Source organism: Drosophila willistoni (assembly GCF_018902025.1).
Source record: "Drosophila willistoni isolate 14030-0811.24 chromosome 2R unlocalized genomic scaffold, UCI_dwil_1.1 Seg200, whole genome shotgun sequence".
Classification (NCBI taxonomy): domain Eukaryota; kingdom Metazoa; phylum Arthropoda; class Insecta; order Diptera; family Drosophilidae; genus Drosophila; species Drosophila willistoni.
The window spans coordinates 3,759,795-3,881,690 of NW_025814051.1; the positions used below are offsets into that span (position 1 = coordinate 3,759,795).

The 121,896-nt window shown below is 33.4% G+C and overlaps 14 protein-coding genes across 19 annotated transcripts; 8 read left to right on the forward strand and 6 right to left on the reverse strand.

Annotated features, from left to right (window-relative positions):
- Positions 1 to 13,897: 13,897 nt before the first annotated feature.
- Positions 13,898 to 15,066, forward strand: LOC6641725 (nuclear migration protein nudC-like). Its single transcript, XM_047010966.1, has one exon. The coding sequence runs from the start codon at positions 14,011 to 14,013 to the stop codon at positions 14,983 to 14,985; it is 975 nt and encodes a 324-aa protein (XP_046866922.1). The 5' UTR covers positions 13,898 to 14,010; the 3' UTR covers positions 14,986 to 15,066.
- Positions 15,067 to 19,078: 4,012 nt separating this feature from the next.
- Positions 19,079 to 41,494, reverse strand: LOC6641723 (leucine-rich repeat and calponin homology domain-containing protein). Of its 2 annotated transcripts, XM_023175419.2 has the most exons (10): positions 40,742 to 41,494; positions 26,590 to 27,107; positions 25,922 to 26,526; positions 25,218 to 25,863; positions 25,020 to 25,157; positions 23,658 to 23,735; positions 22,897 to 23,328; positions 22,786 to 22,830; positions 22,144 to 22,737; positions 19,079 to 19,339 (listed from the first exon to the last, which is right to left on the reverse strand). In XM_023175419.2, exons 1-10 carry the CDS (start codon positions 40,980 to 40,982, stop codon positions 19,115 to 19,117), a joined length of 3,522 nt encoding a protein of 1,173 aa, XP_023031187.1. In that variant the 5' UTR covers positions 40,983 to 41,494; the 3' UTR covers positions 19,079 to 19,114. The 2 variants fall into 2 exon arrangements, with proteins under 2 accessions (XP_023031187.1, XP_002064477.2); XM_002064441.4 differs by lacking the exons at positions 22,144 to 22,737; positions 22,786 to 22,830; positions 22,897 to 23,328 and having other exon boundaries at positions 40,742 to 41,474.
- LOC6641724 (26S proteasome regulatory subunit 10B-like) lies at positions 28,925 to 30,181 on the forward strand. The gene has a single exon (XM_047011074.1). The coding sequence runs from the start codon at positions 28,942 to 28,944 to the stop codon at positions 30,133 to 30,135; it is 1,194 nt and encodes a 397-aa protein (XP_046867030.1). The 5' UTR covers positions 28,925 to 28,941; the 3' UTR covers positions 30,136 to 30,181.
- Positions 41,495 to 42,491: 997 nt separating the features above from the next.
- LOC6641722 (protein nessun dorma) lies at positions 42,492 to 44,801 on the forward strand. The gene is made up of 3 exons (XM_002064440.3): positions 42,492 to 42,689; positions 42,750 to 44,256; positions 44,320 to 44,801. The coding sequence occupies exons 1-3, from the start codon at positions 42,545 to 42,547 to the stop codon at positions 44,474 to 44,476; spliced, it is 1,809 nt and encodes a 602-aa protein (XP_002064476.1). The 5' UTR covers positions 42,492 to 42,544; the 3' UTR covers positions 44,477 to 44,801.
- Positions 44,706 to 46,086, forward strand: LOC6641698 (PI-PLC X domain-containing protein 2). The gene is made up of 3 exons (XM_002064439.4): positions 44,706 to 44,768; positions 44,843 to 44,940; positions 45,000 to 46,086. Exons 2-3 carry the CDS (start codon positions 44,865 to 44,867, stop codon positions 45,875 to 45,877), a joined length of 954 nt encoding a protein of 317 aa, XP_002064475.1. The 5' UTR covers positions 44,706 to 44,768; positions 44,843 to 44,864; the 3' UTR covers positions 45,878 to 46,086.
- A 155-nt stretch (positions 46,087 to 46,241) lies between these two features.
- LOC6641696 (kinesin-like protein KIF14) lies at positions 46,242 to 67,342 on the reverse strand. The gene is made up of 2 exons (XM_002064437.4): positions 65,701 to 67,342; positions 46,242 to 48,207 (listed from the first exon to the last, which is right to left on the reverse strand). Exons 1-2 carry the CDS (start codon positions 67,210 to 67,212, stop codon positions 46,312 to 46,314), a joined length of 3,408 nt encoding a protein of 1,135 aa, XP_002064473.2. The 5' UTR covers positions 67,213 to 67,342; the 3' UTR covers positions 46,242 to 46,311.
- Positions 51,935 to 61,820, forward strand: LOC6641697. Of its 4 annotated transcripts, none has more exons than XM_015178536.3 (2): positions 51,935 to 52,492; positions 61,597 to 61,802. In XM_015178536.3, the coding sequence occupies exons 1-2, from the start codon at positions 52,336 to 52,338 to the stop codon at positions 61,776 to 61,778; spliced, it is 339 nt and encodes a 112-aa protein (XP_015034022.1). In that variant the 5' UTR covers positions 51,935 to 52,335; the 3' UTR covers positions 61,779 to 61,802. The 4 variants fall into 4 exon arrangements, with proteins under 4 accessions (XP_015034022.1, XP_002064474.1, XP_046866987.1 ...); XM_002064438.4 differs by lacking the exon at positions 61,597 to 61,802 and adding an exon at positions 53,902 to 54,181 and having other exon boundaries at positions 51,943 to 52,492; XM_047011031.1 differs by lacking the exon at positions 51,935 to 52,492 and adding an exon at positions 59,150 to 59,216 and having other exon boundaries at positions 61,597 to 61,820.
- Positions 67,343 to 67,846: 504 nt separating the features above from the next.
- On the reverse strand, positions 67,847 to 68,517 carry LOC26528772 (C-type lectin 37Da). Its single transcript, XM_015178553.3, has 2 exons — positions 68,443 to 68,517; positions 67,847 to 68,385 (listed from the first exon to the last, which is right to left on the reverse strand). The coding sequence occupies exons 1-2, from the start codon at positions 68,474 to 68,476 to the stop codon at positions 67,925 to 67,927; spliced, it is 495 nt and encodes a 164-aa protein (XP_015034039.2). The 5' UTR covers positions 68,477 to 68,517; the 3' UTR covers positions 67,847 to 67,924.
- A 2,536-nt stretch (positions 68,518 to 71,053) lies between these two features.
- On the forward strand, positions 71,054 to 71,656 carry LOC111518525. The gene is made up of 2 exons (XM_023175527.2): positions 71,054 to 71,174; positions 71,228 to 71,656. The coding sequence occupies exons 1-2, from the start codon at positions 71,163 to 71,165 to the stop codon at positions 71,615 to 71,617; spliced, it is 402 nt and encodes a 133-aa protein (XP_023031295.1). The 5' UTR covers positions 71,054 to 71,162; the 3' UTR covers positions 71,618 to 71,656.
- A 1,788-nt stretch (positions 71,657 to 73,444) lies between these two features.
- LOC6641695 (galactosylgalactosylxylosylprotein 3-beta-glucuronosyltransferase S) lies at positions 73,445 to 85,098 on the reverse strand. The gene is made up of 5 exons (XM_002064436.4): positions 84,205 to 85,098; positions 74,675 to 74,947; positions 74,349 to 74,611; positions 73,935 to 74,286; positions 73,445 to 73,872 (listed from the first exon to the last, which is right to left on the reverse strand). The coding sequence occupies exons 1-5, from the start codon at positions 84,539 to 84,541 to the stop codon at positions 73,811 to 73,813; spliced, it is 1,287 nt and encodes a 428-aa protein (XP_002064472.1). The 5' UTR covers positions 84,542 to 85,098; the 3' UTR covers positions 73,445 to 73,810.
- A 2,963-nt stretch (positions 85,099 to 88,061) lies between these two features.
- On the reverse strand, positions 88,062 to 92,955 carry LOC6641694 (thioredoxin-2). Of its 2 annotated transcripts, none has more exons than XM_047010982.1 (3): positions 92,869 to 92,955; positions 88,632 to 88,778; positions 88,062 to 88,560 (listed from the first exon to the last, which is right to left on the reverse strand). In XM_047010982.1, the coding sequence occupies exons 1-3, from the start codon at positions 92,938 to 92,940 to the stop codon at positions 88,411 to 88,413; spliced, it is 369 nt and encodes a 122-aa protein (XP_046866938.1). In that variant the 5' UTR covers positions 92,941 to 92,955; the 3' UTR covers positions 88,062 to 88,410. The 2 variants fall into 2 exon arrangements, with proteins under 2 accessions (XP_046866938.1, XP_002064471.1); XM_002064435.4 differs by lacking the exon at positions 92,869 to 92,955 and adding an exon at positions 90,646 to 90,824.
- A 476-nt stretch (positions 92,956 to 93,431) lies between these two features.
- Positions 93,432 to 110,805, reverse strand: LOC6641693 (transcription factor glial cells missing 2). The gene is made up of 4 exons (XM_047011033.1): positions 110,672 to 110,805; positions 94,697 to 95,429; positions 94,543 to 94,633; positions 93,432 to 94,482 (listed from the first exon to the last, which is right to left on the reverse strand). The coding sequence occupies exons 1-4, from the start codon at positions 110,803 to 110,805 to the stop codon at positions 93,509 to 93,511; spliced, it is 1,932 nt and encodes a 643-aa protein (XP_046866989.1). The 3' UTR covers positions 93,432 to 93,508.
- A 2,159-nt stretch (positions 110,806 to 112,964) lies between these two features.
- LOC6641567 (juvenile hormone esterase) lies at positions 112,965 to 114,966 on the forward strand. The gene is made up of 4 exons (XM_002064432.2): positions 112,965 to 113,855; positions 113,923 to 114,136; positions 114,199 to 114,652; positions 114,712 to 114,966. The coding sequence occupies exons 1-4, from the start codon at positions 112,965 to 112,967 to the stop codon at positions 114,914 to 114,916; spliced, it is 1,764 nt and encodes a 587-aa protein (XP_002064468.1). The 3' UTR covers positions 114,917 to 114,966.
- Positions 114,967 to 118,902: 3,936 nt separating this feature from the next.
- LOC124460375 (gametocyte-specific factor 1 homolog) lies at positions 118,903 to 119,583 on the forward strand. The gene is made up of 2 exons (XM_047011007.1): positions 118,903 to 118,958; positions 119,023 to 119,583. The coding sequence occupies exon 2, from the start codon at positions 119,039 to 119,041 to the stop codon at positions 119,498 to 119,500; it is 462 nt and encodes a 153-aa protein (XP_046866963.1). The 5' UTR covers positions 118,903 to 118,958; positions 119,023 to 119,038; the 3' UTR covers positions 119,501 to 119,583.
- The last annotated feature ends 2,313 nt before the right edge of the window (positions 119,584 to 121,896 follow it).

A 121,896-nucleotide genomic window follows, 5' to 3' on the forward strand; every position in this document is an offset into this window, starting at 1 on the left:
AGACCAATTGAGAGAATGGGTATGGCCAATGGGTTTTTCTTGTTTCTTGTTCATTCATAATAATTTTTATTATGGGTCATCGGCCATTTGTTTGACGCAACGCACACACACACACACACACACTTACCCAAACAGCATACACGCCCGAAGGACGGGAGGCTTGGCCTATTTCCATTCAGCACTTCTATTAGGCTAAATGTATCCTGTTTCTGATCCTTTTTTATTCTTTTCTTTTCGGCAGTTATACTTCTTTGCTTTTTATATTCTTTATTTTGCATATTTCTGTATTATTTGTTTTATTTATGGGTCTATGGTGCTGATAAATGGCCGCAACTTTGTGTGTCCCTTCGCCCGATTACCTATCAACGTGTTGATGTGATTTTTTCTGCCTTATTTTTTTTTACCCAATGGGTAGCATAACTCAAATTAAGGTATATAGGCCCATACAAATATTTTATCAAAAATTCATCAATATAAAATTGTAATATTAGAATAACTAGAACAATTCTATGAGAATTCCTAAAACCAAGTGTCTTCAAGAATGCTAACTACTTTTAAGCCAATAAAAATTATTATTCAAACATTTTTTCAATTTGCAGTTGTTAGGACAGGTAAAATATTATATCTGTTATTATTGGAACATCTTATTCTGGAAAAACACAATATATTTAAGCAAATCAAAAATTGATATTAAAAAAAGGCCAAAAGGACAAACTTTGAAAATGTCGGAAGCAATCTTATCCAAACCCGTGAAAAAGTCGAACAGATCTCGTTCTTTGATTGATTTTATGTATATTATTCAAGTTGAACTGATAAGTATTTCATTTTAAACTTTTATAACTATTGTTTATAAATCGAAAACTTAAGAAGCTAACTTTTCCAAACTAACTGAATGATATGGCTTTTTCCACATACTGAGCTATGTTCTAATGGGTTTAATGGGTATCGACTAGTTCATTTTAAAAAGTATAAGAAACATATTTTTTTGGGAAATTATTTTCATTTCTTATGCAGGGCCTTGTCTCTTGGACCCACCCAGATCGATGTGGGTAGCAAATTGATAGATGATATCCTGGCCCGTTCTTGCTGCCACTTTTCCTTTCTTATCGAAAAGTATGAGAGAATGGGACAGATGCTACTTGTCTGCCTTCAGCAATTATTAAAACCAAATGGCTGAACTGACATGTTTTTTTGGGCGTCATATCAAAAATGAAATTAAAATTATTAAATATGTTCAATATAAAAGCCGATAGGCTGATATTTTGTGAAATAATTGAACATTGTTGTATTGTGCAATCTATGTAGATATTAAACATTTATCATTTTACGCCCGTTGATGTTTATTTATAATACCAAAATGTACCATTTTGCTTACATTTTGTGTGGCATTTTGTGTAAATTACTTTTTGTGAAATGCAATTAAATTGAACTTGATGAAATATCAGCCTCTGGCTTTTTCTGTATTGTTTCTACATACTCTAGAATCGTATAGTATATATATTTAGATATATATGGATGTGTGCAGATGTCAGGACTTGTTCCATCGCCCACACTAACTCATCTCTACTCTCCCTCTCACTCTGTTTTAGCTATCTCTGTCTGATTCACGCTCGGCTACATTTTCATTTTGGTTCAGTGTGCAGTGAAAACTTTGTTCCTATGACAAAGTTTTCGTTTGTGGCCCGTACTCCGTTGTCCTTGTATTCGCGCGGAGTGTTTTATTTAATTTCCAACACGCGGCCATTTGCAATTGCATTTCAAATTCAAACTGCACAACTCCATGTTGATGGGCATCTCCGCTCAAACAAAGTCAGAAAACGGCAAAAATGAAAACAACAACACAAGAACAACATCAACATCGGGAATGTTTGCCAACTTTTTTGACATTTGACCAAAATTGACAAATCTTAAACCTGTTAAGTCTGTTTGCTTAAAGTAACTGAGTACTTAAACAATGTTTTACCTGGTTATGCAAGAATCCACAAAGGGTCATCTAATATTTATTCAAAAAGACTTTACTATAGAAAACCTATTTATCAAAATACAATTATTAAAGATTAATAATTCTTAAAGATTCCACAATACATTCTATACAAATTATAATTTGTTAATTCGAAACAATATGCGAAACCTATTGGAAAGCGAAACAAATGATTTACAAATTTGGCCTCACTTTGCCTAATTTAGTTGTAATTCACAAGCAGTTTTAACATTTAAACATAGAAGTCATCAGAATGACATTAAAGAATATTTAATTAATACTTTGAAATACATTCACAAAACTATTGGAAACAAAACATTAAATATACAAATTAATCACTTCCATTTAATTTTTGTTGCAAAATAAAATAAAAGTATAGTTAAATACAAATTACAAAGTCCGATCTGATTAAAGATTTAAAACCATAAATTAGTCTAAAATTCGATTTTATTTTTATTGCTTATTGAAATCAAAGTTGCGGTTGCCTTTTAGTGCACATTTTTACATCTAATGCAATAAAAGTTTTAATTTGTTGGTTTAACATTTTTGACCTATTTATTGTGCTTACAGACACATAGCCCCTTGACCAGATTGAACAACTGGTTGGCCATCTGTTCCAGTGAATAAACTCAAAGTGGTTTTGGACCGCTGCTTCCTTCCTGCCACTGCATGTTGCATTAGCAACTCTCAACACTCGCAACTTTAAACGCCGCACTAAGCACATCATTATGTTGGCTCAACTTTCCGATAATTTTTAATTACCTCCATTGCAAGTGGCCACTTTCTTTCATCCATCCTAGCATCCTTCCCATTTTTTGTCCACTCCAATCCACTTGCCATTTTAGTCCGCCCCTATTGTCATTAATTTCCTTTAATGGAATGCTGCATTAATAAAAAATATGTTATGAGCACATAATAGAAATAAAAGCTAATGTAATTACATACCGTACTTGTTTCGCGAGCATTCTCTACACGCCCCCAACTCCCCCCGCACTCATCGCTTCATGTCCATCGTCAAGTTTCCGTTTTAGCCAATGCGCAAAATACTAAAAATTTAATTCAACAGCTTTGCCAATTGTGTTTTTTTTTTTCTTACTTCTTATAGTGTGGGATATATCCACAAACACCTACATACATATAAGTAAAAAATTAAGGGGTATAAAGCGGTATGCATTTTCTTCCAATTTTTAATAGAATAATAGACTAGAATACTAACGTTAGTAGAGAAATTAATAGTGAAAAAAATTACCTTAAAGGTTACCCCCTTGAAACACTTTAATCATTGATGATACGCAAGTAAAGTTCAATAAAAAACTTCTGATATTTACTTATAACATGTTCTATGTGTAAGATTATTATATGGGCACTTTCTACAGGTTTGATTCCACTTTAATGTCTAGAATCCTGTGTGGTTTCTAAAACATTAATCTAGTTATATCTAGTCCATGTAAAGCTACTATTCAACAATAGGGCAGATTTTTAACTTTCTCTGCTTGAAACTTTCATTTACAGAGACAGATTAGGCCATAGTCTAACATTTGGACTCTAAATTTAAGACTATTCTAAGCAAATTTTCTATTGCCTACATTACAGCGCATCAAAAAGGATGGCTAAATAGAAACTTTAAACAATATGTATATATATGTACACGAAAGGCTTACAGTCAAAAATTTAAGTACGCTGTAATTTAGAGGACACATTCTAACTATATTATTTGACAAAACAATTTTTTTAAATTTAAACTATGAAAGTAATGTTGACAACAAACATGAAAAATAAGAAGAACACAAAGAACCTTCCCCTTAATAAATCTAAGGGAAAAAATATTATTCATTATTTAAACGGACTTTAATCTTAAAAAAGAGAGAATAACATAATTTCGATTTCAGAGCATCCTTACAAGTGTACTTCAAAAACTAAGACCAGTGGATAAAAAAAAGTCAAAGCTCATTTCATTATGATTGTTAAGCAATAGAGAACCATGTTCCATTAAGTGCTTGATAATAAGTCGAAGAATCCTCTTTGCAGATTTCTAATTACAAAACTCCTATTTTCTAAAATTTTCAAAAATAGCAAATCATAGAAATATTAATAATGTGAAGTTTATGGTGAATTTTTTAGTTTATAAAGTACACATTCAATATCATTATTAATTTATAAATAAGAAATGTATTCAGTAGATTCAATGGTAAAGTTTTAACAAAAATGCACAAATGTTAAATTTTCTCACTTTTTGCTATATTTTTGTGAAAAATAGAATTATCAAGTCAAGCCAAGTTGAAAAAGAGGTATTAAAATATTGTTAACTTTTTCTTTGCAGCATTCTTTGCTGCATGGAGTATTTGTTTTTTGTATATTTTTTTGCATTGCGCATACGATGTGTTGCCTGCTGGCGGCTGCTTAAAAGCTTTGCATTAACTATTAAACGTAACTTAAATTGCATAATGGCACTTGCCAGACGGGTGCTATGGTACAGGGAGTCAGCATAGTTGGATCCAGGCGACTTCTCGTCGAGGCGCAACAAATGTAAAACAAATAAAACGGTGTCAGCATTCAGCCAAAGGGCAAAATGCATGCGAAAAAAAATGGAAACTAGACTTAAAAAGGAAAAACAATACAAAGTCAACATATACACATACATAACTTTGGGGCAACGGCAGGTGACTTTGGCTATTCTATGCTTTTCAGTCAATACATTGGAATGGATATATATGGATGGAAATATTTATACACACACATATTCGCCCACACACACACACACATATTTTGCAAACGAGTGCAGTTAATTTTGCAATCATTCAAAAGGAAAAGTCTTTGCTTTTCCACTGCAGCATTCTAAAATATTCATTCGTGGAAAGGAGAAACTAACAAAACAAACAGTCAAACAAATAGACTGAGTTTGCTAACTGGGTAGTTGCTATAAAAGGCAATCAGCTGCAAAGAAAATAGGTTTTTGCTTCACCTGGCAAGCACTAAGAATCAACGTGGCATAAATTAAACTATATTGGTAACATAAAAGCAGTTTATTCTCAGATGGTGCACATCTTACTCGTAAAGAGGGTGAACAAGAGACATTATAATAAACCAAAATCGAGAAAGTGAATTCCAACTTAACGATTCAGTTATTATATATTAAACTCTTGAAATCTTTTTCATCTTTGACATGTCAGCTTCCATTGGGTCATTTATTTTTCATCAAAAATCTCAAAATAAAATAAAAAACAAAAATGCACAAAAGAATATGTTACCACAGAAACTTTTAATAACCCAACCAAAACTATTAATATATATCGGTACAACAAAAAAATGCAATTGCTTTTTGATATATTTTTTCCATTCCCTTTTTTCCTGGTCTCAATTGATAACAAAAAAAAAAAGTTGAGAAAAAAAATCTATGCGATTTGATGAAGTTTGGCAAGTTTATTAAAAACTCGCTGGGTGTCGTGTGGTTAGCCTTCAACTAATATTTTATTCATTTCATATTGAAGAAAAAAAGTTCTCAAAAACCAAACAAAAAAAAAATAAAGATAAAATGAAAAGGTTATATAAAAAAAAAGCAAGTGGCAAAACCATTTGCAATTTTAGTTATTGTATGCGATCAGTGAGGTGTGAAAATGGCTGGCAGTTATGCTTTTGGCATTGGCTTTGATTTTATGCGAATGAATAATGAAAATTTTCTACATCATGGCCATTTCGATTAAGATTTAAAGAAACAAAGGAATTTGAATCGAAGTCAAACAGAATTCGGATGAGATTTTTATTCAGTTTAATTTATTTATTACTAACGATTTAATTAAAACAAGTAGATAAATTTAGACAACTGAAATAGCTTATTTATATAGAACTAGGGTTCGATGAGAGATGGAAGGGGATGTAATGTTCATATTCCTTTGTTAAAAATCATTGGTCTTTTTAACTTTAAAGTCCCCTTGATGGTCCTTGGTCAGATGTCTGTAAGAAGGCCACGTTTATCACTTAATAAAGTCTGATCAACATGAGAAGCACAGACGATATAGCCGTGTTTTCTATGCGATTCAACTGCAAGTATTTAAATAGAAAGCTACTAAAATAAAACGTGGTATTTTAACTCTTTATTTCTTCATTAAGCAAGCTATTCGGATCGAACTACTATAATATATCCCATTACAATCTATCGAAAATTTTGTGCTTTGGTTTAGTGAGCCATTTCTTATAATATAGAAAAATCATATTAAATAAAAAAATTTTTGAAAAACGAAACTTATTTAAAGAAATTTAATTCTGAATTTAAAAACTTGAAAATGTCTTGCACTACAAAGGCGCAGACAAAAATCTTTGTCAAGATTCTAAATTGTTTACAAATTATCTTTAAATTTGTTTATTTAATTAAGAACGATTTACCACTTAGACAAATAATTCAAGCTGCCTTTATAATGCTCAATCCCATTACATAATTTTCATCTCAAGCATACGCAACCATTGAATTAAAATTTAATTATAGGTATATTCTCTAAGGAATACCAATTAAATGCATGTATTAGGAGCTCAAATCAAATCCCTGGCATAAACTCTCAGCTCCTTAAGACGGCAGCGCAATTTAGATATACAAAATTGGATTTAAGCAAATTAATATATCTTATGCACATTTCGTTTTTGATTTTTAATATCATGTTAAACTACTTTCAATTCAGTTTTGTAAAAGATCTGTGTTTTTTTTTTATGTTCTACATCTTTCAGTTAAATTCTTGTAACATAAATATGAAAAACCAAAGTAAAATATTGGATTTGTTTAACTGTGGATTTTCATTTCTGTACTGTAAATGAATTTGATTTATTTTACCAATTGTCGACTTTTGTTTCAATTACACACAATCAACAGTCCTGGCCTTCGTTTTCTTCTCTTCAGTTTTGCCTCACTTTACATAAATTGCCACCCAGGGCTGGGCAAATATTGCATTTTCATTAAGTTAAAGTTTTGATTTTTAGTTTTTTATGCCCTCGAACCGTGCCGAAGTGAACTCGGCCCCAAAAAAACCCGTTCCTCATTCTCTGCGTTTACTTAAAAAGTTTTTTGGTACGCGGGGTTCGAAAAGAAGTTTTCGGTTTCAAAGTTTTCTATGTGTCTGTCTATCTGTCAGTCAATCTGTGTGTTTGTGTCTGTGTGTGTGGGTGTGTGCGTGGATGTCTGTAGGTAGCTGTATGTGTAATAATCATATGCACAGTCAAAAGAAATGACTATAGCATTGACGATGCCTTAAAAGTTTTGACAGGCAAGTCTGCCTATGGCAAAAAGCAAAAATCAAGAGTTGTCAGTTACAGCCAAAAATCCAAAAAGGAAATTTGTTTGGAGTCATATTAAGGATATGCTGAAACTAAATAAATATACCTCAAAGTCATGTGTAGGTACAAGTATTTCTTAGGAATTTATACCTGTTTTAACATTTGTAACTCGTAATTTATTAAGCAATTTTTAATTAATTGAAACAATAAACAACAACACATAAAGTAGTTGAATGAATTAGTTTTAAATTTTTACCAAAATTACAAAATTCTACTCTAAATACAATTTAAGATCTGTGTGCTTATTACGGACTGATAGAGTAATCACATCGATTCAGATTTTAGAATATATGTTAATAATTTATTTATTTTTCATCCTTTTCTAATTTGTTTGCTTAATCCTAATCTTTTAATGAATAGAACTGATTAGAAATAGGTACATATACATATGAGGAGTTAAGAAAATCAGTAAAGGAACATATTGATTTGTAAAATTGAGTCAACTCTATGCTTAGATTATTGATATCATCGACTATTCTATAGAATCAGAAATCGAGACCTTTATATATACAAGCCAAGACCAACAATAAACAGAATTATAATAACCTCGAGATGCAAATTAGATTTTTATTCACTAAATCAAGAGATCATAGAGGAATCAAAGTCACATTAATCGCACACAATTTTAGCAAAATGTTGCTGCAGTTTATAAGGTTATAAAGTTAAAGTGTATAAACTTATCGCCAACTTCGTCACTTCTGTTATAATCGATGTTGGAATCTTATCTTTTAAGCCACATTTTCAAGAGAGCCAGTGCACATAGGGGTGCCGAGCAGGAAACAACGAATCAGGAATGAAGTATATGGAGTTAATGTTCTTACATTGTAGGCGCATATAATGAACAGTGCTCCAGGTGTGTTGGATGCGAAATTATAAGGGAATAGTGTGCGTTTTTTTTTTTTAAATGCACCATAACACTTGGGACCAATTTGAATGTTTTTAAGTTCACTTTTTTAGATGGCAGATGCATGCGACCTTTTGAATAATAGGGAATAGCTCCAATAACAACACAAAAATTGATTGCGCGACTTTAATGTCTCATTTATGCATACACAAAGATGAGAACGAATCAGCTAATAAGGTTAGCTACCGGTAAGCGGTAAGGAGTACTACACAGTTCCTGGTTGCTAAACAAATAAGCCAAACCGTCACGCCAATAAGAATAATAAAATCGCAGATTTTCGCATAAAAATGGATCTTCAGATCCCTTGATTTCCTCTTTAAGCCCAGAAAAATGCTTCCAAAAGCAATTCTCGTATTCCACGGCTGACAGAAGCAGTTGGTTGATTCAAGTGTATTATGTATTCTGATAATGAAATTGATCAACTTAAAGAACATAAGAACAACAGATTTGAAGAAAATATTATGTTTAATGAGATACTTAGCATACTTTTTTGGGCAAAATACGGGTTTTTGACCGTGGAGGCGAGATGACACGCCCATATTCTCTAAGAATAATTGCAAAATATATTTATTACCTCACGCAATGCAATGAGACTCAAAATTATTATTAAAGATACATTTTTGAAATAAGTGCTCGAATAAAACTATACAATAAAACTTTTCAATTATTCGATTTGTTTAATTCTTATACATAATATAACTTCACAAAGAATATGGACAATAGATTCTCCATTTGTTATATATTTCTATTCGATTCGCTCATTCCCATGGCCATGGAACCAAAACAAAAGTAATTCTCATTAAAGACCTTTTTGTCTGTCTGATATGGAGTACACATGAGCGTACCTCATTTAGCATAATGCTCATAATTTAAAAGAGAAGCTCCTGCACAAAACTTTCATACTTGTAGAATGTAAATCCTGTTTTCCCTCTTCTTTTTTTTTGGGTGCATCGCATTTTGTTTTTTGGTGCCTGGGTATGGGTATGTGTGTGTGTGTGTGTTTGAGCAGATAATCCAAATCTCATTACGCGAAAGTCGTACTTAAGATTAAAAATAATTATTGCAATTTCTGTGCCATGGCATCGTCATCACGTAGTCGGCGCCAACCTGGCTAAAAAGTGGGAGAGTCGGGATGAGTGGGGGAAAAAAAAGTGAAAATTCAATTAGAATGCGCCAACTTCATGTGAACATGGAGCCCAGCCAGGCGGCTCTAACTGTCTGGCTTTGGGTTTTCCCACACAGAATTTTACAACCGTCCGTTATCTGTCTGTCGGTTTGTCTGTCTGTATGGTTGACTGTCTCACTGTGCTCCTAAAATGCAATGGCGGCATGTTACCCCAGGTAGTAGAAGGCGTCGCGTAATCCTTTTGCCAGCCTGCAAGGCAACCACAATAATTTGATTTTACTTTGCTTTAACTTCATGAAAAAGTTTCAAGTTTTTTCACACACACACACATTGCATGACACCTTTCCCCTCTTTCTCTTGCTCTGATAAAGTTTTTAATTTTGCTGCTGAAACTCATTTAGAGCAACGCGTAAAGTGGAATGTCTGCTGCATATTAAATCTTACCAAACACATATACATATATATATATACTTACACTTAGTATATACATCTATGTACTTACAAAATACTAAAGCTCTTCTTCTTTCTATTGACTATATTCTATGCCTAACAACCAAAAAGTTAACATGCCGCCAAACTTTGGACAAACGAATGGAAAAAAAAGGATATTTTCAAAAAAATTTGCTTCACGAACTGGAAAAATACACAATCTTCATATTTATCTTCATTTACAATGTCGGAGATGGTGGATGGTGGAATGAACAGTTTCACAATTGTCAAGAATAAATTTATATCTACGCATTTTTTTTTTCAGCCAAGAATAATATTTGAAATGAATTTTTCAATGTATACTCTACTAAGTTTATAATGAAATGTATAAATATAAAATGAAATTTTAAAAATAACTTTGTTCATTTCTAGCAAAAAGTAAACATTAAATATCCATATCAGACAGGTTGCTGAGCTTGCGCATCTCGACAAACAGACAACTTTAGAAAGGGTGCATAGAACTAACAATCAATAGACTCCGCATGCTCTTCTTGCAAGTAAAATTAAGCACTCATTTAAATACAAAGGCAGACAATGATATATACTGTTAAGCCTAATGTAAGTAGTATTATACCAATGAAACAATTTGATTGGGGAAACTATAAATACATATGTTAGTACATATAAAAATCTTTCATCGCATCTCATAGTAAATCAGATAACAGCAAATAAATCTATGAAGGAAAAGGAATAAGACAAGTCCTTTAAAACATATTTCATGATATTTGTCAGTATTAGTTATTTAAGGTATATATGTAGGTCTAAAATAAATTATGTGTTTCATTTTAAATTTTATGTTTAAATCTATGATTTTTTTTTGCTATTTATCACAATTTAAATTGGTACATCTTTTTACTCCAAAATTTACAAAACTTTATATCAAAATTTTCTAAGGACAATGTGGCATTCTATTGAGTAATTTTTGGAGCATTGACGAATTGATTTTTTTTACAGTCAAGGATGATTGACTTTCATTCCTTTAATGTATCGTAGCGTCATGTCTTGGGCGAGGGATTGTGCACAGGATTGTCCTTCGGATTGATATCAGGAAAAAGAAATATTCATGAGTAGTATAATTTTTTCTCTTCTATTTTTTATAAAACATTTCTAAATATTTATAATCTGAACCCGCAGAGTTACCATCTGACAGTCCATTGAGTCTAGTGACAAACAAATCTGGTCTTAGAGACAATCTCTTTAACGTTAATTTTGTTTCTTTAATTTTATAATTTTAATTTTGGCGATGTTGAAGAATTATAATGATTTTTCCTTACTTCCTTACTTGAATTTAAATTTTAAAAATATATTTTACAGTTTTCATAATTTGTCATTTGTAAACTTTTGAAATTGTAAAATTTTATACTATGAACTATTCTTGTGAAATTATACCTTTTTTAACAATTTTGAAGTTGTTGAATTGTGGGTTATAAAGCTTATAAAATTATAGTTTCTAATTTCTTTATTTGAATTATTTAATGCCATATGATAGATTAAAATCGAACATCTTTCAAAATTTATCTCTCAATTTTTCTTAATTTTTTAAGTTGCTGTATAAGTTTTGAATTATAAGACTTATGAAATTATATTGTCTTTATATTTCATTTATTAGAACTCATTTTTCTATGCCAATTTTATACTGTCAAACCAACAATTAAGTAAAATTTTTTAAACTTATATGTAGATATAATAATGAAAAATTCTTTTAATATAGAGAAACACCTTTTTCAAAAATAAAAGAGCACCCATTTATGTATATATTTATGTCAAATACAAAGATTATCTCACTTAAATCTATAACTATTTAAGCTCGTAACTTTGGGTCCACATATGTAGGAAACAGTAAAAGGTTGTCGAATCGGTACATTAGCATAAGTCACCAGGAAACAAGACCACATTAACCACTGTGGGACCATCTGACACTTGGTCCTAGTCCATCTCATCAATTAAGCAGAGAGCCATTTTGTGGCCATCACTTATTACTAATTCACACCACAGCAAAAGCCAAAGGACCAAAAAAAAACAAAAAAAAAACAACCAAGTAACATAACATGGAAAAGAAAAAGGATGCGGGGACAACCAAACTCATTTGTCACAGTGAAATTTATTAAAATGATTATCTCGTACCTACATTTCGTACAGAATGCGTAATTTTTCCCCGTCCTATGTAGAATGGGTTGGCACTTGCTTTCTTATTAAGGGACTTCAGTTACTGCTCTAGTTACTCCTTCCCTTCAATTCTCTTCTTTCTTTTTTTTTTTTTTTGCCTGTACAGTTTTTGCCTTTGTCTCTGATAAGCCTGTGCGTACTGCTGTCTTGTGTTGTGTGTGTGTCCCTTTTTCCGTTTTTTGGGGGGGCTGTGATGCTTGGGCCATAGTTTAATTGTTGCGCGTGTTGGCCCCGCCCCGCCCCTCCTGCTCAAATGGAACGAGCATGGGTTTTTCTGGGGGGCAATTAGTTCAACTGCCCCTTGGGGAATTTGTGATAATTAAAATGCTGCTGTATGCCGCAATATTTTTTAAGCTTGGCATATCAACTAATCAGATTGCTCCTATTTCAAATTTTCCATCCATTCCTGCTCACCAGTATGCTTACCATGTCCTTTACACAAAATCAACATTTGCATTTAATTTGATGGTAAAAGGCACTTTAATTTATTTTCCAAACCCATTGAAAGTCATTTTACCTCAATCCCGCTTCCCGTTTTCATCCCCCACCTACCTAATCCTATTAATTCAAATTCAAACTTTTGCGTTGAGTGCAAAAATTGGAACGTGAGCAGAAGCAGCAGCACCAGAGAAGAAGAGAATGGACGTTCAGTATTGTCCTTTTTGTTAACCAAAAATTGAATGTATTGTTTTCTTAAAAAAATATTTTTTCGTAAACTATTGTCGAGGAATCGATTTCCTTTTGGACGACCAGACGCCGTCGTCGACTGCCCAGGCAGTTGGCACCTGACGCAATCAAAATCCAAATCAAAGTGAAACTAAACCCCAAACCCAGGCACAGTTGCTCAGTTCATTTTTTTACCATTTCTTTCCTTTTTTTCTTATTTGTTACTCTGTGAGTGACTTCAAAGTAAGAGAGTGTTTGATTTCGATTATTACAAAGTCCTACTTTCTGCAAATGGAAAAAAGTAAGTAAAAATGCAAAAGAAACTTGGCGAATTCTATATACATACATACAAACATACATACAATTTCTGCAGATGCCCACATGGCAACTTGGGTAAACCAAAATTGCAACTTTAAGAAACTTGAGAATATCAATTTGGTGTTTTCTTTTAAAAAAATTTAAATTGACATTTCTAATCTATTTTATAGACATTAAAACAACATAACAACAACAACAAATAACACTGTGTAACAAGATTTTTGTCCATAGGCTGTAATTGTTCCTAGTCAGTTAGGTTCCAAAAGTATAGAAAACAACTATTGTCCCAAGATAATTTTGCTTTTGACCATGGCAGCACTTTTTTTTCGCATATACATATACAACCGATGTTGTTTGACTCTCATTTTTTTTTTAAATAAAAAAACTTTGATTAAACCAAGCCAGATTCTCTTCTACATCCTAAAGCCAGGTCCTATATTTTTATCTATGCCTTACTATTACAGCTATATTTTTAGTTCTCCACCAGATTTCAGTGTTCGCAAATTTTATGTTTTATTTGGCGCGTTGTTTGACCGCCCTGGCAGCCAAATATTTTACTCTGAATTATAGAATTAGAGAGTATAAGAAATACTGTAAACTCAACAATATTTTTGTTTGTTGAGAATAATGCGAACAAAAGTTTCGCGTATCCGAAATTTGGCATCTGGCAACACTATCTCAAAATTTGACAGCTTCCTTTACCCGGAAATAGCAACTTTCAGCTATAATCCCGCTAAAAACGAGGTCGTGCTCGTGCTTTTTCTCTTTCGTTTGATACCAAATTTATGTAGTTTAAGCGCGTTTGGGCTCGAGTAACTTTAGTAAATATTTACCTAAAAAAGTAAAATGTGAACCAATAAAATTTTTTAGAAATATAAATTTATCAAAACTATCCTGGATATCGAAATGTTTCTTTTACAAATCTATAGCTCATTAAGTAAACTCTGATCTTATTGTCACATCAAAACCGAACACTGAAATATTCATAGGGAAACATTATACAAAACTTTCTCAGAGAAACTAGTAGAGAACTTCAATAGAATGTCCGCTGATGAAGAACAGTTTGATAATGTACTCCTTGCGCTGGCCAAAAGACATCATGGAGGGGTTCCTGCCTTTCTTCAGACAATAGCGAGCTTCTTGCGGCGGAAAACCGACTTCTACACTGGCAACAAGAAGACTGAATGGGAAGAATTTGTACTCGATGTTTTTCGAACGGAATGCAATATGGCTCTGGCCGCCAAAGAGGCTGCCCAGCGACTAAAGGAGGAAAGACAGCTAGCCGAATTTCAAGCCCGTCAAAAAGAGAGGAATTTGTGCCAAATTTCTGATTATTCCGACGTGGAAGCTGCTGATATTATCAGGGAAGAGGAAGCCAAGAAACGTGTACATTTGTTGGAGGCCGCTTATGCTAGCGGTGATTGTTCAGCTCGTGATACAATATCGAAACCCATTGAGATGGTAGACGATGACTCCGAGAGGTCTGAATTGGGTAAATTACAACCAAATTTGGGGAACGGTTGTACTTTGGAGAAATACATGTGGACTCAGACTTTACAGGATGTGGAACTCAAGGTTCAACTAAGAGTTACATTTCCTTTGCGATCCCGCCACATTGTGGTCAATATTGGTCGCAAATCCTTGACAGTGGGCCTCAGTGGTGAAGAGCCCATTATCGATGGCGAATTGTGTGCTGAAATCAAACAAGAGGAATCCGTTTGGGTATTGCAAGATAGTAAAACGATTTTGATAACATTGGAGAAGATCAATAAGATGACATGGTGGAACCGCCTGGTCACCACAGATCCCGAAATATCCACACGCAGAATTAATCCAGATGTATCGAAGTTTTCCGATCTGAATGAAGAGACGCGTAACTTGGTCGAGAAAATGATGTATGATCAGCGTCAAAGGGAAATGGGCTTGCCAACCACTGAGGATATCAAAAATCGAAAACTACTTGAACAATTCAAGCGAGATCATCCCAATATGGACTTTTCCAACTACAAAATTTAATTAGTTTACAACAATTGCTCTATCTTCGCAAGTGTATATACATATATGTTTATCCAACCTTACAATTTTTGAATAGGTTCTAGAATCTAATATATGTAAATATATATGTACATCTCTATGGCAGATACTTGATGGGTTTTTATTTATTTTCTATGACAATAACTTCATGATTTCAACTTCTCGATTCGTAAAAGCGTAAATGTATTCAATTCGTAAAAGCGTAAATGTATTAAAATGTCCCAAGGAAAAATATTAACATTTAAATAAAAATTTAAATAATTCATACTTATGGATGTAACTTTATTGAATCTTTTACATCATCATTATGTATTGAAATATAAAATAAAAAATTATATGTTCGTATTAAATTCCAAGTTATAACAATCATCAATCATAATTAAGCTAAATTGTTACTATTTTAAGAATTGAAGAGAATCCATAATTTATTTCTCAACACTTCACACTTTTATAAAACGCAGAATCAGAACATAGGTAAAAATGTAATTTAAATTTATAGAACTGTAAAAATATCCAAGATTAGAACAAATGACACTTCTTGGGCTAATTAATTTACTTACAATTTTAGATAAAGTATCAATACTAGACCTGAAAAAATGTAAGTGTAGTAAATGGAAGATTGGATGTGATATTGGGATATATGAGGATATAGAATCCCTAATTTATTCAAGAGGTTGGCAAGAGTCCAGAAGGTAATCGACCACATTTTCTTGGCCGCAAAAGAAACAGAGTAATCTAGAATCCCCGGTGAGGAGGCGCTGTTGGGTAATTAATATAATAATTTATAATAAATATTTATTGTTGGATCTGAATGTAGATCTTATAGTCTACTTACTTTGACTGATATAATAGAGTGCGACTGCATTATTGATTTGGAATCCTGTTAAAAGATCCTTCAATGCAATTTGTGGAAATAAAAACATTACTGCAATTTGAAATAGAGGAATAGATGATCAGTTCTATTCCTAAGCTGAGTTGAACTTATCGAAAATAAGCAACGAGTACTGTAAAATGACCCAGCAAAATTGGTTCCCTTGCTGAATATTTCTGCTCTTATCTGTAGGATAAATATAATTTTATTGGGCTTCTAGCTGGAAACTAATACTCAACCAAAAACAAATATTTGGTCCTTCAGCCGTTTTTAACCCTTTTTACTGAGGCGAACTTAAAAGCCATTTAACAACCCGGAATTACATTAATAAAAGTAATTAATTGACTTAGCCAATTAACAATAACAATTTTGTAACTAACTTTCCTTATTTCTCAGTAGACATTCAGCCTTATTTAGTGTTATCCTTGAGTAATAGAGAATTTACATTCCTTATCTAAAATTCTGATTTATCTATCTATTAGGGAATGGCGCAGAAGTTGTTCAAGTATTTGGAAGCTTCTTAATTTTCAATTTTTGCACATTTTCACCCCACTCTTTTGACTGTGTTCATTCTCCCTTCAATTGCTTACTTTGCGCATTATGCAAATTTTTGATGAAACTACAAACAAAAAGTTTTTTTTTTGTTTTGTCCGCAGCTGCTGCTGTCGTTTTGCAATTTTTGCCAACACAAACAAAAGTTGGTATATATATAAGTACATATATACTATATATTTTTTTTCATATAGTAGTTAGTAGGCACATGCGGTAATATGCAAAAAGTGAGAAAAAAAACGTAAAATCCTTTGAAAACTCGTCAAGAGAGAATGTGTTTTTCTTTCCAACACCAATCAGGCTGAGTGTTATTCTTTGGTATTGAAAGCGTGGCCAACTTAAATCTTTTTAACAAGCAAATACAATAAACCAGAGTGCCATAAGTACATAAGGCTATAGAGTGGTTTTCCCGTTTGGAAACTCGCGGTTTTTTATAGAACACTTTTAGCATTCTGTAAGAGGTAAGTAAAACACTATTGGCATTCTCATATACCTTTTACGGCGAAACAGGACCTACTGAATCAAAGATGGGGTGAATAGGTGTACCAAAATAAATATATGCCTATATAAAGTAAATTCTTGGTCTACACTGCCAATTGCCATTCGTTTTTGTAAGAAAATAAGTCAATTTAAAAAGTTTTTACATTAGGCTAAGTTTTTTTTTTAGATTTTGAGCGTAGTAGTCAAACTGTCGGAAAATTGTACAACTCTAGTCACCTATGTGACATTTACAATCACAGTTGGTAACGAGTCACGTGGATTATGGACGGCCAGTTAGGTAATACTATACTTTTGGCTGATCAATTTCTGGTAGTCCATGATTTGATCCTTTTTCAACTTTGCCTAGGAGCAGCAACCTTTAGAATAGTAACTATCACAAAACTGTGAGCAGGAACATTGGGTCAAGAGGCCAATTTTTGTCATAAAGTCCTAGAACTAATCGAAATAAATCGAAGCAAATTGTCTATATATAAAAAATTAATCAATAATATAGATATTATTTAAGTCCTACAAGTTTTATCAAATTTTAAAGTCTACCGTTTGGTTTTGATGAAATTTTTAAACATGTGAACTAAAAGAAAATATAAAATATTCATATTGATAGCCAATGTGTGTGAAATTGAAAAAACTGTGTTTTCTTTGTTCATTTAATTTAATATTTTTGCATCGATTTTATGTTCAATGAGATAAAAATACTTAACCAAAGTGTTCGTCCTTTGGAGATCATGACTAATTTTGGTGAAGGATCGCATTGCATGTAATGAAAAAAAAACTAAAGTAGAATCCGTGCATAATTGATTGATTTTAAGTTTCTATTCTTTGCTTTGGGTTTAACTTAAAGATGGAAAGTGTATACTCCAGAGCAACTTTATGATTGCGTATATGCAATGTGCTTCTAAATAAGTTTATGCTGAAAGTAAACGTGTCCGAAATAGTTTCAATTTTGTTTAACTTTTAAACTATTTGTATTAGTCTTAAACGCCAAGTTTGACTGTAAAAAGGATCACAAACCAGTTACAAAAAGACACCCCACGAAATTCACATTGACATACAACTATTTTTAAGGGCTGAACGCTCCCATTTGCCAGGAAAGTAATGAGCAATCTCTCATTGTATCTGTTGACGGGTTTATAAATTTTTAAAAATTCACAAACTTAACTTTAGTTGTTATGTCAAACGAGCAAGTTTGAAAGAATTACTTTATACACTTTTGAGGCTGCCAGATTTTAACCAAAATTAACAAAACTTCATAATTACGTATGATATTTTTTCCATTTTTATTCTCAATTTTTTTCACTATATTTTTGAAGATATCTTCACAATATCTAATGCAATTCGATATTCGGTATAAATGTATAAATCGTATGACTAAGCTACATAATAAATATGTCATAAGAATAATTTAAAAGGGAGATGTTCCGAGATGTTCATTTTAGCTTGTCAACACAATATTGAGGGCTAAGCATATCTCTCTAGTATAATAAATGGTTTATTTTTCGTTTCCTATAACTAATTTTTCTTTTTAATATTTATATGTAGATAAGTCGATTTGGATACTTAAAACAGTATTTTCGGTATTCAAAATTTGTTTGGCCAAAAAGGATTTTCTTTCCGTTTTTGTATGACACATTATGTATGTATATAAATATATATGTTTATGATAATAATGAATACGTAAAGTGTATATATATATATATATAACAAAAACAAATGTGATTATAACATTTGAAAATGATAAATTATGCAAATATATATGCCATGGCTGACTAAAATACTTATTAATTCATAAACGGTAACTATTTTTCAATTATAGTTCCCAAATTATATAATTATTATAATAAATACTTATTGACTTTTTGTTTTTCTTTATCTCTTGTTTTATAGACAACTAAAATTCGTTGGTTCTTTGTGTATGTGTACGTATGTATGTATGTCTGCATGTGTGAATGTGTGTTTTGTGATCTTTTTGTTTTTGGTTTATGTGTATTTACATAAATAAATAAGCTACATGCCGAAAAAAAATGTAACAAAACGATACTTAATTAAAAAGTAACTACAAATACAACAAAAATTGATGATGATGGCTTTTCAGTGTCGCTAGTTTTTTTCCCCTCTTTGTCCGCTTTCTATGATTCTGTATCAAAAATTTACTTCACGTGAAAAAAAGACTTCTATGTTACTCTCAGATTAGGTCAATGTTGGTGTCGGTGACAATGTTGCACGTGTTGTTCGAGTTGGTGACTTTGTCGGTGTGGCCGCTCCACTGTTGTTGCCACTCCCTCCTCCTCCTCCTCCACCTCCAGTGGCTGCTATTAAACCACTGCCGTGTAGACGAAATAGTTCACCCACTGTGATGGCCACCTGAACAGCTCCTTTGCCTTCCAGAACATCGGCAGCACAGCAAATTAGATTCTATAAGAATGAAAGGTTTCAATTATTTGCAACAAATTACATTACAATAATAGAATACAGCTTAAGTAAACAAAAAAAAATAATTAGTTACAAACCTGACAACAACAACAACTACAAACATATAATGAGAATTTTCTGTGTGTCTACAATGTTTGAAAGCCATTGCACGCGGTTTGTGTCTTTGCTAAACCTCACAGTGGCCCTCAAACTTGCTAGTAGTCAAAAACAATTTTTGTTTATTGTGTTTTTTTTTATTTTTCTTCTATATATGGTATATATATTTTTCGGATTTTTCTTTGATTTTCAAATAGCGCTTAATGTGGAATTGTTACTTGTGCTTACAATAAATGCAACAGTTTTGATTGGAAGTTTTTTAATCCCTTTAAGTGTTTATCTATTTTTTTTTTTTTGTAATTTCAAATGGTTTATACAATTTGGCTTTGTTCCATTTTGAAAAGTTGGCAATATATATTTTTGTCTGTATATATAGATTCTTGATGTTATGTGTATATATATATATATATATGTATTTGTTAAATATGGTTTATAAAAAGTTATTTTTGAAATTTCTAAGCATTTTCAATTTTGTATTTCATAATTTTGTTAGACAAAATATATACCCTTCATATTCTTCTTTTCAATCTTGTTGATAAATATATATATATTTATGATTTCTGAATGTTACAGATTGTGCTTCTTGTAGAAATTTGATTAGATTTTTTTTTTGTTTAAGTACAATACGCATAAATGAATTAGGAATGTAAGTTAGCACAAATTATATATAGAGATTATATAGTTATATATATTAGTTATTTTTAGTTAACATATTCATAACTAATCGAGGGTTTTTATGAATTTTCAATAGATTTTCTTTTTTGATGAATTTTGTTAGATATTAATTTTACTCTTTTACAATTTTCATTTAAGAGCTATAAACTGAAGTGAGAACTACTGCGAAATACAATTTAAGAACGCAGATTGAAATTTGAAAGAAAAAAAAACTGCTTCTAATACATATATAATGCGTAATGTAAACAGTCAAAGGCACTATTTTTTAACTGATTTCTTTTAGTTTTCTTTTGGTTTCGATTTTGTTCTTCCTATTTTATGTTTTAGAATGTGCTTTGAAATTGTATAAAATGTTGTTGGTGTTGTTCCAAAATTAAAGTGACTTAATATGTTGTGAATAGAATTTTGTAAATATTTTTATATTTCTTGTGATTGATATTTTTCAAGTGTTGCTTCAACTTTATAAATAAAAAAGTTTTTCTGTGTTTGATCTTAAGTTTTGATTCTAGTTTTTTTTTTTTTTGTTTTTTGCTTTAAATTGGAATTTTGTTTTTATGTTTTTGGAACAACTCCACAATGATTGGTTTCTTTTAATTGGTTTTGGTACATTGGTATATATAACTATTTCACGATCTATTCTTTCATAAAACTATTATTTTGTTTTTTGTGTCCCTGCTTTGATTCATACAATAAACCATTTTTATTTTCACTTTTCCTGTCTCTATAACAATTCTCATTACTTTTATATCTTACGGATCTACAGCACTGGATAACTCTAACTAACTATCTATATATATAGCTACAAAAGTTGTGTGTCTGTTGTCTTTTTAGGAATATTAAACATAAATAAATTAGTTGGTTTGTTTAGTTCGTTGTAACTTATGTTAAGAATTTGTGAAATGAAATCAAGCGTATTTTGTGTCCGTTTCTTTTCTTTCCTTCTTATGTTTCAAATTCAATGTCAGTACAGCACGCAAAACGTTATAATAAATATAAATTATGCATTACAAGGGATTATATAAGTTTGAATTTGATTTTTTTTTCGTATTTCGTTTTTGGTTTTTTAGAGTTCAACATTATGTGATGAACTAGGAATATGTGTGTGTGGTTAAGTCGTGTATACATGTATAAAATCTCACTTGCTCAAAATGTATCTCATTTTTAGGAGAAAGTTTTGGGGATTCACAATGTAATTTAAAGGGAAAAAAGCTGCCAAAATGTTGCTTGGACTTTATAATCTCTTAGTTTTGATTTTAGACTAATCTAACAGAGTTGAATTCACTTTCGAATGCTTATAATTTACCTCGTTTTGAGATATCTAGGCATTTCTATATAATATATTGGCTTTATATTGGGTCATAGCTGCACAATTTGATTTTTTTTAAGCTACATTGGAATTATTGCGTACAAAAGGTTTTTAAATATTTTTGAAACACTTTTCTACAACCTTTTACTTATATATTACAAATGTAAAGAAAATACAAGAACGTTATTAACATTGTCATCTGCCTTGTAGAACTTAAAGTTTTTATTTTTGAGAATTCATTTCTCACTGCTTAAGAATCTAAATTTTTAAATGGAATATTCATATATCTATTCTGATCATTTTCATTTGTGAATCCCCCTTTTCTCTCCTACCATTTTTTCGATCAAATTCTAGATTAAATTTTGTTTAAATACAAAAAATTGATGTACATTTTCAAAAGTCTTTGGGTCGTCATAAATAAATGCCTCGAAATGAAATTGTCCTCTCAGGTTTTGTGTCACTTAAATATATATAAATCTGTATATGTCTATATGTATATAGGCTATAAGTACTATGCGCTTAGTTATCTAAGAAAAAAGCAGCCTCAAGAACTCACTACCAAGTTAAAAAATGTGTGTTTTGTTTTCGTTTCTCACTTAAGCTTCTAATAAATGGGGGGAAGGGCAATATTAAAGGCAAGCCAGTTTAAATACTTAAATACAATTGAAATCTAATTCAATCATTGCTAGCCGGGCAATGGAAAGAATACCAGCCAAAGGAAGGTAAACATAAAAACGCACGACAATATTATGGTAAGTGTATGAGAGTCATGTTTTAAGAACGAATTGCCAGAATCTTGAGTTTTTAATAACTGTTCCAATTTATGTTTTTGCTCCAGTTTAAGTGTGACCTTCTGCTGATGTTGATGGTTGTGCTGCTGCTGCTGTTGCTGCTGCTGATGATGTTGTTCGCCCACACGATAGATGCTAAAAACCTCCAGTTTGGGTTTCGTTAAACCATTTTGCTCAAAGAATTCAATACGCTTGAAAAGGGTTGGTGTTGCAGTTGGATTGGTTGTTGTTGTTCCCAATGTTGTCAGCTTCTTTTCCTTTTCCTGATCTTTCTCGTCGATAAGCTGATAATGACCAGCCGGTCCAGCCGAGGCCACATCGTGCTCATTCTCCACAATCGTTTGCAATCCACTACCACTACCAACGACGCTACTGTTACGATTGTTATTATTGTTGCTGGCTTGAAAACTATGCTGGCCATGAGCACTTAAAAGATTATTCTTAATTCTCTCATATGTCTTTTGCTTGGCCTGCCTAAGCAAGTGACTCATGGTGCCAGCGAATTGGCTTTGCTGATGATGCCTGCTGCCTGGTGGCAATTCATATAATTTACATTTAACATGGCCACCATTATCATGACCATTATCATCATCATCATCATTATCCTTATTATCAATAAGATTATCATCATCATTGTCATCAGGTGATTGTATTATTTTTTGCATATGCGCTTGTGCTTTTTCACAATTCTCATATAAAACATTTTGTAATTGTTGCTGTTGTTGTTGCAACATCTGTTCTTGTTGTTGGATGCAGGAGGAGATTGATTGCTGCAGTTTCAATTGTAACTCTTGCTGCTGTTGCAGATAGCGCATATGCTGATGATGTGGATTCGCATCCAGGGCAATTAGAGCGGCCACAGTGCGAAGCAGGGCCAAAGGATTTGGCACCTGTCCTCCACTTGTCTTTAACTGATCTGATTTATTATAATCGTTGACATAGATATCAGCATCATAGTCATCGTCAGCACGTGGTGGTGGTTGCTGATGCTGCTGGTGGTGCTGCTGTTGCTGTTTCTGTTGTTGTTGTAGCTGCTGCTCATCTTGCGGTTCGGAATGAGGTTCGCATTGTGGTACAACATCTGCACAGGAGCAAATCAACTCCTGCAACCAACACCAATAACAGATTTTATGCATCATTGTTTTGTAACTTTTTTTTTTGTTTTTTGTTTATATCTATGGGAGGTAGGTGTTTGTGTGTAGGTGTATGTCTGTCTATGTGTGTGTGTATTGTGTGTATCCATGTTTCTGTGGGTGTTGTGTTTGATGGGTGGGCAACAACTTACAACTTAACTCTACTCGGTTAAAGCAGTAAAAGCAAAGCCAAAGCAAAGACTACAGAAATTTCAAAACCTTAAACTCTATACCATTCTATATAACCTAGTATATGTCTTAATTCTTAGATTAATAAACACCAAAAGGTTTACACATACCTCATCTACACCAATGCGACGACAAGCCTCCAAAAAGTTATCCACATTGCGACGACAACGGGCCATGGTGAGTTTATTCTATTAAAACAAATATAATATTTATTAGTTGATGTTTATATAGAATTATAATGACAAAAGGACAGAAAAGTTGGCATATCGAGAGGAATAAACTGAAACTTTAATCTAATTTCTTAATATTATATAGATTCGATTTGATGTTACAACAATAAGAGAAATTATTCGTCTAAATTTCATAAGTAACTCAAAAAACATATATAAATACAGACATCTAATTGATTGTCTGGCAATCTTTTCGATCAATTCACTTGACTTGATGAATAAACGGAAGAAGTTTTTTATTAGACTTTTAAGCCACAGAAAGTTTTATTTTACTTATTTTACTTACTTCAATCAGTTTAAACTGTCTCAAGAAAAGTAAATACATGATGAATACATTATTGTCACATATCTGCGATAATTTCAAAAAGGACCCTGACAAGAGCTGTTTAGTTTAATTCATAACTTTAACTAACTTTACGTAACTTTATTTTAAGAGTTAAGAGTACTCTTTGGTGCAAATTTCACACATTTTAGAACTCTATCTAACTATATCTAACAATTAACCAATCGATAAATTATCTTAAAGCAACAATTTAAAGGCAATTTATTTATTATTATGTATAATATTTCTACAATTGTTAGGTATAATACATTATTAGGTATAATAGTAGAAAATCTCTTGGTATTTTGTAAATTGCCTATAAATTTTTGCTTTAACATAACACATCAAGTGGTTAAAATAATAAAGGTTTAGATTATATAATGCTTAAGTTATTTAAAATTTCTTTTTTCGTAAATCTGAAATGATGGACAAATTCTAACTACAGTGTTGTGATCAGCACCACCTTACTACTAAAAAGTAACTATTGAACTTAAAACACTTTATAAACACTGAAGACGTTGGTCTGTGTAATTAAAAGCTTCTCACATAATATAGACTTCAAACTGAACTAAGAATACTATACTAGAATATCATAGACATTTTGAGACCATTCTGAAGTAAGTTTATGGAGAAATTTAGTTAAATAATTAGCTAAACAGATGTTGAAAGTCTATATTTCATGCATTTTTCATTAATGACCCAATCGAAACAAAGAAAGAAAGATTTTTATCAAAATATTTCAAAACCCTTATAATTCAGTATTTTCTCATATCTTGGCAAAATATTCGTAGATAGATTGTCGCAAGAACTTATTCATAATATCTACAAACCCTTTTAGTCGAACATTTTCTCCTCTTTTGGGAAACTACACTTTTTGTTTGTCAAGTAAAGCCAACTATTTGATTCTTATTTTTACTTACCACTCCCGGCGATGGAACATGAATGCTGGCCACCGAACGTGGACGCACATAATTAGCCAAATGACAAAGTATAACGCCATCGGTCAGAGATGAAGCAATATCCTCTGGCAATGTCATCTTTAAACGCGTTTCAATAATCTAAAGTAAATAACGAAAATTAATATCAATCAAGTTAAATTGAATTACAATTTTTCTTACACTCCGTAATTGGGACATTAATTCGGTTTCCTCACGCTGACGATCGAATTCCCTACGCATTGTGAAGCTCAGCTTCTCGGCGGGTATGTCATGATTCCATGTGACTGTGCGATGAGTTTTCACAGTGGTCAGTTTGACAGTTGTGGTGCTGCTACTGCTGATGGGTGACTTGATGACACTGCTGGGCGAAGTACCATTGGACGCAAATTTACCATTGTTATTGCTATTGTTAAGGACGCCATTTTTCATGGGGCTATGCGGTTTCACATAGCCCAGACAATCGGCGTTGTTGGCATGAGGTGGAGACGACGATGATGATGATGATGAGGATGAGGAGGAAGATGTGGAGGAGGATGAAGAGCTGATAAGTTGCTCTGACTTATTGGCCATTAGTTCGGTGTTACGAGATGGTATCACCTTCTGTATGGGTTTCTTTGGTATGACTACTTCATCAATTCGATTGCCATTGCCATTGTGACCACTTGGTTGCTTCATTATGGACTTGGGCAGTGTGTGTGAACCATTGGTCAGGCGTGATGGTGATGGAATATCTTCATCATTGGGACTATGATTGGCATTGGGATGCTTTTGCTTGTAAATGCTAATTTCCTGATTTCGCTGCTGCTTCAGTGCCTCTTTATACTCTCTGGAAAAAAAGCAATAAGAATTACCTACTTGGAATAAAGATTTTTTGGTTTGTTTACTTGTAGGTCTGTATGTTGTTTAGACTCTTGTTCAGTTTGCCATTACTGCCGTGGACACTCCTTTCCTGATGATCCAACATTAGATCATCATGCTCATGATCGGGTGATGAACCATTGCTAGAGCTATAATCAAGTGTTCTTTGCTTACAGGGCGATGATGTGGGCGACACACCAATGCCTCCACCATTGACACCAGCACTCAATGTAATACTCTCGTCCACAATGGTGCTCGTACTGGAGGTCAATGAAGCATCCATGAGATCGGCACTCAATGCTGGATGAAGTGCACTGGGAGCCACAGCACGTGGCAAAGTGGAACTATGCAATGGCGAATCGGTTTTCGATTTGCCGCCTGGAGCATCGTGCGACCAGCGCTTGTCCAGGCCATCACTGGTGCTATAACCCGAGTCGATCTGATGCCGTGCCGCATGACGCTGCTGATTGCTGCTGCTGGCCTCCAGCACATTGCCGCTCGAGTTGTGCCTTGGTGCTCGCCTCAATGTTGTATAACCATCATAGTTTCCACCCGAACGTGAACCCTTCTCGTCCTTGGTGGCTTGCGTCTCCAAAAACTTGAAGACATGCACCAGTCCCCTTTTGCAGAGCTAATAATGAAAAAACAAGAGATTAATTTGTTTCCACTTTTTAGGCAGATATTTTTAGCTTACGCTTGCCGGCGGCGAGGTCAATGGATTATTTTCCAATTGCAGTTCCACCATTGTGCCCATGTGACGTATCTCGAGGGGAAGACTAGCAATGCGATTGTTACTCACATCCAGGCTAACCAAACTCAGGCAGGTCAACTCTCTGGGCAAGTACATCAGTTGATTGCTTCTCAGCGATAGCGAACGCAACGATCTCAGCTCACCCAGGCGAGCGGGCAAGGCCGCCAGTTGATTATACGAGGCATCCAGCTCGGCCAGCGTCTGATCCAATCTTCCCAATTCATCGGGCAATGTGGCCAGACGATTATTCGACACCAGAAGCACTTGCAGTGGCAGAAAACAAATCTCTCGCGGTAATGAGGATAATTGATTGCTACGCAAATCTAAATAAGTCAATGACGACAACTGTTTCACCGACTCGGGAATACTACGTATGGCATTGTGATAGAGCAACAATGTCTCCAGGAAAGCAAATGTTGTGATTTCCTCGGGTAGTTCACAGAATCTATTTCGGGAGAGATCTGGAAACAAGAGGGAAGGAAAACGTGACATTAATGAGGAAACAGACAAAATAAAACTATGCCCAGATGGAGGGGAGAGGCCAAAATTGGGAGTCAAACAACAACAATGTCTTCCCTTATCAAGCTCCACAACAGACAAGACCAGACCAGACCAAATCAGGCAGGCAGGCAGGCAAACAGGCAGGCGGGCACATTCCCATTTGCCGCCACGCCACACTGGAGCGCATGACCTCAATTTGGCTTGCCACACATAGAAACAACAACAAAAAATTCAACAAAAACTCAAAAACTGGGCAAGTGCGTTGCGGGTAACGAGTTGTTGTGGGCAATCGTGGAGGAGTGAGCAATTAATTTAACTAAATGAATTTGCATGCGAAATGAACGCAAACAACAAGCTATGACTTAACAGCGGTTGGTTGGTCGGTGGTGCCCAATTGCCCAAGGGAGGTGCTGGAGGTAGTAATCCAGCCCCATGAGCCAACAGAAGGGCAAAATACTGTGTATACATAATTATGTACACGAAATTGTGCGTAAAACTTAAAATATCTGATGATGTGCTGCAGCAGCTAGTACAGATAATTAAATTTTCGGTAGAATCAATAATAAATTTATATATGTACATATATAGCTGGGGTGTAAACAATATACATATACATTATATTTATTATATTAGATTGCATAGCCTAATTAGATAGGGGAAATAGCTGCTACTGACTGCGTTTGCATAGATAGAAAAACAAGTGGAAATCAGTTTCAATTTTTGGGATATTCTAGGAAAATAAGTTTGTTTTATAAGCAACTGATCTATAATTTTAACTCTATGAACTCCTTAACATTTTGGAAAAATACTTAAGAAACTAAATGGATTTAAATTAAGATTCACATGTTTCCTGCTTAGTCTTTTAATTTTATTTTAAATTTATTAAGAGGTTTTATAGGTATAAAGTGATAGATAAACGTATCTTTTAACAAGTTATTCTAAAACTCAGGCCTATGCCGTGGAATTTTGTCACATTATTAAACTTACTTTAGTTAAAAAGTTTATCTAAAATTGTCATTTCTTTTTACCTATTAAAAGACAACTAAATCTATTATAGGAATCTCGAAAACCTCATTCTATTTCTGAAAATTTCAATATAAAAACAAAGAACCAAGAAATACTTTCATTGCCTCTTGAGCTGTTATTTATCTAAAGGTCATTATTATTCGAAGAAATGTATGCAAAAAAGAGACAAAATGGGTTGAAATCAGATTACAACTCATGATTAAGGATAGCACAAAATCAAAGAGTCTCAATTAAAGATATAAATTTCGAAATACATTCTTAAATTAAGACTCTGCTAGAATTAAAATTTGCTGCCAGCTAACTGCCTGTCACTCAAACAGGGCAAAAACGACCACAAACACAGGAAATACTAAATGCCAAAGCGTATTTAACATTGTTTCGTACCAAAAAGAATTCAGTCATGGGAAAAAGTTTTCAACGACCCTACATGTAAAGGTCTCCACAGTTTGGGAGAATATTTCCTTGACCTCTGAGAAATACTTTAACAAAACAAAGCAATCCAATCTGTTCTAGTCTTTGATCCCGAAAATGTTTATCAAATTGTGATTAAGAAAGCTCTCGCTGTTGTTTCCGATCAAAATTACTCGGTTTCAAACCGTCTTCCTTTTCGTGAGTGAAAAAAAAAGTGATTGCTTATTACTTTACTCATTAATACGTTAAGTTTAACCTTTCAAATATTCTTCTTGTATTCTTTAACTTTCAAGTGATTCTTTGTTTTAGAAGGTTTATTTTTATCAAGCAACCAGAAAAAAATTTATCCACTGCAAAATGACTGTTACCGCTACACCATTGCCCGAAAATATGAGGGTTAAGGCTTTTGGCGATTACAGAAAAAAACTTCTCGAGCACAAGGAAATAGAAGGCCGATTAAAAGAGAAGCGCGAGGAAGTTAAGGATCTGACAAAGCTATACGATAAATCCGAAAATGATTTGAAGGCCCTGCAGAGTGTGGGACAAATTGTGGGCGAAGTTCTTAAGAAATTGACCGAGGATAAATTTATTGTGAAGGCAACGAATGGACCTCGTTATGTTGTCGGATGTCGGAGACAGTTGGATAAGGCAAAGCTGAAGTCCGGCACTCGAGTGGCCCTGGACATGACCACATTAACGATTATGCGGTATTTGCCACGAGAAGTTGATCCCCTTGTGTACAACATGTCGCACGAGGATCCAGGAGATGTTAAGTATTCGGCTATTGGTGGTCTCACCGAACAGATTCGCGAGTTGCGTGAAGTCATCGAATTGCCGCTGCTTAATCCGGAACTATTCCTGAGGGTTGGCATTACACCGCCCAAGGGTTGCCTGCTTTATGGTCCACCTGGTACCGGAAAAACGCTGCTGGCTCGTGCAGTAGCATCTCAATTGGATGCGAATTTCCTTAAGGTCGTCTCCTCGGCCATTGTGGACAAGTATATTGGCGAGAGTGCGCGATTGATCCGAGAGATGTTTAATTATGCACGCGATCATCAACCGTGCATTATTTTCATGGATGAAATCGATGCCATTGGCGGTCGACGTTTCAGCGAAGGCACATCTGCAGATCGTGAGATACAGCGTACCCTTATGGAGCTGCTCAATCAAATGGATGGCTTCGATTCGCTTGGACAGGTTAAAATGATTATGGCCACCAACCGACCAGACACATTAGATCCCGCTTTGTTGCGACCAGGACGTTTGGATCGTAAAATTGAGATTCCCTTGCCCAATGAAGAGGCTAGATTGGAAATTCTTAAGATTCATGCACTAATAATAGCCAAACATGGTGAGATTGACTATGAAGCTATTGTAAAGTTATCCGACAATTTTAATGGAGCCGATTTGCGTAATGTCTGCACTGAGGCTGGCCTCTTTGCTATAAGAGCGGAACGTGAGTATGTCATCCAGGAGGATTTCATGAAAGCTGTACGCAAGGTGTCTGACAATAAGAAATTGGAAAGCAAATTGGATTATAAGCCAGTCTAAGAGAATAAGAAATAAACACACTAACTAGATTATCTCCATCTACATATTAAGCACAAACGTTTTTTACTGTAAATTCCGTTTTTGTTTTTTTCTAAACCTTTATCCGCACTATGTAATACACCATTGAATAAAGAAAACAATATATTGCAAAAATTTACTAAAAATTAAGACCAAATCTGTTGTAGCACTTCTAATTAATGAAAATTGCCTCCCTCTGAAATTTTCAGTTCCAAGTAATAAATAAAAACCCCAAAATTGAGTGGAAAAAACATTATAAAATGAATTGACCTGTACTCGTTTCCGAATCATTTCCATAGAAATACTTTTACATTTTTAGGCAACTGAACAATTAGGATCTTGGCTTGAGTCCCAGGCTTAGCAAATAGATGTCGTTTTAGTCTTATCCGAATGACATATTTGCTAGTAAAAAATAGGTAGGTTAATAGTTTACAATTTATCAGTATATATGTAGTAACTAATAATAAGAAACATTTACATTAGGCTACACGAAAATTAAATAGTAAAAAGAATAAAATTTTGGCTATCGATAAACTTTTAAAAATGGAAGCTAGAAACTATCATTTCATTGAAATATGGCCTCTAATTGGTTCTTCTACTAAGATTTTTTCAACTCCAAATTCATACAAATACTTAACTATTTCGGAACTCATTTAATGAGGGCATCAAAAACCCATTTAAATCTTGAAATTGGTATCATAAATATATACACTTTAGCTATGACTGAACGACTTGAACAAAAAAAAAACTGATAAGTGTAGGTTTTGTGACATTTTCAATAGTTTTATTAACCTCAATAAACCAAAATCCACATATGAGATAAAGAAATGAACACCGGTGAAAAGCTTTTTGTAAAAAGAAGAAACCGAAATAGGTTTATTGACTTGTTTTAGTCATTAACTTAATGCACTTAACTAACTATATATGTGTGTATGTATGTAAGGCCATTAAGATCTTGGTGTCACATTATGAGATTTCACTTTTCAAGTGAGGGTAAGTAGAACTAGCAACTGGTGACTAACTACTTGTCCAACAGTGCGTATGAAATGAGATTTTCGTGTAATAACCAGCAACAATTTACGAGCTTTAAACCATATTTTTATTTTTTCATTTTTTACGCAATTCCAGACATGCAAAATTAAAAAACGAAAATGAAAAAAAAAGTATTAATATGTATACATATACAAAAAGCATCCATCAGAGGCAACCACTTGACGAAACTATTGCGAGGTACTTGGCCATAAAAACTGGCTGACGACAGCTTGTTGGCATTATTCGCTGTGATTTACGCACAATAACAGCGAGGTGCGGCATGTCGAGGGAGGATAGCGGAGAGAGGAGTTTTTAGATGGATCTGAACAAAAGCGACTGGCGACCGGCTGCTCTAGGCTTCTCTCTCTCTCTCTCTCTTTCTCTATGCAGTCGAGTCGACGTCTATGGCTTCCTCCTTATGCATTTAACCCTCCTCCTAGCATAGACTCAAACATACAAATGGGAACGATGGAGGAGCTTAAGATGGCAATGGCTTCCCTCTAAATGGGTTGAATGAGAGTTGAATAAACTTTTGCCATGGCCACATATAGACAGGATGTTTGGTTGACAGGATGATGACATCCAGAGATCCTTCTTTGATTATTCAATGCGGAAATTGGATTTCCCTTCGTTATTTTGTCACAGAAAAAATTTGCAAAGGAATTGGCACAATCAGCTGGGACTGACTTTGTACTTTGAACCTGCCACATGCTGCATGTTGCTCTGGTCTGCCTACAGCTTGCCGCATCTGCATTCTAGGTGAGCTGGCGTCCATCCAATTATACCGGTTCTTTTCTGTCTCTCTCTTTTTTGGCTAAATGGCATTTTGCCAAAGAGATTCTAAAAACAAAACAACGTGTCTATATGTACACTTGTTGTTTTTCATGTATCATGCGAAATAAATCAAATTTTTTTTAAGTTTATGTCGCGCCATCGAAATTGGTTCAGTCTTTTGGGAATTTCTTTTTTTTCTTGGTTTTTACTCACACACAGACACACCTGAGCCCTGAGTGCGTCAAAAAAAAGTGACTCTCATAAATATTGTCAAAACAAAATGTCCTGCCATGGCGCACACACTGACAACCGACAATTATCCAAATGCATCTAGGGTGCGGCAGCTCAGTCAGAGATTTTCCTACTTTTTTTCTTTCTTTTTTAGTGTTTTTTTTTTTTTTTTTGAGGGAGTGCCCAAAATTTCAACAGAATGAACCAGTTTTCAATGACAGGTAGTCGACCAATGCAATATCCACTGGGACAGAAAAAATTAGACTAAAATTATATGTCCATAATCAAAAGTTTCTCATTTTCTAGTTGAGTAAAGCATTTCAATTCTTCAGATTCCAATATATTAAATAAGCCTACAAGGTTTGAGTTAAAAGTTGGCCTGAACTTCCAACTTACCAAAATAAACAAAAAAGTTCCAAAATTTAAAATATTACAAAAAAAAAAAAATGGTTGAGGTTTTTTACGAATTATTTCAAATAATTCAACAATACGATTCTATCACTTTTAAATGCACAAAAACGAGTATATAATTTTTGAAGAATTTCATAAAATATTTTATGAAATTTATAATTAATGTTTTGCTTTTAAATTGTTAACATTCATTAAAAAATAAAATCAAAAAGCGATTATTACATGAAGAAAAAGTTCTAAAGTATCCACGCGAAACATTAAAATGTTTTTTTCTAAACGTATTGATTTATTTTTATGGAAATAAGAATTTCATAATCTCGACAAACTAAAGTTTAATTTCTCAAGCTCAACCTATTTTCATCTAGACTTCCTTATTTTAATGTTTCATACTTCACAAATTTGTATATAATTTAAGTAAAGTAAATAAGTGAGTATTTGGCCTAAGTAGTTAGTAATAGTTAGATAGTAGTCAGATATAAAATAAAAATTTTTAATCTTCACTCAAAAGTAAATCTAATCTAAAAACACCTGAAACGACTTCCTTCTCAATCTTTAATAAAAATTGTTAAATTGAATCATAATCGCTTCGTCATTCTTGACTATTTATAAAAATAAACCAATAAACTAGATTGTACTTATTTTTGGAATTCTTTTAAATTTAATGCTAACAAAATAAAATTAAATGCAATATTAACCATCATTAAATCGGAAATTCTCCCCTTTGGAGATATTTTCAAGTGTTCTTTCCCCTTTCTTTCACTTGAGCACTCTATGCAATACCATCTTGGATTATATTTCATTTTTTATCGTGATATATAGAAATAAATAGCAACATTCTTAAGCTAATGTTGGTTTCTTGCATATGATGAGTAAACAAAAAAAAAACATTTCTCAACCGGTTTGCATTCCCGTTTAGTTGAAAGGAAAACCTGCAGAAGAAGCAGCCCAAGAACAACTTTCAATGGGTAAAGTTTTCAATCAAGATATTACTCATGCAAATATTTTTTTCTTCCTCTTCAGACGACGCGTCGTGACCCTTCTCTGGGTTCGCCATTTTTTTCAATTTTATCCACACATTTTTGAAGGGTATGCAGTTTTTTTTCCATTTATTGTGGGTCTCCCCGGAAGCAACGAAAAATTAAATTGATGGCGCTACAAACGACATTTTGGCAAATGGAGCTGAGGCTAGCCATGTGGGCGTCAAAGAGTCTAACCACGTGCTTTAACCGTCGTACATTTATGGTACAACAGCATTTTATATACAAATATGTATATAACTATATACATATATACATATTCCTATATGAGCACATTATGGGTGAGTGGCATGGAGGATGGGGTCGACCACTCCATGTCCGTTATTATGTTTGTTTAGTGCTTCTCTCTCTGTGGCCATTAAGGGCCAAACACAGTCAGCTCTATTGATGGATTTATTGAAAACAAATTTCAGTTTATTACACAAACGGAAGGCCTCAAAGTGGAACGCTAAAATTGATATATGAATCATCATCAATGAAAAGAAATAAAACAAAACATATTGAATATTTTATCAGAGTTCCCAAAAAGCTGGCTGAAATTGGAGTAAATGGAAATATCTAAAAAGAACGCTGAACAATTGGTTATGCAATAATTTCTATGAAATATGACAACAAAAACAAAATCGATTCAAATGAAACGAAATTTTCACAATTCGATTGTTAATACTTAAATATTTAGGTCAAGTGGTTCATTAAAATTCTGCAAAGCAAATTGTAAAAAGTTGAAGTTGAAGCAAATTTTTCAAAAGAAAATCTAACGAGTTTTATTATTAAATTATATTAATTAATTATTATTAAATCTCATTAGATTTAGATTTCCAATTGCTTTCAAACTGGAGGTAATAAATGACAATATCTTTAGACACATAAAAAAAGCCTAATTCAAATAACAAAAACCGAAATAGTTTCAAAATGAATTAGTGTTACTTTACGTTTATAGGAATCACTAAAAATAATCATTAAAATTTGAACAATAGAATTTCAATTAGACTCTTTGCACTACCCAAAATCAGATGTATTATCTGTCTTGTCAATTTTCTTACGATATGAAAGCACTAAAGCTTAAAAATACACAACATTTTTTCAATTCTCATTGATTTTTTAACATTTTTAATTAATTTTTTATTGAAATAGAATTTATTGACAATTATTAAATAGTTTTATATAGCAATATCAGATTTCTCGGCTTAAAAAATTCATGGATTTTTTGCTAAACTCATTTAGTGAGATTTAAGTGTGGACATAAGACAATTCTAATATTTTTGCATTGTTTTAATTTGGTTAATCAATACCCAACAGTCTCTTAACTATAAAATAATATGTCAATTCCTTGATTTCATTTTTTATAGCCAGTTTAAGGCTATATATTTTTTATAGCAAATTTAAGGTCTGCAAATCAGAAATAAAAATCAGTAACCATTTAAAGAAGCATTCCCAAGGGTCTTTATTTTTGAGTGACGTAAGACTTTCGGCTAATTTCAATGCGTAGTTAACTTTCGTTTCAATTTTAGAGGATTTCTCTTTCGCATTATTTAGCTATGCGCCAATCGAGGGGTGCGAACAAATGTTTGTTTATTTATAAGTTTTATTATTTTGTATTATTCAAATAAAGTTTCTTGATATGCTGAGGCATTATCGCAAGAATTTAAATATATACATATATATACGAATAACTCAAATGGCAAGTATTCATTTCCATATATGTACATGAAACGACTTTCAGCCTATGCCAGCCATAGGGAGCGACAACGACGTCTTTGAACAATCAACTTGAAGCAAAACTAATCAAAACAAGAGGGTAGACATATTAACCCACCCCCCTCTTTCTCACATCAATTGATTACAAATTCGTATTGGAAATACTTTGTGATTCGTTCGGATGTTTATTTTATACACTGCAATTTCGCGTACTTCTTCTTTGCTTAATGTTCCTTAATCATAAAGCAAACAATGTGAGTTTACCAAGTGTAAACATTTGTTGTTGTTTGTTGTTGTTGTTGTTGCAGAGGGAGTGGCAAGTCGGCGGCGTACTTTTACCAGAGGTATCGATGATATTGTAGATCAAGAATGTTTTCCTTTTAACAATTTTAACAGCTGTTTGTTCTCTTAGCGTAGCTTTCACCCTAAATGCAAACAAATTCTTTCTTTCTATTTATTTGCCACTGCAACATCGTAATTCAATATCAAATTTTCACCAGCTGCCACCGTTTTTCTAGGTCTATATTTTGAGTAATATAACGCGTGCTATGCTGCTCTCTCTCTCTCTCTCTTTTTTTTCTTCAATTAAAAATAAATTGTTTATGCCGCCGCCCGTCGACTATTCTCAGCAATTAATTAATGCTTACATTTAGAAAAAAAAACGAATTTTCATGAATTTTTATGAATGACTCAAATTGAAAAAATTCTTTTAACATTATCTGTGTCAAGTTTGCATTGCCCTCGATTTGTGGAAAGATAGCTAGACATTTATCTCCTCCATTCCTCCCTCCCTCAGTCTAGCGACTTTTATTTATAGCTTTATAAAGATAAGCTGCAAAACAAGATTGCATAAGTTAACTGCATTTTATCAAACGATTCTTTTGTTTGCAACAATCAAGCAAACTAAAGAGGTGAGAATTAACGTCAATTGCAACACTATTCATCATGTAAATTAAGGCAAATTTACGGCTAATTTGCAACAAATGTGAGAAGAAGAAAGAATACCATTAAATTAGTTGATATTATTATGTTTTCTTGCATTAATCGACCATTAAGATAAGTCTCTATAGGAACTTAATTTGAGATCATGAATTGATTATTCCATCATGTGATTAATCAAAAGTACGCGATGATTATCACGATTATTCAAAGGAAAGTTAAAATAAACAATTAATCGAGCGCTTTTATTTAATTTTGTCCCGTTTTTAATATTTTACAATTAATCAGTATGCCAAATGTCATTTGAAAGCAACAGCAATTAGAAAAGACATTAAGTAACTCAAAAAATTAGCTATGAATTAAGAAATAGTAGTACGGTCGAGTCTCGATAACTTAAAACCCGCTAATCGCGATAAATCGAGGAAAATAATCTATCCCCTTGAAAAAAAAAATCCGTACATTTTGGTCCCCTCGTTAATTTGTAGTCTTTTTTACAGCTCATAGAATATTAAAATTCTTATAAATTTTAGATTTTGTTTTTGTACGTTGAAACTTTTTTGAGATCAAATGAAATGATATTCAAGACAGTGTTTGATATCATTTTACGACAATATTGTAGATCAGGATGATTTGTGGCAAAGTTTCGCAAACAATCGAGTTGAAAAAACTTCTATTCTTACTTGTAAGATATCGATTTTGGGGATGTATCTTATTATGGCACCTGAGTCGAACGATTAGTTTGTCTTTGCTTTCTGGTCCCACTTAATTCCTTGAAAGTAGACTAAGCAATAAGTCATGCCTGATTCGTATTTGGCAACTTTCGAACCATTTGATATAGTCATCTGGTTTTAACTGCTAGCATAGCTAAACTTTAGACTTTCCAAGTGTTTTACGATTTTTGAGCTCTTGATTTGTAAGAGTTGAAAATGACTTCCGCTTTTAGTTTCCCTTCACTCATTTAAGTTTCTGTTTATGGTTCAATGCGTTTTGAGCCATTTTTGGATTCTCCACGTTACGCGAGGCTGCCACACAACATTTCATTGAGTCATCAGCCATCAACTGAGGCACTTTTCTTTTGCGTAGGCGTGACGAATTACTAATTAAAGTGTTTGGTGTGAAAGAACATGTTTAAGAAAGAGAGAGTGTGAGACTCTGACTAAAAAGGTGTTGGTCTGCCTGATAAATATTTTATAAATATTTCACAATAAACAACCACCAACCACTTTCGAGAAAGGTTTCATGTTTCTACCACTTGGCTAAGAAATCAATTCCAAGTATACATAAATAAAAATGGAATATTCTTAAGCATAAAAGATTTTTGCAACCCCCAAATGGGGAATATTTTTTCTGCCTTTGCCTCTCTTTGTGTGTGTGTGGGAGGAAAAACGACCCCATGGACCTGTTTGTTGTCAACATGTTTCCGAATATCATTTGTTTCTGCGGCTGTCCCCCTTTCACTTTTGAAATGCCAATCCCGTCTAGGGGGAACGTTTAATTAACACGTGCGTCACGTGAAGGCCGGCCGGTTTGCCCCCTCCCATTGCCACACAGAAGAAGTCATGACAAAAGAGGCAAAAACAAAATTTTGCACATCAAGTCAGGAAATTGTTTAAAATAATTGCCTCAAGTTGCAACCGTTGCGGGAATACAGCTGCCACACAAAGCAGAAGAAGAAGAGGTAGCAATAGCAAGAAATGCATACATACACATTAATGAAGATAAGTACTTACAAACCTGGCCAAAAAAATAGGTGTGGGCACTTTGTCTTTGGTCTTCATTTATTTGCAAACCACCTCGTTAGTTTCGAAAACAAAAAGTTAATGTTCTCAAGTGGCCTAATCAATCGCCCCAACTTAAATTCGCAAAAACATTATGCAATAATCATGGATTTAAAAAAAAAAACTTTAGTTAGGCTTTTCATCTGAAAAACAAATCGAAATCCTTTTAAAAGCTATCCCGTCGTAATGACAATAAATTTCAGTTTAAATCTTTTTTAAAGGTTTTAGAGTGTAAATAATGGTTTTTTCTTCAAAATTTTAATTTGAACATTTACAATGAGGGCTGTTACCCATTTTCCTTTATATTTCCAGTCAACTTTTTAATCCAATACAAAAGCAAATTGGATTAAATAAATTTCTTGTTAAAACTTTGCAACTGAATTTAAAAAGAGAGTTTATTTATTTAGAAAATTATGAAAAAATTCTTTATTATTGCCAAACATAAAACTGACCTACAGAATGTCTGATCCAGATGTTTATATCATATTTCCATTATGTTTAGCTAAACAGTTCATACCTAGGTGCATTTTCTAGTAACCTATTTTGAGGTAGATCGTTCTTTTCCGACATAAATTGCAAATGCGTGTGGCTAATTGAAGGTTCTGGCTAACTGAAAGAACTAGTTTTGAGTGATAGACCCAGTCAGACAGACAGATAGACAGACCGGCAGGCAGCCAGTGTAATTCCAAAATTGTCATGCTGATCAGAAATATATATAAATATATAGGTAGATACCAATAACAGCTGGGCCACACACTTATCTTATCGTTGTTATGAGCGAGAGGAAAAAGGTAAGCCAAGTGACGGCGACGTTGGCTTTGGCAGCTGCGCAGAGAGGTCGACGACGCGTCGTCGGGGACCACCAGACGACTGTCTGCCATCTGAGGCTGCTGTTAAACAAGAAATGTTTCTGTTTGGGGAGCAGCTTGACAAAACTCCCAAACAATTTCCACCGCGGGAGAAGGGGAAAAGTGCTCTTATACATCTCTCTCATTCATGCCACTGTGTATCTTTCTGTGTGTGTGTGTATCTGTCATAGTTTTGTTAATGTTGTAAATATGCTTTTCTTTTATTGTTGTTGCTGTTGTATTGTCGTTGTTTTATTTTATTTGTTCTTCGTATAAAAACAGACAACGCTGGCAGAGAGGAAGTCATCAAATATGTTTTGACGGCACGTCTCAATCCCAGTCCTTGTCAAACTGCTTCGTTTTGTTCGTGCTTTGCATGCACAATGAAAAATACAAGAAAAAAATGCAACAGCGAGTTTCCAGAAAGACTACAACGTGAGCCAAGATGCCATAGATTAAAAAAATTTGTACGGACAATGTTTCAAAATGGCATTTTAAAAGTAAATGTACAGAGTTAAGTAGTTCGTCTTCTCATAGAGAAAAACTTAGTTTCTAAAAAAAAGTTTATCAAAATTGCTTATTCTTTATCAAATAATATTTATGGGTTTTTGTACATTATGTACTATTCTCATCTTTGTATCCTATTCCTTGAAAAATATGAAATAGAAATTTAATTTTTAATGTTTAACTTATCCAAAAATTAAAATAAATGTTGCAAGGTCTGCACTACTATATTTTTGAACACATCTGCATGTATTTTATCATTTTGGTTAAACGTGACAAAATGGTTTGCATTAGGATTACCAAGAACAATAAATTTCTTTGAAAAACGAAAGAATATATCGAACATCAGTTTGATTGTTCGAAACTCTTTTATTTTGATGTACGAAATCACTATATCTTTGATTATATATTCGACTATTTTAAAATAAGATCGATAAGTTATTAAAGTTTGCTTTTCGAACAGATTCTATTAAAAATTAGCTTAAAGCTGACAATATATGAACTATATGCCTGATGGACATGATATTTATAAAAACAATTAATCCAGTAAGGAAAATTTTAACTGATTTGTATGATAATGCCAAAAAACCTGTCACGAATTATGATGCTTAAATGGAATTAAGTTTAAATTGACATTTTATTGAAATTGCCAGTCATTTTGTTTAAATTTGGACAACATGTCAATTAATTTTGTTAAGAAAAATATATCTTCGTCTACAAATAATTTCCATGATTTTTTTTGTATTTTCAAAACTATTAATAATATTTCATAATTCATTTTTCTTTATCGAACGAACACAAAAGAAAAAGGAGGAGAAAAAAACAAAGACAAAGTGAAAATCGATGCGGTTGCGGCGGCGTCGCCGTGTATGAAAAACAGATGGTTTTCCCAAACCAAATTCCCAGATAGGGTAGGTAGGTAAGAAGAGATAGAGAGAACAGGAACAGAGAACAGGAACTGGAATAGTGCAGTGTGTAGGGGGTGGTTGGTTGGTTGCATTTTGGGCGTGTAACACGAAAACGAAAGTTGGTTGAACTTGAACAGACGGTGGGAAAATTCACTTCACTTGTATAGTAGTTGGCCGCTGCACTCACTAATATCCACCCAAAGAGAGTGATAGAGAGAGAATAGTGCAAAGTGCAAATGGCAATAATATTATGTCCTTAGGCGTAAGAGAGATGGCATAATGATTCTGCCACGACAGAAGAGAGAGCAAGGAAAAGAGCGAGTTTGTGGTATGAGAGCAGCTGATGATGATGATGAAAGGAGATGGAAATTATTGATTTTCATGAAAACCATAAAAAAATATATACATATTTCTTTTTTGGAACTCACCTGCAATCACCGTGTCGGTGAGGGAATATTTGGTGCCTGTTTTTGGAAAATCCTTCAGCTTGCGATTGGTCAGTATCAGTTCGCCACTGAAGTGAGCCTCCTCTAGTATACGCTCCAAGGATCGAGTCAGCTGTGAATGACCCAGCGATGCGGCACCCGATGTTGATGATGATGATGTGTGGGAGGAGCTGGCCACAGTCCCAATCCCACTGTGTAGGCGATTGTAGACGATGGCAGCCATTCTTTGGCGTGTAGGCGTGGTGGCGTATCAGGGAGAATCAGGAAAACTGCAGCGCCAGCAGCAGCAGCGCTAGCAGAACTACGTTCAAAGACCTAAATAGTCGTTGCGATTCTTACTTCATTTTGATTTATTTTTATTTTCTCTTTTTCGCTTTCCTATGGTTTAGCACTTCGACTTGGTCATTGATAAGATTTCTTAGAACTTTTCGTTTTCCTTCATTCGCGTTTGCGGCTTCCTTATCCCCTATTTGCTTCTCTTTCGCACTCACACAAGCACACTGGCAACACAAGCAACTAGAGCTGGGAAAACCATCGATGGCACCATCGATATTATCGATGGAACCGATGGAGTGCGATAAATCGATGGAAATTTTTCGATGTCGATATATCGAATTTCTTTTTGGGTCCAACATGGGTGTAAGTAAATTGCAATGTATTGTTTTTTCTGCCTTTCTTTACATACAGGTCTACGTACTTTAATTCTATCAAAGTACCTATTTAACCCTGGCAGTTCCTCTTGTAAAATGGACATGTTTTGTAAGGTTTTTTTTTTTTTTTTTTTTTTTTTTTTAAATAAGAACCTCTTATTAGCAGTAAGTTTGGAAATCGCCCATTGTTTTGTTGTGCTTAAAGAGTTTTTAGTTTTCGTTTTTTGGACTTAGGACGTCACTCTTTTGTTTTTATCTTGAAACTATACATTTTGTTTTTTTATTTAAGAATATTTCAGAAATTACAAGCTTAAGTCTTTTTAATATATTTTTGGTTGAATTAATTTATAAAGGGCTAACTTATAGTTAAATTATACGCTAGATAATTCGTATAGATGATTATAGACATATGAATATTTGAAACTGTGTAATATTGAAAAACGACACCAAAATATATATGTTGAATAACTCGTTTAAATATTCGATGGTACCATCGATAGTATCGATGGTTTTTTCCATCGATGGAAAAAATATCGAGTGGAGCAACCATCGATGGATTCCCAGCTCTACAAGCAACACTATAAACCACCGACGCGCGTTATACGTCCGTGCACATCGAAAAAATATTTTGAACTACAACAACAAACAGCCAGTGATGTCATTTCAGCTTTTTTCCAGTCAGATCTGACTGTTTTTGGAAATGCAATGGCGGGAAAAATTTGAAAACAGCTGGCAGCGGGAATTCTAGCTTTTTTAGCAAATCGAAATATTTTTTTCCAATTTTACTTTTTTACGATTAGTACAATGAATAATCTAAGTACAATGAAAGCAGAATATATGGAAATCTAATTTTTTTTCTCTTCTTTTCCCGGGGATTACGCTTTTTTTAGCTGTTTTCTTGACTCGATTTAGCTGTTATGACCTAACAAAAAATTACATCACTGACAACAAAGAGTAAAAACCAAAAACTGTGATACCAGATCGAGAAAGAAAAAAATACCACACAAATTTTATCCAAATAAAAGCCTGATTTAGCTACTTATCGATACTTATCGATTGCCGCATCGGTTTTGCTGTCACCACCTGCTGTTGTTATCGAAGCCAAAGCCACACATTTGAAATTTTTTAAAACGAAATGGAAGTTTATACATTTGAGAAATCCTACTTGGAACGTTTAAAAGAAGCCGAGGCGGTTTTATCGTGGGATGGAGCTGTTATACCCGCCTCACAAGTACGTTCCGAGTGGAAATCCTTTGTGGAGTTGCAAATAGAACCGACTGGTAAGATGCGAATCCTCTCCCTCTCTAACATACACTCACACGTACATTGCAATTTTATAGGATGGCAGGCCATCTGGAGAATTCCGCGCGTAATCTGTGAAGATCTAAAATTACGCTATCCCACCATAGTCTATGGCTATGTGGACCAGGTGATCTTTGAAGAATTGAAGGCAGTATTTGTGGTAACAGCTGTGCAGGACAATGATGTTCATTTACCCGAACGCAACGAGGTTCATCTCATTGAATTATGGCCCACATTGAAGCAAGAGAACTCGGCCCTCAATGTAGACACAACAGCTGAGTGTGTGGATCGTTTGCGTTTCTTTTACACTTATGTATGGATGCCCTGGGACAAGGATTACGATGATGATCGCGATTGGGTGCAACAGCACTTGGAGTCGCGCATTCAATTGGCTTGTGATTTGAGCAAAAATAAGTTGTCACGTCCGCTGGCCTGTCATGTGCGCAGCCTAACCATGGAAGCTCGATATATTGAACAGCGTTTAGAGTACCTGGAACTGGATTTGAGTGATGCCGAGGCAGAGAGCGACGATGAGGCAGTGGAATTGAAGGACAATGGAAGTGATCCCTCTAGAAAAGTTTCGAAAACGACAGCCAGCGGTGGTGGCGATCGTAATGTTAGCCTTAACATGTCCACGCTCCCAGTGACTGATTTAATGTGCCTTCATCTGCGTATGGCCATTATACGCAGTGAATTTGAGATTCTCGAGAATACCGAAATGCGACGTGCGTACAGTGAGTTAAAAGCGAATGGTCTTAAATGTAATCTTGCTAGTGGTTCACTGTTGGACCATGTTGAGCGCCCGGCCCTATGTCATCTGGTCACTGTGGCCGGTCCATTGCAGCAACAAATGGATATGCTATTGATGGCCAAGCACCATCTTGGAAACCAAAAAATGGATGTATCAATGGGAAAATCTCTTCAAGATGTTCTAACCATATGCCAGAAAAATGATTCTATATTCTTGTCACCTGGTCAACATACAATTAAGTTTTTGGAGCATTTTAATGACAAAGGTTGTCTCAAGGGTTTGGCCAAGTCGGAGACTATTATGAACTGCGATAGAAATTTCGATCAGTTGCCAGTGATCTGTTCAAGCGATGAGGATAGTACATTGCTAGTTATCGATGGGGATTACACATTCACCAATTTGGTTTTCAACTGTTCACGTGTGCGTCGAGGAATCCTCCTAAGGAATGGCAATCTTTGCCTAAAGGGTTGCCGTCTTACTGGCGATGGTCATTCATCTACCCAAGAGGGTATCGTTTGTTTGCCAGGTGCAAATCTCGAGCTCAAGGATTGCCTAATCGAGGATTTTGGTGTGGGCATTTCCATGCGTCCGCAATCTCAAGCAGAGTTGGGAAGTGTAACAATCAGAAAAACCTTGACAGGAATGGAATTGCTGGACCGATCGGTGGCCATGAACTTACAGGGTTCGAAATGTATTTTTGAAAATTGTTGTGTGGGAATTATTGCCGATGGAATATCCTTGCCGGGACGCATGGAAAAGGAGCTTGTGTTAAAGGATTTCAATGATTTAAAGAGGTAATAGTATTATGAATATGTCTAAGATCAATTTACTAATACCATAATCTACGCGTTTTACAGTTTGAACGACAAAAATCTAATGGGAAATTGCAATTTTGTAAAATGTCGCAAGTGTATACGAGTTTTCAATGAATCCAATCAACTGATGGCAAAGCATTTGCATGAAATCCTGCTTGAAGAGGGTGGGGAGGAGAAGGAGAACATTAAAATGGCATGAGGTTGACATTGTGAATTAGTTTTAAAATAAGTGATGCATATCAAATATACATAAACATATATATATTTAAATTTAACGGTTACTACAGCGCTGCCACATAGGTAGATGTGCGCAACAGTTGGTTGTAGGGCTGCCATTTATTTTGGCTAATTGATATTCTCTACTTAGAAAAAAAAGTGACTAAAACATTATTTCTAAATTACTTAAGCCTTCCAAATTAGTTATTAATATCAAATTAATTTTAATAAAATTTAAACAACCAGCTACTATCTCGGAACTGGGTGGCAACGCTGTGAGTTGTTTATAAATAACGATACGCACTTAAAAGTCAGTTTATTATCTTTTAATTTGTTTAAAACGAAACAGGAGTAGCTACGAACAACAAACAATGTCCAAGGAGCATTGGATGCGAGAATTACCGCCCGAGCTGCGACAACTTTCCATTATTAATTTGGCCATTCCAGGTCTGATGATCTCATCGTCGGTTTTCATCAATTAATTAATTAATTCCAATCATCTCCAGGTTCCCACAACTCTATGACTTATGGCATTAATAGCAGCTCCAAACTGTCACCGGATGCCGAACCGGCCATACGACGTTGGCATCGTGTCTTTCCCTGTTTTGTGCGCCGTTGGTGTAAAAACCAATCCTCCAGCATCTTGGAGCAACTGCAGCTGGGTGTTCGTTATTTTGATCTACGAATAGCACAAAATGAAGGAAAATTCTATTATTGTCATGGCCTCTACTCATTGGAGATCTTTGAGCCATTGGAAGAAATTCGTCAATTTCTCGACACACATTCCGAGGAGGTGGTTATTCTCGATTTACAGCACTTCTATGCCCTCGATGTCGCCCATCATCAGCAGTTGCACATGGAATTGATACAGTTCTTTGGTCATCGTTTGTATTCCACATTAGATGGTAGTCTTCAGGATTGTTCTTTAGAACGTTGTCTGCAGCTGCAACGTCAAGTGGTTATCATCTACAGAAGATGTCCCATCCCACTACCTTTGCGTTTCTGGCCTAGTTACGCTTGGCCTACACCATGGCCCAACAAGGCCAGTGTTAAGCAGCTGCAATCCTTCCTAGAAGATTCCTTGCTATCCCGCCGACCACAAGATGGATTTGTCTCTCAGGTTTTAATTACACCAACTGGCCGGTATATAGCTCTTCGAATATTTTTCACACTTCAGCGTACAGCAAAAAGAGTGGACAAGAAATTGCATCCTTGGATCATGGAACAAATTCCGGGACCCTTTGATCCAAAACAAAAGCCTCGTGCAAATGTTTTTCTTGGTGATTTTGTTAACCTAAAGGATGGACAGTTTTGTAATTGGATTATTGACTTAAATAAGAAACTGGAGGCATTGGCAGAGCAGGAACAGGACGAGGAACAATAAAGTCGCACAAGCTTTATACATACAAATATATGGTGCTAAATTGTTATTAAATTTTATACTTACCATTAGATAGACTTTAAGTAAAAAATCAAAATCCTTCAAATATAATTTTTAGAACAACATTTTTATTTTGTGACTTTGAAAAAAATGTTGAAAATATTTATTAGGTTTACAATTGGTCGGATTATGACGATTTCTTATACCAAAAATTTATTTTCTTTATATAAACAAATTCAAAATTAAATAACGTAATAGTTGCCTTCCAAACCCCAAGAAAACAGTCAAAAATATAATTGTGGTCTATGCCTCAATGGTTATTTTTTATTAATAAAATCAATACACAAAAATATATATAATATAGTTTAAAAACTAAAAAAAACAAACAAACACAATCCATTGCATTAAATGTCCTTCGGAATTTGAGTTCCTTTTTGTCAATCGATGAGAAAGCGAACGGCTTTCGTCGTCGTTTTGCTATTGGGCGAAGTTATGGCAGTTTGGGCTTGGGATAGGGATAACGAACTGCCCATGCCCTGGAGTACTTGCTCCAGTTTGGTCAAAGCCTCTTGAATGCTTACAGCCAGGTTGCCATTATCCTGATGGTTTTCACGCTCGTTAACCGCAGTTTCACAATAGCGACGCAAACGCTGTGACGATCTGTGCATCACCTGCAACTCCTGATGGATAAGTAGGGTTAAATTGTTGCTCGTTTCAGTCGATTCCGTATCTGACTCGTAGGACAGATGACGTTTGGTGAACTGAGTCGTCTTGAATCCTGGTAATGGCGATACTTGGGGGGAATTACTTGCGGAAAGGAGTCGCTTGAAGGGCTGCTTCAATAGCATATCCTTCATGGCAGATAGATTTAAGCCAATGCGACTAGAATTATGAGCATCACCCAGAGTCTCATTTAGGTCATCTTCTATGGGTTGCCATTCTACTTCAACGCTTTGGAATATAGTCCTTGAATTAAGTTTTCCCTGATAGTCAGTTGAGTTATCTCTTAACAAGTCTAACCAAACACCCAGACGGGCTGTAGGCCATTCAGCCTTAAGGCCACGTTGCTTGTCTAGGATTAGGATAACCGTGCGGAGTAACCCAAACTCATCTGGTGACTGGGTTTGACGAAATTCTAGCTCTACACCCATTTGACGACAACGTTGCGTTGCTTCTTTGACCATTAATTGGGTTTTGTGCAGGCTTTCCTCGCTAGGATTCAGCATAATACGTTGTATATCCTCGAGTAGAGTGGATTTCGAAGCTGGCGTCGTCACGGCCACTGGAGTTTGAGCCTGGGCCAGAGCTTGACGTTCATTCTCCAACATCTCACTGTTGCATTTGTACTTAAACTGTTCCAATTCAAGGCATTGCAAACGCTCTTCAAAATCTTTGGCATGTTGGGCACGCTCCTGTTCTATGCTCATTAGAGCGACCCGTTTCTCAGCCTCTAGTTCGGTTCGCAATTGTTCTTCCTGCTTTTGAAGAATCTCCTGATGAGCCAACTGAAAATCCACTAGCTTATCAACTTTACCTCTCTGAGAGCAGAAGGGATTCGATATGCGAAAATAATGTGAGCCACCTATAACCAAACGATCGCCATGAAATAGCTCCCGACGATCCTCGAGCAATTCGCCATTTACATATGTTTCAAAGTCCTCGCTTCCCGGTATTACATACAATTTGCCACCACGTTCATGCTCTATGCTGCAGTGCTGTAACGCCACCAGGGGACCATCAAGTACTATATCCGGTTGAGGGGCTGTGGCACTTGGCAAACGTCCGCGTCCTATACGCACTATTCCCGGTGGCAATAGATAGAAAAGGGTTCCACTCAATATCGGATCGGCTGTAAGATTGACGAGACAAGCCTGCTTCTCCCCGGCAGCCAGTTCCAATGCCAAACCCTTGCGTTTCAGCAAACGTAATTCGGATTTTCGTAGATCCTCCGCCTCCTTAAGTTTTTCCATCCATGACTTTTGGGCCCTACTCAATTCTCGTTCCCTTTCGACCAACTGTTGACGCAAAGCTTCCACTTCTGAATCATCCCCAGAAGTTTCAATTATTATTTTCCGCGGCGCAGGATTTGTGTTGGTTCCCGAGGATATTCGCCGTTGTCGTTCGTAATCATTTTTCAGTGATTTTAGTCGATCGACTTCGGCTCGCAGATCCCTTATGATCTTGTCATGTGGCGACTCGTTCACTTTCACTCGATTCACAATGGAACGGGCTTTGCATGCATATCGCAGAGTTGCCAAGGTTTCATCAACATGTACACTGGCTGGCGAAATAGTGGCCAACATAACGGTTTTTGAATTACCACCAAGATTTTCCTGTAACGAAATTTAAAATAAATGAATGAGATTTTTAAGAGGTTCCATAATTATTTGAAGAATTATAAAAATTTATAACTTTTAAAAAAAATTTAGTATGATTAAAGCGTGGAAATTTGAAATCTGTTGACCTTAGTGTGAATATTGAAAGATAACCTCAAATTTTCAATGGCTTCCTTATGTTCTACTGTAGGTCAATACTATGCGTTACGTACTATGGTAGTACCTATAGGGTAAAGTGGTACATTTACATTTAGACGTTAACTAGTTTAATACGGCTTCCAAACAAAAAAAGGGCTTATCTCCTTTAATGCCTTAACATCGGGTTAATTAGGACTGAGATCCTGAGGTTCGGCATTCGGTGTCGCGCGGAAGAGGTTTATTCGGGGATAGAAACCCATGATAATCCATTGGCCTTCAAACTGCTGGACAACAGCATCCAGACCAGATGTCACCCACCAGACCTATCATTTAGACCAGAGACGACTGGTGATTCCACTCCCATGTCTTGTTTACCTTTGATACTATTTGCTAATTATCCATTCAGGACAGATTGCACAAATAAAAAAAATTCTCCTTCAATTTCTAATTTGTCACTCGAACACATTTTAATTACTTAATAGTCTACCAAATTACATAATTTTAACCTCCAAGCTAAGTCAACAGGTCTTTTTCACAATCTCCAATATATTGTCCTTCATTACGTAAGATTTGAAAGGGTCCTACACATTTTGATTATCTCAAAAATTACTCATTTTACACATTTTCTTAAGTATCTAGTAAGTCAAGTATCTTGTATAGTTAAGTTTCTGGCAAGACTCTAGTTTAAATTATTACCTAAAACATTAGCTTTAATTAAACAGTACAATCATTTCAAGTACCAAGTAATTGGTAATTGTAAAGGAAAACAGCGATAAAATACTGTATGTATAATGAATGTATGCCAACTCCTAGTAATTTTGTTTTCCTGTGTGGAGTGGAGTCTTATCAGAAGAACGCAAAAACAGCGCAAAGTGCACTTGTAAAATGGTAATTAAAATGATTTATTATGCTCATACAAAGTTTCATACATATTTTATGAAATAATAAAAAGTTGGAAAGAAAAGAGGAAGACAAAATAAAGCAAATAAATATAAATATTATTTATATTTATGTTTTCCACCTATATAAACAAAATGCTCATACATATGTACATACATATGTACATACATACATACATACAGACAGCAAAAAAAGTTTAAGTAAACTGCTTAAAGTTATATTATTTCTATTAGTACTCTTTCAATAATGGGGAAATTATTAAATTATGATTAGTTTATATTTGGAGCACTTATTTATTGACGAAGGGAGTGAAAAAGAACTGACTTCCTTTTGTAATTTTCTTTTTATGCGCCAAAAACCAAAACAAATGACGAAAAGCATGCCAAAAAAGTTTAAGTATGTTTCGTCTGTCCCGTTTAAAGTTAGGTGTTGCTCGGAATTTGCAAAGGTAATCTTCATTTTTCCTTTACTTTACTTGAAATTCATCAAATACTTTGCAATGGAATTTCATTTGTGTCAGTTTTGTGTGCGTAAATTGGTCATAATGGGTGGTGGCAAGCAAATACCATTAGAAACGCGACAAATAATTATAAAGCTATACTTAGAGGGTAAAGGTGTATGCGAAATTGGCAGAGTGATTGGCCGACCACCCACTAGTGTTCAATCAATACTAAAATCGTATAAACAAACATCTAGCCTTGAGGTTCAGCCCAGATCAGGCCGACTTTCAAAATTGAGTGCCAGAGATAAGCGACAAATTCTCAGTACAGTAAAGAGTGATCCAAAAAAGTCGGCCCCCAAAATACAGGAGGACCTATTTCTCACCTCTGAAGTTAGCGTTCATCCGCAAACTGTGCGAAATGTGATCCACAAGGAAGGGTACAACGCACGAACTCCTCGTAGGAAGCCGTTGATTTCTGAGGTCAATAAGAAAAAACGACTAGAATTCGCTTAAAAGTATCTAAACGAGCCAGATTATTTTTGGGACTCTGTTATTTGGAGTGATGAATCCAAATTTATCATTTTTGGGTCGGCGAATACTACTTTATAACTGAAATCAAATTTTGCCAAAAAACCTTCGTTTACTTAAACTTTTTTTGCTGACTGTATGTATGTAGATGATTCGAATCTTGACACAAGATTATGACCTCTAAAGATAGGAGAAGTCATTGTTGTTGTTGCTTTTGTCGTATACGGTGTTATCAATTATCAGTTCTCGCTTTTGCGGCCTTTTTTAACAAACTTCAAAATGCCGTTAACCGCCCAATTGTTATCAGTAAGTGTAGTGCAAAGTGTGAGTAAGATGGCAATAGAAACTACACGCACACACAGTCTTGTTTTTGTTGTTTGTCCAACTAAGTAAATATAGCTTTCTACATATATGTATGTATGTCTGTATATGAGCACAACTACATTTAAAGCTTAATATGCGTGTGTAATAGACACTTGTTTGATTAAGCAGGTCAGCATCGCAGCGAAAATACACAAACTAAGATAGTGGCAACGAGAGAGAGAGAGAGAGAGCAGGCGAGAGAAGCGGCATAGGAGAACGCGAGAATGTTTACATAAACTGCGCAGCAGCAGCTCAGTGGGCGCGGGCGTATGCTGACAACTAGTTAGACAGGGATAGAGCATAAATCCCACTAAATTTTTCTTTGGTACAGTGGTCAGCACTTAATTAAAATTGCAAATAATTTCAACCTTCGGGGGCCGGACCTAGGCCAAGATATATCTTGATTTCAAATTTAATCTTCAAATTAAATCAGTGAAAATTAAATATTTTGCGGTTGACTCATGTACCGAATCGTACCAACATCAGTTGTCTATATATAGAGTTTCTTTTTGTGTAGACCGCCCACTTCTAGATCATTGTCACGATCCTAAATGAAAACCACAAAAACCTGCTAATCAATCCGGTGTGTGTTCAAACATACATACAAAAAGACAAAACAATTTGATTAAATGCCAACCAAAATGACGTACGTACATTAATTAACACTAGTTTTACGCAAATGCTCACAAATTGTTAACTAAATAATACAAAAAAAAAAATTATAATTTGTGATACCGAAATTTCAGTACAATTCGACACGAATTCTGACAATCTGCTGATGGCCAAATTGTTTAAAGTTAATGCCAACTCAAAAATTGTATATTAACCTCTTTTGACCGTCTGCTTATTAATTAACAAATCATGGGAATTCTCTGCTTGGCAACTAAAAAATCCTGTCTTTTCATGACATGCGCGATATACAGTCTAGACGCTGATTAATTAGTTGGAATAAAAGAGAAACAACTCCGTTCCTCATTTTTTCATCAGCTTTTAACAACACACTGTTAATACAAAAAACTTCCCAATAGCAATATTTTCCATGTGTCATATATAATTAGAAATTATCATATATTAAAACCCAGCGAAAACTGGAAATGAATCAGATTACACGAATTTCCACTATAGCGCACCACTGTGCAGCGTTATATGCCACAGAGTGAGAGAGAGAGAGCGAGAAAGAGATAGCAATTAAACATTAAGCATGTGCTAGAGCTCCGCGTAGCTTCAACAAAAGCACGAGACGCAAAACCAACACATTCTCACTCGCACGTATACAACGACCGACACGAGCACGAGCACGAATCTCCACAAAACCCGAACTGTAAACAGCTACAAAAATGCAGTCGTTTCTCTATTCGGCTTTCAGTTTCGTACGAGACTTTCAGGCTGAAACAAACGAATTTCAAGCATTTTTCACTCAAGAGAGAGAATTGCATTTAAAATTCAATGCAAACATACAAAAAAAAATCAAATTAAATAAAACTGGTTCATACCTTAATAAATGGTATTAAAAAGTGCATAAATAACCTAAAAGAAAGTTATTTGAGAGACACACGCAAAAAAAAAACAAAGAAAATAAAGTGTTTTGTTGTTACAAAAAAAAAACTCTAAAAAAACCAAAGTTCATTGCACGTTTTATACTTTGAAAGAAGAACACACAAACAAAGTGAAACAAACGACCTCGCACAACACACACACCAACAACAACAACAAAGAAGAAGAAGAAGAAAGAAAAATAAAAAAAAAGCTCTATAATGGATGTTTGGGGATTTTGTGTAAGCGACTCCACCTTGTCGTATGGCGGCTCAATGCGGGGCGGCTATTACCGGGATTTTGAGCAGTTTCCGTATGGAACATTGGAGCCATCAACCACGCCTTTTGTCGTCAAGGATTCTTACAGTCGTGTCCAAGGTGAGCAAATACAAAACCGAAACCACAAAAATACAGTAAATTTACACGCAGCCATCACACACTTACACACAACTTAAAATCTGTGTGAACGTGCATGTTTGTATGTATGTGTGCACCAGCCCCCACACTCCGCGTAGTTTGTTTTTTGTTGTTTTTGTTTTTGCAAGAATTTAAAAATAGCCCCAGGCTGATTTGCTGGTTAGTGTTGTTGTTTTTCGCATGAGAAACACGCCTTAGTTTGCGCATCTGTCATACATATATGTACATATATGTAAGTATGTATGTATGAGAGTATTGTGTCACAGGGGGATGCCTGTATGTGTATGTGGTAAGAAACTTTCAAGTCTTATCAGAAACAGCAACAAATTCATAATATGTACACAAAAATATAAATTATACAAAAATTGCACGTGCCCCTAGCAAAAATTGCATTCTTTGCGTTAAAACTTTTATCAAAATTCATGCACAGTGACGTAATAGAGGTCACGTTTTGATGTTGATTGACCTTTTAAAGTCCTTTTCGTTGAGCCTTTAAATAACCGCATTTAGTCTAGATTCGCCACTGTTAAAGTTTAATGAAACCATTAAAAAGTTAAGACGGACAATTACCTTTTTTTGTTAAGACATGGTTTTCATATTGAGGTCATTTCAGTCCATTAACATGTTAATTAAATAGATAAATAAACACATACGAGACTGTACTTACACACACACATACACACGGCTCTTAGCTTGAGTCACAATAACAAATTTAAAGCAAGCAGGTGGTTTCCTTTCCTTTATTTTGAGCCAAATAAAGAAAACAATGTGTGAAAAATAAGACGCAATAAACAAAATAAAAAGAAACTCTAAATAAAGACAACAAAAACAAAAAAAAAAGGTGTGCAGTTGCGAGTTTTATCTGCCTGTTATAACCATAAAGAATATTTAGCAATCATATGACTAATGTTTTTAGCCTAGTGCAATATCATAGATAATAAATACATACACACATAGAGATTACATTGCGCCCAAGGTCGCTTATCACAATTGAAGTCGGGCATTTGCACAATTTATAAATAGAATATTTAGCAAAAAAAAAAATATATATATGATCAATCTATGGGGCTTTATCTAACCAGCAACGACAAGCTTAATGAACAGCCTGAACACCCTGTCTATCACAAGTCACAGCACAGGGTCATCATCATCTCAACATCATCAATAAAAAAAAAGAAGAAAAAATAGAAAAAATGCCGACGTGACGTATGTAGCGTAGTTCCAGCCAGCGCTACGTCATGTAAAGGCCAACAGATGGCAGCACGTAGGCAGGCAGCAAAAAGATTGGTTTGGGGGGGAATTGGGAAATGATGAACGAATGACCTTTCCTTAATTAACCTTTCGTGTTTTCGCCTCTTTTTTGATTACAGAAAAATGCAAACAACTGAAAACTGAGAAACAAATACGCAAGGATTGTCCTTTCTGCAAGGAGCATAAGAAACGGCCACTTGTCAATTATATGCGCAAACGTGAACAACGCAAACATCATGATAGCATCTGTGAGGATGATGAGGAACTGCATCATGAGCATGAGCATGAACATGACCAAGCGGCGGCAGTGCCACAGCAATTGGCTTCAGTTATGCATCAAAGTTGCAAGGTGTAGAACAAACGACTTTGACGATCGACAGACAAGTTAATAGACAGCAAATTCATAAAATGCCATAAACATAAACATTAAGAAAGACGAAGACGACAAACAAACAAATAAACAGCTGCAGCCAATAGAGTTTGAGAGAGAGAGAGCGAAATAACTACAATAATCTAATGCAAACTGTACCTACGGTACAATGCATAAAATATGCATTTCCGCTTCTGACGTCACTACCATTTACAAACACACAAAAACCAGCAACAAAAACTTGATACCAATTTTACAAAAAGCTCTTTATGATTCCCTCCCCCCCGGCTGCGCCCCTCTATAACCAACACAAACAAAGAAATGGAAGAAAAAAAATATGAAACAAAAGCAACATTATATTATTATATATTGTATGAGGGAAGCAGAAATATTTTTCAATTTTGCGTACTGAGACTGAGTATAAGAGAAACAAAAACTGCAGTAGAAAAATGTTAAGCGAAAATCGAAACGAAAGAGTAACGAAAAAAAAACAAAATTGTAAGAAAATCCAAAAACTTAAATTGGTTTTCCAAAATCTGTTGTTTTTTTTTCTGTTTCGTATTTGAAATAGTTTTCCCTTTTCTTCAAAAATTGGAGCCATGCGTTACAGGAAATTTATATATATACATTATATATATATTTAAACCAATGATTTGATAAAGGAAATTCTTAGAGTTTATTATATGTATCTGTATGTGTGTATACTTTGGAATGATCCCCAATTTATTATTATATATCCTTGTCTATATTAGACATCCGAAATATACGATATATATGTATATATATATGTATGTAACATCAAACAGAATACTGAAACTTTGCAACGTTTTTTGGAGACAAAAGCAGTAAATGTTTCTATCTATGTATATATATATATATATGTATATATATACGGAATGTACCTATATATTATAAAACGAAAAAAACTACAAAAATGTTAAAATGTTTATTAAACAAAAAAAAAAAAGAGTTATTGAAATGCTTTTTGTTGAAATAACTTGTTATACCATACAAATATTATTGAGAGAACCTTAATCCAAGCCCCCAACTGTGCAGCTCATAATACTTGAAGACTCCCCATAAAAAATAATAAACAATTTAGTAATTTAAGATTCAGTAACTAAATACTTTTTTTTTGGCTTTTTGAATATGTGAAATTTAAAATTTTTTGCTTGCGGGTACCAAGATGAAAATTTCAAAATTTATAAATTATTACATTACTATTACCGTTTATATATATATATTATATTGTATTTATGTTTAAGTTAATTATTATGCACATCATGTGTGAACATAACAAGAAAATAAAAATTCACAAAATTTTAAAAATCATATCTTTACTGTTTTTTTTTTTTTTAATTCTGAAGGCAAAAAAGTTTTAACCTGAATAACAGCCTAAACATCTGTTGAATAAGCAAAGTCGCCACATCAGATTATTTTATCATATTAAACAGATTAGACATTTGTTGTAAATTTTGCATTGATTTTTGGTAAAACAAAGATTATTTTTTTGGAAAAAATCTCAATTTAAAGCTACTTTGCCTACAAGGATATATAACTAATATCTGATTGATTAGTGAACTTTATGGTCTTAACTATAATTTTTTCCAAAAAGATTATTCGAGTCGGATCAATATGTTTGGGTAATATCTAGGCATATTATTTTGTAAAAGACTTCGTTACAATCTAGTTTGGGGCAGAAAAATAATTATTTCAGAACTAATCTAATCTATAAAATACATGAGCTTATCCCACTGATCATTTGGAAGATTTTTGGTAGAAATCACCCTAATGAAGGACCCATTAAGCCTTCTTGTTACGACTTGAAAAAGCATTACTCTGAATCAAAATAAGACACCAAAACGAGTCGGACACGATTCAAAATGTGACTGCAAAATATGATTACAAAATGAATCACTTACGATTAATGTATAAAACAAGTTGATTATGATTTAAGGTATGACTTAAAAAACAGTCAAATTATAAGAAGGGTTTAAATGGAAATTGAAAAAAGTCAAAGTCAAAGAGAACGAGCTCATTTTTGAATACTTATTTAATCACAAATTTAGTCTGAATTGCGATCTATAAAATGCTGCGTGGGATATTAAATAAAATTTTTGTTCATAAAGATCAACTGACTCAGGTGTTAAAACTGATTAAATCATTACAAAACCCATTTCCATATCATGGATAAACTGATAGATTGGTGTAGTAGTTGATCATCTCAAATAAGTAGTGGCCTGGTTGGCAGAATTCTAGGCAGAGGACCCAAGACAGAGGACAGAGGACTCACGACAGAGGACTTAAGGACACTTTCTGCAGATATATTGGTCGCAAGACTCAAAATAAAATACAAAGGGCTCAAGATAATCTAAATAATTAGCCTTTAAATGTTAGTTACATACAGAATCGCACTTGGTTCTTTTAGAAATTGTTTCAACTATATTTCATCTACGTTAAAAAACAATTTTGATGTACATGTTTTTAATAGTTGACTAAGTATATAGTAGTTGACTAAGTCAAGTGAATAACCTTTAAATGAATAGCCTTTAAAATGAGGAAATGTTTGAGGAATCAATTTAAATTCGAGACTCATCTATTTAAGTGATGTCTCACTTAAATATGACCTAGTTTTTATACATTTTTTTCACAATCACCCCCTCTCACCTAACATTTCGAGGCCTCAGAACAAATTTAGATACTTAAGTAGAAACATTGTGGTAGGCATTCCAAAAACATTTGGAAAGATCTACAAACTGGTTTGGTTTTCCAAACAAAAATTTTCCTATGGTGCTAACCAAAATGAAGATCCACGGAAATGTTTTAGTCTGGCATCTATTCGCTAATTAAACCGGTTAATAGCCATCATAAAAAAGATATATAAATAATTTCTCCATTATTTGAATGAAATGTCTCATTATTCTGACCCCGCTCTTGGATTTTCATAGCTTGACCCAGAGAATCATTTTATACTTTTGGTATTGACTGTGAGATTTCACCGACCTGGAACTTGACCATGGCGAGCTCTCTCTATTTTCAGTTTACTTTCGTATAGTTCAAAGTTTAACCCATATAACAGCCTCAACTCAATCAAAATTAAATGAATTAAGCTCAATTCAATTGAATTGGCGAGTTCAACTATAATTATTAAATCATATCAAGTTCTGACCACTTTTAACCGCACTTCAAGTACGAGTACAAGTTGCCGTCTTTTCAATTTGCATCCCTTGTTAAATTGCTCTCTCCTTACACCCAGACATACAGAGATATAACTAATCAAAGAGTATAAACATATAAATGTATGTATCTATAGGAGAAGGGAAGCCATATAAAAACGAGCAAAAAAAAATTGCAATTTACTTATTTGATTCATTTAAAATTCAATGTTAACTACTAGTACTCTGTCTGTCAAGGGGGACAAAGAGAAAAATGAATGCTTAAATTACAATTGTTGATGTGAGGGAAGTGGAACCGCAATATAATACAAGCACACATACAAACAAACTTGTTTAAAATGTACTATAAAGAATGTATGTATGTACATACATATGCATACATATTTTGCGGTTGATATAACAACAATAATAATAGTAATAACAATAATAATAGTAAGTAGTAATCGTAATAGTATAAAAAAATGCTTTAGATAAACAAGTATCACATGTACAAACAATTCGGGCATTTGAAAAATTCTAGTTTAACTACTAAGTATTAGCTAATAATGTATTAAATAACGTTTTTAAAAGCAATTACAGAATATTTAAACAATTACACAGTAGTGCCAACAAAATTAGGCAGAGTTCACTTTATTATTGATCTCAAAATAACAATTTTTATTTAACAATTTATCCTTTCTTAGTCTTATTGAAAGTAAGAAAACGACACCTGGTTCTAAAAGTTCCAAAGAATCAACCAATTTAAATAAAAAAGACTCTCAAGCTGAAAGATTCACGATGTCGAGATCCTTGTAAATCCTTCAAACTGTGAGGTTCATGACATTTTACAGGAGTTTTCAATCGAAAACAAAACCCTTCCTGAGCTCTCTACTTAATAGCTCGTGTCATATACTGTAAAACGTGACAAAAACGTGAGATTTAAATTATTTCACACTTCATTATTATGGGATGATATAAAGCAAATAATTTATGACGCATGTCACGTAGTGAATGAGTAAGAAATATCAAATTTTAGTGTCCTACCAAATTAGAATAGAAGTACCGATGTATACAAACTTTTAATTAACAACTCTTTCCAGTCACAAAGCTGAACCTGTTTAGTATGTTTGCTCTTTTGTAATCATTTTGATTGTTCAATTGTTCAGTGATTCACTTCATTACTGACTGGGTTAAATATGTGCACTAAATTTGTTTTTTTTTGACTCATTCATTTGATCAAATACAAATGACTGACTTGCTACTGTTGATTCGTTTACTTGCTTATTTATTCACTTCTTCAGCTATTCTTCTTTACTTGTTCATTCACTCACTCACTTGTCCAGCTACCTTTAGTTTTTTATTCATTCATTTGTTGTTTGACTTCTGTAAATCATTTACATTTAAGTAAGTTTGCTCTTTTTTCATGGATTCAGCTAATCAAAAACTTTACATGTTCATTTATTCACTTGTTCAGCTACTTTTAACTCCCTCAGTTGTTAATTCAATAACTTGTTCAGGTACTGTAAACTCATTTACATGTTCATTCACTCAACAAACATCATTCGCATAACAAAACTTGATTAATTCCAATCACATCTTTATATAATGTTTGAAAGGTACAGTTTTCTCAAAAAGCCAATTTGTTAAGGTTCTCAAATGTTAAGGTCATTTACAATAATAAAAAAAAACTTGTTTTAAATCTCATTAAGGGATCATCATTAAATAACTACCTGGCGCTAGAGACCGGCCCCTGCTGCTAAATTAACAACTATTACGAATCCAAATGTTCCAGTACTTAAACAAAAGTTGTTTATTTTCCGACTATTTTGCTTTAGATAGTAGTTATATAGTCACACTATGTGTTTTTGTTCCCTTAGTTTAATTAGCATTCATAGATATGTACATAAAAGTAGGTATAAATTGGAAACATCATGCCATGAAACTCGGCTTCGCATTTGGCTTGAATGTGAAAAATCATTTAGCTGTGACTAAAAAACGATTGTTGCTAATTGTACAAAACAAAAATATATAAACAGATAAACTCGTTGAATTTGATGACGTGGTACTGCCACGCTTTTGGTATTGACTGTTATGGATCCTATCCTTTAGGATAAAAAACTTTACATTTTCTTAAAAGAATTCTCTAGAAATTGGATATTCAAACAAATAGACTGTTAAGAAATGCCTCATTTCAAACTAATTTTGTGGTGTCGACGATAAAAACAGAAAAAACGGGCTTGGGAAATAAATTGGAGTACTTTAATGAAGTGCAGTGCGGTTTACCAAGACTAAAAACACTTTGCACACGAACCACAAAATCAAATTATCATAATCGTCGTAATCGCTTAAAGTTTAATTTTTTAGCTCAGCTTTAGCTTTTACAACTGCAGTTTGAAATTGAAGTTTGTCATGTGAAGGTTACACAACGAAATAGTTGGAAAAATAAGAAAAATAATTATCAAGGACAAAGCACAAAAACACTTTTAAATAATTTATTATTTACAAATATTAACTCATTAAAATGCTTAAACGTTTTCTTGGCAAACTTAAATCGCCCACTGCTTGGCAGAAGAAAAGCAAATATGGTAAGTCCAAGAGTTCTTTATAATAAACTTTCTTTGGTTGGATTCCTAAAGGCCTGAAGCAATATCCCATTGATCGAGCAGATTTCTAGTTCTATTATCTTTGCGAATCGGAAAACCCAAATTGCAACGCTTGGAAGATTAAATAGTCTAAAGATATATCTTTATCTTTAGATATATCTTAATATATTTTAAGTTATGTATGTTTATGCAGAAATAATGAAATTCATGGACGTATCCAGTTGGATCCGAAGATCCAATTTCATGTCTCTATATCCCCAAATTAGTAAACCTTTGTCAATTTTGAAAAATACTTAATCTAACAAAATCTTTTAACTCTTAAATTGAAAATTACAAAATTGTCTAAGCTAAAAACCTTTCAATTTTAATCAGTCACACTCCAAAAATATTTCCTAGATCTCTCCATGCTAAAATTGAAATACTTTTATGCAGTAATATCAGTTTTTGGACAAATTTCCATAAAGTATTGCTATATGAAAGCAAACCACGTTATTATATAACCAGTTAACCAACATCCTTTGACTAATTCAAAACAAATAAAACTGATTCATTAAATAGAAGTAAAATTTAGAAATACGTTTTTCCCCTATTATTTTAGTTACTGACCCTTTGGCCATGAGTAATTAATTACTCATTGCAAAATAAGTAAGATATATATTTGTTTAGATCAAATGTACAGCAAATTATTTTCTTTTCTAATTATAAATTTGTTATTCTTTGGGAAATATAGACTCAGAATAATCAACACAGGCTAACTTTATGTGATTTGCATACCAAAAATTATTCATAGTTTACATTTGAAGTCGAATTCAATTATTGCAGCTATAAATATTGTTTAACCAGATAATAATAATAATTTAATTTCATTTTATAAATAAATTGATTGAATTAAATAAACTATCAATTATCAAATATCAATCAATTATTTCAACTTCAAGATATAATTGTTCATAAACATAGTTTTTTTGTATTTGCAAAAAGATCGATTGGTATAGCTTTATGGGTTGATACTAACAATAAGTCAAATTGGATAAAAGTTTATATGTATTTTTTTGGAATATAATAAAGTCACTTGGGATATCTGTGGCAGATCTAGACCATGACTGGATCATTGACCATATTGGTGGGAAAAATAGGCATTTAGGCTGAAATCGGGCATTTTGGAGTAAAAATCGATCTTGGATATGGAAATTTAACCAGTTTTTACAAGTAAAATCTCGAGTTAGGAAGAGAAATTCCAGCATCTACCCCCTCAATGATAACATATTGAAGCTTTAGGTAATTTAATGAAAACTTATTGTTAAATACATTGTAGGTTTAGGTATTTTTGTGTGAATAACTTATGTTGTGTGTTTAAAACTGATTTTGGAATATCAGTCAAAAGTTGTCATCTCAATTTTTTGAGCTATAAGTTATAATAAATGTCTAGACTTTGGAATAAGGTGCTTAGGTTTACTGTGTTTAAGATAAAACAAAACTGACTATAGCAAATTGGTTTATTATTATGACTTTATTAATACTTTGTAATATCTGAAATTCTGCTGAGCAAACTGAACTTATCTTGCCCAATGTGTCAAGACTTCACATGTCTGTCGAACGCTCACTTTTTTTTCTCTTATCGAATTAAGTTGGTTGCACCACCAATCATTTTCAATATTATTTATATTTCTTTTGTTTGATTTGCAGTTCCATCGAATGGCACCACCAACAGCAAGTTGAGCAAGACAAAATCGCAAAATTGCAAATGTGAGCCAAGCACTTGCAAATGCAGCAGCAAAAGGCGGCAACAACAACAATATCAGAGATTAATTTTGTCGCAACTAAGACGGCGAGGTGCTGATAACATATCAAGTGTTATATTATTCTAAGTGCCAACCAAAAAAACAAAAACAATAAAAAATTATCTTGTATTGGACAAAATTTACTGCATGTTGTTGTTTCTTTTTCTGGAGGAAAAGATAGGAAAAGTACTTAAAAAGATAGACGAAAATCTAAACTTAGAATGGAAAATTCGAGCATGGGGTAAAGCTAGAGCGAGAGAAGTTCTTTTATATTTTTAAATTGAAGACTGATATAAACTCATATCTAAGAAGGTCGCTACTCAACAACATTCTCGTTGGCCTTATCACTTAGAGGCTTCCCCCCTTTTATTTATTATTATTTTTTTTAGCTATTTAAGCAGCTTACGATCTACATACAAAAGTCATGGCGCCATTATGTCAATATTGACTTTGGTTACAAAATCAGTTTTCAGTTTTCCTTCAACAAGTCATAAGTGTGAATTACTTATGAAACTACTTAACAGTAGGTAATATTGTGATTTTAGCAATTCTCAAGTGAGATAGTTAGGATCTTCAATACCACAAGATAGTAGTAAGAAAAATAAACAACTTTATGGACTTTGTAATCACTAAAATGTGAATGTAATACGGTTATTACTCATTTTACGCTTTAGAAAATATGATCGATACGCCATTTATTAAGAAAAATATACCTATTGTTTACAAGTATTTGGTTAGATATAGTATTGCGACTTTGTTATTAGAAGGGTCAGTTATCTCACAAAAGGTGTTGAAAGAGGCACAAGATACGCCAAGGATTATATAAAGGCTGTAAACAAATTATAAACAAAAAAAAAAAAACTCCCTGTATTTATCTAAATTACTGTTTACCTAAAAATTAGTTTCACTCGGATAGAGAATACTGTAGATAAATGTTGATATCTAACAAGTGGATCAAAGTTTAACAAGTTTAAACTGCAGGAAATCTGCTATAAACTTCTTAAAGTACTTTTAAAAGATCTTAATTTTGGCAATCTAACTTACTTTACCTAAACTTTTTTACCTGACTTTGAAGATTTTAACCTGAATTATCAGAATTGAAGACAGTCAGTTTAAAGTTTTATAAGATTAATCATTTTCGAAAGACCTTCATTTTGGCCACGACTTTAAACTTACTTCACTTGAAATTGACTTAATTGTCTTTGTGTAGAATTGAACCGGAAATTCAGAATAAACAAAAATCGGTTTCAGTTTTTAAGAACAATCGTCAGTCTAACCAAATAATCATTTAAAAATCTTAAAGTTTGTATATATCGGTCCAAAAGTGAACAATACTTAATCAGTATTAACAATTCGAATGCCTCTGTTTTGATTAACGTTTTTTTCTAATCAAATGATTACGTTAGAATAACACTTGATACTGAATCAGTTAAGAAATGATAAAAATACTAAGAGTGTAAGAGTTAATCATTTGTATAAGCTGACGAATCGTGTAATATCACATGACTATATATGTACCTATAATCAGTTTAGTAATAAATTCTACGAACTACAAGGAAGTCAGTCTAACAGGTAATACATTTTTTTCTTTCAAATTCTTCTTCTTTTGTTTGCTTGTGTCGAGCCACAGTTATAGCCTTATATAATATATTTTACCACACGTGGCTCGTTATCAGGTCGTCGAATTGTGAGTAAATAAAATCGAAATTTATGATTATAAAAAGATATGATAAAAAAAATATAACAAACGGGCATATCATTTAAGTAGGGCAGTTTGGTTCCCCGAGAAAAAGGTGAAAACTAATTATTTAAAATTGATAAAAGACATGAAACAATATACATATTTATGGCGATAAGGAATATCTATGTATGAATGTGTCTTAGTTCAACAGAATTTTTGTTTCCGAATCTTTATGAAATCAAACAATTCCTGGTATTTTATTCCAATTTCAAGTATAAACTTGAAGAGAATTTGCATATGACTTTTGTATATATGTTTGTACGATTTCGCTATATAATTAGATGTGCAAATTCCAACAACAGAATTTGTTTTAACCATAAAAACCAATGTCTGAAATCTTTATAGACCAAGTTTCGCGTGTATCACATAGACAAGGGGACGACATCATCACGAGATCAGAGGTTTTGCTTTTGTAAATACAAAATGTGTTTGTATATACATATATGAATATACATACATACATATGCAAATTAAAAGTTCTATATATTAGAGACGAATTTTTGATACCCTTTAGTAAATTTAGAAAACATACAAAATTGTTGAACAACATTTTGCTGGACTTTTCCAATCGAAAGTTCTTAAATTTTGAAAACTTTTTCATTAAATGATCCCAGAAATCAATAAAATTTCTTGAAAACATTCTTAATAGATCAAATTTTTAAATATGTAAATAGGAATGGGTAACTAACTCATAAACAAAGTAAGACAAATTAAGTAAGGCCTTCTCATATAAGTTATTAAGACATATTTTTACTTAATAGTTTAAATCAACTAAGAGCTAACTAGGAGGAAGCCAAGGTCTATAGTTCTACCCTAAACTGAAACCCATGAACTAGTATAACAAATTTTTATAAGAGAGAGAGACTATAAAGTTGAGTCAATAAACTATCATCTGAGAAACTATACTCGTGACAACTGGTGATACCATATAGGCGAAGTAAATATTCTCAAAGTGATACGGTATACCCCTCTATTTACCCTCAACAGGGAACAGGGTATACAATTATACTTGTATATGTATATTTGCATAATGATACGAAGGAGAACGAACTTGGAAACAATTTTCCAAAGTTCTCTTATATATACATGCAATCTACATATATGAATGTATACACGCGCATATATGTATGTATGTAGTGAAAGGGGTTCATATGAGATCATTTAAAATGGGTGCGTCCTCAATATAATATTATACCTATAAACATATATGTATAAGGCAATTTGATTAATTTTACGATTTTTAAGATTGTGACAACGATTGATTGTTTGATAGAAGCGAATGCATTGATAAGATTTTAGTGACGAGAGCTATGGAAAAAAAACTTGGGTATAATAATATTGAAATATTAAAAAGTTTAAGAAAACTAATAAATATTATAAATATAAACATGGTTATTTTTACCCAACATTTATGTCAAACTGGGGATTATTTTTAAATACAAATTTGACAAATTTTCGCCGTTTTTCGACTATTTTTCAAAGCTGTTTTTACAGAAAAGTGGATATTTGAAAATAAAGTTTATTTTTATTAGCTTTTAGTAAATAATTTAGTTTAGGTTAGTTTTATTAGCTTTAGTCTGAATCACACTAAAGCTTAAACTTTTTACTAAACACCTTACAAATTTTCCTTTTATCCAAGTGGTAAAAAAAATATGGGTTAAGAGATATTTAAATACACAAATTTATATATTTTTGGAGAAGCTGTAACCAATTTGTTTGGCTTAATCCTTTAATTATATATAAGAAGTCTGATACAGTTGTGTTCAAAATAATAGCTACGTTACTTTAATGAAATCTGTTTCATTTATCGTAATTCACTTCAAATCTGTAGTGAATACTACAAAAAGTCGGTTTTTGAATGGAAATTTTATAATATTCTTTAAAGCTATCTCAATATGTGTAAAAGTAATAAATAATATAAAATATTAAAATTTTCTCAGTTAAACAAAAAAAATTGGAAAACCCAATGAGAAATGATTTAGTGATTTAAATAGATGTAATCTCTTTTGCCAACATTTAAGACATTCAAAGAAACTATTATAAATATTTTTGTGATAAAAACATTAAATGATTTAATTTTAAGTTGCTAAAGTCTATTATTGACCAAGTTATTGTCGTGTCAAGGTTTCAGCCTCAAAATCAATTTCGAAATCATTTACAAGGTAAACGAAAAAACAAAAAACTAGAACAAATTACAAATTCAACTGATAACCCACATTTGGAGGTGGAATGATAATAAAAATTGAAAGTGAAATGTGGTGCACTTACCCTAAGTAACCAGGTGAGGACACTTTCTCGATAGGGAACAAATATATTGGGCACAGATGATGAGGAGGAGGACGAGGTGGTTCCAACGTATGGGCCATTTTTGCGAGAATCTGCCAATGCAGCAATTACCTTGCCCAAGGTAAGTAAACTCTTGTTGATGCTAACGCCTTCTCGTATCCTTTCACCATTCGAACCAGATACACTGATCCTTTCGCTGCCGGCCAAATCCACAAGACTGATTTTACTGCGACGTGTTTGGCGTAACGATGAGGCTGCAGAGGATGTGGTAGTTCCTGAATCCGTATCCGAAGATAGACCATCATCGCTTGATAAATCCGTTAAATTGAGAACAATATTGAATATGGAATGGGAACGTGAACTCTTGTCATTCATGGCCGTGGAAGCTGTGGCACGTTGCGAATTGCCGACAGCCAACCAATTGCGTAGAGCTGAATATGAATCCACAGAGTGCGCACTCAAATCCACAACATAAGGACCAAATATGGGATGTTCGCGCACTTTGAGAGCGGGTCTAGTTTGTTGTTGGTGTTGATGATGCTGCTGCAGAGGTGTCGAATCTCCGGCAGTTACCACTTGCTGGACACTTAAAAGATCATGGATCTTCTCGTTGTAGATCTCAAAGTAGCTAACCTCCACCTCGACTTGCAGCTGTTGATGACGAACAGCTTCAATGCGACGAAACAATTCATGACAGAATCGTGGTATAATGCCGGCTTCATCATGTGGCGGTCCACCATCAAGTGCCGCATCATCCAGAGCTTCTATGCCCATCATACTGTAAGATTTGCCAGATCCCGTCTGTCCATATGCAAACAGGCAGGCATTGTAGCCCTCGAATGCCGTATCGATCAAGGGACAAGCTGTTTTCTCAAAGACTTTTGCCTGGCAAGCGTAATTCTTTCTATCCGGATCGCACGAATAGAAAACTTGATCATAGCTAAAGAAATGTGTAACTCCGGCAGATGCATCGGCACTGCTGCCAGCCTGGACAGTCAACTCGTTGCTATTGCTATGCACCTGAACCACATTGGTGACCTGACCACGTGTACATTCCAATGCATTCAGCGGCCGGACACGGACAGCCACCATCATATTACTATCTTCAGAGACACTGTGCATCGAGTCCGTCATGGCATCAAGTTTATCCGATCTTTCCTTCTCCCTGGGAGTCTTTGATTTCGAGGCAGATGCAATGGGAGTCTTTCCCGCCACTGGCCCAGCTCGACCAGGTGTAAATCTATAAAGAGATGAAGGTGTATAGCAAGCATTTAAGGCTGTCGACCTAACTGTTGGCTGGGTGGGTGTATTTTTTGTTCGACTGAATGCCGTATTCAACAGCTGCTCTGGTGCTGCATCCTGCGACTTCGGCGTCCTGGTCAACACTTTTTTTCGCAGTCCATTGGCATCTGTGGCGGCTGGCGTCGTGCTTCCACGTCCACGCATTTGATATTGTTGTATTCGTTGACGCACCGGCGTGCTCTTATTGCTCATCTTTTAATTTTGTTATACTTTCTTAATAATTTTCAATATATAAATACAATAAATGTTCGTTGTTTTTCGAATTATTGCGGGGCGTCTGTTCTGTTTATTGTTTTTCTGCCAATTTCAAATATCAGGGCTGCATGTGGCCGAGCATTATCGGTAGAGATGGGCGATATTTCGTGACAAATCTAAACCCGATAGTCTGCATATCGATAAGAAGTCGACATTTTGCCCCGATAGACGCTAATCAATTGACATTTTGCGATTTCCGATTGCTACGATTGGCGTTGCCAGATGGTCAAAGTTAATTCCCGCTCAATTTTATATTTCAAAGAGAAACGCAACAAATAATGTTGCAAAAATTCAGTTAACAGTACTCTTTGTCGCATTATTTAGAATTTATATTGTGTTATAAAATTAATTTGCTTCATTAAATACACACCTCATCAATGTGCTCAAAACGGGTGCTACTGTGTATACGAAAGTTGGTCGTACGAACGTTTTTACTTTATTTAAAAAAAACTTTTGTATTAAACTATATAGCACTAAGCCTTTATGTTGACATTAATTGAACCAATTGTTTTTACTTTATTTTTCATCTTTCAATTTATGCAAGATAAGATTAATCATTTAATATGGTTGGCCAAATATTTAACACGGAAAAGAGTTATGAAAAAAGCATTAGCTTTGAATTATAATGCAGTTTTAACGCTTAAAACTATTACCACACTAGAAACGAAGCTGTTTTGGGCGAAGGTGTATCACAAATGTATCTGTTTTTGGTTGAGCAATTTTTATCATTAAATAAAGCTTGAGAACCTTTACTGGTAAAGCACATTTCATCACAGTGCTCAACACCCTTATCATTATTCGGTTCACCTGGAAACCAAATCTCATCCAGGTTAATGTTCAGACCATTTGAGAACCAGACATGCTTTCCTGTATTGGTTAAGTCCGTCCCAGATGTCCAGTAGGTTGCATCGTCAATTTTTATGTCCCTGAGATACTTGTTGACCAAGTTCCATTCTTCAATTGTGTCAATCGTTATAAGCTCTGAGCCAATTAAACGACAAGCTGCATAGGCATCAAACCAGTTCTTCTTCCCGTTAGACTCAATGTAATAATAACCTTCTCCAATTTTGATGAAAGGTGCTGTTGTGATATCCGTAAAACCTGGCAGACCTGTAATTTTCATTGTGAATTTATGTTGAAAGTAAATCATTAATTAGTTGATCTTACCACTTTTAATAAGCGGACTAATTTTGTAAGTCATCGAAATGACAAGCAAACTGAGAAAAACGATTGTTTGAAACATTTCAGTTACACTGTATGACTTTCATTCCATCCAGTCGTTTATATAGAAAAGCTAGCAATCATATTGCAATATAGAAGAATCTATAAGATAAGGTAGGATGTAACATGTGATACAATTTACTTTACTAGCATTATTGGCGCTAATAATTTTGATTACATGTAAACATATATAAACCTGAAAAGTGAGCAAGTTTTAGTTTTATAGTCAGAATGTAGTAAATGCTTTTACATTTGACTTATATTGGCCAACATATTTGCACAATTCAAATTCTCTCTCTTGTTACAGATGAATAAGAAATACTTATATCGTCCTATGTTACGTATATGATATTATTTTGTTTTTTTTTTTTTGTATGTGCTCTATTGGAATTGCATTTGCTGTATTTCTTTTTTCTACTTTTTATAATTGTACAATAGAAAATATGGAAAAAAATGTTCATTTCGGATCCTAAGAAAAACCTTTAAACCTCTCCCAGATAAATTCTCCAAAAATTGCAACTACTCTTTAGAATTTGTGGTTTTTATTAATACATAATCATTATTATTAATATATCAACAATACATAATAGTTAATAAACTGGCTGGCACTTAGTCAAAAACAAAAAATTGGCCTCACCTTTCTACTAGGAAACAAACAAACAGTTTAAATTCAAAATTAAGCATTGATTATGTTGTGTGCAAGAGTATTGCGCTGAAAAGTATGCTTTAAAATTACAAATTATTCGATTAGGTGAATTCTATAAGAAATATTCGTTTTTGCTGCATATGTCGGCTATTTCATTTAAATACAAACACGTTTATCTCATTTTATCAATTGCTGTCTTCTGCAATTATTGAATTACATTCTATTTAGTTGCTAACGATTACCCCAGCGTCTTATTCATTTCCTTAAATTATTATAGTATTATTATTATTAATAAAAACTGGCATAGAGGCTAGAGATCTTGGGAAGAAATTGTCTATTTTGTAATGCTTAACTATTTGCCATTCCTTAAAATCTTTTTTTGCCCCAAACTTAGTGTCTATTGTGTGTGTATAGCATTGACCGTCTTCAATGGATGCATTAGTATGTGTAAGTATATGTATATAAATTGTATATATACAATGTACAATGTATGTATAAATTATTTTTCTATTTAAAAAAGAGAGGAACACCAGAGTCACACACCTACATACACCTCCTCCTCCCCCAAGAACACGCACATAGCACACATGTAAATAAGTAAGTACTTTTGTATACACGCACAGGTCAAATTTCCATTTAAGTGAGAATTCTATATAATTGACTGTCGAGCTGATTACACGCATGCCAAAATAATCGAGGGGTTTACGTAAAGTTAGCTAAACACGAGAAAGAAGTTAACTTTGGCTACGCCCTTGTAGTACGTTTTAGAAGACTTTTATATATTTTTACTAAGATAATAAATAAAGCAATTTTTTTAATCGGTGGTTACATCGGTTCGATTCAATGAATTATCAAACTTGATCTCGCTTGGTCAATAAAAACTTGTCTGTATCGATTTGGGGAGAGGCTGATCAAGAAAATGTATAGTTCGTTGGGTCGGAAACGTCTTTTCTCTAAAATTTAAAAACAGTTTAAAAGCGTATTAACATTTTTTTTTAAAAACACTTGAATTTGTCTGTGTGACGTTATGTAAAACCTATTCTTAAAATTTTTGTTTAATTTTGTTGTACAATTTATTTTTTTGCCAAAACGATTCCTTTTCGAATATTCAAAAGCCAAAAAATAACAAACATTTAAGAAAAACGTCTTTAAAGTTTTAAATGAGCTGAGACTATTTAGTTTATGCTTATGTTAAATTTTTTGACTTAATTATTTTTAAAATATTTTGATTTGAATAGAGCTTCTTTTTCAAATCTTTAATCCTTGAATGAGTTGAATAAAAGAAATTATTGAAAACTAAAAATTAGATAATAATCATGTAAATTCCCTTAAAAAAAGTGTAAAATTAAACGCTGTGAAATGGGACAGGGAAGGGCAACTAAAGCATTCCCAAAATGTCTTTTCCTAATAATAAATAGCACACCTTTTCACAACAAACTTCTTAGTCACTCCTCGTTTGCTGTGGCACTTATGGCAAATCGTTATCCCTTTCATCATTAACTGGCTGCGGTCAAGTCATCGAATTGCGCATTAGTAATAATAATTTAACCAAAACTATTGTTGTTGTTCTTGCTGTTGTTGTTGTTGTCAGTGTTTGGCTGTTAGCTCAATCAATAGTCAAATTTCAATTTAGTTGTTGTTCGTGACTGCATAGGCATTGATTAGCGCTTGATTATTGTCCTGATGTAGTTGCTGTTGATTCGATGGTATCCCTCATCCTGCCCCGCCTAAATTGCTCTTTGTGGAAATGTCACGTAATTTGTTTGTTCGCACTGAAGCCGCTAAATATAGTAAAATTAACTTGTTAAAATACATAAGCCCACTCCCTGGAGAGTGTAAAGGCAAGTGATTCATGATTATTGTGAGATTTCTGTCATGTTATCCTATATCCCATATGAGCTGATTTTTTTCTCATACTTAATTGAATAGGAAAGTGAAACAAGAATTTCAAGATTTTTAAGTCATATGCTGAAACACAGAAAATACTAAACAACTTAGCTTCAATACATATTACTTAACAATGAAGGATTTGGTAAGTTTTCCAGCAGAGATTTAACAAAACTTTTAAACACCAAACCTTTTTAGGATCAGCAAGTAGTATTGAAAGATCCTGGTAAGAATGTTGCCCTGGACACCAATTATGATATATTTGAGGATAAATTTGATTTTGAAAGATTTCCTAATGGATCCTCTACAAAGCCGCATTTCTATTGCTGTCCCTTAAGTCCATCGATTATATCTGATTTATCCATTGATGTCGGCATAAAAGATAGAGGCAATCCCTTCGGAAGAAAACCTTCACTTACTCGAGGACACTCTACACGTTTCACATCTTTTCGTATGCCAAGATGTCGTTGTCAAATACAGCGAAAACTTTCACAAAAAGTTCCTTTGATAAGGTGCAGAGGACTTAATGGCAAGTGGAAACATTCTACAGGAAAACACATTCCACAATCTAAAAATATGTTAAATTAAAACAATGTTATGGTGATTATATGGAATAAAAGAATAAAATGAAAGGTTTGTATCTGTATTAGAACTAAAATAGACTTAGTATATAGAACAATCACAAAAAAGAATGAATATATATATATATTCATGGTCAATCAAAGGATTTTATACTAAAATCATAACTAATCACAAACTAGATGGAACTTTCCTACTTGGAGTTAAATAAGAAATTTTCGCTCAAGGTTAGATTTAGTGAGATATTTATTACAATCAATATATTTTTGTTTTTACAGGATCAGTGACGGATTAACTCAGCAATCCAATAACCCCAAGATTTCGGATCCATAATGTCACTTTCCAATGTCACTTCCCAATATGAAAGTCAGAACATAAATCGAAATCGGTCGAAAACGATTCCAAAAAGTAATGTTCATATTTTTTTTTATAAATTAGCCAAGTTCTAAGCGATTCAAAAAGTTATATTTCAAATAATTAGCGCATTTTAAATTAGAGTCAAACATTTCGATATGTAAACAGTTTAGTTTCGATCCGGTTTTGGGGTTTTTTAATTATATTTTTTTAGGAAGTAGGCAAAAAAAATTATTTCCCGTTTCCTATTTTAAAGCAGATAGGAGGATATTATTCTTACTTGAAAATAAGGACATGAATTTTTCAAATTCTCTGAAAATTGACTAAGGTTTATTGCAATACTTTGGCATTTTTTTCGTGTTGCTTAAAAATATAACTGGATAATTGGAGTGATTTACATTTGAGATTGAAAATCGAATTTAAAAGCATTAAAATGAGATTTTGGGTTCAAATTTGGCAATGTTACAGATTCGCAAATCTTAAAAAGTAATCCTTTATTTTGTATCAAGTCGTTCCGTTGAAAGCGCATTTCAATTGTATTAAATTTTTGTCAATTTACTTTATTTTTCTAATGAATGAACATTGAATCAATTCTTCAGTGAGCATACATTGTTTACTAGAGCTCTGATAGCTTGAGGATCCTAGCACAGCCAATCCACAACTGTGTGGAAATCTTGAAAGGTAATCCCTTCTTTTGTATCAAGCCCCATCGTTTAAGCCAGTTTTAAATTTTATTTATTTCAGAAGGAAGTAAAGGTAAATAGTTCCTAAAAATCGACAAAACATTAACTGGTTTAAGCATTCAAAAAGTAGAGAGTTTATTAATAACTTTTTATTTTGGTCTTTAAAAATTTAACTGTATTTTATATAAATAAGATATCCATTTCCTTTTTTTTTACCAAATTCTATAAATTTTTCATAAGAATAAGAAAACATTTTGAAATCAGTTTGAAGAAAGCTTTAAAAAACTAGCATTTATTTGATTTGGTTTTCTTTGTCTTTACGTGATAATTTTAAAAGTTTATTATTAGTTTAGTACACACATGCATTAAAGGCTATTAAAAATATTGTTGTTGTTACTCTAGTTAAAACTAAATCTATGTCATTATTGAATTCGTATTGGCTCATTATTGAAACGCTTGCCTTACCCGAAATGTTCCCTGATTTATTTATTACAACTCTCTCTCTCTCCTCAATGAAAAGGAAAAACAAAATGAAATGTTAAACTAAATTAAATTGAAATCAATGTGGATGATATGTAACATGTAATCGTCAAATGATGCGTGAAAAAGTTGAACTTTTCATTGTTTCAATAATGAGCAATTCGAAAGAGAGAACATAGCACAAACATAATGTAGATATATAACTTTTGAAGCTTTTCCTTTCATATACAACCTACTGAATTTTTATTTTAAGCCTGTCAATTACAGTTGTCTTTATTTAATTAAAAGTTGTAAGTTTTGCTGGCTTTTTTGTTTTTTTGTTTTTAAACTAAGGACATGAGAGATTTTTGATAAACAAAAGTTACCATATCACAAATGGGAATAAAATTAGATTAAAACTATTTAACATTATTAATTAATTAATTTTGTTTGTTTTGTTTTTCTGTGTTTATCAGTAACAATATGAGAAGGGAAATAATAGGAGAAAACTAAAATAAAATTGAAATTGTGCAGTTTTTTTTAGTTTTTGTCAAACAATTGTAAGCTATGTCAAGATAACTTTTATATATTAATAGCAGCAAACAGCAGCCGATTCGAGAGTTTAGTAGATAAATATATATTTATATATAGTCTATGAGTATTTTCTCTGTTGCATTTTTATTTTAAATCTAAGGACTGTAAGGACTCAGCTCAGAATCAACGAGTGCGACTTCTCTTTGCCATTCTTACTGATCAGTGCAATGGGACCTGAAAAATATATGAAATTTGTAAAGGTGTTTTTCTACATTATCAATTTGCATGTAATTCACCTTCATTATCTGAGGCACTGGCCACACCCATTACTTTCAATGCCCTAAATAAAGCACCCAAATTGGAACGGCCATCCATATATTTAGCTTCTAAACGGACAACGGGAGCCTTTTTGTTCTTAGTTTGTGTATGCCAGACTAGAATTTCAGTACAATTATTGCCACGTGGCTCAATTTGATCGATATGCAAATTGATGCTACGCAGAAATAGATCCTCCTCATAGCCCGGTTTATAGGGCATATTCACATTGGGATACTGTGACATATAATTCAAATTCACAGCAAATCCAGCCATATCTACAGGCCAACGACGTCCGGCAATCCAAGAGTCGAGGAAAGCAACAACTTTACCCTAAACAAAAAAACGAAAGATTAGCAGAAATTTATTTCGTTTGAAAATTGAAAAACACTTACCTGACGCACCACTGGTCCACTCACAGCATAGTCAGCTATTAGACCCACTGGAAACATGGATACCCGCTGTGTGGGTCTTATCTCATCGAATAGACGCAAATCATAGGTATTGTCATCGTCACCAAAGTACAGAATGCCATTTGTTAGATTATTTTGTCTTATCCATTGAAGGACAGCTCTACGATTGGCTACGCCCCTTGGCGCTGGTTTGGAACCACGAAATTTACTAGGCATCGGACTTGCCATATGGGTAAAGGGAATGCCTACAAATATGTACAAATTACAATTTATATTCCATTAAACTATTTCAATTAATATGGACGCACCAAAACGATTTAGTAATATGTCGATAAACGTATCGCATCTCTCATGATCATTGGCCACCAGCCAATGTATGTGTGGAACATGGAGTAAGGTATGAGCCAGACGTGTCAATTCTGGTATCTGTTCGCGTCTTGGATATGTGGGAGTAACAAAATAGATCACAGGCAACTGGGCGTATGCGTTACGCGGCTTATCTTGCATATAGACACGTCGATCCTCATGACTTTCGCTACAAATGTGCAGAGATTCGTTGATTGCATGTGAATTTGTACTATCTGAAATAAAAAATCAAATAATTTGTTTATTATTAAAATTGTTTTTTTTTTTAAGTTACTAACAAATTAGCACAAACATTTTGTTATTAAGAGTTTTCTCTTTAGCACCTTCTATTTTGGGTTATACAATTTGTTATTACATTTATTGTATACTTATTCACGCGTGTGTGAGTGCTTTTTTTCGCTATATTTATAATTTGTCTAATTGCTTTGCATGTGGACTGAAAGTTAACGCCTAATGGCCAGACACTTGAGGGCAATTTGCTTTGACCTTTGAGATTTCGTTGTGTACCTAAGTTTACAGATACTACAGTAGATTGTATACATACATATATGTAGTATATATATGTATAATAGATCTTGCTTTATTTATAAATTCTATAATACTTAATAGAATAATGTTCAGTTTAGCCTTATTGACCTCATTTACATACATTCTATAAATATTATTTGGTGCGTGTTTAAGTGTCTTGATAATTATCGTGAATCTGTTTGTTTTTTCGCATTAAATACAGATTTTTAAGTGATTGTTATCATTTAACGTGTTTAAGATTCTCGAAGTACTTCAATTCCGCACTATAAAAGTCATTAAGTGAAACTATATATAGTGCTAATTTTATTCTACATGAAATAAACAGAATAGCCCTTTTTAAAAGTTTAAAGTCTCTCATTCACATTCTATAGAGCTTATTTTCGTAAATGTTGAATATATAATAAATTACAGACAATTCAAAACTTTTATTTCGCCTAACACACATAAAGTATAAATAGAATATAAGGTCATGGATACGAAAAGATCTAAAGACCTAAATAAACTTTTGTATACATATAATCTTAAGTACTCATCATGATGGCAATTTCTTAGAGAAAGAATTTTGTTTTTGCATTGAACTATAAACAAAAATAGCTAAAGTTAACAAAACCAAAGAAAATCTAGCAAAAATTATAAATAAAATGAAAATACAATAGACCTCGAAAATGCAAAAACTGAAATTTGAAAATTTTGTTTACTTTTCAATAAATAATACTCTAAATTTAAAGAGTTTGAAATAGTCAAATAATTATTTATAGTTGTTTTTCTCCACAATATCTCAATTAAATAAGTATTGATAAGTTTGGGTTTGCTTAAAAAAGTTTTTAAATATCTAAATTAATATTGGTTCTTTTAGTTGATTAAATTCTAAGAAAACTTTGCATTTCGAAACTTTTATCTCAATTAAATATTTTTTTTTCAATTATAATCAAAACAATAAAATGTGAAGAAAATTTGACAGAAGCTTTCTTGGTTTTTACATCAATGAATTCAACATTATCTACAAATTGTTGAAAAACATGTAAATTTTTTTTTTTTTTCATATAAACATTCTTAATTAACAACGTGGATCAAGTTTTTTAATGAAGATTCTTATATCATATAATAAGTAAGAACAGTGAATTTAAATTAATTCACGTAGATAATGCAGTAATTCGAATTTCTCAAACACTATCCTGTATATCTTTCATTTTCTTTACGAAATATTCTTATTGCCATTCGGTCTTATATCTAGACAGTTATATATTTGTAAAGATGTTACCTTATCAATTATTAAATTATTTATTTCACTAACTCATTTCGAAGATTTACTAAAGGATTTATGTAATTCCCTCAGTCATCATTGCTGATAAAGGTATCCTTAAATGCTGGGGAATCTTTTTTTATCGAAAGGCTCATCGCAAAGCTTAATACGAAACGAATGCATACGATACGTAAGCATATTGTTTTCAATATATTCCTGTAGTGTAATCGGACCATTTGCATTCTGAAGTCGATACTGACCTCTACCAACACCAGATCCAGATTTTCGAAAAACCATAAAAACAATTCAAAAATTTATTGGACTTGCGCTTCTTGTGTGGCACATTACAATCTGCTTCAGTTGAAGCAAATCTTTGACCCAATTTCAAATTGTTTTTCCCTAACTATTAAAACCTTAAAGACTTTACGGCGATTGAATTCATTTATTCATATAATGAAAATAGAAAAGGATTCATATGCTAATTTTACCACAAATACGAATGATTACACGCCAAATGGAAGGCTTGTTTATGTTTTTATTATATTGACCATAAGTGTGTATACATATGTATGTTTGCATGTCTACCAAAGTGATGTGGACAAAAGAAAAAGTTGATTACCTAACTGTATGCCCTTAATTTACTATAACTTATATATAAATTAACTCTGACATTAATGTGTGTTAAAAAAAAAAGTTGCCATAAACGCGTGCGCTGATTCTAATGAAAGAAGCATATAAAAGCCATTAAAGCACCTCATAATAAATTTACCAACAACTACGAAAAGGGGTACCAGGATGACCAGCCAAATAAAAAGCACGCAAAGAAGCATTAAAACCATTCTACACACAAAAATCAAGATCTATTAGTGCCGATAACTTTCACGTGTGCCCAAAATTTCAAATAATGCATATAATTTTCTTTTTATTGTAGTTATTACTGGAACCCTTGGAGGTCGAAATTCCCTTAGAAGTAATTAAATATTGACATGGGAAAACCCCAAATGCAAATTCCTTGCACCGCCTCAGTGGAGAAGCCAAAAACCTAAGTAATATATCAATATTTGATTAATGGCAATAAAACGTGCTCGCCCCAATGCCATATGTTTTGATGGGCTGGTTGGTTGGTTGGTTATTCATCAAACAAATAAAATATTTGCCATTGTGACACAATGAAAATTGTGGTTCCTAGATAAACCCAATGTGTCTGGCCCGTGTGACAGTAATTTGCCCTTTGGTATCTCGCCCACTCAAAAGATAGACAAATGATTTTTATATTTTTATCATAAATTCATGTCATATCTGAGCGTTAATAAACGTTTGTGGCCGCCTCAGCTAATTAAGGAATATTGAGAAATCCCCACACTCATGCCAAGTACTTGACATTTCGCTTTATTAGTCACGTATTTGTACATCTACGATTTGTTTTATATCATTATAGATTTAACTACCATTGCAAGAAGTCTCTCCCTTAGCATAAGAGATTAGAACTAATAAGTAAGTATTTTACTATTATGCAACATTAATAAATATTCATTCACTAAGGAATTGATTAACGAAAAATTGAAAATTAAATATTAATAATTTTCTGACACAACCGTCACAATCAATATCACAATAACTGATAACAAATTGCTTTATTGATATATTGATTGCAGACGAGTAAAGGCGGTTTGTATGTACCTAAGATCTCAAATTTAGACTTTATTGCCACGTTATTTCAAGTGTGCCACCTTCCCTCTTAGTAATAATGATAAGTATGAACTATTAAGGGTTTTTTCACTTCAAATTTTTTCAAGTCTACATTGAAATGTATTGAAATATGCCGGAAGAATGTGATAAACTTTATCAAAAGTTACATATGGGAAAATCCAGTGCATTCAGTTTAACTAATCATATTCCTATTCGATTTTTGATGAAGGTGTACAAAATACAGGCTTTCCTTTGATGACCCTTTACTTTTTGGCTAGAAATATTTAAGGTTAAGAAGAATAAGCAGATGAATTTCTGAAATTTTTAGTGGAATAGATATTTTTTTTAAATTTTTACTGAATTCAGTATAATAAAAAGAATATCAATTTTAACATAAAAAAAAAGAATATATAAAGATTTTTAAATTTCCTAAATAAGTTTTTTAAAATTTAAACTTAAAATTCTTCAGTTCTGTTTGCGAGACGTCAAAATCAATTCCATTCTGAGTTTTCGAAACAAATTTCTAAACCCTTTTGTTTTGCCTAGTCTTTCAGCTTACAGGGTTGACGCGATTTATATTTATTTAAGTATTAAACTATCTTTCAATGCTAGTTGGAACGCAATTATTCACTAATAGTTAGAATTATTCTCACCATATTAGAAATGTAACAGAAAAATATTTAAAATCAGTAATTTGGAATAAGTTTTTTCCAAATAGAAACTAAACGTGACAAACCTGCTAAAACCTTCCCCAACAATTATTAAACCGCAATCAAAGTTTCCTTTCTGAAAAATAAAGTTGTCATTACTTAGGTACCGTGTTCTTTTAGTTCACCAAATTAGTCCTAGTCCGTAATTAAACTGATTGTTAACATGAACATTAATTCTAGGTAACGGTGTGAAATAGAAACATACATACTACCTAATCTATTCAGCTGTATGAATCGAAAACTAGAATAAAGAAAATGAATTGCAGATTTTTAATTGACATTTTGACGCTACTGTTTATAGTTAATTACCAAGTACTAAATTTTTTAATATCTTTATATGGGAACATTCGTGTTTAAGAGTCTTAAACAAGTTGTCTAGCAAACAATCAAACATAACAATTTTCTTTTATTTATGGCTATTAATAATAAACATTTTCGACTTATTTGATACATTATTGTTTTAGTTTTTGCTAGTCATTCAAACCAACTAAAATTAAATAGCTACTATAATTTCCACATCAAAAGTTTTAGACATTATCATTTATTTTAGAATGCATTTGATACTCCTTTTCTACAATCTGAAGAGCTGAAGGGCAAATGATAATAGATCATAGATTATATTATCTTAATATTAAAGTAAAGTTGCCTAGGGTATCTGGAAGTCCCCATTTCGATCTAATTTACAAAATTTCTTTGCTTGTTTTTCATTTGGAAATTCTAAATATTTACATGTTTAGAAAAATTTGCTGCTTTGCTGCCTTTAACTGTGGCGTGTCGGAAAATGCTTTGAGAATAATAAATACCGATGTGCAATTGCAATAGCTAAAATACACTCAATGGCCATTTGAAATGCACTCGACACGCGCAATTGAAAAAAATGTCTAAAACCGCATGATTAAAGTGCAAATAACAAAAGTATGAGAGAATATATGTCTACTATATGGTATTCAATCTCCCCCGATGATAAAAGCAAACTTCCAAACGGCATATCTTGAGTTTGGCACTTTTTTTTTTGTTTAAATAATTGACTGTTATTTTTGCAATCAAAAAATAGCCAACTAGACGTTTAGGCAGAAAACAACAAACAACTTTTTTCTAGAAAACAAAACAAGCTGCAATAATAAACGGAAACCGGTGCAATTAAGAAATATAATACAGTAAAACCTTAATATAATTAACTAACAATAAGTTATAAAGAAAAGTCAAATAAAATGAATTTTATGTAAATTCTTTTAAAATATATATATTCTAGATTTCAAAGAAACTTTGTCAGTCTCCTCAGATTTGTTGTATCAAGGTTTCACTGTATTTACAGTGAGAGATTTTAAATGACTCAGCTTCAAAAGTTATTGCAATAATCAAAGAAAGTTTTGATTGCACAGCAAAAGTATAAGTTAAAGAGGTTAATGAACTTCAAATACGAATCCCCATCCAATATCCGGAATTCAAGGGCTTTCAAAACAGAAAAAGGGGTATCATTTCTCTTTTTTAAGCTTATCATAAAAAAACAAAAAAAAAACAATTTTCTCAATTCATGCACAGAATTCTGTGAATCTTTAAAGATGAATTCCAAAGTGTCGAAAACTTAAGCTTATCTCAAAAGATAAACGGAAACAAAACTGACTCATGGGATTTATGCATGACATCATAAAATTCAAGAACAATATTGCTTAACATTTGTGTTTAAAACCATTTCAACCTCCAACTGCAGGGTATATAAAAACATAAGTGTGGCACTTTTGCGCATTCTATAATTTTGGGTAATAGTCTTTGTAAGAAAGGCTACTAAAGGCGATAAGAAGCGATAATACAATTTTTATTAACGCTTCTGAACCTAAAGCTAAGTATTTGGTTGAAAAGTCAATAAACTTTGGCACATTGTGGTAGGAAAAATTCACGATGTTATACAGAGAAATATATTAATCTATGTATTCGCTTTTTTCATTTATAAAAATCGTACTAGTTTTTATCTTTTCGAGATGGTTAACAAAAAATGGTTTTCAAATTTAAAAAGTAATATATTTTTATTAAGAAATTAAATTATTTAAAACTGATTTAATAGAGATCAACTTAATACTTGTATTTTAAACCAAGCAGTTGGCTGATTAAAAATAATTATATCAAGACTTGAGAAGATGATCCGAATATGACTCTCCAATGTGTTAAAAATGTAAAAATTGATTAAACTATATTAAAGAAACTTAAATATTACTTTGCATTTTCGAATAAACAAATCGGAGTTTCAAAAAAATTATTAAAAATCATAACCACAAAAGAGTGTGGTATATGTTTAAAAAAGGGAATCAACAAGGCGTCAAAACTGATTAAAAAGAAGGGCTCAGTTCATCACGAGTTAAAATTTTTTCCTTTGAAAATATTCATTTATGATTAAAAAGGATCGAATTTATGAGTATTTTAAACAAAAAAAGAATTTGAAAAAGAATTTTATGTACGATTTTATAAAATTCAGTGTGGGAAAATAATCAATTTAATTTTTAGATCATTTTATATTATGAAACCTATTCTCACTTCCATTTCCAGTGAGCTTAAACTTCTAAAAAGTATTCCGAAACCAATTGATTTTTAAGAATATTTTTAGAAAACAGAACAGAATTGAATCGTATACTTAAGAATAATAATAATTTGTCGTTGCTATATATATACATAAATTTGTATAATTGCACAGAACTTAAACTGTAAATAAAATTACCGTGTGAGTGTAAATAAAATTACCGTGTGAGTGTTCTCGTGTCAACTGTGTCCATGACCGTATCCATGTCTTAAACTGTGTCCGTGTCACTAACAAATCAATAGATATAATCTAACCCCGCCCTCGACAAGTCGCTGTGCACTAAATTAGCTAATGAATAAAAAATTGTAAATACCCATAGAAGCGTAAAAAGTGACCTTCTCTTTACCTCCTGGATCTGGAAATGTTTTTGTGGGCCATAAAAACGCAATATACCTATTCATCAATAAACAAAATAAAAAAACAGCAAAAACAAAAATGACAATGCTCAACAAATTAAACCAATTACGGTTAAATAATAAAATACAGTAAACCACAAATATGTCTATATGGTACATACATATATAGACGACACGAAAAGTTACACTATATATATATGTACATATATGACACCAAGCCATGTGATTAGAGGAAACAGCTAAACCATTTCGCCCACCAAGAGCCACATTTGCCATCTGGGGAATGGAAGGAAAGGTGTCGACAAGTGCCACAAAAGCCTCGTAACATAGAGAGAGAGAGATAGAGAATGAGTAAAAGAGGAATGATGAATAGTTGCAGGTTAGTAAGTCTGTTCGTTTGGGCCAGGTCGACCACCCTAGAAACTATCACAAAAGATTAAAAAGATGTATAAAGAATCATTTAATTTATCGCTCGCTTATTTGATATGACCTTCTGAGTTTGAAACCTATTAACACACAAATTTCTCAGATTGTGATAATTGATAGAGAAGGTCACATTTATGAGGCAGGCAACTGTCACGATACATTTATTCCCTAATAAATTTGTTTGTTCACAATTATTCAAATGATTTGGCCGCATTAGGCGTAAAATTCAAATCTATTATTAAAAATTTATTATCCATAAATTTATGTTTTTGTTTGATGACCTAAGTAAGTATACATTTTAATGTTTTATAATTTCATTAATTAAATTGATCATTTATCTTCTTGAAATACACTTAAACTTTATGACAAAAATTAAACAAACAAAAAAATGTTTACGTAATAAAGTCAAAAAAGATTAACAAGAACATTTTTTATTTATTATTTTCATTTTACTAAATCATTTTGACCGTATGTAATACAAATTTACATATGTAGTTAACCAATTTATTAGTTGCAATTTTTAGTTTGCTGTTTTAAGATTTAAAATGTGTTTATTGAAATGTTTCTAAATTAGTTATATAAATCTGTATACTTTTTTTACGATACAATGTTTAACAATAATTAATAGTGATTAACTAAACTTGAGTATTATTATTATACAAATATTTATGAGGACTAACAAAGTATTATATTATTTTTTACACTTAAGTCAGTGTAAACGGTTTTTTTAAAGGTTTTTTTTTTGAAAATCGTTTACAAGTTTGAACTTTAAATATTTTTTACTCCCAAATTAAATTTCGCGAGTTCTATGTTTTGACATACTGAAAGTTTTTTGAGGGGAGCTGGTCATTGGTAAAAAGTACTCCCATCTAGTCTGATCTCAAAATGACACAACACATTTTAGTTTCTGCAACTATAGCTATGACTTCATTTTTTGATTTTTTGAAAATATTGAAATTTACAAATTTTACACGCTTGTAAACAAAATCCACTGTTTTATAATCCCGTTTTACGCTGTAAAACAAAATAACAAGTTCTTGTTTAAAATGTTCTGGTTCAACTTGCAGCTCTAACGAGATGAACATATCCTGACGATCGGATAAGTCTTATGTGTTTCATGTGCATGTGTTTCAGCGTGAAAATAATCGAAGAATAAACAAACAATTAACCTATAAAATACAGCCTTAACTCCTTGAAAACAGTATACAAAAAATATAAACTGATAAGAAGTTTGCTTACACCTAAGATAATTTAATTTCTTATCGCAGATTAACTTCCTTGTTGCATTTGCTGATTTACAAAAATAAACTTGTAAACTTAAAACGGTTTTAGGTTTTAATACTCTTTAAAGTTGGTTTATTTCTTTCCAATTACTTAAAGAAAACTATCTTAGAAAACTAGTTAACGAGTTGGACATATTATTGCCAGTCATTTAGCTCTGATTTATATGGCATAGATCCACCATTACAAAAGATAGCTTATCGCACACACACATATGTAGACGGATACAGTATTCACGTCTAGGAGGAAATAATAAATGAATCATGAACGAATACCACGTTCGGGTATATGGCCATGGATATTCCAATTTGATAACAAGTGCACTTGATTACCGATATCAGCTATCAGCAAAAAAAAAAAGGTGAAATAAATTAATTTACCTATCATATTTTTATTTGGGGTTTAATATTAAACTTATAAAGCTAACCCATATGGTGTAGAGTATTGCCTACAACAAAAACAAAACAAAAACAAGAAAAAAATAAAAGTGAAAGCACTCGTAAAAAATTTACTTTCCAAGTGTCATGAGAATGCAAGCAACTGCCACCCATGAAAAGGGCACTGAAAAGTTAGATAAGTCCACAACATATGGCAAGAATGGATACATGTATAGCTTTTGAAGGTCGGATCTTGGTCTCTTTTGACATTCCTCTTGCTAATGACTCACCTAGACCATTATGTGCTCCATACACAGCATCCTCGGAATCATCTAGATTCGCATTGCCCAGACCAAGGGTAAAACGATTCTCGCTGTTTAATGTGAAATAGAAGAAGACAAGAAAGAATCCCACAACACAGATAACCGGCAGCCAGCAACGACGTCTCGATGAGACAGATGAGACGGGACGAGGACGAGACCAGCGTGGGGGCATGGTCATTGCAGCAGGAGTTGCTGCACCACCGCAGGGTGTCGATACGAGAGCAGGAACCTTACAGTTTTCGATATCCTCGTCGTCGTCGGAAGTTTGCGGCTCGAGAGCTTGATAATGGGGGGCACTTGGCATTGTGCAATTGATTGGGGTAAAGGGGACGCGGTTTATGGCCCCGATTCGAGGGATAAAAGGATGCTACCAAATAGAATGGTTAGGCATGGCAAGTGATGATGATGATGATTATGGTGGGTGAACCAGCGCCCAGCCGCCTTGGCCATTTGTTGGTAGACACTTTTCCCACACTTCTCTCCCCGTTTATCACAATTTTTTCTATTTACTTTTTTTTGTTATACAATTTCGATTTCATTTGGCAAGCAGCAATCACCACTGTGCCCCAAAACCCACAAAAAAATTATGCAAATTGCCAATCGACGTTTCGCGGCTTTCGTTCGGTTTTTGCTTTTTATTTTTTCACTTAAATGTGTCTTTTCTTTAGACGATCATTTAAAACGAACAATTTATAGAGAACCGAAATTAGAAGAAGAACGCAATCAAATTTAATGAGCTAAATTTGAATGCTTGCTTAGCTTTGTTTTTGTCTGCTTTTATTTTGTTGTGATTTTTTTTGCTTCAGTTTTCCGCTTTTTATTTCTACTTGTGTCTTTTGTTGTTGTTCCGACGAGTTTGACTGAAATTTTTAGAAAAAAATAAACAACAACGAATTTCTTTTAGCCAGTGGCTCTGTTGAACATGTTGCAAGGGACAACATTCGAACTCAAACATCGAACGAAACAGCGAACATGCAAAAAAAAGAGTCCATTTGCTTTCAATTTTTACATTTTACATCAATTGTGACATGTGTATTAAATGTGTGACATTTTTTTGTAATAAAGTTTTACGCTTTTTGTTAAAATGCATATAACTTATACGTTAAATAGCATCTATTAAATAAATAAACGCAGTGTAAACATTCTATGAATAACGTAAGACATATGTAGATAAAAAGTTATGTACATGTAGATAGAAATTCTCTTCTTACGAAAAAATACAAGCGTAACGACTTGTTATACCCTTGAAAAAAGAGTATATTAATTTTGGTCAGAAGTGTGCAACACATAGAAGGAAGCGTCTCCTACCATATAAAGTATATATATTCTTGATCAGCAAATAGGCACGTCTGTCCGTCCGTTTTTCCGAAAATGTTAGGCAGTCATCGAAAATAGTGGATACAGTACGAAATACTAGTTTTAAATGCTGTTTTCAGTGGTCAAATATAGTTAGTTTTTGTAAAACAACCATTTATTAAGTAATGTGCCAATTATGTGTCCAGGCAATTTTCGAGTTTTATTGTTTGATATATTTTTTTTACATTAGTCAAACTTTGGGCTAGAAAATGCAATCCAATGTATGTTTCGTTTTCTTATTATTCAATAAAAAATTCCCCTTTAAAAAGATTAGAACGTTTTCTCAGCTCTTCATTAAGGTTAGAGCTTGTCTTTAATTAATATTAAACCCAGAATCTAGACTGTGCGCAATGTTGGTAAATTTTATATTTCTATTAATTGTTCAATATCCTCCACTTGGGTCCAATATTGATTCCTTTGCTGATAAATACCAAGTTTTCTTTTAAACATTGGTGAATTTTTTAAACCTTTAAGCAACTGTTGATCAAAATCGGGTAACTATATCATATAGCTACCATAGGAACGAACGGTCGAAAACAGTGACTTTTGTCAACAACTTCGATACTTTTGACGCGATTGCTTTCAAACTGAACATTTGTCACAAATTTATCTGTTAGTGACTGTGCTAAGTTTGATCAAGATCGGGTGACTTTATCATATACATAGCTCCCATAGGAAGGATCGTTGAAAAACCGTGACTTTGATTTATAACTTATCTGCTATGCTAAGATTTTAGGACGTTCTTTCGAAAGCATTTGACTTTTTAAATAAAAAAGGGTTACAACAAACTTGCAAGGGCAGACACGGTCCTCTTTTTTTTTTAAATTTAGAAATTCAAATACATTCAAATACCTAAATAGTTAAAGACTTAGTATGTCGTCTATTTAGATTTAAATTCCTTATTACTTGTAAAGTTCAAATACTTTTCATAAAAAATATGAAATATAATAAATAACTATAAGGTTTATACAGACTGTCACTATGTACAGATATATATTCATTGGATTTGTTCCCTAGCATATTGCATCCCAATAAAAAACAGCTTCCAAAGACGAAGAAATTTTTTGTTTATTTGTTTCCTATAAGCTAACCCTCTAAAAGCAAACACTAATTTTTGCTCAAAAATCTAATATTTCATACAAAAAAGTCTACCATATGAAAAGTTTTTCAGAAATAAAGTATGCTATAAGTAGGTCTACTTAAAAAAATCATTTGGTGAATTGTTGTGAAAGTAATTGATCTGGATTTATATAAAATAATCTTTTATAATTGCAGATCAATTACAAAGACAAATTAAAAACCTTTGGCCTAATAAATAGTAACGTTTATATTCTGCAAAACGAGACATTTTTTAACGAAGAAAGAAATTATTATATTTTCAGGCAACTCTAAAACAATATTAACGACCCCTAAGTTGTTCTCCTCTGGGAGTTTTTACTGTACGTGTATGTTGCAAATCCACAATTTGGCCATATAAAATCGTTGAATAGTTTCAAACCCTTTCCTGTATACTACCAACCCATGTTTATGATTTTATCCTGATTACTTGAAAGAAACTGAATTAAAAGCATTCTAGGAACAACATTTTACACTATGAAAAAAAATCTGTACATGAAATTTCTGATACTTTAGTTAAACATTTTCTATTTACTATACTATTTACTTATTTTGCTCTGTAGGTTTATAATAAGAGTCAACTAATAAAAGCTATTGTTTTTGTTTTACCATTGACTCTGCTTTTAAATTAATACCTTACTTTGTTTCAAGGACAAAATCAAATCATTTATATTTGTTTTAAGCTTTGGCTGAAAATTTAAATATTTTGTAATATTTTAAATAATTATATATTATTTGTGTTTGGAGCTATTCTATAAATTGGTAAAAATGTATCCCTCAATATTTTAGACAATTCCAATATTAAATTTAGAAATGAATTCGGGATTAACTACTTAAAAAACTAAAAAAGGTATGAAATTGAACAAATTTTTGTTTGAAACCTTTTAGCTGCAACATATACTTTAAACTAATTCTGTACATTTAAAAATCTTACTTTATCAAGATCAGATCAAAATTGTATATCTCTAATGTACTCTAACTAGTAATGAAATTATTCTCACTTTCAGTCCAAGAAAAAACTGTTGGGTCATTGTGCTAAAGTGCTCTACCAGTTACAAGCTCAAGTGTTTCTATATACAGATATTATATTATTCTGGTATTAAATATATGTTTGTACACAATGCATGAGACACCTGACAAAGTCTTCTATATCTTATCTAATCGAAAAATGTGTGTAGCCTAATCGCGTTTTTATTCACTCACGTCTGGAAACGTTTATTGTCCAAAAGGCGAGTAATTCTTGGTGATAACTAATATTTACTTTGGCTTCTACTATTTCGCAAAAAAGACTAGTTTCGTTTCCAATTGAAATTGTTGCTATCATATTTGAAATTCGTTAAACAAATTAAGGATTAAGGTATTATGTGTTTTACATTCATTTTATTAGCTTCGATCTGCTGATTTGTTGTACAAAATAAAAAATTAATTGTTATTGAAGCGAATTAAATATTCTTTTTTAAGCCACGTTTTGGATCTCACTATTTTTAACTCATGTTTATGTTGGTGTTTCTCGTTTGTTTTAACAATGAAAATGAATCACTTGCAAAAACATAAGCAATCCTTTTTACACTTATGGAATAATTAACTAAATGTGTAATATAGTATGAAAGGAATTAAATAGTTCGGATTTCGATTGCGTTTAAATTTCATTTAGTGTGTGTGGTGTATATATGAGGCTCTGATTATATATATATATATCTTTTAGATATTTTTCGTAATGACATCCTCCAATCGCTGGGCATTGGCACCGGCAAATTCCTCAACTTTCTGGGTATTCTTAATGAAAACAAAGGTGGGCATGCTGGAAATGTTATATTCCATGGCAATGTCTTCGCAGTCGTCCACATCAATCTGAAAATATCAAATTTTATTATTAATAAAAATTGCAAATATGGATATTTAAAAGATTGACCCCCACAAACCTTCAGCACAACAATATTATCGGCATATTTTGTAGCCAATTCAGCCAATTTGGGTGAAATCATTTTGCATGGACCACACCAGGTGGCAAAGAAATCCAAAACCACCAATTTGCTGCCAGCCTGTTTCAACTGGGCATCCAGATCAGCCTGAAAAATATGTAAGTAAATAAATATGGGTATGAATTGATTTCATAATGCTTCCAATCCAAAAAAAAGGTGTGAGCCTGCACTAAAAATAAAATATACACAATTTTGCATAACTTTCTGTGTAAAAATGTTGCCAAGCCAAGGGTGTGATTGCTGCTTATCAGTTGAAATATGTTTTGTGATAAGCCAGTGCCGACCATAATATACATATTAAAATACTATATACCAACAACTAACTGACTGACTGACTGACACAGCCACCCAAATTGACAGTAACAACCTGACAATATATTATTATATATGTATATTTTGTTTGTTCTTCTCTTGTGCAAATTTAATATAGCTAATGGAATTGAGTCATTAGGTTAATGTCTTTTACCCTAGAACTGTTTCAGATGTTTGATTGAATGATAATTAAGAATTCAAAAGTACTAATTAATATAAACAATATTTACTTTATATATATATGAATGACTTTTAATTTATTAGCGCGAAATTCTTTGCATTTTTTGCACTTTCAACAAATTCTCAAGTAATCAGACGTGAAATTTCGAAATTGTGCAATTCGTATTGAAAGAATTTTCTAGAAATATTTCAAATTGAAATTCAATTCAACTATGTACATGTTTGACCTACATATGTATAGTTCTTTATATATAGGGAAAAACAATGAAACTATAAAATCAATATCAAAATAGAAAGGAAAACGAAACAGAAAAAAGGTTGGGCAGTTGATTTGACCATGTCGTGTGTTGGCCTAAAATGTTTTTTTTTTGGTTTTGGTCCTTGGTGCTTACTCTAACCTCTCATTAATTCTTGATTTAATGGAACCTCCCATTGGGGTGAAATGGTAATTTTAATTAAATTAACAGTCTATCTATCATCATATGTAAAAAGTATTAGATCTGATAACACATCCGGCATGACAAAACCTGTAAATACTTCACATTCATGGAATGTTTAATTATTCTTCTTCTTCTTGTTTTTAAGCTTAGATCATATATTGCCCACACAAATATAAGATGATAGATGATGATGACTCACAATTAAAACTAATGAATCACTTAAATTTCTTAAGAAACAACATTGAGCAAAAAAAAAAAATAATATGAATTAATATATATTTAAAAAATCTTCTGTTTCCACTTGACTTGACTAACCACACAAATTCTAGATTGTGTATATTTATTTATAAATTTTAATTTCTATGACGTCAGATATACTTTTTTAAGAGATTTCGCATTGATATATATGCAAAACAAAGCTATTTTTTTTTTAGTTGTGAAAAAAACCAGTTTGATAATTAGAAACAAAACTTTCGACATTTTGTTTAAATGTCGCGCTGATAAACATTTGCCGATATGTGCATAGGTATAGGTACATATATGTATTTATGGCATTTTATATAAGCATTTAGATAGATTTTTGATGTACACCCTGAACCCTCCAACAAGCCACGAATGCGATAAGTGAGTTTTATAAAAGTCATGACGCCTTGAATTAGACATGCAGTACAGTACAAACTAAGTTGTACAGTACTTAAACATATATAAAATGTGATTATGAATTAACTGTTCAGGGTCTAACTGACACATATATGTATTTATGATCCATTTTCCAATTGCCTTTTCTTGTGGTTCTCATCATTTGTGTGTTAAGAGAAAGAGATGATATCATTTTGTTCGCACTTTCTAAGCACCTACAGAGATTCGGGTAAGCCGTATGGCAAACAAATGAAATGACATAGTCATTTGAATTGTGGGGGGAAATATATCTATGTATGATATATACACATTTGTATATATTACATATTTTCACTGCCACTTGAGAAAAAATGAATTGGGCTATTGGGGATTTTGGCACTCACCTTGTCTTTTACTTGGTACACCATTTTGGGATTAGTTCTAGTTTATAGATTACAACCGGTAAAAAATATATTTGTACAAAAAGTTACTTAATTAAGCAGAGTTAAAATATATATTGTATATTAACTCTTTCGAGAACACGCAACCAACTCGTGGGTATATAACCTAACGAATGACAATTGTAGACGCTTGGCACCGTCTCTTAATGCGAGGGAATCCCAAAGTCACCACGATGCAGGGGCGCATCTAAATGGGGGTCAAATGTGCTTCAATTGGTGATATTTTTCCACAAGAACTAAATTTGTAACACTTACCCATTTTTAATAAGTTTTCTCACATTTAACATTAACAAAATAAGCATTAAAATATTGAGACCAACAAGTCCCCCTTTGAAATTCATCCCCTTGATGCGCCACTGGCATAGTGAGAGGGTGGATGAACACAACACACAAACTCGTTTATAGCGGCCTGGTGAGTTCGCTCAGTTCCCTTTAAATAGTGTTGGGAAAAGCAAAAATCCACTACTTTATAATGGAAATTTCATATTTTATAGTCAAAAAGAATCAATTAAAAAAATTATTTATCTATTTAAGCATTTCTTATTTTATAGATACACAAATCTTTTTTTTGTAAAAGTATCTTTCTATGCTACGCCTTAAAGTATGCAGTGGTTTCAGTTCGTTTGTGTATTTTACTACGTTATTTTTTTCTCAACGTATTGAAATGCAAACGCTACGTTACGTTTCAATCATCACGTTGTTCTGTTACTTTTCAAATAGCTATGCAGCAGTTATAATTGTATTTAATTTTTTGATCCGAAATAAGCGGTTACTTAAATGAAATTCTTAATTATGAAGACATCTGTTTAATATTTAAACTTCCATTTTCATTTACATCAGTTTTTTGAAATAATTGAAATAAACTTCCACAGCTTAAATTAGATTAAATGATTTCGGCCGTGCCGAACGGTGTGTACTCTTACAAGTTTTTCTGCTACTCTTTCCTTACCTACATACAAACTCCAGATGATTATATAACATCTATATAATTCATATGTATAGTTATACGATTTCAAATAATTTTTCCAAAAAAGATTATGATGTGCTTTTGTTATTGTTATCTTTCCGCCTAAAATAATGTGTCAAATGATCGTTCCTAAGAGATGTACAGTGGCGGTCACCAGGTTAGCCCTTTTTTTTTAACTTTGAATTTGATTTTCTCGGCTCCTAAGAAAGTTAATGAAGAATTTTTCAGTAATTTGTTGGTTATTGTATTCAGATAATGACCCGTAATTATTGTCATGTCAGCTTTCGACATTTTTTTTACAGGTGCATTTGAACGAAAATCGGCTCCCAAGTGCTGGCCATTAGTTTAGCCCGGTCTTCCAAAATCTTTAATATTATAGTTAGACCTGTGTATTCTTTGAATAAGTTGTAGATCTAGGTAATCTAAGATAAACTGCATACCAAATTTTCATTTTAGCCCCAGTATTTGATTTGGGGCCAACGAAATTTCGGGTTTTTGTATGTGATTCTTGAGGTCTCTTGGTTTGACGCCGTTTTACGATACCAATTTACTTTTTCTTAATTTAAGTATGAAAGTAAATTGAATTTCCCGTCAAATGATACATGTTTCATAAAAATCCGACAAAAATTAGATCGATCTAATCGCCTATCATTTCAAAAAACTAGGTAAGCAAAATTTCCCACACATCATCCATCTCTTTCTTTTGCCTGCGTACGAACCGTCGGGGAGCCGCTGTCCCTTTTACCTAATAAGCGTACGCAGGCAAATGTAATATATATAATATAGTCATTTGATTTCGATTAAATTTGGCGCAATCATTAATAAATATATTGATTATTGACTAATACCATTTGTTGACCTCAAGGCGACTAATACCCAGTTTTAATTAACTTAAAAAAAGTTCGAAATTAAGACCCAAATTACTAAATATATTAAACTAATCGTTCCTATGGAAGCTATACGATATAAAGGTCAAATCCGAGATATAGAATGCCTGCAGTAAGTTTAATCTTAAACTAAAATTCATTTCAGAGTTGTAGATTAAAGAGTATAGGAGTTTGCATTAATCCTGACGGAATGACAGTAGGACGAACATGAATTTTTGAATTGTCTCGTTGGCTGATAAAAATTGATGTATTTTTTGTTTTAAATTATGTTTTTATCAGTTTAGCAATAGAAAATGGTTTAACAAAACTTACCGCCTTATATATATAAATAATAAGAGCTCGATGGTTTAATCTGGCGTATTTTCGAAATAAAAAATTATCCATTATTTAAGATATAAGTTCACCAATTCGTATTCGTATCAAATTAAAGAGATATATGTTCATATGTATTTGATAAAAATTTCTAAGCAAACTCTAAGTAGATATGACAAACTGCCGATAGTATAGCTACTTTATTGCTTGTATGTATCAAATTCTTTGAAACTATCGATAGATTGTAAAAATAGTGAAATTTGTTATTATATTTTATAGTGAAAGTCACATTCTTAGTCTCCTGGGATGGAGAAATTTCAGGATTACTTAGCCGTGGACTACCCTGCCATAGGATACTTGATAATGGAAATAAGTTAAAAGGTTCCTTCAGAAACCAAAGACTACATCGACCGTTACTTCTCACTCGCCTACTAAGTTAAAACTTCTTTTTCAAAACTCAGTTCTCGTTTTTACAAATCAACATATTTTCATAATTTAATATAATTGCTTGACGTAAACAATAATTAATACTATATATATTCTAATTGTAAGTGTAATTTATAAATATGAAATTAAGATTTCCAGATATTAAAAACTATGAGTAATAATGTTCCTCCAGCCAGGTCCTCTTCGTTAAGTACTATTGCGTGACTGACGATGTGGCTGCCGTTGCTTGATGCAAATGATGATGGTGATGATGATGATATGTGAGTGTGGGCGGTGGTGGGGGTGGTGCTGGACTGGCAAAGCTGCTAGCCGCAGCCATTTGCTGTTCATAGTTGGCATAATGATCATAATAGCTGCCATAACTGCCGCCTCCATGATCGAGTTGCGTCTGAACACTCTGACTATGACCGGGTGAAGCTGTAGTTCCTGTATCGAAGTAGCTAACACCATTATAACCATTTGCACTCTCATAGTAATGACCAGTGGAGGAGGGTAAACTCGTGTTGTTCGCCGAATTGAATTGCTGATGCAGATCATAGTCCGATTTCGATTCCCGATTATAATAATAATCATAGTTATCTTCCATATACGATGACACCGGTTGAGTTTCCACTGTGGCATTATACTTGATGGTGGGTGGCAATTCACTTTTACAACTTTGGGTCTCATGACTCAGATGCTTGATCTGTGAGTAGTTGATAAATTCCGGTTCCGGTGTGGCCAATTGAGAACTGGACTCGTAGGAAATCACAGAATTAGTGTGACACTGATTTGTAATGGCATTATTATAGCCTCCTCCTCCTCCACCACTATTTCCTCCTACTCCACCTGTAGATGAAGTTGTTTGATGTTGACTTAGTCCTGGCTGATAGGCGGATAATTCCGAGATGCAAGCATAGGGTAAACTGGGGGATTTACTTGGTGCGGCTGTGGCTGCTGTTGGTGTGGCATGATGATAGATCGGATAGTTGTATGTTATATGCTGATGATTCACTGTAAACACATTCGCTGGCGTTTCACAGGGTATCACTGTGGATTCACCTGGCCAAGAGTTCGCTGTCACATACGAATTGGAAGTTTGGCCTAGTTGATGATGATGATGATGGTTGCGGGTTGTGTCCTCTAGATAGCTGCACGTACAGTGACTATAAGTACATTTGCCACATGCTGTGGAAAGCATGAAAATTTATTATTATAGATTTTCAAAGTCAAGAAATTGCATCTCACCATTAAATTGGTATATCTCCAGGGCAGAATGATTTAATGGATTGCTTGATGTTGTACGTTTAAGAGATTTTCCCATTAGGTTCTGTTGTTGCTAGAATATACGAACAATTTATTAGTTTATTAACTTAACTCATTTACTTCATTAAAAACTTACCTTCACCTGCTTCACCAACCCTGCAATAACTGATTTTTTGGTACCACTTCCTGCCGATCCTCTCACATTGCCTGTTGCAGTTGATTTGCCTGTCAATGAAACTCTACCGAATGCTCGTTTCGAAACGCTGGAATTTTTGGGATCTGGTCTGAGATGATCGTGTACACCTTTGGCCTGAAAGAATATTGCATTCCCCGAGTGTCGCCAGAAATGGGTCACAGGATAGCCGCAATGGCCACGACAAGGTTTGATCTCTAAGCGTCCGCCCCGACAATTCTTATTGGGACACGCTCTGCCCTCCTGTTTGCGGCGTGCCTTATCGCAAATTGCTGGTCGCAAATTGATTTTCGCTCCACTTGGCATCGTGCAATGCTGCGAGCAGATCAACACACCCAGACAACTTTTCTTAAGAATATTCACATTATGATTATTAGTATTTCGCATGGCCCAGCCGGATATATGCTTCTTGGCCTCCTCATTGTGCAATGAGTAAATGTGCCGCACATGTCCATCGCTCCATTCGTTGAACTCATCGAATTCCAAGTCACCTACTTGAGGCACAATCGCATCGTTGATATCCCAATCCCGTTTCGTTTTGTGGGTCATGCTGGAGTCTGTGGAGTTTGTGGATTGGGATTGTGAAATGTGAGGATGTATGCGAGTATGATTGTGAGTTGGCTCTTGTAATGCGAATTGCTGGGCGGTCTGATGCGTTTTAAAAGTGTAGCCATTTCTGTAAGAGAAAATGCAGAAACGTTTAAGCAAGCCTTTTCGTTTTTGTTTTCAAAAAAATAAATTTTTTGCTGCATACTTTTCAGCATGTGCGCCTTAGAGTTAATATTAAAACTTAATTTAAAGACAGTTAAGTATATGGTTATGTACTGGAAAGGAATAAGATAATATATATCCATTTGAGCCCTTAGTGGTTGACTATGCGTCTCTGACAGGTAAGTCAATGTTAAAGGAGCCTTTACAGCCTTTGAACTAATTTTAAGCAATTTAAGGTGTAGTTTATCGTAAAAAAAGAATAATTCTTTAACACAGAACAACAATATAACCAGCAACAATTTAATGTTTTGTATGTTTATAGCCCATTTTAAAGCAATGCAAACCGTTAATTAAAGTTTTCTCACTTAGATGTTGTGAGTTAAATATGTTTTGATGCTAAGACCTTTGTATATATTTCCACTCAAATAATTAAAAATCAACAATTTTTCTACATTATCCTTATACATTAAGCATACGCGGATCTGTGGCTGTGATATGGAAGAACTTTGCCTTGTAAAATATGCAACAGAATAGAAAAGTAACAAATATAAGTTTGTCTATAAATGATGCTTGCGTCGGGAAAAGGTTTTTGTAAAGAAAAGATGAATTTTTGGACTACTTATTAAATATTTTTGCGGGAAAAAACCTTACTTCAAGGACCTAGATACGCACATAAGAGAAAAACAGTTTGAAAGACACTTAACGCTAAATAATTTAACACTTAATAATTAAACACTTAACCAACAGTTCAAAGAGCTATACTCAAATTTATAGGTAACTACTACAAGGAGTAATCCTTTTGATGCCATTTTTACTTTATAAACATTTCCAAATGTTTTCGCAAGCTGTCAACTTTTACTATTGACTATTAACACTTAAACTATTATTACCATTTTAAGTTGTTTTTTTCCGGACAAAAGCAACAATAATCTTAGGACGTGTTCAATATTTGCAATAATTTATAACTTTTCGTATTCTTGAAACTTAAAAATTGCGCACAAGCAATAATTTGCTTTGAGGATTTCTTTTCATACACAGAATATTCCAAAACTTTTTTATACATATGTTTCGAAAATTGCATTCTTGGTCGCCCTCATTTTCACCGCCTAGGTCTTCCTATGTATCTACTAAAAATTAGGCCACAAAACATTCCTTAAAATGGGATGCAAAGATTTTAAACAATTTTTTAAATCTTCTTATAAGAACTGATATCATATATAGCCAAAAAGAAAATGATAAAGAAAGACCATAACAGAAAAATGATTTTTAGAAAAAAGGAAAATATTTGCCTACCCAAAAGCCGTAAACAATAGTTTTAATTTACTTTCATAAGTAACTCGAAACTTGGTGTTGAATGACTAAGCACAAAGTGGAATTACTACTTTCATTTATTATTGCTCAAAACAAATAACTTTAAATGGCCCTTTTAACAAACATTAAGCTTAACTGGTCAATGTTTATTGCATATGTCGAGTGTCAGTGATTTTTATAGAACATTTGATCTTAATTGCCTAACCCAAAACAGTTTTGAGACAACTTTAATTAACTAGACGAAGCGTCGCTCTCATCTTCTTATGCCATCGAGTCAATCATAGCTCTTCGATTCGTTTGAAAATGACAGCAGGTACCGTTAACCTAGATTAAAAGGCACAAGTAATCCAAACTATAGGCTTAACTGACGTTTATTTGCTTGTACGTGTAGGTAGTAAGGTAATATGAGCGCCACTAAACTAAACAAACAAACAAAAATTATGGACACTTCAAGCGCCATCAAATGTTTTGACTGAGTCATTTGATCGACATGTGTGGGAGGGGAGCCATCGACTTTAAGGGGGCCGGGCAGATCATACAGATTTATGTGTTAAACGTTTAGTATTAAAGTTGCTACGTTCTGCAATTAGCAATAAATTTGTAGAAAACCCAACCCAAATCTCATTAGAGTGCACCCTATGGGCCTTTTTTTCAATCTCACTCACTTCTTTCTCTCCATGATTCTGGGTTTTTATGTGTACTTGGAAGTCAGCAGGTTGCATAGTCTAATAAGTTTCTAGCGACCTACGTTTACCTGAGCGGAGTTTGATCTTCTGGTGGTCTCCCCTTCAACCTGTTTGTGGCTTGTCGTTTGTCGCTTTGTTTTGGGTTCGTAAATTGACTGCCTGACACTTTGAAGCGCTCGTTAGTCGCTCTTATCTGATGGTGATAGTGTCTCACTTCGTTGTTTTTGGGGAGCCAAAGATTCTTACCCTCCCCCCCTGTTTTGATTCTGGTTCTCTGGCTTATAATAAGTTTGTCACCTAGAAAATATGTCTATATCTATTTTGTACACTCTCTAGTCAACGTTGGTGACCCTTTCGCTGGCAGCGGCCCCCGCTTTTGTTTGGTCTTGTTGTTCGGTGAGTGTGTGTGTGGTCCCGCGCCTCTGACTGACTGACTGACTGGCTCTGGCACACCCCGCCGTCTCTATCGAGTGTCATTAACTAAGCTGTAGCCTATGGCACAGCATGATAGTGTAAAGCGCTTGAAATCATTTCCATTTTTTCATCCATATGGTTTATTCATATTGATTTGTGGCTTATTCGATTTTAGATGTTTTTTTCTTCTCGTGTTTTGGTTTTTTTTCGTTTTTTTTTTTGGTTGTTTGTGATTTATCATAACACTTGTATAATTGGATGGTAATGGATTGTGTCAATGGTTGAGGTTTTTTTCCTTAATTAAGTTAATTAAAGCGTCTATTGGCGTGTGGAAATTATGTAAGATACATAGGAATTTGTTGCTAAGTTTTTCTGCAAACATTTTTTAAAAATCTATTCAAAATCTTAGAAAATCTTTCGAATGAGCAGACTCAGTCATTTTTGGGGTAAAATGTGAGCAGATGATTTCAAGAACTATCAAGTTCTTTTATCCATACAACATACAACCATACAACAACTTCAACACTAAAACTAGTTGCGAATTGTAACTGGATGTAACTAAACCTCGAAACTAGTCTATCGAAAGATTGATGTTAATTAGGTGGTTAAAATAAATGTCACAATCTTAGAAAGGATAATAATAATAATTCACGACTTCTTTTCTTATATGTATACATATATCTACATATCTTAGGCAAACTTAAGTTGGCAGAACCGAATCAGTCTTTTAAGGATCGTCAGTTAAAATGTTATAGACAGCAGAATATCGTAATTTAATTTAGTAAAACTTTTAATTTTTTAGTCTTTGAAATTGAAAGATTGCACCCTCTGGATTTGCCTTTCAGGCCTGATCCTAGGGCTAGTCTCCTCGGTCTCAGCAGATGACGATTGAAGACCCACCCAATAAACCCTTCTGCGGCTTTGTTTTTGAGTGTAATGCCATGTTTTATGTTTTTCATCGAATTTAATCATTGTCCAAGTCTGCATAGAATTTACATAAACTTTAAAATAAATTACAACGACAAAAAAAACTTTGAAAGGGTTTGCAAGCTTTTTTCTTCGGCGATATATGCAATAGATTCTGTTTCTTGGTAATTAGAAGCCCAAACATATATTTATAACCTTATAGAGGATTTAATAAAACTAGTCAGAGAAAGAGATGTTTCCTATATACATATACACTAGATGAGTATAAGAAGCCAAGTCGTTATAGCCATGTTAAGTCTGTGAGTTAACTTTACGTCTTCAAGTTAGACAATTCGTCGGATCGGACCACAGTAACATATAGCTGTCATGGAATCGATCGATTTACTGAGTAAAAATCTAAGAAATATAGAAAATCCTATTATAGTAGGCCTACAATTAGTGAAAAAAAAAACTAATTATACGAAATTTAATGAGGGAATTAAAGATTTTAAAATGGTTTGCTCGAAAAGGGTCTACTGCATAAACTTTCGCACAGTCAAAGATGGATTCCCTGTTCATTTTTAATGCAATATTAGCCTAAGTTTAATGGGATCATAAAAGAAAATTATAAGCCATTTCATAGTAAAAAAATTTGACGAATTTTTCATTATTTCTCTTGATAAATATGTAATTTGATGTATTTTAAAGACGCCAAGGAGTCTAAAATTCATAAATAAATAGTATAAAAATTCAATAAACAACAAAAATATACATATGTATACATTTATATACATATACATTTATATTTCAAAATATATAATTCGCAACAGTTGAAGTAAATTCTCCTCACTTACATAACAACCATATTCCAAATAAATATCAATCACGTTTAATCCAGAAAGTTGAGTGCAAGTTTATCCAAAATTATTAAATATTGATCAGACAACTTGTGTTAGTTGATTCACTCAATGATTTATCTTCACTTCACAATGTATCACATATTATTATTATTATTATGTGCAGTTGGGACCATTATATGCCAATTAAATGTCCATTTTGTTCACTTCCGTAGTTATGTTGCACTATATCCAAACACTAATCAACCATTGGATCTAACTTCAGTTGTATTCAGACCGTCGCTAATTTCACTTCTATTCAAAAATTTGTGCGAAGCGACACGAACGACCAACGAACATGAGACGCGATGAGACGACCTTTCACTGTGGCAACCTGTGCGCTCCTATGGTGTGTCCACCAGGGCTAAATTCACGTATCTGCCAGATACAATACGACAAAGAAGAAGAAGACAACAACACCGACAAAAAACAAAAAAATACTACAAAAAAAAAAAAACAAATAATGTTGAGCACAAAAAACCAAACTTCGACGAACGCTCTGCCAAGTTTTGTCAACAAAAGAAATGATATTATAGCTCTGGCTCCACCTACAAAAACCAACAACACACACACACACACATAACGAGACACAACCAAAAGGAGATGGGCATTGGCAAGGGCACAAGGCAGGAGGGAACAGGGGCAAGAGACAAGAAGCAAGGGGTCGGGGACACCCGCATAAATTTGGCAAAACTTCACACACAAAACGACGTCGGCGCATAATCATCATCAACAGAGCAAAGAGGAGCCACAGCCGCAGCCAGCCAGCCAGCCATCCAGCCATCCATCCATCCAGCTGCCCCGAGTGGTAAAATGTATCCATGAGATACAACACCATTTGCATTGGTATGCGTATGCGCTGCTGTTGCCTGGAAAGCAGTAACTGGAAATTACTGCTCGTTGATTGGTCGGATAACTACTTTACAATGCTCTGTGTGCGTATGTGTGTGTGTGTGTTCTTTGAGAGTTTTAAAAGTACTTACTTATACACACGAACATAATACTATTTGTAGGAAGAGGGGGGTGTGGAAGAACATTTTGTTCTTGTGTACTTGATAAACATCAGAGAAATTTAATTACTTATTATGTACGCTTATCAAGTCTCATTCACTCACATTGCCTTCTATCACTATCTCTCTTCTTTTCTGATATCCTTGTGTTAATATTTATTTCAATGGGTTTAGAAAATTTCAGATTTTATCATCAAAATTTTCCCCTTTTTTTCGTTTTTGAGTTAATGAAGTTATTTATCTTGAAAACAAGGGCCAACATACACTCGTTTGTTGTCAATAATTTGTAAGCAATAATAAAAAATTTTTTTTTATAAATTGATGTAACCAGAGCTAGAAATTCTGAATTTTATGATAGTCCCGTAAAAATTTATTCTTTTAAGTCTTTCGAGTTGAAATATCTCAAACTAAGTATACTTTGCTTAATAATTTACAATTATCCGTTGTTATGAAAAATTATCAAATTTAATGATTTAGCGGATCTAAATGTAGATTTTGAGAAGTGAATTCTGTAATTTTAGGGGGAGAGGAAGAATGTTGCTCTGGGTTGGGAAAAAGTCCACTACTTTCTTTTCATAGAATCCGCTACTGATACTAACTTTTGCTTACAGCACCTTTTATATGGTCAGAATTTATGATTCCTTAATTGATGTTCAAGTTATTTAATACAATTTTTCTTATATTTTGTTGGCATTTAAAAATGGCGACTCACGGTACACTAAATATTCTATCCAATTGCGAAATAAACTTTCGAAGTTGAAAGAAAAGTCGATAAATATAATATGATACATATATATGTAGTTAATTCCTCGTTTTAGAGTTAATAATTTTATAAATGTTATAAAATTTCTTTAACGTTTATATACTAGTGTTCAAAGGTATTAATAATGCATCGAAAACTATTTCTAGATTAATATATGTACAAATGATCACACAATTAGAGCTCAGTTCCGTTTTCATTCACTCGGTTGATCAGATCCCCTCTACTCACCCACGTTGGTTTGGGAATTAAAGCAATCTATCCTGCCATCCTCCATCAGACCTAAATAGAGTGGCTCCAGGTTTCATTTCTGTAGTTTTTGGACTGTCTTACAGATGTAGATGTAAGATGAACAGCTCCTGCAGAAAGTATTGAAAGGCATTCCCATTCGACTCCGATTGTCCAGTGTTCTGTGATCACCACAGGCGGTTTTTAGATGTCATTTTTTTGCTAAGGACCTTCGAGGTCTTGTTAATAACGCTGCCATATCGGTTTTAATACTTCACAGCTGTTTAGACTTGGGAGTCTATGGCGAATCAGATTTCAACCTGGCCAGTTTATCCTCTTTCTCGTTTCCGCTTACTTCACATTTGAACATTGTCCAAGATATGTAATCATATTAGATAATTATCTGTTAGATTTAAATGCCAAGAATAAAAGATACATATTAGTCTTTTTACTTGTATTTGCGTTGAATATCACCCAAAGAAATCATGTAAAAAAATCTAATGAATAAAGTACTATAAAATAGACAAATTTAATTGAAATTGAAAAATGTTACAAAGTATTTGCCTGTCATTTTGGTGGACATCTTCTTTAGAATTTCACATATGCTGGCATTGACTTTTGCTCCGATAACTAATTTTAACTGAAACAAACTGTATGAGGGGGAATCACAGAGTTAGCTAGAGACCATTTAGTAAAGAGGAAAGGAAAGCTGCTGTTTTTTTTTTTTTCTTCTGTGTTTTCACCTGATCAGCCCGCATAGCCATTTAGGGCAAACAACAACTTTGTATGTATGTGTGTACAATGGCAACAAAGGAAACACTAAACAAATTTATGCATCCAGTTGGTAGCACAACAATTAACCAAGAAATGGAGAAGCAAATAGGCGTTAAAGTGAAAATTATAACTACCAAAATGCCATTACAATTGGTTGACAGACAGGGAGACAGACAGGAAATGCAACGATGGCTGTTGACTGTTGACTTGCTCATTGAGTGTGACCCATAATTAAAAGGGCAAAAGTCTTGAAGATGGAAATGGTAATGGTAATGTTAATGGTAATGGAAATGAATATGGAAGATGGTTTGCAACTTATACGGGATTGGGCCTAAAGATGTGTAACACTCGCGGTAGAAACCATCAAATGGAAAGAAATGGCTGCTAGGCATATGTACATACGTTTATACATATATTTACATTTACCTTTACCTGACTTTAGTAGTAGTAGTAGTAGTTATGGCCCTCCTCCAATTTTTTTGTTCGTCTCTCTCTCTATCTTATTTTTTTTGTGCTGTTGTCGCCGCTTTTACGCTTCATAGCAAATGATACGGGTGACAAATACATATTTCAACAATGAAATGTAGAAAATATATTTACAATTTTTCGTACAACTCTGGCAAATGTTTATCGCATTTGTGGTTCGCTTTATGTTGCAGCTGCGTTTACTTCATTTTCTGTTTTGTTTCCACTTTTGCAATTAATTGCCTTAACATTAGTTTATAATTCATTTCGCAGTACCAAACTTCAAGTGTGGTCCATCTTGGAGTTCATCAAGTTCTCTAATGAGCGCGTGCTCCACTAACGCGCCAATCTCCAGCTGTTTCTCCCTCACCAGCGAACAAAAGAAAAAGGGCCTGGGCCCTGTCATTGAGAAGACCCTCAATAGATTCCAACAGTTCAAAAAATTATTGGTAAAGCTCATAAGTTCACTTTGTGTTTTTTTGTTTTTTTTTGGCGCATCAAATTAATCATCATGCTGTTAAAATAAATAAAAATTGGTATAGTTTGAAATGGTTTTCTAGCGCGTTTATTTTTTTTTTTTTTTTTTTGTTAAAGTAAAATATTATTAATTAATTCGCTATGCTACACTTGAAGAAAAATATGCATACATCATTCATCAGTAATATGGACAAATATAAAAACTATTTTAAAGACTTAAAAAGTATTAAGTTAAAATTAACCGTTAGATAGAATATTTGTTTTTTAATTAAAGAAGTTTGTAGAGTTAATTCTTGAATATTTATTGTTTAATGGCTCTCAGGAATAACTTTACCAGACTGAATTTTTCTCTTATATTATACATATACATATCTGAAAAAATGGCCGAAGCTTAAAAATTTTCTAAAATTTGTTATACTAGGTATTAAGTTAACATAATAACATATAATATAAAATTTGATGAACACTTACTTGATGAAGACAGATTCATTTCTAGCTAAGTAAAGTCCTTTATTTTTCTCATCAATTTTAGTAAGTATTAAAATCTTTGAAACCTTTGAACAAAATGTATATTTTTGGGTGTAATATTAGATAATATCTCGCTATCAGAAGTGGATCTAGGCTATTAAAAGCCTTTTTTTCTACTAGGCATACTGACTATGATGGATTTTAGTCGAATATTTACTATAAGAATGGGTAATTTTTCTTTTTTTTTCCCCATCTCGACGGTATGAGAGACTAAACATAGACATATAAATACATAAGATGGCAACATTTTTGGTCGACCCATCGATGCAAGGCGACGAAGTATATCGTATTTGTATCTGATAATGTATCTGAAGATGATTCACTTTCTTTCATAGAAAAGCCAAAATAATACTTTAGAATTTATAAATGTCGTAAAACGAAATAAAGTCGAAGGAACTAAAATTGCATGCAAAATGTAGTTTTTTAATTTGCTCAAAATTCGATTCAGGGGCTACATTGAAAATTTATAGAAAACAGTTGAACTTAGTTTTACCCCACCTACAACTTTTTGAAAGGGCTTAAAGATGTACGTATTGTCAATATTTCAAATTTTAGATATTCTGTTCCGTTTTGATTGCTGATTTTCCATTGAAGGCTTAGTATTACAGTGCACAAAAAAAGGGATAAAGGTAAGTTTATAAATTTTACGGTACATTATCTTAAAACAAAGACCAACAAGCATAAAACTAAACCTTAGAGGCCTGAAACTGTATGTTCCAAAAACTTTACCTGTAAGTATTATTATTTTACCCTAAAACATAATGCGAAATGGGAAAATAATTTAAATAAGTATTACTTATAGCAATTCTGCTAAACTATATAAATATTAATTCTTGTTTTTAGCGATTACCGACTTAGATCATTTCGATTATATCCAAATCCTTGCTAACGACAAAATTTTAACTAAAACAAAAAATTTTGTAAGATGGTTTTTAATAAAGAATGCATTTTCTATCAATCACGACTTGTAAGAACTTTATCAAAGCCTAAATATATACATATACAAATTATGTTCCACCTAAATAAATGATTGCCCCTATATAAAAGAAACTTAGCCCAAAGAAAATTGTTAACACATTTTCAAACATTTTCTTGAGATTTTCTTCGACTGTAAACGCTCCTTCCACACCAATTTTAAAGTGTGACTTGTGGCACCCAACAAAGACAAAAAAAAAAAAACAAATTCGAAGACTAAAGAGTCAAAAGGCAATTTTTTCCATTTACGCAATTAATTGGTCGTCACACTGGGAGGTCTAGCGGAGGAGCCCCTCTTAGGTCCCCTCCCCATCAAGTAACCCCAGGCAAAGCTCAACGACTTTAAATGCGGATTAACATTTTTTTTTTGGTTGTTACCTATTGACTGATTAGTATTTAACAAACATCACCCACAAAAGCCACAACTCAAAATCGAGACTTGTATTTTGACAAATGTCTTTGCTAATGGATGGATTTCTATTTTGTTTTTTTTTTTGTTTTTTGTTTCTGACCTTAGCTCGATTAGAACCCAATTACATGAAAAGGGTTGAAAGACCTGCAACTTAATATTTTTTTTGTTTTTTGTGGTGTAATGTGGTTTTGTGTTTTTTTGATTATAAAAATTATAACTCATAAATTTAATTTTATGACTTCTTTTCCCCCAAAACACAGAAGGTGCCAAAATTATATAGAATTAACAACTGTAATTTTCGCACCCAAAACTTAAAGACCCCAAAAGAGCGACCAGTTGAACCAAGAAGAAAGAGCAGCGGCATGACAAGAGAGAAGTCCCAAAAATGGGAGGAGCGTTTCTTCATCAGTCAAATTACCCAAAATCGCCATGTCGCTATCCTGACACCTTTAATCAGTTAAATGAACTGTTGAAAATTTGCCATAATGATATCAAGAATATAAAGAGCGGCCCTAAGACACGCGACAGTCCCTAAAAGGAAATCAACCAAAAACAAAAAAAAAGCCCATTTGATAGTAATGCCCATTTTCTTAACGTGACTCAAACAAAAAACCTTCTGGTCATGTCAAGGAACTCAGAAAGCCCTCATAATGTTTAAGTAGGTAAGTATGTATGTGTATGTGTATGTGTAAAGGCTCACATCTGGCAAATATTGCAGTTAGACGCTCGAGGATAGTCAAGTTTTTTGCTCTTTTTAAAGTTTTTTATTTGACATTTTGTTTTTTTTTTTGTCCTGGGTATTCAACTTATTGCCTGCTTGCCCTTTTGCTGATTTTAAATTGACTTAGTTATCTCTTGAGTGCATTAATTAAAATTCTCTGCTTCTGTGCTCACAGACAGAGAGAAAGAGATATGATAGCTAGATAAGATAGCTTAATTCAGTTGACTAACTGGGTGGCGTTGTGTGTGCTTGTCTCGTTATGAAAATTGATTTATAATTAACTTGAATGCATTGGCCTTTGCTTGGAAACCTTTGAGACCTTTGAGGTTTCCTAGTGTACCCTTTAGACCATGGACCTTGAAAGCTAATTAAACTATTTAATTGAATTGAGCCTTGTGAAGCTTAAAATTCCATTTAAAGTGAAGCTTATTATATGTTGCTATACTAAGAAGTAGCACTACTTTTTTTGCACCTCTTGATAGGGACAATATCTTTAAGATGCTATATGTAAATAATGAATTTCCTCATGTTTGGAGCTACGCTTCTTCGAAATAACTTTGCAAAAAAGGTTATCAAGAAAATCATACTGGTTCTTTATAGAATTCAAGGATAATTTATTCGAGGCTGTGATTATAGCTGTATATCTCCAAAAACATATACGAATATTTGGCTTGTGAGAATAATATTTACAGAATCCTTAGGTTCATAGTACAGTTAGGCATACATAGATATACATTGGAATCTTTAACTACGGCGTCCGGGGGGTCTGGTTTTTAATTATTTTTTACTTTTTATATTTCTTTATAGCCACAAAAAGTAAGTATTCATAAAGGTCGTGTAATTTTGATAAAATCGTATACTGACAAAATGCCTTTATCAAAAATTACTAAAATTTTTGATCCAAAATTATGGATTTTTTATTCGGACCTCCCCAAAAATATTTTCTCTACAAATAATATAAATGTTTTTAATATCACTTTTTGAAGTGACTTGTGGCAAAATTATAAGGTCTGATAAAAGATAAATATATATACATATATAACCTCCTTAATTCTTGCTCTTACTCCTTCTTCAATAAATCAAGACAATTTCGATACCCTTAGAGTAATATCTATTAGATTTTCGCAAATCGAACCACTTTCTCACTTTCCATGGAAATTGATCATTATCAAAGATGCATCTGCTCAACCATTCTGAAACATTTGCAATTACAGTATAGAAATCTTAATCTCTGGGCCAACATCCCGCATATAAGTACTTATAGGACAGTAAGAAAGGAAATAATCAAGTCGTATAGAAGAAAAACGAAGCGCCAGGCCAGTCAACTTCAAAACACGCATGGCTTGACCCACAATATGGAATGAGATCAGAAGAGCAGTAGGTAATATGGTCACCAGATTAAATGCCAAACCATTTAACTGAATTACGATTATGATTATGCTTACGATACTATACGATACGATTATGATTATGATTATGGATGAGCATTAAGCGAGAGCTTAACTTATCAGCGGTCTTAGCGAAATCGAAAAGATGTCAACTGTTTCATCTCCCTTTTTCACTATTTTGTGTTTGCTCTTTGTGTATTATTTATTAAGATTCAATTAATGTAACTGGTAAAACAGGTGGCGGAGTCCTAGGAAAATGAAAAGGAAAGGTAAATAATAACAACAATTAATTTAGTCTTGATGCTGGGCACGTATGTATGTATGTATGGAAGTAGACGGCATTGGCACGAGTTATATGTGCTTATGCCTCCTGAGGCTGATTCGCCTGATTCTCAAACAGACCACGAAAAGGAAGTGGCAAAGACTGCGGCAAGCTGCCGAGACCCAACAGCTGCACTTGGATTTTCAGTTGCAAGAGTTATGCTGGCGACAGTTGTTCTCTTGCTTCAGTTCCTCTGACTAGACGACAGACGAGACGGACTACAGACGACGACACTTGGTAAGATTTACATGGCCTGTGTTCCTACATTCATATGACCTCGCTCAGGCACGTGCTAAGCATTTCTAAAAAGACCAAGTCCATGTCCTCAAGAAGACCAAACAAAAAAAGATGACACTCTCCCTTGTTTAGCCTCAATTGCAGAAAAAAGGTGCAAAACTGTAAAACTCCCACGTTTATTTAGCCCATACCAGCCCACACTCGCCAATTGATGTATTGATGGGCCATAGGCCATCAAATGATCAATCTTGTCTATCTCCCTGACTGACTGTCTTTCTGTCTGTTTGTCAGTTTGTTTATTATTGTACACCCCTTCGAATCAGTCTCTGCTCCCCCCTCTACATGATGTGACGAACAAAGCCAATGACAATTGCCTTTGACAGTTTCTACCGTTTTTCCCTTCCTCAATTGTTGTTTATATCGCAACGGTTTATCCTATGAGTTCAAGTTGAAGTTGCTTCGGATTCTCGAATTCAGATTTTGAGTGTGTGTCATTCTTTTTGCATATGCTGATTTAACAGAAACGAAACGACGTATGTGAAAAAAGTGATTGATATTGAAACTGTCCTTGGGCAGCTGGTTTTGGCTATCTACCAGGCCTAATGGATATTTAAATGGAAATGTATGAAGAAAAATTTCAACCACTTAAAAGAGAAATTCCATTTATATAAAAGTGAATTAGCTATAATTTAATTAAAGTCGGCTTGAATTAAAGAGGAGTTTAATATATCATAAGTAAACTTATGGAAAGCGAACCTAAAGTTTCACCTTTGTTTATTAAGTTATGGTCCAAACGAGAATAAATTGTGTTCTAGTTTCCATACGAAAGAAAGAAAGAAATTTACTTGAAATGTTTCAATGTCTTCAAGTGATCAATAAAATGCCGACTTTTACCAATAATTTATTTTGAAAATTATATTCATTCTTATTTAACCATTGTAAGTACATACATAAGTAATCACGAAAGGATTAGAGAAATAAAGTTTTTAGTGTTGAACCAACCATTGATCGATATGGTCTTGAATATATATTAAAATCTGGTTATCAGTATTTGTCTGTTGTTTTCAGCTTATGTTGGACTAACTTATAAAGTTAAAATACAAAATTTTTACCAAATCTGTCGCTGTGGTATAATTGATCGTAACTTGAAACAAAATATAAACTTCTTTTTTGGTGCCTCAATTTACATATCCATTTTTTATGTAATCATTAAAAACTCGATTTTTTATTTATATTTTGGAAATTCATTTAAGTTAAGAACTTCCGTTTGTTTATATTTAAAATGAAAATGAAATTCATTTAATGTTAGTAGCTTAAAAACTGACAAGGCTTTTAAGCCTTTAGGTTTTAATAAAACAATTCATAAAATAAAATCCTGTCACTAAATTATTCTATACTATTTTGAAAGATCATGTTCAAAGATCGAAAACTTTATTTTTTTTTTTTTTAATTTATTCTATTTTCTATGTTTGTATGCATAATGTATATTCCATAGGGTTTTTATTAACGAAAATTGTAAACTTTTATTTTCAAGAAAATAAATTTTCAAAAATATTTTTAAGCATGAAGTTAAGCAAACTCTTAAGCAGTTTATTTAGACTAATTTTAAGTTACATATCTAGCTTTCTAATGTAACTAATCTAGATACTTTTTGTAGTTAACAATAAGTGTAAATAAACTGGTAAAGAGTTTCTTCCAAAATATAAAAAATATTGGCCAATTGAATAGAGTTGGTTACAAATTAGCAATGATAATGGAATGGAATGGAACAAGTTTTAGTCCCTTTTTTATTTGGTTTCTTATTTTACTAGTGTCAATTTATCTCAATACACTCATATGCTATACAACAGCCAGGTGCATATTCTCTACCTCCTCCACCTTCTTCCTCTTCTCCTCCTCCTGCCATACTCATTAAGAGGGCAATCAAAGTTATCTATTGTGGCGCACCTTTTGCGACGCGTGCCCATATATCCGGGTTTCGTTTTTGACACACGTTCTCCTATATATACATATATGAACATATATGCTTCTGTATTGATGCTCCACGCGAGAAGCCATAAAAACTATTTAAGCGAAAAAACAAATCGCAACTAATTAGCCAAAGCAATGATGGGCGGGTATACTATGAATATGTTTGCCTAATATGAGCCAACAAAACCAAAATTGGCATGCAAAAGATAGGCAAATACAATGCATAGCTTGAAACTCCATGACCAAAAATATTTTCGGATAATTTTTAATAGAATTTTTGCACAAAAATCCACCACAATAATCACCACCGCCAGCAGCACCACGATACGATTTTGTGGCCCATAAATTACTCACATGAGTTGGCCCAGAACGACCTCGTTGAAGGGTCGGAGGGTTGGAGGGATGGAACTATTTGTATGTTCTATGAATTCAATGCTAATTTCATAAACGTATAAATTATTATTTTGACATTAGAGGTATTTTTTGATTTTTTATGCATTACCAATTCGACATTGATTGCTATCAATGTTCTAGTGAAAACTTCTTGACCACACACAAACAAACACAGCATACTAAAAAAGGACTCACAATTTTGTCAACATTTGCCAAACTAATTAAATTAAAAGTCATTTTCAAGTGGATTTATTAAGAAATAGGAAAAAAACCCACAAAATCTCCACAGGCAAGAACGCCTCTCTCCAGGCAGTAATAAATGCAATCGCACACTTCACACCTCGAGCCCAAAGATTCAGACGCAGAATCCAGACACTGGCGCAAACGCAGACGCATCCTGTGGCGCATGGCAAGACATCGTCGTCGTCGTCTTCGTCATCGTCAGTTACTTGCCTTTTTGGGGTCATTAGTGTCTCTGTTGCCTGTTGCAGTGTGTCACCTGCCCAGAGTGCGTGGTGTGTGTGTGTGCTTGAGTGTGCCTCAACTGATGTTACAATTACCCAGGTAATATGAGCAGGAGGATAAACAAAGACAACGCCATGTACGACCACAGAATACTAAATATTTGAAGAGCTGATGAAGAGTTGGTAGTAAAGCAGTAGTAAAAGGCAAGGCGTCAAGATCGACGCGAGTCATGCTAGATATTAGCCAGGTCTAGTAGAGGCCATCAATTATGTTTGTGAGACTTCATGGAACTCAAGTTTAAATTACCATCATTTGTCCTGTGTAACTTTTGTAGCCTTATGAGTTGTCCTAGCCCCTACGGCAACAAACTGAAAAACTGACAAGGAAGAGTAGAAACAAAAAGTCACCTGTACTGATTGAATGAATGTTGTCTTACTTTTAGTTTAATGGAATATATTTTAATTGGAATATATATGTATTATATGGATAATACTGTTACTAGGATAGTCATTAAACAGATAATTGAATAATTGCCTCATTTATTTGTTTCATTATGATGAATGCGTCTAATGTGGATTTGAATATTTCGACTCAGCTTTCTATTGTATACCAAGTGTATCACACTTTAAAAATTAATTTTTATATTCTTAAGAATATATATCGGCCATTTAAATATAATCTTAGCTAATTGTTAATGTCCGATATTTGAGTTGATCTTAGCAAAGATTTGTCTGTATAATTTATATCTGAATCTATAAGATTTTGAAGATTATCAATTCAATTGCTTATTAAGATAGATATTTTAGAAGTTGTGAAGTATATTCCATAAAAATATTTTAGCTTTAAAACCTTAAATTACTATATGAAACTAAGTTTTCAAAAGTGTGATGTGATTTTACGATTAGAATTATATGTCTTATACCTTAAACAAAAGTTTTTTAACTCCCATAAAAGTTACTGTTACTGTTATTACTGTTCCCACTTAACAAATAGTGGATTTATCGGTTTTTTGCCATTTTAAATTATTTTCAAATTACTTCACATATAAAATTTTATTGGTTTTCAAGGGCTTTTTTGGATAGTCAAAGTAATAACTAGCCGAAAGTCCCAGCAGCCATGTCCGTCAGTCCTCCTGTAATTTTAATTTTCTTACAAACACATATTATAATACAAGTAAATACAATATTAGCTAATCTTAAAAATTATTTTCAGAAAATGGTTTCCAATGTTTTTAGTCTACATTAAACAGTTTAATTAAAAATTAATCCAAAATGTTAATAACCTAACTTGATCCTATTCCTTTTTAGGCATTGCTTAATATCGATTTCGTGTAAATAGTTTGTTCTAATTTTTCGGGATTCCCATAAAAATTTCGATTAATATGTTGAGACTTTGTTAGACCCCTTCTTCACCTATCTTTGTTTTCACACCATGAAAGAACCCTGCACTACCGACTATTCTTCCTTTTTTCTTCCTTCCTTGCTACCTTTTCGACTGTCCAATTCAAATCCAATTAGCACGCTTTTGTATTATGGCCCCTTATGGCTTGTACCAGAACACACAAAAAAGAAATAAATATGGAACAAAAGGAAATGACGAAAGGAAGAGCGGAAGATGCCCAAAAAAAAGAACAATGGAACGACTTCAAAGGAGCGAGTAAATGCAAGAGGGGTGTGTCATCTTGCAAACTTTATGACTTGAGCACCTTTTTTCCCTTTTCGAAAGTGCTAACCATTAAACGCTATTAGCGGGCATTTAAGGATCAATGTTAGCCCGTTCCACACTGGGCTAGGGTCAGTGAGATTGTTGGAAGGGTGTTTTTAATCTAATAAGCCAGAAACACGCAAACAAGTTCACGTGGGAAAATTAGAGCACAAATACAAAACATTGAGAGGAGATGCCACAAAAGAAATGAGTGGGTGTGGATCTGGTTGTAGATCTGGTAAAAAAAGTTGGGTGTGTGTGGGAAGCATTTTATTTATGGTAAGAACAAGGAAGTACAAGCCAACGCCCAAGCCAAATGTCAAGTACGCAACAGAATGTCATCAATTTGTTAAGTTTATGTGACATAATCCCTGCTTCCTAAGCTGGTTCCAGCCGTGGCTATAAAAGCCTCCATCTCAAGCCAAAGCTGGAACAGTCTCTCTTGGTTAACACAACGATGTGGCGTCTCTTGTGGCTGCCACTGCTGCAGCTAATATTCCTTCAGGCAAGCCATCAATTGGATTTGGATTTGGATGATGGCGATGCTGAATCGCTAGCACCCATCGGCAGCGATAAGGAGCTCTCTGATTTGGTTATCACCACAGCTCTGGGCAAAATTCGTGGCACCATTTTACCGTCACAAGCTGGACGCAATTTTTATGCTTTTCGTGGCATTCCTTATGCCAAGGCTCCAGTGGATAACTTACGCTTCCAGCCACCTGAACCCATCGAGCAATGGTTTGATATATTCGATGCCACTTTCGATGGACCCAAATGCCCGCAACCGGGACTCTTTAGTGAGGATGTCAGTGAGGATTGCCTAAGGTTAAATATATATACCAAGGAGCTGCCCAACGAAAAGCAGCCAAATGTGAAGAAGCCTGTAATTGTTTTCATACATCCTGGCGGCTTTTACTCCCTGTCGGGACAAAGTAAAAATTTTGCTGGACCACAGTATTTTATGGATCGTAATCTTGTATTGGTCACATTTAATTATCGGCTCGGTTCACTTGGATTTCTGGCCACTGGCACTCGGCAGGCTCCTGGCAATATGGGGCTCAAGGATCAAGTGCAACTTTTACGTTGGGTTAAATTGCATATATCACGTTTTGGTGGTGATCCAAATGCCATAACCTTACTGGGCTATGGAGCTGGAGCCATGGCTGTCACTCTACACATGGTGTCGCCCATGTCGCAGGGTCTTTTTCATCGAGCCATTGTGATGAGTGGAGCGGCAACTGGTCAGTGGTCATTGCCGGAAAATCAAATCGAATTAGCCAAAAAACAGGCAGCTCTTCTACAATGCAACACTGAGGAAATGTCCGATATGATGGATTGCCTCAAGGCGGTAAGTTTGAGAGAGACATTTCTGTAATCCTCTTCTGATTACAATTGCATAACTTTTACCCAAAAAGAAACACTATTTGGAATATGCCAACACATTGCCACGCATGTTTGATTTTGGACGCAATAATCCTTTGATACTATGGAAACCTGTAATTGAGCCCGATTTTGGTCAAGAACGTTTTCTAATCGAAGATCCTGTGCGTAGCTATCAAAATGGTGATTTTATGAAAGTGCCTATCATCACAGGCATGACCAAAGATGAATTTGTTGGACCAGCCATATGTAAGTAGCCATAAAGTAGGTCCATAAAAGTTGGAAAATCTATGAGATTTATATATTTTTAGCCATACTACAAAGTCCTTCGCTTTTGAGTGCTTTCAATGAGAATTTCGAGGCATTGGCTCCTATATGTTTTCTTTATAATGCCAGCAATCCGCGTGCTCAAAATATTAGCCAAGAATTGCGACAACATTATTTTGGCCAATTGCCCTTTGATGCCAATAGTTCATTGAAAGCCTTGGCCACTCTTTACTCGGATGCTTTGACTGGCTTTGGGGTACATCGTTTCATACATTTGGCTGCTAGATCTACAAAAGTGTATTACTATCGTTTCACCTATCAGGGTGGACGTAGTCATATACACTATCCCGAAGATACACCGTATGGAGTTGTGCATCATGATGATTTAATGTATTTGTTTGTGGAACCTTCGATAAGTCGCATGTTTACCGAAGATGATGATGAATTTCGTATGGTGGATATTATGACAAGAATGTTTTCGGCTTTTGCCTACAAAGGGTAAGCCAAAAGAACTTCAAAATGATCGTTGTTATTAATTTTCCAATACTCTACCATAGGGATCCCAATAAACCAAGTGATGAGCAATTGCGTAGCATTCGCTGGCGTCCTTTTAGTTTCAAGAAGCGTTATTATCTGGATATTGGCGATGAGCTCATCATGCAAGAGAATCTCAATTCAGCACGTTATGAGATCTGGAAACGTTTGTTCCCTCTCAATTGGCGACGTCAGACCAAGGAACGTTGGCTAATGGAATACATTTAGAGAGGGTTGATCATGCATTTTATCCCCTACTGTACTTTTGTATTGTAATTTTGCTCTCGATTAAATTTCTAGCCACTCTGGCATAATTTACAATTTTATTTAATTTGCAATTGTTTTTTTTTTGTTTTTCATCAGTTGCCAAGTGACACAAAACCAATTGGCATACAACATTTCCTATCCAATTCGAGTTGTATTTTTGGGTCTGCGTGTCATCACTTTGTGTGGGTGCATAAATTATAGAGCCGTATATAGGAGGCAACTGATAGCCGTGGTAGTAGAACGTGTCATCGTGCACTATGGGGTTTAAGTTGCGCAAACATTGATCGCGTGCCAGCCAAAATGCACGGCAAGAAATTTGGGGAAACTTTTCTTAAAAAACAGATCATTCTGTAAGGACCCTTCGTTTTCCAAGACTTTGATAATTGAATTTTATAGAAAATTTCAAGTAAAAAACATTCAAATCCTATGAATAGTTTCTTTAATATGAGTAGGAAGTCTTAATTTTGAAAGTAAACCTATTATACCCTTAAGTAAGGGACATATGTACATATAAGTCTGTATATCTTTCTGTATTGTTTATTAATTGAGATCTTACGATGAAGAAAAGAAACTTTTTCTAAAAAGCTATACCTAGGTATATAATGATATCAGTTCAGACATAAACAAATATATATAGATATATAGAAGATATAGTTATATATAGGCAGAGATACTTGGAAGAGGTAGTTTAAAGAGATGGTTAAAAAAGATTATCAAAAGAGATTAGTAAGAAGAGTTAGTTAAAAGAAATAAAATGTGTTATAGTTAACATTTAGAAATTTTAATAATTAGCAATTCTGCTTTATAGATTTTCAGCTTTTCAGTCCACATACCTTGATTAATTTAATCCTAGAAATTTATCTGAAAGAGAAACTAATAGAAGATAATATAAAATACAACAGAATGGACTCTTCAGGAAGAAAATCTACGCATGTACGTATTGGAACAAACTTGATGCGATCTTACGATCCCTAATCAATTAGGATGTTTTGTTTTCAATTTGGTGATTGATTTTCACATTTAGCATAAACTTTCTCTCAGTGTAGTGACCTACTCTCGACTCCAAAGTGCCTTTACCGCCGCCGTACACAGATGTTGTTATTTCACTCCCATTTCTACTGTTGCTCTTCCATTCACTAACAAAAACAGAAAACCTATTTTCATTTTTATTGCTCTTATCGGAGTTTGGTTCCGCTTGACAGCATGACAATGTCAAAAAGCTAGGGCACAAGCACGAGTCATCCATCCATCCATTCATCCATCCATCCACCAGACAATTGAGTTCCAACCAAGTCCCTATGCAAGAGAAGGACTATGCAACTCATTAGCATAGCCAGACCCAACAGGCACACATGACGCTAGTGTCCAATTGGCAATTGAGGATTCCATCATGAGTCACGCTATAGCATCATTGCTTATCCTTTGAGAGGGTGTACTAGTTGGAACAATTTTGTAGAATATTCTTATTTTTTTTGTTTTTAATATATTAATTTATGCAAATTGTAGTAGTAGTCGTAGTGGTAGTAACATTTGTGGTTATCACCGGCAATAGATCAATTTCATGTTCGCTAGGGTTGCACTTTGTTGATCGTTTCCACTTTAGTTTTAATTGTTGTGGCTTGTCGGCATTCTCATATGCAGTTCATATCCTATTGGCATATGTTGTTTGTGTTGTCCAGACGCAATTGTTTGGGGGAGAGGGAAAAAATACAGAAATACTAGCCAAACAAAAGAGAGAAACCCACAAAAACCAAGTTTAGGAATTGCCATTTCAATTTCCAACGAAGATTTCCAATTCCGCGAAATGATGCAAAATAAAGTTGTGAGACTCGAAAAGAAAAACTTCTTCACTTCAAGAGTCCGTATGGCTTATATCAGATGAAGTCGTCGTCGTGGTGTTTTGGTTTTCCTGCTGCGACCCAATGCCTTTTTATTGACTGATGGAAATCGTTCAAAAAGCAGTTGGAAATTTTCACTGCACCCACAAAATGTAATTAGATTGCTGGGCCATAGACTCAACACCACCAACAACAACAACAGCAAAAATAAAACAAAAACAAAACAAACCGTCGAAATGCAACCACAAACATTTTCAACACTTCCTTCTGTGGTCGTCGTCGAACGAAAGACGCGTGCTTGGAACTCCTGCTGTCCCGCGAAACTCCAACTCCAACAACATCAATGCTTAGGCATCTCTCTCACTGACTTCTCTGTGGCTTTACAATGAAGTTGTCTGCGCAATTGACGCACGACGATAAGAGCACACAGTCCCTGTCTTCCAGCCGGCTAAAAAGAAGTCCAAGCTTGCCAAAACCAAACGACCAAATTGAATTGTGTGAAAAAGGAGCGGACAATGACCAGGTTAAAGATTCATTATCATAAGATATTCAAAACTTATAAGATCTTTTCTTAAAGCAATCTTAGTATAATTATTAAAACTTTTAAAAATAAAAATATATAATATAAAAACTTATAAAAACTTATCAATAATCTTATATACTTAAAAAAATTGAGATCTACAGTATCATTAAACCCTTTATGTCTGCTGATTGTACTTAAAGAATCATTCCAAAAAACAAGGACAAGTTGAAACTGTTTTTTTACTTTAAAATTACTTCATCTCGAATAATTATTATATCTTTCCGTATATTTAGTTAAATTTTAAAATTTTTTTTTTAATATTCATTTATCATTTTACATGGAGACCTTTCAAGAGTTGAGAGACCAAGAGAAAACTAAATCTTTCCTCCCGTTTAAGATTATTAAAACTTGTCCCCTTAAATCAAATTTTTGAATACAATCCTAAGCTTATAAATGAAGACAGAGTTCCCTAAATGTTTGTAAGTGTTCGTCCTCCTTTTTCCTGCAATCCGCTCCTGTTCATTGCTATGTCGTGGCTATAGCTGTTGCTGTTTGGTCTCTTACATAGAAAAATTTGCACAAACATCACAAAACTCATAAATAACAACAACACCAACTGCATCCAGAAAATGTCCACCAAGTCTTTTTTTTTTTCTTTTTTGAATCCGATGCTGCTAAGTTTCAACTCTTTGACTTTTCGACTCGATAATGTGCATTGCATTTCAGAATTTATGAGTCAACTCCAAAAGACTAAAGACTAAGGATTTTAACTCTTTAGTTCTGCCGTTTTCTCTCGTTTTGTTTTGAAAGTTATGCTAGGCATTTATTGGGTTAAGTTCAGCGGATGGCATATTTTTTTGTACGTCTTTTTGGTTTCTATTTTGGTTTTGGTATTCCCATCTCTAGCGTAGGTGTGAGAAAAGTGCTGGTTAGAGGCATTTGGGTTAAGCTGCAAAGTGTGATAACTATGCAAAAGAGCTCAAAAATTGGGACAATAGAGATTAGGATTTCCATGAACTTGACAATTCAAATGAGAACAGAATCTTTACATCTTCTTTACTTGTTAAACCTTAATAATTTTACATTTATTAACAGATATGTCAGTTATGTAGTATTAGTCATCTGTATGTAATCACAAATTCAACCAAGACTAGACTGTTTAATTTAATTACAACTCACAACAGTATTTAAATTTTCTTCTTTCTTCTTTTCTTTTTGCAAGAAAAACATTCGTTCAATAAAGAACTCAGCTACTAATTAGTAAATTTTTTAAATTACTTTTTTGTATTTCTTGTCCTTAAATAATTGTAATATTCCAATATTAATAAGTTTCAGCTTAGTTGATATGTACTAATACTCACATACCTTGAAGAGCATATTTTGAGCCCTTGTGTTGATTAATATATGATAATTTTCATACTAGAAGAAGGATTCACGTACATGATTCAAAATCTAATTTTTCGAAGATACAATAACAATATGTAAAGCTATTGGGGTCAATTTAAGTGTTTAAACACTGAGGAGATTGAAATATGCCTATTTGGACATTTGAATTACAACTCAAAAACAAGTATGTATTATAGAACAAATGATTTAAAACATTTAAGGCTATTTGGACATTTGAATTACAACTCAAAAACAAGTATGTATTATAGAACAAATTATTTAAAACAAGATTGATTTTTTTTTTCATTTGGTCGCCGAAGCAATTGGACAAAAAATATGTCTTTCAACGATTTTGTAACTTGTCCTATAAATAAAAACCATCGACCCCTGCGTGGACGCCTGGACACACATCTAGTACGTTGTTGCCGAGCGCTGGACACTCAACAAAAGAAAAAGATGGTTATATGTCCATTTAATGAAACACATAGCGTGTCTGCTGCGAAATTATTGGATCATATCAGGAACAAGTGTACATGCAATGTTTCTAATTTCGTGAATGACATGAAAGAGTTGGAAGAACCAAAACCATCCTTAAAAGGGTTGGATAATGCGCCACCTCCAAAAACAGCTGAATGCGAGGATGACTGGGATCTGGAGCCCGATGTAGGAACCTATAAACCGCTACACAATTGTGATGACAAATTGGTTGTTCGTTCCATCAAGGGACAATCGCGTGCTGTACGCCAAGAGTTCCGTTATAACGAGCGTCGTCGATTTGCCGAACTGAAGGACAAATAGACCAGGAAAATATATGTGTCGCTCAGCTGAGCATTTCTAGCTAGAAATGATGTACTTATAATGAATTCGTTATTGTTATTTTACTTGCCCATCTCGCTCTTTTTCACAACCTTTTTGAATTAAAGTAAAACAACATTTGGATAACTTAAAAAATAAAAAAAAAAAAAAAGATTCTGAGCGCGTAATATAGATAATATGATTCGAAGTATGAGAACTAGCTAATTTATGACTCTTTTAACCAAAAAACGGATTCGAAAAAGTAATTTTATATTAGAAATTTTATAAAATAAACTATATTTTAAGATTATAAACTGAGCAGACTTATAATATTTTTTCATAAATTAAGTAATTTCATTATAGGAAAAGAATATTTCCACTGAATTATAGTATTAGTATCATCCAATGATTACTTTAGGTATTCAATATTTGAATTGGGATAAAGCATAGATTGGACTGTGACTGTGTGTTAGGAGTAAATGTGGCATAGATCACTCATAAGTCTTTAGAGTAAGTACATAATACCATTAAGATAGCCTTTATATAAGGCTTTCATTTGCTCTCCAAAAACTGAATTATATGTATATAAGTACACAATCTTCGTATGGCACGAGCCTTCGGAATAAGTTTAGGGCGCCAGGGAATTATCACTTTGGCCCACATGCTACTACAGTTTGTGGTATGGTAAATTGTAGCACTTTCTACCTTATCGACTTTACGCATGCGCCAAGTGCTGGCATTAAACAAATTTATGAGCCATGGCCCTCAAAGAACTGAAATAGATAAAATTGTATAATTAGCATAGAGAGGGAAGGGAGTGCAGAGGGAGAAGGAGGAAGAGTGAAATGCATTTAACAGAGAATTGCGTGTTATGCGTAGGCGGTGATGAAAATATACTGATAAGCTGGCGAGAAAACCATTAACAGCATATCTAAGGGTAGTAATGCTGACTGGTACTTACATCACCGTCATCATCATCATCATAATCAAGAATTTTTCAATTTTTAATAACTGACACGATCCTGTGGCGTTTGCAATATTGGAGAAATATTTTTCAAGTGGCAACTTTTCAGATAAAATAGTCGCAACGCGTCGCGTGCCGATCACAAGCTGTGCCTCCTTTGCGCCACTCAAAGTCATCTCCTGCTGACAGCCTCCTCTTGGTTCCTGGTGCTCTCTATCCACATACACACATACAATACCTTTGTGTCCTTGTCAAATTTATAGAAGACAGAACGTATTTTGTCTGTTGTCATCATCATGCGGCACGGCAGCATCAAATTTCAATAATACTCGTGCATAGTTTTTGTTTGTTCCTTCTTGTTTATTTACAGCTTTCAAACTTGTGTGATAAACTGATGATGGATCATGTTGCACGGTAAATAACTCCTCTTCCTGACTTGATTGACTAACTGACGATGGGATGGTATGCTACATAGATGGTTGAAGTGTGGAACTGACTGACTCTTCCAGGGTTGGTTTCCCTGTTTTCCTAATAAGTTTTCCTGCCCCTTTTGGAAGCTGCTGCAAACTCTAAAAAAAAAACTCTCTAAAACTCCATGGGTGAGTAGAAAATGTAATGCATATTGAGGCAAGGACAACATGGGAAAAAAAATTGTACAAAATGGATTAGTTTGTTGTTAGAGTATTTAACTAATATTATAAATTTGATTATTAAGAACTTTAATTTCTTAAAATGTTGCCTAATCTAAACTTAATCAGTTGGAGGTATAGAATAAAATAACGACATCTAAATTTTGTCGAAATCATCTTCGTTAATGCCAATAATTATATTAACTCCATCTTTTTGTGACGAGTAAGATATAATTGATCAGTCGGTCAATGCTTTTTTGAATTGGTTTTGAATATTGATCTAATAATAGTGAATATCGCAGACCTTTCAGGCAAATTTCGTTGGAGTTGTTTAAGTCTTTTTTTAAATTGACTGCTGTAACTGATTAGATAGCTAGTTAGTACAATTAAAAAGCCCACAAAATTAACATTTTGTTCTATAGACAAGTTCCAAGGCTTACTTAATCCTAGAGACACAGAATCGAAGAGTTTGGTGTCTGGTGGTCTAATACAACCGTTTTAAGACGCTGGTACAAATGTTTTCAAGTAAATTTAAAACTTTTCTATAAAGCATATAGTGAATCTATTTCAGAGACATAAGTTTTTGTAGTTATTTTCAGTGTATTTTAATATTCAATTGATCAAAAACATAATGAATACGAAAAATTGTGGGGATGGGTATACTTTTCACTTCAGTCTCAAATAATATATAAAACAAGTCTGTGATTTTCGAAAAAAAACGATGCACGAGCTAAGTACTAAGAGAAAAAGATTTCAAAGATTCTTGAATATTATTCTGGTTTTTATATTAAGCATAGTAAGGTGAC

Bases quoted from the DNA above. Each gene is read 5' to 3' on its own strand.
- LOC6641725 (XM_047010966.1), top strand. From the start codon at position 14,011: ATGTCCGCTGATGAAGAACAGTTTGATAATGTACTCCTTGCGCTGGCC.
- LOC6641724 (XM_047011074.1), top strand. From the start codon at position 28,942: ATGACTGTTACCGCTACACCATTGCCCGAAAATATGAGGGTTAAGGCT.
- LOC6641723 (XM_023175419.2), bottom strand. From the start codon at position 40,982: ATGGCTGCCATCGTCTACAATCGCCTACACAGTGGGATTGGGACTGTG. The intron at 25,864-25,921 runs GTAAACAAACCA...CTTTTTTTCCAG, and splicing joins AACAACATACAGACCTACAA to AGAGTATAAAGAGGCACTGA. The intron at 22,738-22,785 runs GTTAAATGTAAA...AGGCATCATCAG, and splicing joins GTCATGATAATGGTGGCCAT to CAAAGCCAATTCGCTGGCAC.
- LOC6641722 (XM_002064440.3), top strand. From the start codon at position 42,545: ATGGAAGTTTATACATTTGAGAAATCCTACTTGGAACGTTTAAAAGAA. The intron at 42,690-42,749 runs GTAAGATGCGAA...GCAATTTTATAG, and splicing joins GTTGCAAATAGAACCGACTG to GATGGCAGGCCATCTGGAGA. The intron at 44,257-44,319 runs GTAATAGTATTA...CGCGTTTTACAG, and splicing joins GATTTCAATGATTTAAAGAG to TTTGAACGACAAAAATCTAA.
- LOC6641698 (XM_002064439.4), top strand. From the start codon at position 44,865: ATGTCCAAGGAGCATTGGATGCGAGAATTACCGCCCGAGCTGCGACAA. The intron at 44,941-44,999 runs GTCTGATGATCT...AATCATCTCCAG, and splicing joins TATTAATTTGGCCATTCCAG to GTTCCCACAACTCTATGACT.
- LOC6641697 (XM_002064438.4), top strand. From the start codon at position 52,336: ATGGATGTTTGGGGATTTTGTGTAAGCGACTCCACCTTGTCGTATGGC. The intron at 52,493-53,901 runs GTGAGCAAATAC...TTTTGATTACAG, and splicing joins TTCTTACAGTCGTGTCCAAG to AAAAATGCAAACAACTGAAA.
- LOC6641696 (XM_002064437.4), bottom strand. From the start codon at position 67,212: ATGAGCAATAAGAGCACGCCGGTGCGTCAACGAATACAACAATATCAA. The intron at 48,208-65,700 runs GTAAGTGCACCA...ATTTCGTTACAG, and splicing joins TCCTCACCTGGTTACTTAGG to GAAAATCTTGGTGGTAATTC.
- LOC26528772 (XM_015178553.3), bottom strand. From the start codon at position 68,476: ATGACTTACAAAATTAGTCCGCTTATTAAAAGTG. The intron at 68,386-68,442 runs GTAAGATCAACT...TGAAAATTACAG, and splicing joins TAGTCCGCTTATTAAAAGTG to GTCTGCCAGGTTTTACGGAT.
- LOC6641695 (XM_002064436.4), bottom strand. From the start codon at position 84,541: ATGCCAAGTGCCCCCCATTATCAAGCTCTCGAGCCGCAAACTTCCGAC. The intron at 74,948-84,204 runs GTGAGTCATTAG...TTTTTATTTCAG, and splicing joins TGGAGCACATAATGGTCTAG to ATAGTACAAATTCACATGCA. The intron at 74,287-74,348 runs GTAAGTGTTTTT...TTTTTTGTTTAG, and splicing joins GTGGACCAGTGGTGCGTCAG to GGTAAAGTTGTTGCTTTCCT.
- LOC6641694 (XM_047010982.1), bottom strand. From the start codon at position 92,940: ATGGATAATTTTTTATTTCGAAAATACGCCAGATTAAACCATCGAGCT. The intron at 88,779-92,868 runs GTAAGTTTTGTT...CATATTTTTCAG, and splicing joins TTATTTATATATATAAGGCG to GCTGATCTGGATGCCCAGTT. The intron at 88,561-88,631 runs GTTTGTGGGGGT...TGATATTTTCAG, and splicing joins ATAATATTGTTGTGCTGAAG to ATTGATGTGGACGACTGCGA.
- LOC6641693 (XM_047011033.1), bottom strand. From the start codon at position 110,805: ATGACCCCAAAAAGGCAAGTAACTGACGATGACGAAGACGACGACGAC. The intron at 95,430-110,671 runs GTGTGCGATTGC...TTTCTCTTACAG, and splicing joins CTTTGGGCTCGAGGTGTGAA to AAATGGCTACACTTTTAAAA. The intron at 94,634-94,696 runs GTAAGTTTTTAA...CGTATATTCTAG, and splicing joins GGTTGGTGAAGCAGGTGAAG to CAACAACAGAACCTAATGGG.
- LOC6641567 (XM_002064432.2), top strand. From the start codon at position 112,965: ATGTGGCGTCTCTTGTGGCTGCCACTGCTGCAGCTAATATTCCTTCAG. The intron at 113,856-113,922 runs GTAAGTTTGAGA...TTACCCAAAAAG, and splicing joins TGATGGATTGCCTCAAGGCG to AAACACTATTTGGAATATGC. The intron at 114,653-114,711 runs GTAAGCCAAAAG...ACTCTACCATAG, and splicing joins TCGGCTTTTGCCTACAAAGG to GGATCCCAATAAACCAAGTG.
- LOC124460375 (XM_047011007.1), top strand. From the start codon at position 119,039: ATGTCTTTCAACGATTTTGTAACTTGTCCTATAAATAAAAACCATCGA.